Raw genomic sequence first — 126,229 nt, 5'->3', positions numbered from 1 at the left:
ATGCCATAGTATACTATGACGTTGTTTGACATTTTATGCCATACTTTACTGTGATGTTTTCTGTCATTTTTATGACTTAATATGCAATGATGTTTAATACCTTTCCATACTATGATGTTTTTATGACATTTTATGCCATAGTATACTATGACGTTGTTTGACATTTTATGCAATACTATACTATGACGTTTTTTGACATTTTTATGCCTTAATATACTATGATGTTTAATGCCTTACCATGCTATGATGTTTTTATTACATTTTGTGCCTTAATATACTATGATGTTTTTTTGACATTTGATGCCATACTATACTAATACTTTTTTTCATTTTTATGCCTTAATATACTATGACGTTTAATGCCTTACCATACTATGATGTTTTTATGACATTTTATGCCATACTATACTATGACATTTTTTGACATTTCATGCCATACTTTACTATGACGTTTTTTGTAATTTTTATGCCTTAATATACTATGACGTTTAATGCCTTACCATACTATGATGTTGTTATGACATTTTGTGCCTTAATATACTATGATGTTTTTATGACATTTTATGCCATACTATACTATGACGTTTTTTGACATTTCATGCCATACTTTACTATGACGTTTTTTGTAATTTTTATGTCTTAATATACTATGACGTTTAATGCCTTAATATACTATGATGTTTTTTTGACATTTTATGCCATACTATACTATGATGTTTTTTGTCATTTTTATGCCTTAATATACTATGACTTTTAATGCCTTACAATACTATGATGTTTTTATGACATTTTGTGCATTAATAAACTATGATGTTTTTTTGACATTTTATGCCATACTATACTATGACGTTTTTTGTCATTTTTATGCCTTAATATACTATGACGTTTAATGCCTTACCATACTATGATGTTTTTATGACATTTTGTGCCTTTATATACTATGATGTTTTTTGACATTTTATGCCTTAATATACTATGACATTTTGTGCATTAATATACTATGATGTTTTTTTTGACATTTTATGCCATACTTTACTGTGACTTTTTTTGTCATTTTTATGCCTTAATATACTATGACATTTAATGCCTTACCATACTATGATGTTTTTATTACATTTTGTGCCTTAATATACTATGATGTTTTTGACATTTTATGCCATACTATACTGTGACGTTTTTTGTCATTTTTATGCCTTAATATTCTATGACGTTTAATGCCTTACCATACTATGATGTTTTTATGACATTTTGTACCTTAATATACTACGATGTTTTTTTGACATTTTATGCCATACTATACTATGACGTTTTTTGTCATTTTTATGCCTTAATATTCTATGACGTTTAATGCCTTACCATACTATGATGTTTTTATGACATTTTGTACCTTAATATACTACGATGTTTTTTTGACATTTTATGCCATACTATACTATGACGTTTTTTGTCATTTTTATGCCTTAATATACTATGACGTTTAACGCCTTACCATACTTTGATGTTTTTATGACATTTTGTGCCTTAATATACTATGAGGTTTTTTGACATTTTTTGCCATACTATACTTTGACATTTTTTGTCATTTTTTTGCCTTAATATACTATGACGTTTAATGCCTTACCATACTTTGATGTTTTTATGACATTTTGTGCCGTAATATACTATGATGTTTTTTTGACTTTTTATGCCATACTATACTATGACGTTTTTTGACATTTTATGCCATACTATACTATGATGTTTTTTGACATTTTTATGCCTTAATATACTATGACTTTTAATGCCTTATCATACTGTGATGTTTTTATGACATTTTAGGCCTTTATATACTATGATGTTTTTTGACATTTTATGCCTTAATATACTATGACATTTTGTGCATTAATATACTATGATGTTTTTATGACATTATAAGCCATACTATACTATGACGTTTTTTGACATTTTTATACCTTAATATACTATGACGTTTTTTGTCATTTTTATGCCTTAATATACTATGACGTTTATGCCTTACCATACTATGATGTTTTTATGACATTTTGTGCTTTAATATACTATGATGTTTTTTTGACATTTTATGCCATACTATACTATGACGTTTTTTATCATTTTTATGCCTTAATATACTATGACTTTTAATGCCTTACCATACTCTGATGTTTTTGTGACATTTTGTGCCTTAATATACTATGATGTTTTTTTGACATTATATGCCATACTTTACTATGACGTTTTTTGACATTTTTATGCCTTAATATTCTATGACATTTAATGCCTTACCATACTGTGATGTTTTTATGACATTTTGTACCTTAATATACTACGATGTTTTTTTGACATATCATGCCATACTGTACTGTGACGTTTTTTGACATTTTATGCCATACTATACTTTGACGTTTTTTGTAATTTTTATTCCTTAATATACTATGACATTTAATGCTTTACCATACTATGATGTTTTTATGACATTTTATGCCTTAATATTCAATTACAATTTGTGCATTAATATACTATGATGTTTTTTTGACGTTTTATGCCCTACTATACTAATACTTTTTTTGTCATTTTTATGCCTTAATATACTATGACGTTTAACGCCTTACCATACTATGATGTTTTTATGACTTTTTGTGCCGTAATATACTATGATGTTTTTTTGACATTTTATGCCATTCTATACTATGACGTTTTTTGACATGTTATGCCATACTATACTATGACGTTTTTAGACATTTTATGCCTTACAATACTATGACTTTTCATGCTTTACTATACTATGACGTTTTTTGACATTTTTATGCCTTAATATACTATTACGTTTAATGCCTTACTATACTATGATGTCTTTATGACTTTTTATGTCTTACTATACTAAGTCGTTTTTATGACTTTTTATTCCTTACTATAAAATTACTTTTTATGCCTTACTATACTATGACATTTTTATGACATTTTTACTTTACTATAACGTTTTCAGTACATTTTTGATGACTAACTAACTATGATATCTTAATGACATTTTTGACTTTTTTATGACTTACTATACCATGACATTTTTATGACTTTTTATGTCTTACTATACTAAGTCGTTTTAATGAGTTTTTATGCCTGACTAATCTATGACGTTTTTATGCCTCATTATACTATGTCGTTTTTATGACTTTTTATACCTTACTATAAAATGACTTTTTATGCCTTACTATACTATGACATTTTTATGACATTTTTACTTTACTATAACGTTTTCAGTACATTTTTGATGACTAACTAACTATGATATCTTAATGACATTTTTGACTTTTTTATGACTTACTATACCATGACATTTTTATGACTTTTTATGTCTTACTATACTAAGTCGTTTTAATGAGTTTTTATGCCTGACTAATCTATGACGTTTTTATGCCTCATTATACTATGTCGTTTTTATGACTTTTTATACCTTACTATAAAATGACTTTTTATGCCTTACTATACTATGACATTTTTATGACATTTTTACTTTACTATAACGTTTTCAGTACATTTTTGATGACTAACTAAGTATGATATCTTAATGACATTTTTGATGACTTAATATGGTATGACGTTTTTATGACGTTTTTGATACCTTATTATACTATGATATCTTAATGACATATTTAATGACTTAATATACGATCATGTTTGACGCTTTATTATATTCAATGTTTTCATGACATTTTTGACAACTAACATTAGTATGATGTTTTCTATGAAATTTCGGATGCCTTACTATACTATGACTTCTTTTGATATTTTTGATGCTTTACTATACTATGACGTTTTTAGTACATTTTTAAGGACTTACTATACTTTGATGTTTTTATGACATTTTGGATGCATTATTATACTATGATCTTTTTTTTTTTACAGTTTTAATCACTTAATATACTACAAAGTTTTCATGAGATTTTTAATACCTTTATATACAATGATCTTTTTATGAAATTTTTGAGGCCTTTCTATTATATGATGTTGTTATTACATTTTTGACGCCTTACAATACCATGACATTTTATTGAGAATTTTTATGCCTTCCTATACTATGACATTCTCTTCACATTTTTGATATCATACTATGAAGTTTTAATGACATATGTAATGACTTACAACACTATAACGTTTTTCTGAAATTTTTGATGCTTTACAATGCTCTGACCCTTTTATGACATTTTTCATGCCTTACTATACTATGACGTTTTTATGACACTTTAGATGCATTACTATACTATGACACTTTCAGCCTCACTATAGTATGACATTTTTTCTGACATTTTTGATGCCTTCCTATACTATCACATTTATGATATTTTATGCCTTAGTATGATGTTTTTATGCCTTACTATACTATGACTTTTTTTTGCCTCACTGTCCAATTACTTTTTTCTGCCTTACTATACTCTGACATTTTCATGACATTTTTCTACTATCATGTTTTTTTATGACTTGCTATACAATGACTTCTTTTATGTCTTTCTATACTACAACTTTTTTATGCCTTACTATACTATGACGCTTTTATGCCTTAGTATCCTGTGGCTTATGACATATATATGACATATATGTCCCTATATCAAGAGTGATGTCACCATTTGTTTCACCTATAAGAGGATATTTTAATAGTTTGGATATATGAGGGTATAATTTTATTACATATAAGAAATACTCATAATAAAATGCAACCTTATTAAAAACAATATGCTTTTTAAAATTCTATATGTTGCTATCTGATTTTCTCAATAATTTCTTATTAAATTTAAATATATATTTGTATCTTTTATATTTACATATATAATATGAACATATACTGACAGACTTTGGGATGGATATACATTTATATAATGTTACTATAATATAAACAGACATACTAAAATTCTATTATCATTATTATTATTATTATTATTATTATTATTATCTATTATTAGACATCTATGTCAATATATTATATTGTTCCAATTTCTAAAAGGTTTCATATCATGAATATTATTGTATAGTATCTTACCAATATGACAAGCTGAATCAAGCATTGGTTGGTTTAAGTCTGTCATGAAACTGCTGATAACTTATGAATCCTACCTAGGTATTTTGTAGTCTCACTATCAATCCTGGCGATTATTCTGAGGGAGCCCCCAAGGCTTCCTTCAGACAGGTAGTGTGTTCCAAACCTCTCCAGAACCTTCCTGTAGGCGGAGTAGTCGTAGACAGATGGAAGTTTGGCCAATACCCTCCACAGCTCCTCAGATATTGGGAGGTACTGAGGGGAGTTACTCTGGAATTGAGCTACCTCTATGTTATTCTTTAAAACCAAAAGCCTGTGTTCCTGTAAGGAATAATAAAAAAAAAAAAGTACATTCAATTTTCTACTTTGACTTTTCCTTTTCAAAATAAGATGCTTTGTCACTGGGCCTTGATGTTAAAGATACAGTGACAAACTTGCAGGTTCATACATACCTGAGTCCAGCCACGACTCTGTAGGTAGTCATAGTTTTGATATCCTGTTGTCGTCCCAGACGCTGTATGTCTTTTGGTAATCTCCTTTGAATAGTGCCATTCACTTTTGTACATTTCATCACTGAAATCATTCTCAGCTTTAACCTGAGGACAAAGGTGTCTGGTATTTCATATCATTCAATAATTAATTTGCTATAATTAAGAAATGCCCAACTGAGTGAACAAATCAAAAAGATTAAATGTACAGTATATCAACAAATGGAGATGAAATTTAAAAACAAATACCAATTTTGACCACTAGTGGTGCTCCAGAGTAATGTTTTGAATATAGTGTATTTTAAATATTCCAGCAATTGCACCAGAAAAAAAACAGCATTGGTTGTTTGGTTAAACACAAAAATAACCTATGTTAATGCCTTACTCATAAATGACCTCATGTGGCAGTGAGACAGAATACTTTTCTCTTGAATTAGCAAAGGCAGACATAGCATTGTCGTGTCTTGTCACACCAGCCAAAAATGGTGTCTTTAAACCATGAGGGCAAGGTTTTATTAAAGCTGCACTGATCGGAATTTTAACAATGGATCAAATTACTATGTGTAATGTGATAGGGCTCATTCATATTGACAAACCCATAGAAAACGATTTCCCAACTCTGCAGGCCCCCTCAGCTCTACAGAGAAGTTTAATGTCTTTCAGCTCATTGTTATGGTTTTGGTCCAGTCTCACCATTCTCGCAAATCCCTAAACTTACCTCAGACTTCCTTCAAAAGTTTGTGGAGACCAAAGCAGAGCTAGATGGAGAGTCAATTTTGGACTTACATTTGCCAGGTTTGCAGAAACACAACTCTGAATGAATGCCAATGGATACCTCAAATAAGTGACTAACAGAATTAATGATATTAATTGTAAATGTAGGTGTTTCCAGAGTGACCAACCATATAGCTGTAGTGGAGAGTACTAAGGGGTAGTCGATACTCAGCCTTGTGGACACCGCTGAAGATGGTGCGGCATTGACCCCCAAAGCTCTTTGTATTGATAACACTGCCCCTCCACGCCCCTGATGTCACATCAATCCTACAGAAGCAATAACATCATCTCAGTGGTAAGCATATAGTACCTGCTTGTGTGTGCTTGCACGATTACACAAATGCAAATAGAACTATATGAAGATTTAACCCTTACCCAAGTCCTAGGAGTTCAATGCCAGGTAGAGGAACTGAGTTATGACATACAATATTGCGTCCAAGATCACAGACACGTTCGTCGAGCCCATCTTCCTCGCAATCCTGATCTCCATTACACACCAGGGACCGGCTAATGCACTTCCCTGAGGGTCAAAAGACAGTAAGAAAACCAGAAAGCTCAGTAATTGTCACTCAATTCTATATGACTATTGGAGTGAACAGTTTTATTTCTAACCTGAAACACAGCGAAACCTGTCTCCACATCCTTCCTCTAGAGGGCATCCTTGTGTGGTTTCGCAGGCCCTGGTCTCAGTTCGTGCTCCATAACAGGGGTTCCCTCCAAACTGTGCATAGACAGCCATGGCTCTGCTTCTTGTCTGTAACATACCATATTGCAACAAAGATATATGAAAAAAATACTAACATGAAAAGATTTCAGTATGAAATGTCTTAAGCAATTAAAAATATTATAATGAACAGCAGTTTTGCTGGTAGATCATGCATTTAAGAGAGAGATGCACTAATCATTACTAGAGTTGATTTAATTTTAAACAAGATTATATGGGTGAAGAACAAGTTATCTTAAACTGATCAATTAATCCTCCTAACCTGTAGTTTGGTGCAGGGATTACACTCTGACCAATCACCAAAAGGTCCCCACTGGCAATGAACACTCTGGTAACAAAACCTTGGAAATAAAATTTAAATGAAATAATTCAATAAATGAATCCCAACACATCCAAGGGAACCAAATGATCATTGCATATTTATGATGTTATGATGCTTTTAATGTAAAACAGTAAAGCAAAAACAGATTTACCCTTTGGGAGTGAACAGGAATAGCAGCCATGGCAAGACTGCTAAAAAGAGTTGTGCAATGTTCTGAAGAAGTCAGAGAAAAAAAGACGAGAGGAGAAAAATGGGTAAAAAAGTGAGGATGACATAGCAACAACTAACACACAAAGTAAATGTAAAAATACTCTTGCTCTGAAGTCAGATCTCAATTGCACAAAACTACATATCAAATGTTTTGCAAAAGTCTGAGAAATGTGTTTGTAATTTCCCCATTACTGAGTGTAAAATCTACTTACCTTCATGGTGAGAGAAGAGCAGCAAAGAAGAAACGTCTTGAACAGGCGCTGATGCACAGTTTCACAGTTATTTATGTTAAGTTTTGTTCTTTTTAGGGAGTAAAACTCTCAGAGGATAATTCCACAGAACTCAGTGGGAAAAAGGGGAAAGTGTGTGCATACATTGACAAATGGAAATGTGAAAAATGTCTTCACAAGAGAAAAAAAAATCTTGAGTAACTCCTCTGAAAAAACTCCTCCTGGGATTATTATGAAACTGCAATATTAGATTCCTCTTGGAGTGAGTAATCTGCTAGCCTAGACTGTGTTCCATTTAGGTGTGCCAGAAAGCCAGTGTTCATAATATCATGACCCAGTCACTATAGCATGTAAATGGAATGCAGTCATTGTAATTTGTTACCGTACACCTGAACTTGACAAGTCGAAAATATCTGCTGTGAGATACTCCTGAACAAGATGAAGGAAACTTCATGTTTGGACTGGTACCCCACACAGCAAGCTGGATGCTAGGGCAGGGCTGTATTTTGCAGCTATCCTCAGATATAACCTCTGCCCAATAAACTGGCAAACAAACTCAACTCAAGGTCCACTTATTCACCTGTTGTGGAGTACTTCCTTGGCTTAAAAATTGAGGCTGTTACCAAGGTCATAAATGAACTCCTTATTGCTCAGTTTGATCAATCACGACAACTGAGCAAAGAAAAGGAAAATCCCAAGAGCATGTTTGTAATTGGACCATGAGTTGAGATTGTTTCCAAGGTCAAGCTCAAATGCTATACTGACATGTTCAACTGTCTACTATTCATCCCCCTAAACTCACATTACACATCAAAATAATGACCTGAGGTTAACATCATCTTAACAGTTACTATTCTTGCACCACACTTTAGCTCTGTATAATTATGTATGATTTCAGTTTATCTTTTTCAATAACATATAGTACTAACAGTTTATTTTGTCTAAATGACAACTGAGTGGTATAGATCGGAGTTGTTCAGAGATAGATCTCCTGCAGGGGATCGCTTGGATGACATACAGAGGAGACACAAAAACACAAAATGGGAAATGGCATATCTTGTGTACAAGTATTGACTTGAGTTGTGATGTAGACTAGCAAACACTGGAGGGCAACAGAGATTTGAGGACCGTTTCCTTTTCATGGCTCTTCAAAGCTGAGGAAATTCATCTCTTTATTAAGTAAGTAGAATTGATTTCATAGGAGGAATACTGCAACAAGGCCTCTGAGTTTATGGTGAAGGATCCATTAGGGCATTGTCAAAAGTTGGGTCTGAATCCAGATTAGATCTGTTATGATGATTATTTTAGTAATTTCTCCACATGTTGAGAGAGACAGGGAGAGGTTTGGGGGTTAGATGATGGAGTCCATGACAATCAGCTGTATATCCCTTGCATCTCTTGAGATTCTCTGCTATTTAATGTGGATGTGTTCCCATATTTGTATGTGGAATCCACTCCTCTGTCTAATTAACATATATCTGCTGTCACAGGCAGACAGGGGGTCACACTGTGCATATCCATCACATACTGGCAGCTCAAGAGGGAATACTGCTGAGTTTTAGTGTTCAGATTAAATGTTTTTTTTAGGGTTAGGGCAAGGGAAGTTGTCTCAGTGAGCATTAATTCCTGCTGCTTATCATTTCTGGAAGAAGCATGAGACAATTTGGCCCTGCCTACAAACTTAGGACGTCAAACTAATGTGCAGCTCAGCTTAAAATGAGTTGCAAAAGACAGAAAATGTTACTTTTACTACAGTGAAAATGATATTTTAGAAATGGGAATACATCTTTCTGGCTCTGAACCAAAAGCTGAACCATAAAATAGAGAAAATTAAGAAACACAAGCTCAAACAAATACTTCATACATACAATCTCTGCCCTTCAATCACTGAAAAACGGAACTCCCTCAAGGTAAGCATCTTATTCAGTTTCATTCATCTTCCAGATTTTTTTTAGAGCAATGGAGAAATTGCATGGCAAGTGGAAAAGCAAACCTTTTATATGGCAGTACGCTGCAGTGAACTTTATTATTGTAATTTGCAAATATTTGATTATATGCAACTTCTGTCAGATACAAAACATCATAAAAATTGGGAGGAAACCTATATTTGAGCACAGCATCACCTGAGTTAACAACACAAATTCCAGACAATCAAAACTCGAGTTATGCATACTTTGTGCATAATAGACTGAGATAATGACTGGCAGTTTTCAAGCGATTTCCTGTATTTCTGAAATGACCGCCCAATGCTTAATGACTCAGCTACTGTACAGCAGCGTGCCAAGTCCCAGCCCCTTAGGCTAGAATAACAGTTGGCTCAGACAATAGGCCACCAGACCGTGCCCTCCATTAGTGCCGCTTCTGTGGATCTCATGATGTTCAGAGGGCCATCTCTGACCGCCATCTGCCCTGGAACCTTCGACTGCCAGAGAATGACAGTCTGTGCGGCTCAGACAGAGTCAATGAATATGCAGCTTATGTGCTTACTCACCTCAAGAATAGACTGTGTACTGTATTTCAACAAGTTAATACATTATTAAAGTGATATGCGGGTCTTGATAGCCTAATGGTTCAAATGCACACTGTATGTAACTGCTACATGACTGATTTCCTGTCTGTTTCTACTTTCTACTGATCAAAGTGAGGATATTTATATTAAAAACAAGTGACATTTAAAATATTTTTGAGATTATTAACAGTCATCTGCTACAACAGTAACACAACAATTAACAACATCTAAGCAGACTGTAAGCCAGTGGTTCCCCACTGAGCTGTCTGGAACATGTTTTTGTTTCATTTGTTTCAGTTTTTTCCTGAAACATTTGTATTTTATTGTCAAATACTTGATAATTTTAACACTTCAGGCCTCTAAAAGCTCTAGTCCATTGTTGTTGTTTTTTTCCAGAAACTGAAGGATTAAACCCTGAAAGGCAAGTGAAATTGTTTTGTTTTTTTGCCAGGGTCATTTTTTTTTTCCTTGACTGAAGACTGAAACAAAAGAGAATTCTCCCGTACGTAATAGGCAAAAATAACACTTTAAAAACTAATGAATAACTGGTGATAGTAATGTCATGAACCTTGAGGACATGGATTTCTATGGGCAGCACATTGAGGGTCACAAGCCAAAAGGGTTGGAAATCACTGACCAGAATTTACTTTCTCTCACAAATTATTGTGTTACATTTTGGTGTCTTTGCATCCATATGCGCACATCCATTTTAACACAGAGAAAGGAAAATAATGCTATCACTCAAAAAGTGGTAACAAAAAGTGGTGATGATCATAAACCACCAGTGGTCAGTTCTGACCAATGGCCCTTTCATACAGAATGACACAGTTACAACATACCCTACTTTCTCTGTCTCTCTCCATCCTCTTTCTATGAGCCTTCTGCCTCCCTTTGGCCATTTGCTGTTTTCATGTGATCTTTACAATTCCCACAGTTTTGCATCTGTCCCCGATTGTCCTTGTTGAATTTTTATGAGGGACAACAATTCCAGTTCTTTTTCACTTCTATGTTGCTTTTGATGTCTCTCTCGCTGTGATATTGTAGATTATTGTATTGCAGCTTCTATTGGCGTACAAATCGGCACCCTGTGTCATGTACCTTCATAAGTGGACACAGCACTAGTGGCTGGTGAAATTACTCTTCCTCCTCCTCACACTTCAAACTTTTCTGAAACTGTGCATCTTGCTGCTGCCCCTCTTAAAATTGTCTGAATGCCATCATCCATCTCTACCTCCTACACCTCTACCTCCCCCTCATGTTTCTGTTTGCCCAAGTGTGTGTATGTGTGTGTGTGTGTGTGTGACAGAGAAAGACAGACAGACACAAACATGCACACCTTCTTATGACCACAATATTTACATTTTCTCATTTCTGAAGCAAAAGACTGACAACAAAATCCAAGGACATACATAAGTGCCTTTTCTCTCAGTTTTCCTCAAAAAGCATCATTAATGAGCTGCAGTCCATTAGTCCATTAATAAGCCATAGAACCCCAATAACAGCCACAGGAAAAGAACATTTAAAGAATCATCACATCAAGTGAAAAAAGCAAGTATATGTAATTATATATATATATTTTTTTTACAATCGAGAACCTCAAAGCTAAAGTAAGATGCACACAAAAGCGCACGACCAATCAGGCACTCAGCATCAGAGTTATCTCTGTTTCCTCTGCATGAGCAACACCTGGATGCAGAATGGCAGATGCTGCTTTGCAAAGCACAGTCTCAGCAAGGTCACCCTAGGTGCCGCAGCCCACCCACCTCCATCCTCATCGCCCTGGAAACTGGATGATTTTAGGATGCTCCTCTACACAGATAGGGAATAAAAATACTGGTGTGCTAGCTGAAAAGCTGCAAATCCACTTTAGATTTCATTTTAGAGTAGGGCCATTTGTTGATTGAATTAAATTACAGTTTCATTATAATGGCTTTAATGTTTTTTTTTTTTTTGCTTTTCAGTCAAGCAGCTACCCAACCAAGCAACCAACCAGCACGCACTCAATAAACCAGAGACAGGTCAGGAAATGATGCTTCAATTAGTCACTCATTAGGCATAGAAGCTTTATTTGATCGGCCATTTTCCACTTAGAACAGAGTCACTTTCATTGGAACAAAGGTTTTTGAGTTTTACAACAGCAAGGGACTCTTTTTCACACCAGAACATAAAGGCAACAACAACAGTGTGGACCAGGGAAGACACAAATGTCCTTACAACACAATTTGCTCCTTTGTGTGGGTTCATTCTTAAACTGTGTTGGATAGTAGCAGTGCGACATTTAAAAAATAAATTAACTTGGAGTTTGGTTTTAAAGGCTAAAAACATTTCCAGCTGAGATGCACTCATGCTCTAAAGAACAATATACATAAAATAACAGAAGTTATGCACAGACCTCATGAACCCTTGTAAGGTTTATGTAGAAGTTTTTTGTTTTTTTTTTTGGTTCATGCACAAATGTGAAGTACCAAATAAATATGAAAAATAAGAGGCAGTAATGACAGCTCAGTGAAGCTAAAAGTTAAGAAATGGTTGTTGATGACTCTTTGCAATAAATTTAATAATTTACAATTTATCGGCAGTATACTATTTGCAATTACAGTATGTACAAACTTTCCACGATATAAAACATTTTAACATGAAACCACACTGAAGTCAAAGAAGTACTGTTTGAACTCTAAAACTTGAACTCATTTTCACATTTAAGCATACGATACAAACAAGTCTTTCTAGCCGATACTCAGTCACTCCATCACATGAGATTTTTTAGAAATGGCACAGTTACTCACAAGACATACATTCACAAATCCAAAGAGTTGAGTTTCCTGTTTTTGGCTTTACATTACCAAACTAGACAACAATGTCCTTACAGAATACATTCTCATTCAAAATGCCACACTGATCATAAGGTGTGTGGATGTTTGACTACTATGCAGTGTTTTTTTGTTTTTTTTTCATGCATAATGTGTAAAACCTTGCGATAAAAATATTTCTATTGTTGTCTTTCTGGGTGTCATTTCAGTGTACTCTTCCATCTTAAATGAGACGTTGCAGGGTTAAGAATGAAATGCATTTAACATACATAAAAAAATTTAAGTGTACTAAATGTATTGCACCAGTATTGATACAGCAGAAATCCAGGGATTCAGAAACATTCAGAAACATGAAACACCTACTAAAGAGCTACAGCTAGACCTCAACTAAACATTTACTGTGTTACTTTCCAAGTGCCAAATCACTGGTGTCATGTTAAGACCCCTCTGACTCAGAATTATGAAGCTTAACCTGTTCTGACTTGAAATAAAATGGGTCTCTGAATGAGTGTTGAGCAACTTTATCACCTGTTATTATGAAAGACACAACACCGTGATACACCTCATGATGACTCATATGCTCTGCACTACAGCAGTAAGTATAGACGCACATACAGGGGGCAAGCATTCAGCAGAAGAGCCGCACACAGTGGATACAATAGTTTATCCTGATGTACTGTATTTTTATACTTGGCTATCACGACTCAGCACCCACCATAAAATCCAATAGATTTGTCACACTGGATTCCTACCCATTAGAAATGAATAGTAACGTCTATTGCATTTCTAGCTGTCCCAAAAAAATTGTTTTTTCTATAACTCTGTACCCTGCAGATACAGCCGATGCTTGTCTTGAAATTTGAAACGCACTGACGATGTGAAAATGATTGTTTAACTGAGATGCACAAGAAATTAAGATTAAGAATTTCTTCCTGGCTAATATGCACTCTTTGTCTATCTCTAAAAGGTTTTGAGCAAGGAGGCGAACCAGTGGTAAAACTGTGTGCACAGTCTATGCTGCAAGCTGGCTTCATTGGAGACCATTACTGGGAGAAAAACCCCCATGAGAAATTAACGTTCCAGAGAGAAATGGGAAATGGTTCATTTTTTGTCTGTGTATCGAGTAAACACATTGTTAAAACGCTGCATTTGAGCTGCTAGTGGTGTTTTCAGAAACAATTGCAGTGGTTTGAGCAGGGATGCTAATTCTTAGAAAATAAAGTATTTGAAAAAAATCTCTTAGATGGATTTTCCAAACAAGACAAACAACTGCTAGCTACTTACACCGGCCTACTATTTGTGTGGTTTAAGTTATACAGACTCATTTAAAACAACTTCAGAAATAAAAACTGTCACTGTTACTAGAATATCAAGAATGATGTACCAATACATTTAGCAGAAAGTTGATGTGCTCTGAGGAATCTACCCTTGATAGAGTGGTAAGCCTAGAAACAGTGCATTAGATCAGTGGAAAAAGCAGTTATTTTTACAGCACAGGAAGTAAAGAAAATTAACTTCTCACCTGAAAAAAAACACACATTTTGATCCCCAAAAATAGGAAACAAACAAAACCTCATTCTTTTAGTGCTCAAACCAAACCAACCAGTGTTGTTTCGACTAATTCCAACTTGTCTTCCCTCAACCCCCTCTTCCATTTGATCTCTCAATTCACTATAGCCCTAAATAAAGTGAAAGGAGCAGTGCAGCTCCCCTCCTGAAATAAATGCCAAAGAGAAAACAGTGAGAACACAGACCCCCACCCACTGGCAGCAGCAGCAATAGTGGTGGTGGTTGTGGTGGCGACCGTGCTCTCTAACACCCCCTGCAGGCTCTCAGGTGGCATCATCATCATCATCGTCCAGGTGATAGTTGAGGGTGATGACGGCACTGATGAATTCTCCGAGCTCCACAAAGTCAGCAGTGATAATGTTGATGCCACTCTCCCCGGGTCTCTGTGATCTGATCCACTGCATCATGCCCGGTAAGGCCCTAAGAGGATGCACGAAAACACACACAGACACACACACAGACACACATTAGGGGGAAGTGTAAGGGGGGGGTAAAGTCACAAAAGATATAGAAGAAGGGATGATTCATGGTTGGTCGGTTTATCACAGAGAGGGGCACGCTGTGATAAGAGATCTGTGTGACGCAGCATGTGATGTCTGCAAGCCAGACACCAGCTGCGAGGATGACACTCTGAACACTTGCTGGACATGTTCATGAGTCGAGCACCAGGGGAGGGTGTTACTCCTGCAGATGCCTCGCCCAGCTTTGTGCGTGACAAAATTGTCCTCCTCGCGCCTGCTTTTCTTGTTGTGTGGAGTCCTACGCTGGCAAGTCTGTGTGGCAACATGAATGGATGGAAATTTTGAAGGATGCCTACATCAAAGTAACCAAACGCCTGGTGGGAACGGCTGATAGTGGAGTTATCAAATGAATAATTCATGCCAGGAAAATTGATGGTTTTGCTGCTAAGGCTTTTAACAAACTGGTGACATTAAGAGGGAGTGAAATACAGACAAAGCTAAGGGTAAATCAGAAAAAAAAATCCTCCACTACAACTGAGAAGGGGAGATACAGAAAGGGGGAGGAGAAAGATGAGAGGCATTGCCTCTGGTTTGTGGCAGCTTTTCAAAAAAGAAAAAAAAAATACTTGAATGAGGTCAGTGTCAAACGCCTGGGGATACCTGTGGAAAGCAACATGCCTCTGGATTTTGTTATAAAATGCCATGATGACTCACATGTGACTGTTTATGTGTGTGTGTGTTTGTGCATGTGTACATGCTCATGGATTTTTGTTGTGAGTTGTTATGGGTAAATCATATCTTTTCTGTGTCCTCTGGTGCCTGGGGGGTTGCTATAATTTTGGTCCCACAGTGTTTGTGTATATATTGAACATTGTGTGCCACCAGTGGTGCTAATCCTGCCTCCTCTCCAATCTTAGTGTTACACTGAACATGAAACATTTGGCTTGTTCTTTCCATCCTCTCTGTTAATACACAAACACACACACATAAACAGGAGCACACACACACACACGCACACACACGCACACACACACACACACACGCACACACACACGCACACACACACACGCACAAACACACACACACACACCTTTCTGTGATTGTCTCTCTCAGTCCGCTAGCCACACCCTTCATCACAGTGCTGGCCTTTGGTGTCAGAACCACCTGGGAGACAAAGAACGTCCCCTTCCTCCTGCAAGAGACACATCAAGCATTTACAATTTTTTCTACAGTTTTCTTGGTATATTTTTGGCATTTTATCAATGCACCGTATGATAAGAGCTGCAGAAGAGGTTCTACATATATAAATAAACTTTGCTTTAGCCTACATCAGAATTAATTTCTTTAGGTGCTCACAACAAAACAAAAACACTTCCTTCAGAAACAATAAACACAAAAGTTTGCACATGCAAAATTATGTCAGCTTTTGCAGAAACTCTTCCCCATTACTGTCTGTGGTTTTCTTCAGATGTAGATAGTATGTATGTGCGAATGTATCTTCACAGAGAATTAATGTAATTTTACTTTGTCACAAAGCCATGAGGTTGTGATGATTTGTGCACTTAATCTTTTCCCATTCTCCTAAATGTAGCAGTGAGCTCCAGCACTACAGCAAATGAAATTATTAACCACAACCTCCTAAACTCAGGGCAAAGTATATGCATGATGACAATGAATCAAAATCATAACGGAACGACCCCTCACGTTGGACTTTACGACTCTAGCTATAAAACATAAAACAAAGGTAATGACACATAGATCATTATTTGAAGCAATAAAAATATCACTAACAAACTCTCAAGTACAAGTGCCCACAGTGATAGATGTAGCGGCTGACCTGCGGTCAGTGACAGACGCCTGGAGAAACTGAACCAGCTTCTCTGGGTCAGTGGTGTTGGCCCAGGGAGAGGGCATCATCTGGCCTGGCCACAGGAAGGGCACCTCCAGGGCCATGGGGTGGTGGTAGAAGACCAGCACCTGATACTCTTTCTCCCACAGATACTGCAGAGTCACCTGAGCATGAAGAGGAGGGAGAAGTGTGTTCAGGGGAGCAGGAGAGAGATGGGGAGAGATGGGAGGTGATAAAAAAAAAAAGAAAAAAAAAGGTGACAAGTGTTGAATAGTAAATATGCATATGCACTGAGTGACAGAAAACATTCTTAACAGGTAGCTGAGATGTACCTGGTAGTTACTAAGAAAGGTTGATGTTTATTTGAATGAAAGCAAACAGAAATAAGTGGATGTTATTGTCTTATACAGCGCATGGCAGTGATTATTAAGCAGCTTTGTTCAATACTCACTTCTGATTGACTACAGAAATGGTGAAGTATGTTACTTTAGAGGACAGACAGCTTTGTCACATAAACAAACACTTTAAAAAAAAAAATGTCTTATCATTGTGCACTGCTTATCAAGAGTACATAAAAACATCATTTTAATTTGTACTTTTGAAGTTATTTGAGGCTGTTCAAAAGGCAAAACACATTTCACAGAATTACAGAAGCATTATTTTGCCGTTCCGTATCTCTGCTGGAAGATTTTTGGTGGTGGAAGATTGTAGCTAAAGTTCTTTAACTAGCAACAACATCTATATTGCATGTCAAATGATTGAAGTAAGTAGCCATGTTATAAACTAAATAACTAAATATAAGCTATAATAGCTCATGTCTTTTTATGATTTATTTTGTGATAATGACCTCATAGCTGAACATGTGTCCCTTAAATAAGCCAAACAAGTGCTGGACAAGAGTAGTGCAGTTTATTAACACTGTACAGGACAGAAACTGTGAGGTAAAGGTCAGATAAGGAAAGTAGTTGAGTGGATGTACTCATAGACAAATGAGTGGAGAAAAGGGGGAAAGAGGAGGGGATATAATACCTGTGGAGTAAAGAACACCAGTAATTTGTCTGCTCTAAAATTAAACACAACCCACATGCCCCTAGAGCACCGAGAAGAAGTTCATTATTTTCCCAGAATCCAGTCGTGACTATTGGCCTTTTCCTTCCTCTCTTCACTTCTACACTCCACATTCTCACTCAGGAGCAGCACCCGACAGAAAAATATGATCTTGGAGCGTGCGATGCTGGCTTGGGGCTTGGATCTTGCATCTTACGCGATCAAAACACAAGAAATCACTGTTGTGCAGCACTGAGAACACAATTTATCAAAAGCCTTTTGAAGACAAACACACACAGAAAGTGTGCCTCAGATGTGTCCTTTCTCAATCAAGAGTTGTTATGGTGAAAGAAGTATCTGAGATAAATGTTTGAGGCCAGCTTTAATCCTACTCCTTGTTATGTGCTGAACTTATTTAAATTTGAAAGTACCTCCTGAGCGAAGACAACTGGGCAGAGTTTCTCTCCAAACACCTCTTTTAACATGGCCACCAGTTTTTCATGGTGCAGGTTCTGCACGCCATAGAAGTGGTTGAAGTCCAGGAACACGACCTCTCTGGCGTGAGCTGACAGGAAACTGCTGATCTGCTCTAGACCTTCTCTGACCTGAAAAACACAAATATGAACGATAAAAGTATTCAACATTTCTTTTATGACATAATGATATGACATTTGGGCACATAAACAACTGCGGTGTACTTAAAAATCTCTGAAGGATCTTGAATGATTAAGCTCTCAGTCTGCACTCGCACATTAATACACTGCCACATACACAGAAATGTAAAAACATCACTTAGCAACCACAAGCATCGCTAAATATTCATCACATCAAAAACCATCAAAACGCCGTGCTGACCGTGGCGCTGAAGAGCCCGTGGGCGAAGTACAGCTCGTTGTCAGGGTCGCGGGGCTTGGTGGAGATGCGCAGGTCAAAGAAGCGGATCCCAGCCTCCAGTTGGCTGGTGAAGTTCATAGTCTGTGTAGCTAACCACTTCCTCATTAGCTTCTTGGCCACTGTGCCAAAAACAGAAACAAAGTTCTGCACCGTCTCCGGCTGCTCGGGGCCCACTGGAGACGCCTCGTCGATGTAGAAACTGAAGGAATCATGGGAGCCTGGAAAGGACACAAACATGAGTCTGCATGCAGGGATACTGAATGCTGCATGTTTTATTTCTGTGGTGGGACACTGGCTGTAAGAGTGGGGTCCGTGCTGGGAACAGCCTGGTGCCATGGCAACAACACGGATATTCAGTGAATAACGGCATCCGTGGTCGTAAGTCATGAACTCTGACAGCTTGAAAAGAAGACTGTGCACACATACAGTAAACTGATATTTTTTATCAAGTCTTACAGAAAAACATTACTCTTTTCTTATATGGCTTACTGTATAAATATTTTCATAGTGAACCCTCAAATGCAATTGTTAATTGGTGGTTTTCTACCTATTTGTGCCCCTCCAGTTACTGTTTGCCTGTACTTTTTGGTCCACTCTGCAGTTTGTCAGCAAATAGATTTACTCCATTTCCTAATGATCTAACTATGGAACAGCAGAGGAAGAGAATGAAATGTAGTTGAAAGCTCGGGAAACAATAAGTTGGGCCTTGTGTTGAGAGCTGGACAGATCTAAGTCAAGTGTTGTGGCTATCTTCTTTCACAAACCAATTCACTTTGTTCTAGTGTTATCAGTGGCCCATAATGCAGGAAATGTGTGTGGTTAGGGGTAAACATACAGTATAAGTCTGCAACAAACGATTATTTTAATTAATGATTAAACTGTGGTTCTATAAATATCTGAAATGCCTAAAAGTTTTATCGAGCTCAAGGTCATCGAAGTCCAAAAAGTTTGAAATATTAATTTTACTATAATGTAAGACAAGGAAAAGCAACAAATTCTCCCATTTGAGAAGCTGGAATCATCAAAAGTTTGTCATTTTCATTCAATTATAAAAATAGTGGCCCATAAATTGATTAATTGACTAATCATGGCAGCTCCAATACATTATATGCTCCCAACTGGAGCATTGTCAGTTTCATTAGAGACTGTTCCATACTCCATGATATAATATGTCTTTTTGGGTTCCAATTTTAGGTGGAGACTTTCATTTTTGGTGAAAGCTGATACTAGTGTTATCCTCTGACTCTGTAAATATGTCTTCAAAACATGCTAAATCAGTCCGGTCCTCAATGACTCAGTTTGCAATTTCAGACCCCTGAAGATTTTCTAACCCCCACAGAAAGGTTCCTTTCTATTTTTCACAGGTCCTTCACACGTCCTCGTGGATAGATAGGGTATCTTATTTCAGATAACAGGATCACTCTTTCATCTTATTTGTATAACTCAGCTGCTAAATCAAACTATGTTCCTGTTATGATGGATATTAGTTTTATAGAGTCTAAAAAAAAACACAGTAAAATGGAAATTCAGTTCCTCTGAGTCACGTTGTAATTAACTTTTCTTAATTTTATTTTGGATCAACTTTTTTTTTTTTTGCAAAGCATGAATAAGATCCTAGATATCGCATCATCAATGTAATGAGAAAGTTTTGTGAGTCATTTCCAGAAGTCAGATAACATCTTGCAAAGTTTCTGACAGAGAATAAAAGACAAAGAGAGAAAGAAAGAAACAAACTACTGGCTTTAACTCAACAGATTTCCAAGCTAGATGAAAGTTATTTTCACCCCCTCCTGACATACACAAAAACACCTAGCTTCAAAAGCAGAATTGGAAAGACCAACAGATAAGGTGGCTGAACTGCTACTTTAATTCAGATGCACTTTTTGCACTTTCTTTAGAAAGTAGTGCAGATGAAAACTGTTCTGTGGGTTATCCTGAGTAACTGGAAGATATATGCTGTCAGATTTTTCAAATATCATTTTTCAGTGCCTCCAGCATCACAAGCACATTTCCATTCAACGCCATTGTTTTGGAGTGGCAGCAGAAATCTCAAAATCTCAGCAGGTGAAACAGACGCTATATGAATGGAAAGACATCACTGTCTATGAGGATCAAGTACCATGCATCATTGTGATTCGTAGTTTATTCTTCTTCTTTATTATTCTATAGAGTGGTACTCAAACAAACACTGTTTTGCAGTTATCCCATTAATGGCAATAACACTGGAGCGATTGTGAAAGCCTGTCAATGTACTAATGCATCCCTTGGTGACATTTCCTTTATACCGATCGAAGGTGAACTCTGTTCGTTAGGTCTGAAGGTTGTGTGTCCTTCCATGCCTGTTTGAGAGTGAGAAAAGATGTGAAGTATGTGTGTATGTGTGTGTGTGTGTGTGTGTGTGTGTGTGTGTGTGTGTGTGTGTCTGCACGTTATGCAAATTAGGCTGACAGTAATTCTGGTATCCACCTCCTGCTCCCATCGCTGCAATCAATTTCTCATCCTTTTTTTGTCTCTTCATCACGTCCCCTCACTCTGTCACACAGACAGACAAACATGCGCCCCTCCGCCACCAACACACGCACGCGCGCACACATACACGGGGACAGAGCCTGAATTGACCTTCAGCTATCTATACTCCAGTGCCAGGCCTTTGCAGTCAGCCCAGAGAATGACCATAAGCAGAGCAGACAGCTGAATCCTGAGGCAGGGCAGCAAACAGCATCACTACAGGCTGAGCTGTACCAGCAGGGTCACAGCGTAACAGAGTATGACCTTAGACTGTCGCAACAGCTGGCTCTGCTGCTGTCGCAGAGAAGGATTTCTCTTTGGCTCTGAAGGTCGTGCAACAAAACATCATAATTAACCCGCAATTATTTCCATCATCCACTAAATCCACTTAATTGACTGACTATAAAATACCAGAAAATCTCAAAGTGATGTCTTCAATTTGCTTGTTTAGTCTGACAAACAGTACGAAATCTAAATATATTCAATATTCAAGGAGCAAATTTTAACATATGAGAGGCTGGATCAAGGTAATGTCTTCACACTATTATGTGATTATCAAAATAATCAATTCTTTGACCAGCTGACAAATGACTTATTGTTAAAGTTCTACAATAGACATACATCTGTAGTACTTAGCTGTACAGTTCATTAGGATATTCATGAGATATTTATTGTTATATATTTCCGAAAGTCTTGGGAGTTCATATAAATTAAATTCCCCAAAGACATGCAACCAACTATATCTTATCAGGTTTTAATGAAACGCCTAAGGCAAAGCAATAAAACCTCTTTGTGCATTACTAACAAGCATTGCCTTAAATCTGTATGACAAAAAGCCTGTGCATTATGCTATACTGCAGGGAGAAACAATCTCACAAGAGGACAAACAGAGACGGTATCAACCCCGAGGGGCCAAACATTTCCCCATGTGTGTAGAACATCTGTGAAAAGCTGCAGAGAAAGCTGTGCAGAGAGGTGGAAGCTGCAATTCAACACAAACAAGCTTTTGTACCTGAGCTCTGAACATGATTAATTACTGTTTATGTTGTGAAATTATTTGCTCCACCTTAATGCTGCGTCACATCTCAAGTGGCAACACATTCATTTGGAGAAACATTTTAGTTTTTTGAAGTGAACTGTGCAGATAATTATTTTTCAATGCTCGAACAAATCTGAAGAAATAACTGAGCCCCAGGATTGAGACATCTAGAGACTGAAGTGACATCTGCATTTAGATCTATGGGAAAGACATCAACAAATAGGGACTGAAATTGCAGTCGCCAGTGCACATTTGATGACCGTGCTGTTCATGCATTAGTGCCATATGTAGTTGCTCTTCCTCAACACAAGACATGATTAGACTGTGTCAGCAAGGAAAGTCCACCAACAGGGTCCATAGAGATGGGTTTCATAGTAGGGTTGCAGTGATTACAAAGATGAACGCATATTTGAGAGTTCAGTGGTGCAAAAACCACGGGCACCCATCTACGGAGATGTGGAAAAAAGTGATAGGGTCATTTATTTAACCTTTATTTATTTAGGTAAATCACATTGAGATAGAGATCTCATTCTCAAGATTCCACGTTTCTCGGGCTTTGACTCCAAATGCAGTCTTCCCAAATTCAGAGTTTACCTTAGGTACATGGAGTGTTACCTGGTCATGTGACCATGTGATCAAGAGAGACATAATATAAATTGGTAAATTCCCAATAAGGGCTTTGTCAGATGAGTCATCCTTCACCATATTCTCCACAAGCGTGTGAGTGCATGTCTGGTGTATACACCAAGAGAATGATACAGGCCTGAATGCTTGACCCCTGCAGTGAGGGGTCCACTAAGAGGGAAGGGTCACTGCAAATCAATACCAAGTTGTTCTGAGTGATCACCTTTATCCTATGGTGACACAATTCTATCCTGATGGGAATGGTCTTTCTCAGGATGACAATGCCACCATCCACAGGGCACAAGGGGAGGTCACTGAATGGTTTGATGGGCATGAAAATGATGTAAACACCTATGGGAGATTTTGAACCAATGTGTTGGACAGCGCTCTCCACCACCATCATCAAAACACCAAATGAGGGAATATCTTTTGGAAGAATGGCATCCATCCCTCAAGTAGAGCTGTAGAGACTTGTAGAATCAATGCTAAAGGCGCATTGAACCTGTTCTGGTGCCACGTCGCAGCCCAGCACCTTTCAAAGACACTATGTTGGTTTTACCTTTGTCAACCGTCTGTGTGCAGTATGTTTATGTACTGTGTTTAACCGCTAGAAATTAAGACGAAAATGCAATATCGAAATAATAACAATAGCTATGGGGGTGTGTTTGAAGCTGTGTTCTTCCCTTACAACAGCTACTTAATCACCAGTCGGATACCGACGTGAAGATGCTGATATCCTGCTGGGGTGAAGAGGATGTGAAGAAAGTGGAAGGAGAGCAGACGAAATAGAGACTGAAACAAGGTGAGACAAAGATAACACAGCGATTCACTTGTTGATGATGATGATGATGATGATGATGATGACGACCACAAGATTGGGTGACGACTGTTACCTTAGAGAATTGACCAGTGTTGACTGAGTCATTCTGGCTGAATGAGAGCAGACCATTCAGATAGAACCGCTGGTGGTTTATGCCCTTTTTCATGACAAATCATTACTGCTCACCATGCGCTCTTTCAAGATCTATTTTAGGATGCTGAGGAAAGGAGACGAGAGGAGAAAATGAAGGAAGGAAGGAAATGGAAAGTAGCAGGGTAGAGGTGAGCTAAATGATACTAAAAGATAGATACCAGCACCAGACTCCTCATCCTTTCTCCTCTACACTCTCCCAGCATGAAGCTTTCTACACGATTTTATAGTAATTCCTCAAGTGGTGCTCTTGCCATCTGCTTTCTGCAGGCCTCTATTCTTCAAATTCCTTCAAGTTCAATTCGCTTTCTCTCCTGACTCGCTACTCCTTTCCATCTTGTTTGAGAGACAGCGTGCACAAACCACATACATTTCCGGCAATATACGCGATATATTTGGTCAAACTAAAGTTGAGCTTTAACAGAGATTTCGGTGGGTCATGACTCATGGGGGCATATCCATTTTTCAGAAAATAGCTGTGCCATTCCCACCTCTTTACCACCAATTTGCTTCAATTTTCAACAAGTGTTGTTTTTTTTCTGTCCTTCACTCTGTTTTTCTCCCTCTATCAATCTATTCCCCCCTCTCCTGTTTGTTTTGAATTTTACCTCCTTTGTTTTTCCAATGGCTTTTAACTGGCTGATTTCCTGCCCATCAACAACCTCGCTGCACTTCCAGTGTTTATCCTGGCATCTGATACCATTCATCCTCCTTGTTCGGGGGCTTAAATGGCAGCTGAGTGATCTAGTCGAGGGACTGATGGACAGATTTTTCAGCTAAACGTCCTGGGCTGGCCTCTTTCTCTATATAAGACTGAGTATGCGTCTTCTGCAATGGATTTGTTTTTATTGCCTATGAGGCCATCTTAATTTAACACAATTGCCTTCACCATTTCCCCCTGGCCAAAGGTATGCTATTCATTCATTACCTCTGGTGAAGCTTTGAGCTATTACATTCAGCCATCGGAGAGGCTGAGTATGGCTCCCTTGAGCCCTCTCATGCAAATCTGACACTTTGGTTTAATGCGGGCACTGTAGTATCTCTGAGGTAAATCCCTTCTAGTAGTTTGCTGCTTTAAATGAAGTCAAACTAATTGTAATTTCCCCTGATAGCAAATTAATCAATTTTAACTATATACAACCCACTGCCTAATTTTGAAATAAGTATTACATTTTTTTCTGATATTGTATTGGGAGTAAGTGTTTTGCTCACTACGCATGTGCTGACTGTATCTCGAACAAATCATCACAATAATAATATCATAGTAATGTTTTTTTTTAATCACAATATGAAATTGTATTGTAATGTATTTATCGATATTGATTAGGCCTATATTAACAATAAAACAAATCACTGTGTAATGTGAAAGGGGTAAACATATAAACATAAGTAATCGCTTTATGAGGGAAATATGGGGTGGGCTATATATATATATATATATATATGTAGGCTAGGTTATGTCTGTCGGCTTGTTTTGGAGTTCTGCCCCCTAATGGCCAAAAATTGATAAATGCAGCTTTAAAAAGCCAGAAAGAAAAAATGAGGATAAAAAAAAAAAGAAAAAGATAATTGTGGCCAAAGCTCTAATATTAATGACATGTGCATTTAGAGATCTTAATTTACATTTAATCATTGTACACACCTGCAGGACACAGAGACATGTTCATGCCAGTCAGCGCATACTCCAGAAATACTGAAAATCCAATTCAATTACTAAGGCGGTGAAACTCTGACAGTCATTCCCTTCCCTCCAGTAAAGCTTGTTTCACGGTGACAGAACCACAGAGAAACAGATTCACAGTACCTGTTGAAGTGCACCTTTGCTGACCACCTCAGTCAGACGAACGCGCAGCCAGGCAGTCTACAGCACTCATCTAACAATAGCCACAGAAAAACAGCCCACCATGTCCCCCACTGATCAGCTTGGGGGAAAGGAAAATGGTAACTATACTCCCTCTCTCTTTTCCTCCTTCTCTCCCTTTAATGACCTTCATCTTTGATCCGCTAACACTCCCTCTGCCTTTCCTCTTCTGGTCATCCCCTAACCCTTTCCACAGCCAGCTATAGAGTAGAACTGGCACAAGTCAACTACTTGTGGACTCGATAGGTCGGCCAACACATGCTGAGTCATGTCTAAGCAACCATGCTCCTATCTCACAAAGTGGTTCTGACCAGCAGACAGCCGACAGGATTATGCTGATGAAAATATGTGTTATTTTTATATAATAAATAATTAAATTGCAAGGTGCTTGGCTGCTGTGCTGTGTCATGAGTCACAGCAGCATAAACAACTCTACAGCTCTGTAATTACTCTAAATAAACAACTCACTGGTCAATAGTTATGTTCCATGCTGCCCTCTGATAAAAAACAACAACAAAAAAAAAAACATCTGCCGATCTAAATCTGATTGTGTCAAAATTGTTTTTATATATGGTTATAGAAAAAGCTGTCTATTCACAGCTTCTCTCCTTTTACTGGACACATTTCAGTCCAGTTTCACAGCAGATCTGAGTCAGCTCCCCTCAGGGTAACAAATGATTTATTGGCGTTTCGGACTCTGACCATCACGCAATTTTGACAAAATCCATCATTCTTTTCTCTTGCATTATCTCGGTCATGTTGTTGGATCATTCAGGATCAGGCTTTGCAGTGGTTTGGCTCTTACCTACAAGACTGATGAATTATGGACAGAAATGATTACTGTTTTTTCTCCTCTCTCTACAAGGGTCCATTTTAGAGCCAATTCTATTCTCATGAAATATGATTCCAGTGGGATCTATTTTCAGATATTGCAACATTTCCTATCCTGGTTACACTGAGAGTACGGAGCTGAACATAAACATACTCCTTTTTGTGTTTTGGAGATTTCAGTGCTTGAAAACAGAAATAGATCATAAGTCCTGACCTTTGAGCCTTCGAGTCCCAACTATTCATTAGAAGCTTTTTCCAATTCAGGACTAAAGAGACATTAAAACACTTTCTCTCATTTAGGAGCCTGTAGATTGTTTTACACGTCTACATATTTTTGTCTATTGATTACTGTAAGTCTCTCTGTCTGAAGGACTCACTCAGTCGGCTTCGTCTTGCCTGCAGCTTGTCCAAAATGCAACATGGCTCTTCAAGGACAGAGACCTCTCTACACTCCCTGTGCTTATCTCTCTTCACTGGCTACCGATTTAATAAAAAATTGATTTTAAGATTTTTAAATCACTGCGTTAATAGGCTTCAGTGTATATCTGATCTCCCAGCTCCACTTTTGGATCAGTTTACCCCCTCATCATCAGCTCTTTTTTACCCATGTTTTTGAGTGTAAATGTATATTTTTTTTGGTAATTTCACAAGTATCATTTATTTTTGTCGTATTAACATCTCTGTAAAGCGCTAGGTCAACATTTGTTCTTTTTTGTCTACACTAGACTTAACGTTTTTTTTTTTAATGGAAACTGATTTTCAACATCTCCCTGAAGATAAGTGTATGGGCGCGTTACATTCAAGCTGTACGGAGGTAGTTACTTTTGCTTACATTAACTGGTACGTCACCATTACTGCCAACACCTCAGTCCACATGATGGACTGAGGCAATATCCCTCAGTCTATAAACCCCCAAATCTTTGTGAGTGTAAGCTTGTCATTTGAAAATGTATCTTTATTAATTGCCTACATTGGTTACACAACCAATCAAACTAACCAAAAGAGAAAAAAAAATCAAATAAACTGACTCAGGTCCATGATTAGATCATACAGATTTGCCAGGTACAGAGGTTCTAAGTCAAAGGAACTAGCAACAGCACATATGGTAATTAGATTCAATCTGTCACGAAGCAGCTGTTGTATCTGTCAAACACGTATGCTACCTTGAGAATCTATCATGTGTTATGTATAGCCATATACGGCATTTAGGTACATTGGCTCATTTACCAATTACTTAAAATATAACAAATTGATCCCATTAAAACATCATGAAAAAAACTGATACTAATTAAGTCTTCTCTGTCACCACGAAATCTTGACATAAACTCATTGGCAATCATACACAAGATTATGTATACTAATTAGTACAGCTGTGCAATGCTGGCATCACAGGCACAGTGGGGACTGTTTAGCTTTTTGGCAACAGCATAGTACCGTGCCATCACATCAGCCCACACAGAGTGCTACTCCACACAGCCAAAACACTTTGACCTGGATCATTCAGGCTGTGTCAGCTGGTAAACCATGTCTTCTCCTCAAAAATAAATCATCACTGAGTTACAGGGAGCAGCAGTTGGATGGTGAGGGCTATATACATCCTAAATATAATATTACTCCAACTAAGAGGAGGAAATGAGACAGTTATCTCTTTTCTTTCTTGTCTGTCCCAGTTTTATTCCTGCTTGAACAAATGCTCGTAATGTTGCGTTCTAAGACAAAAAGGATGTTATATGAGACACACTTTTGAGAGAAATCAGACATATGCCCCAATAAGAACACATGGCTGTTGCTAAATAAGCTCCCAAGTGGATTATGGAATTTATCTTGACAAACCTTAGTGTGCCATCTATGTGCACACATGCACAAGACAGTGTTAATAATCAGGATGTTTACAGAATTTGTATCCAATTGGAAGATAGAATGAGAGCAGCTGAGCTGCAGGCCATAGGGCCAATAAGACGTAATGATACCTAATTAAATGGCACAGAGCATGTTCCCATGCTGCCTTGGCATGGATGATTTGTGGTGTAACACAGCACATGTCACGTGATTCAGCAAAATTACCAGCATGAGGTTTTACATGCCATGCTGTTCCTGTCTTTCAGTTGCTATTTGATTGAATCTATGAATTGCACGTGCCTTGGCATCCTTAAGGAGCTGTGGTCAGTGTTGGTGATATGCCACGCCTCACTGGACACTCAGCACCAAGCCATCTGCATCTGAAATGCCATCATTGCACATGCCAACCCTGAACACAGCAGGTAGTTGAATCGTAAGAGAGAGGTGGAGGGAGAGGAAGAGTGAGACTGAGACAAAGAAAGAGAGAGAAAAAAGAGAGGGTGAAGCACAAAGGATTAGAAATGAAAGGAAAATGAAGAATGAAAGCGCTTTGTGTGGAGGTGTGATAATCACTGGGCAGCAGATATGGAATTAACTGGCTGCTAATAAGCCATTCCATCAGTCAGACCAGTGGTGGGCTTTACAACCAGCATTTCCAAATTGGATGGAGTTTAAGGAGACATGCACACTGATTGGCTAAATGCCCACCAACCCATTTTCTATCGGAAGCGCTGTGTGTGATCATCTGAGTGCAGTGACTGAACCCATCCTACTCCCTGTCTCCTCTCCTCAATGGCCACCACCCCAGTGCAAAAGCCAAAAGTCCTACACAAACCAGAGCAGCATGGTTCATCTGTGCACCCTACTCTGAAATCAGAGTGGCTCGGCTGGTCTGTTTTTTTTTTTTACCTCAGTAAATCTCATCGTTTGGTGGAGAAGCTATAAATCATTGGTATCATTCATTCATTCACCCTCAGACAGCAGACCATAACACGAGGAAGCTGAACTCAAAAGAGATGGCACTTCTCCCGTTGCGCAACAGGTCTTTGTTCTAACCGGGTACAATGAAAGTAACGGCAAATTTAAGGTTACAGGAGTTACACTGGACGCAAAGAGAAACATCAAAGTTTGCCAAGCAGTGGAGTATTTTAATGTTAACACTCATAACATATTTATTTATTTATTCATCACCTACTTGAATAGCTACATGCAATGTGCGTGGATTAAAAAAAAAAAAAAAAAAAAAAAAAGATGGACACGTTCTCCTCACGTAAAGAAACACTTACCGGGAATCGCCAGGTTGGTGAGCGGGATGGTGTGCATGCTCTGCGGTAAACTTGCCATCCAGTCTGCGAACCGCAGGTCGCTTCTCCCGTGAGACGAAGCCATGCTGCCGCCGTGCACAACGCTCCTTTCTCCCGGACCGGTGCCTGCGCCAACCTTGGGTGCGCTCTCTCGCTCGCGCTCTCTCTCTCTCTCTCTCTCTCTCCACACACAGACACACTAACACATACACACAAACACACACACTCTCTCTCCCTACCTCTCTTTCTCTCTTACACACACACACATACACACACACACACCAGTGCTACTGAGAGCCAGTCCACACCCCCCCCTGAGCAGTATACACATCGGTGGGTAGCACAATTATGAAAATGCGGCTGGATGGATCCAAATATGGCAACATTCAGTTGTTAGATTTACACTAATACTCAATAATAACACTGTAACGAGGGCATATTGTGAGTTTTACAGTCACTGAAATTGGCAAAAATAATACTAATGGGCTCATTAATGATTCTGGCGTTCACCTACACATGATGGGGTTAAAGGCTACTCAGAATTCATGCCGTCATTACACCCACCACTTGACTTCTGCATGTTAAACACAATAGTCGAATGAGAATATATGTCAAAGGTCCATTGAGCTAATAGTGCACTTACTGAGAATAAAGAAGGATTGGAGATGTGCTTCATCTCAATATATGTTTTTTTGTGCTTCTGTAGAGAAACTGGCTTAAGAAGGTTGCCTGTAAATACTAAGCTTAATATGTAATTCAGGGTTGACCTATAGGAACATGTCTCAGGTCATGCACTTGAATGACAGAGAGCAACATGAAAGTGATTCATCATCGCTGTGACGAAGAATAAGTGACATATTCACTGTGGCGATAATCAGCTGGCTGGCCACCTTAAACATGAGTCATTCACAAACTAGGTCACAGCGGTATGAAGATGGAGAATATACTAAAAGCTGCATGTTTTTCATGTCATGTTTGGCTGAACTATTCCTCACAGGAGCCATTTCAGACCTGCACCCACTGCACTCCCATGATGAAGGCAAACTGGGTGACTGTCTATGGCTCCGCCAAGCTTTGCTTTCGGTCCACTTCCCACTTGGGATTTGCGTTCCTGCTATCATGGGTCAGGAGAAGTGACATGTGGGGAAGAGTTGATTATATTAAACCACCGTGGACAAACAAAATCAATACTGACATAACCGCACTGCATAATCAGAAATCACTTTCACTGCTGTGTCCCCAAATACATCTAAAGGACTGTCAAATAATAGGCTTCGCCCAGATATAGGCTGGATGTCACTATGGTTTATCAGCATTGATTACCATTGTTCCGTATTGGATGCAACATCCGTAAGTTATTCGGACTGTAACTTGGATCAAAGCAAAAATGCACTCAGATTTGTGCAATTCAATTCAATTTGTGTATAACAGCATATTTGTTCTGTGTGTATATACAGTATGTCTGTGTGCAGAGATCAGCACAGTGCAAATACTCAGTGCAGAAATACACACGTGATTTGACAGTCTTCATGGTGGTTATATTCCACTGGACGCCCTTTTCTGCTCACAACAGCTCTCAGATCTCCCTGCTGTGTTTGCACATTGCTGCATTTCCCCCAGCAGATACGGAAGTTATTAACCATGTTTTTAAAGTCTTCTTCGCTGGTTGTAATCTGAGGGTAGTGTCTCTCTCTGATCTCTTGTTGCAGTTGGCAGGTGGTTAAAACGTGCAGCTCGATTTCCACCTCCTGCCGTGTGCAGTGGGTGCACAGTCTTTTCTTGTCTGGGGAGCCAGGTCTGCCTGTGGCGGTCTCTCCCCGAGGCGAGGCTGTGCGCTCGCTGAATCTGGATTTCCTTCGTTTTTGAATTGGTCACCAGGGTCAGGTAATCTGCCACTGAGTATCCTCTGTTTGGGGCCAAATAACGTTCCAGTTTGCTCTTGTTTCTGATTGATTCTTTCCAGTGTGCACTTTTACTTTCCTTTTTGTTTTCATATCATTTAATTTGGATTAATGTGGGATCTGTCTGAGCGCTCTGCTTGTGTTTGTGAGCAGAATCTCAGAACCAGCTGGCTGAGGGGCCTTCTCTCTAGGGTCTCTCCGTACGCGAGGGGCTTTTGTATGAAGCGTGTCAGGGTGGTTATAAAATTAAAGAGCTCTTTTTTGAATTTTTATACTTAGCGGCCATCATACTAATTCTACTCTGCATGCGTTATTTGGAGCTTCTCGTTGGGCGCGGTGAGTGGATTGAATCTCACAACCATAAAGGAAAATAGTTTGTATAACACAGTCAAATATTTTAAACCAGATTTGAATTGGTATGTCCAGCTCGATTTTCCATTTGATGATGCAAAAAGCCTTTCTTGCCTTTGTCTCTCAGATTCTTCAGAACTTTGTCGATGTTACCTGTGGTGCTGATGTTTAGGACAAGGTAGCTATAGTTTTTTTTTGTTTGTTCTAAATCTATCTAGAAAGAACTTATATTTGTGGTTTTGGTAGTTGGGTCTTTTTTTTGTGCATCACACAAAAAGTGAAAGACATAGAAATAACAGGAATCAGACAAACCTCTATCATCTAATAAACATGAAGGGGTACATATACAGAGAAATAATGGCTTAAATATTAAATTTTGGTAATTCACTAATAATCATGTAGCTTGACATGTTAAATTCAAAGTGACTGTAGCTGTTAACCCACAAGTCCAGTTTATCATTATAAGAAAAATAGGTTGCAAGTTCAGCATTATAGGGTACCTCTCTGGTTTGACTCATGAGGGGATGTGCCGGATTAACATCAACAGCTGGTGGCAACAGCCCCTGTCACTTTCTTCCATTTTTCTGCTTGATGATCCCACCCAGTTGATCTTCTTGATCCCCAAAGCCCACTGGCTGAATTCTCCAGTTATGTAACAGCCCTCAGGTAATGGCAGCGCCTCTCTACTTGAGTGGAGAAATCACATCAAGAATCAGTCAATGTAAGCCCACCGTCCATATATAGAAAGCTCTAACCTGTAGATTGTCACAAACCATCACTTTCAAAAGCAGTCACTTGCTTTCAATCATTGCATGATTTGATGAGGTGAATAATTTGAACACAGAAGCATACTGTTGCTTGATTATTATTATCCAGATTTAGACAAAAAACAATAGAACTCCACCTTTTCCACTCAGCACACAAAGTTGTGTTTTATTTAATATACAAAGGCAGGAGAACAGCAAATGTCTGAGTACAAAATGTTGAGGCTTCATGTTTTCTGGCTGAAATGCATGACATACCCATCAACTCAACAGCTGAAATATATGTGGCTGAGAGAAAATAAAACAAAACAACACAGGTTGACATAGTTCATCAAACAGTATGTCTTTGTGGGAGAGCTTAGTATCACACTTCAATACTGCATATTTCATTTTCTAAATGGAGAAAAGATATCTTACATTTGCTATTTGGTGCAGCACAAGTTTAAAGATACATACATACTCTCCTCTGTTAATGAGAAATCACCTGAGCTACAGAACACGTTTGTTACTGCAGTTCTGTGTATCGCGTCACAGAAGCTTATTGATCCTACAGGAAAAATGATTAGTGATGAAATATTTGTGAGGTTATTGCATAATTTTTGTTCACAGTACTTAATAGTAACGTTGCATTTTTCGTAGATAACATATAAAGAACAATTTCAGTTTTTAATGTAATATCAGATGGCTTATTTAGTAATAGCTGCACAAACTTGAATTACTAACTTAATGGTGTAAAAGGCAACAATGCAATGTTCCCTAATCATTTGTCATATCAGATCGGAAAGAACAACCATGCATGTTGGCTCCCATTCAGTTAATACTAGTGAGGACTAAATCCTTTTGATATTTGCTTGCTAAATACCAGGGAACTGAGCAGAAGCACTTGTGGTTTAGAAGTTCATTTGGCCCATCTAAAGGCTGCTAAAACACCAACTTTTTACCACAGAGAAATGAAGTGACACAAACCGAAAACACATCTCAGATCCTTTGCCAGCTTCCTCTAGATTTGCTGCATGGCCCTCAGGTTGGGAGACACCTACAAGACACAAGATGGGAAAGGAAATGAATCCCAGTTAGGATCCTCACAGTTAGAAATTGAACTATGTGACCCTGGTATCCAAACCTGTTAAGTGACTCACCTCAAAATCTGTGCCAGTGCATGCCTTGATATCCTCAGGAGTGAGCCCCTCCCATACTTCTATCAGAGTCAGGCCTTTTGTGTTATCCACATCAAACACAGCCTGGTAGAAAGAAAGAGGGCAGAAAGAGAGGGAGGAAGGGAAAGAAAAAAAGACATAATGGTAAGAAGGATTATTTCCTTAACAGATGGTTTTGAACCCTATGACGTGTGGTCAACAGGGTCACAAGACAAGGATGTGGGAGCCCCCCCCCAATAAAAAGTGCCATTGACAGAGGGGCAGAGTTCCACTTCAGCGTCACCCATAGATGACAAATTATCTGCAATTATTGGTGACACATCCATAAAAGTCCTCAGAGAGTGGCCCTCAACTCTCTGAGGCTGGGGCACCTCAAAGAAGTGAGCAATTACATTTTAATTGTTGCACCACTTTTACCAAAAAAAAAATAAAAAATCAATTTTCCTAAAAATAATGGAACTGAAATGTAAAAAGTTAATCATCATTACAGAATGATTCAAGCAACGATGTCATTAACAGATTTGTTAAACCACGATGGCTCTGAGATTGTGCAGGTGCTCCGTCACGTATAGCACAAGAGAACAGGGATGAGATAGTCAGAGACATTGTTGGCATCAAGGAGGCAGGAAGGGATACCAATGTTAATTTTAAAGAACTGAATTCCACCCTATCCAATATTTCCTTGTAAAATTCCTACAACCGTTTGAAAGACTTTAATTTTAGGGCAAAAAAAAAAAAGCCCATATTTACATTAAGCTCAAATGAAAACACTGGATTATCCCGTGTTGTACTGCAGTGACATTGGGTAGACGGGTGAAGCATCTCTTCAGCTGCCATAGCTGACAGTCATTTATCAGTTATGCCGGCCTGGCTAAAAATAGCTTTGTGAATTTTTGTGGCTAATTTGGCTCTTCTCTTCACCTGGTATTATACTTCCCTACAGCCAGGGATTTGTGCTGGATAACTATGAAGAGTTGTTCAAAATATTCACATATGCTCAAGCAAAAATGGACAAATCTGACTTCAAGCTTACAGACGAGCTTACCCACAGGTTATGCACAAAATTGAGTCTGTGTGATTCATAAAGGAGGCCCCCTGGAGATTTTCAGCATCTCTGAGTGTGATTAAATACTGTATCCTACAGTATAGAGCCAAAGGCATCGGTCCAAAACAGGGGAGACGGTGGGACCTTTTTTTAAATTACCATGAATCCTGAATCCTGTCAAACCTGTCAATTAAACAGAAAGTCAAAGTACTACAAATGCTGGAAATTTAAACAAAGATAAAAACAAATTCATGCTGCTCTTGTTGATCACCTTCAGGCAACAGACCTGTTATTATGTCTTTTTCTTATGAGCCAAAATAATTATTTTCATTCTATGAGCCATATCTGTGGTTCCAACATGACAGGGATATAGTTTGTTCTTACCAAAGTGTCATCTCGTCTCAAAGTTGGATCCATGTATATTTATAATAATTATAATAATACAATAATCCTCAACACTGTAATTTTCAGTTGGTACTGTGTTATTTTCTACTGTATCATTGGTTGCTTACAGACTGGAATACATTTTCAGCATAAACATGACCTGTGTGTCTCTACAACACTACAACATGCTATAGACAGTAGAACCTTTACTTTTTTATTTGTCCATTTTTAAATTGTTTATTTGTGGAAACAGTCTTTTGGAGGGATGTGTTCTGAATGTATTGGTGTTTCCACACAGAAGTAGAAAGTTAGCAATGACATTTAATTCAAATAATTTATTTCAAGACTGTTGCTTCTCAACACAGCTGTGACATGGAAAATTAGGTAGGTAACTTTCACAATAACACTTTAAAGCTGAACCTGAAGTAATATTATTATCCCTATGTATGCACACAATGCAAAAAAATTCTTTGTAAAAGACAGGCCAGGCACGCTGAGCCGAGCTGGGTCCTGTGGCTTCTCTCAGCAGGGACTGACAGGCCAAGCCACAGTCACATCCAGGCAACGCCTGTCAGGACTCTCAGCTCATTAGAACCTCACACACAGCGACAGAGCAGAAGGCAGATATCTCACTCCACTATAGCAAGACAGATGGAATGTCACAAGGAACAAAGGTCTATGGGTAACACAGACACTGACATGCATCTCTAATTGTGACACATGTCGCACGTTATTAAGGAAAATTAAAGATTTGTCAAAATGTGTCAGAGCTGGTGGATGTAGTGCGCAGATATGGCAGGTACTGTATTATGTCAGTGTGAGCTCAGTTTGATGTACTCTGCTTTAAAATGTGTAAAACAGAAAAGGTCTGGGTAGGTCAAATTTAAAACAATGAACTATCACCTTGCCTAGTATCTAACAGCCACACTTCACTGAAAAACAAACTGTGGCTCCATTTGCAAAGCAGCCGTTTTGTTGTGAAACTGTCGAGCCCCCTTTCCTCACAGTGTTCAAAGTCAACACCATTAACCAGATTGATGCAGGTTAGTCATTAAGAAACAGCCAGTCTGCCACACATGTTGGCTGGTGAGAAGTGGGCTGAATGTCATGTAACAACCATTCAGCCAACTTTACAACGCTTTAGACTAATGGGACTAAAAAAAAATTAACACTTTAGCCTCCAACAAATAAACTTCTGAAAAGCTTATCTAGTATACTGTCAATGCATTACAGCAATGTCTCGATTTTGACATGAGTTCAGACAAAAACTCACAGTAGGACTATAAAAGGATTTCAATTTGGTTGCTGGAATAGTAATTGCTGTCACTGGCATTGTCTTCATTACAGAAAATGCCACAGGTAACACTTTTCTGGGGCCATTACGACGACTGAATAATTCAGGAGTTGTACTGCTTCATCTGTGAATGACATGGGCAATTATTTTTTACTTCCTTAGTTTTAAAACAGGAAATGATTACCAAAATATCGGTTGAGGAGAAAAATACTGGGAGGCTTAGTGTGTAGACTTTTGTCATGGCAGCAACTCAAGCTCCAGGGGCCATGGAAGTGATGTGATTTACAAAAGATAATAAAAACAAAGCAAACACACACACACACTCACACACACACACACACACACACACACACACACACATACAATCCATCATTTTAATGACAATGCAGCAATAGAAAAAGCTTGTAAACAAGTGAACTGTGGTTAAGCGAGGAGAAATGGCAACATATTGTATAAAATGATCCGGCCATATAGAGAAGCAGCAGAGACACCGCCTGAGGCAACAGGCTCCCTACCACCGAGAGTCTCAAATCATAGCAACACTGTTTAGGACAACACTTGAATCACCATCGCTCCAGGCCATCGTGAGCCAAGGAGGATGCTGTGTTTGCGAGAATATATCGTCTACGTCAGCATCCGTGGATGTGTGCGTCTGTGTGGAGGGAAGAGAATATTGTATGGTAGGTTTGGAAGGCCCCAGTTTCTGCTCCCATTTTGGAAACAAACTGGAGCCAAGGCTTTAATCATGTAAAGACAGCAACCAGCGGAGAACGCATTTAGGATAACCATTATCAGGCTCATTAAAGGCACTGTTTGCCACCAGGTTTATCGTCCCTCATTTTCTACTGCAGAGAGTGGTGATCCACAACAATAATTTTCCTTGCAGCCCACAAGTAATTTTATACACAGTGTTGTTGGTTAATATAGAATGAAAAGCTCTGAAATCAGGCTGCTGGGCTGGATGTAATTAATCTAACTGTAAGTTACTGAATAAAAAGGTTACACTTGACTTCAGACATCATGCCCTGATTGGTTTTGTGTCCAGTCCACGAGACCTCGCAGACTTGTAAATGGTTACTTTTATTGATCAGTGTTCGGCAACAATCACAGATAATTGTTTTTCTCTTCATTTGTTGTCATGGAGAAAGATGTTAGCAGAGCAGACTGTTGTTCTAATTTCAAATGAATTACAGGTTAAATTATACCACAAGGAATCCAATAACCTGTCATGGGCAAGTTGTATTACACTGGAAACAAGAAATAAAGTTTCACTTGCTTTTTGAATATCAGCTGAAAAACAGTGCAGGCCAAATTCAATTAAATTTCAAATAACTTGTAAACATAATGCTGTGAACCAAGCGTAATATATGGTAGAGTAAAATCCGGCTTGTTCACTTGTTAATCCGCAAATTTCTTCAGTTGGTTATTTGGGATGTGCTCACAGTGTCATATGCTTGCTCGTGCGCTCAGGGCCCGTCTGGAGGGGCATATACTGTAGCCACTGGAGCAGGGGTGTGGATGACCAGGGGAAAAATATGGATTAAAACCAAATTGAGTTTAAGAACCACTCCTCCAGATGATGACAGTGAACAATTTTTGTCAATAGTTCAATCTCTGATCAACACTGTGCTGGGCAAACCAGACTCATTATCATTCAGCAGGTAAAGTTCTTCATTTGTTGAATCCAATTTGAATAATGCTTTCTACTTTGGAGCAACTCCGAACAGGATTACTGACAAAAATGAACTGAAATGTAAATTTTGTGCATGTGTAACATGCACGTGTTTATTTCCCTGCCTCCTCTCATTGAATGTGCAGAAAAAAAAATCTACTCTTGTTCTCTGACTCTTCACTAAGGTTTCTGAAACAAGGAAACATAATAAAGTCACAAAGTTCACAGTGACAACAAAGTATGGAAGGCCCCCTGGGGTGTAAATCATATTGTGCAGATTGTTTATTGATCAACCTTGATCAATCAATTCATACATAACATACACATTAAATGCACTTTGGAGTCTGGAGGGTTCTTACATCGTTTAAAAGTCACACTGTTGGAGCAAAAAAGGTGTTTCTCAGGCAATATGTGTGGGTCTTGGCTATCATAAGCAACTAAAACAGAAATTAGTCCTAGTTTATTTCATGGCAAACTTGACTCAGATACAGTATATGAGGGAAGAAGTGCCAAGGAAATTTAAAACAGCGTTTGTCATGAGCAAAAATCAGCTGAGCAAATACAGTATGGACAGAAACCACGTTCACACCAGGCTGACCTCATGGATGTGGAATCAAACAACCAAGAACGATTTTTTTCACCTGACTCAAACTCACTTTTCATTCTATTTTCCTGATCATGGATTCTTATTCAGCTGAATATGCACTATAGGGGTTGCCATTGACCTAGCTTTCCGTGTCTGTTGTCTGTCCACAACAACAGCACTTCATAATACTTTTAATTTGATTGATGTTGTTGCAAGCTACCAGCTAGCCAAGTTAACAGTAATTCCTGAGCTGCTGCACTGACACCCTCAATCAAATCACTACTTTAGACTTGTGCTGTTTGACACCAGAAACAGAAAAACATGTCAGTGGCAGCACCTTTATAGTGCAGTTGGGTATATTGGTTTACAAAACAAGAAATCACTGCGACAGCTGGAGGTGACAAAAAGTTGGCTTCTTAACATTGCCTCCAAGTATGAGTATTTTGGCAATATCTGAGTGGCTGACAGGCTGACAGTCACATGTCAGCGTTTTTGAAATGCTCAGTTTTCCCTGTCTAAACTACAAAGAGAGACTGACACTGTCAAAGGAAGAGAGTTTTCAAAATGCTTACATTTAGGGATAGACAATGCCGGTTTAGTGTGCATGGAAGACCAAATGGAAAGAAAAATATATTTTCAAATTTATTCACAGCAGATGAGGAATAAAGTAGAGGAGGGATGTGGAGGTAAGAAATGAAGGCGGATGAAGAAATAAGAGGAAAATATGTGATGATAATGATGGAAGGAGCTGAGAAAAAAAATCAAGCCGTTAAAAAGACGAGAGTAAAAAGATGTAATAAGAAAGGAGTACTAATGGATAGAGAGGGAAAGAAAGCAGCAGGAGATGAAAAGTGGAAGGTGGAGAGGAGGAGGTACCAGTGCTAGCAGGGTGGTAGAAAGAGCTTTAACCTTTATAAATGTTGACAGAAATCTGCTCGCTGAGAAATGTTGCGCAATCACAACAAAAGCCAGCCGAGCAGAAAAGAACAGACAGGCGGGAAAAAAAAGAAGAAAGCAAGCAAAAAAAAAAAAAAAATACACGGACACACTGTCTGACTTTGCCCCTCACAGGTCATGTTTTCAATGAGCGAGTTCCAAAGGCAGTGGAGGGTAACAGGGAATTGACCAGAGTACATAAGGACACGGAAACTACATCACCACCTCTACTAGCTACCGGAATATTTTTTGGACTTTTTTTTCTCTCTCTCTCACACTCACCTAGCCCACACCTTTTTTTTTTTTTTTTTTTTTACAATCAGTGTTTATGCCTCCTCTTTTCTCCTTGCTCCATTCCCTCTAAGAGGCCTCTATCTTCATTTTTTTTCATCCTTGTATTTTTGCTTACCCTTTGCTTATTTCCATCTTAAAAGAAAATTCTAGCCTTGGACTATCTTGAGCACTTCGCTGACAAGATAAGCTGTACCTGTAACTGGAACGTTTGTCACTAAAACCCTACTTGACTGGAATTACAATCCTGGAGGAATGTGAATGATTCATGCTCCACCATAGCTTCACCATATATACTGCCAAGTACGACAACATATTGCTGTAAATGGAGGCTCTATCCATCAGGTTAGTCAAAAGCCTTCCATAACACTGCGCTCTAGTTAAACTGTGAGGAGCTGATGAGCTTTTTTCTTTAGGCAAAGATCCACAAGCTTTTACAGGGGAGATTGAGCAGTAAGATTTACAAGAGTACACCCTATGGTCTAACTTTTTAATAATGGGAATCAACACCCCCACATGCTATGGAGAAAAGTATCTCCAAAGTCCACCCACACCCAAATCAAGTCCAGTCAGTTTTATTCAAACGTTCCCAGTTTGACCTTTCTTCACATTAGTTGTTTCTATTGTCTATCCGGCTTTTCACCAGAGTCCAAAACATACAGCTGCAGATGGGTTCGATAACCATTGCACAAGCATCATCTCATTCCTGCCTCAGGGCTCTGCTTCTGGCATGTATGGGAGTATCCACAAAATACATAAAAAGGGAAACCCAACCCCAACCATAAAAGTTAAAAAAAAAAAAAAAAAAAAAAAAAAACCATAACAAAATCAATAAGCAGCCTCCTTAAACAAATCAACAGCTTGAATCAACGTTAATTGAACAAATTTAATTTATATCTCCCCATGTCACTCTGTTGCATCATACTACTCTATCAGTTGCTTGTGCGTGCTTGTTTATGCATGTGTGCGTGTGTGAGGGAGATGTAATTGAAAGATAAAGATACAATGTGTGTTTCATTGGGCTCATTGTCTCTGTGTGCCTTGCTCGTTGCGAGCACTGTGATAAAATAAGAATGCAAACTCACGGACTGCAAAAGTTAACTTACTAAAAATTGGTTTTAGTCAATCACTCCCGACTACGAGGTGGGAAATTGTAATACTTTGCAAGATGAACAGTCAGCCTTCGACTAAAAACAAATAAACCAAGGCTTTTTTTTAAATTAATAGTAAAGACACAAAAAAGCAGAAAGTTAGACCTATCTAGGATTAGCTAGAAGTGGCTAAATGATCACCAAGGAAATAACTGAACTGAACAACAATTTAATGAGGATACATTTCCTTAATTAAGCTTGGTATTGCAATAATTAATCAAATACATTTGCAATTTCCCCATGATTAAATTTAGGGAGTGTACAGTTTGGTGTTCTTGCTGGCGTTATTGCCTCTTGCCTCTGTGGTTTCATGTTTTACAAAAAACTTGAGTCACATTTATCCACTTCTATGCTAATACATCTCAAGCAATTCTTTTTGTTAGAAAAATGTTACACGGACTACTTGCAAAAAATTCCCTCATGACAGCAGCATACAGGTCTTTTACAGGCCAAGAGTCCTGCTCAGCCCCAGCTTACTCACTGGTCTGTCCGTGAGAAAGCAGCCCAAGTTCATGACTAATGGCTCATGCTTTCGTCCATCCACTTCTATTTCAATTTAGGATGACGAAGACATATCTGCATGTATAAAATATATACAAAATAAACAGATGAACACACCTTTTCTGTGATGATACGATCCACACACTGTTTCCCTGTCAAAGGCAGACTGCATTTGTCCAATATCTTGTGTTTTCCTCCCTGAAAGAAAAGCACAGTTGGTTAAAAAAAAAAAGAAGAAAAATAAAATACTACACTAAAGGTGAGTTATTCAGTTAAGCTTGTCAGTCATGTCAAACAGTGTGTTTATACTTTGAGGGATACAGCTTAAACTGTAATGTAGCCAAGAATGCAGATGGTTATGGACACTCATCCTATCCCCAAGGGACATACAGCAAATATTCCATTAAAGTGCATATCTCAGTTTCCCCGCCAGTTATCTTTAAGAAAAAGAAAAAAAAAGAAAAAAAAAGCACACGTCCAAATACCTCCAACACTGCCTGAGAAACACATATGATACATCACACACCCCCCTCCCCCCTTCCCCGTCATGAATGAAAACAGGCTTCAGGGCAGTAAATTTATGCTCACCTGCTGCACCATCTGGACTATAGCCGGGCGCCAGATAGGCTCCCATTAGCAAAAAACAGCATGCTTCTGTGAATGCAGAATGTTATGTTGCCCTTGCATCATATCGGTCTGGACTTTCTAAAAGTAAACCAATTCAGTTGGATTGCCTACAGCTATTGTCAGATGCCCTGTGGGGTTATTCACCTCCAGCTGGAGCACCAGTCTAACTAATCAGCTGTTCCTGAAACACTGAGTCCAATTCTAGACTTGCATTTTAAATTAGCCAAAGACGAGCGCACAGGACATGGTTTGTGTGCAGAACCTCATCAGGATGAGCTCACGCTCTCTCGTAGAGAGGCATTAAGCAATCCATTAACAGAATTATCCTTAATCAGTCATAACACTCACACTCATTATCGTGGAAGTAGATACAAGGTATGCTGGTGAAGGTACTAACATGGGAAAAGGAAATTGCCAATTTAATTTGACCTGGATTATTGAGAAAGCGAATGAGTCTTTTGAGACAATTTGTAGAGGCAATGTTGGTTAGAACAGGCACGGTAAAAGCGTGAGCACACACACACACACACACACACACACACACACGCACACACACACACACGCACACACACACACACACACACGCACACACACTCTTACATGTATACGCACCTTAGCTGAGTGCTCCATGGTGACCACCACCTTGGTTCCAGCGCTGGCCACCAAATCCATTGCTCCTCCCATTCCCTTCACCATCTTACCCTAAGAGTGGAAGATAGAAATAAATATACAAGTTATAGATGTAGCAGTTTCAGTTATACCATTTATTTATGGGTTACAATACAATCTAATCCAAAACCACCAATGAGTACAGCCTGAAAAATGACCACAAAGTTCAACAAATTGAATATATAATATATAAAATAAGATTAAAAGAGCATTATTTAAGAAGGGTGGGGAGAAATGACAGCAATACCTTTTTCTCCTCTACTGAACCTATTCAAGTAGGTAACTCTCCCAAAAACAACTCCTCCTCCATCAATATACATACATACATACATAAAGGTTTACAGAGCTGCTGTGTGGCTCTGGGTCTTCAATACAAGGTTATCTTCTAATGTTGTGTGCTCAGTATCCCTGCTCTAATAAGAACCAACACAAAACTTCACACACTGAGACAGAGGTTACAGTGGCAACACTGTAAAGGTTTGCCAATCAAAAATGATTAAATGCACTAGTGACGTCCATAAGTATCTTAAAAAAAAATGCTGGGTCCTATCTATATTTCGTGCTCACTACAATACCTTACTTTTCAACTTAATTGACAAGAGGTTAAACAGTTTAAGAAACAATGGGTGCAATGCAAAACGAAGCCCACAGGTTTCAAATGATTCCAGTTCAACAAATCTGAACCACATATATGGAAGTGGAAAGCAAGTTGAATATACCCATTGTACATTATAATAATCCACAGCACTGCAAAACTCAACAAAACTTTTAATGGGGACCATTTCTCTGGCAGAAAAGTAGTTTGATAGAAAGCAGCTCCAATGAAAAGTGTTGGCAGCGAGTTCTGTGGCTTATACAGAGTAGCAGGGAGGCTGCTTCTGGCAAGACATGTTGCATGTAATTCTATGCTGCGAGCACCACAAACTAAATTACATTTGCTGCCTTTGTATTGGGGTGCGGGCAGAAATGTCAAAGAAAGATATCTCAAAACCTGGGCAAATTAAAGCAAAGCTATTTGAGCAGACAGATACCACTGGAGGTGAGAGAGATATTATGTTTTTTGTAATTGGTTGAACCGAACCTGTGGACCTTTAAATGTAGAGGTAATGTGCTCAAAACTCATGGTTCTTGATTCAGCTTGAGAAGCAGCACTGTACACAATGGTCAAAGGTATCAAAGGACGCACTAGGATGCAGCAGCAACTCAGTGTTTAGTATTCTGATGAATTTAGTACCATTGTAAAAGAGATCTTGGTTCTGTAATGGGGCGTGCTGTAGAGGTGGCTTTCACAGCCATATCTTTAAAGAACATAGCTGGGTGTAAACCCAGGGTAAATCCCAAATCTTCCTTGTATCTACTATCTTGCTGATAGTAGCAAGTCAGGATTTACAGCTGTGCCTGAGCCACACACCTTCTAATCACCTACACCTAGTAACAAGGCTGCTGTTAAACAAAGGGTGTTTTGAGAATTAAAACATCTGTGTTAAATTAGTACTCTAGGTATGATCAATAAGGAGTCAATACAATAATAAACATCTGGAGGAACTTACAAAATTATTGTGTTTTACCGTGGGGGGATTGAAACTTCCACTTGAACCATACTTTACCATGAATTATCAGTCATCAATTTTTGAATGAAAGCTACTTTGAAATGAAATGATGCAGCTACAATGCCTGTGTAACAAAGTAGTGACAGCAGCCAAGCATGCAAAATCAACAATTCAGCCCGTGTCAATCCGTAATTGTGTGTGTGCACATGGTAAAATGTCTCACTAATGCATGACAATGACAGTGACAATGTTATATAGGAACCACTGTCATAAAATAACATTATTGTGGAGACTTTCAGATAGTTATGGGCTCTGTGGCTTACTGAGTATTACTGTCAGCAACCTAAAAACCTAGGTTAAATGCCAAATCTCAATATGCAGAAAGTGCTAAAGGCTTGTGTTAATGGAATAAAAAAAAGGGTTAGGAAATACAATTGTAGGAAATATGAATATGATATCACGGTACCGCTGTCTCTCATTTTGGCAGAAAAAAATAATGTCAATTGCAAAGAAACGTGAGTAAGAAATGTCAAGAGAGCAGAGAAAGGAGAGCCTAACATCTGCAATGAAGCAAACCAAATCTTTTTTCACTTTACCTCTTAAATGAGCTGTTTGAATAATATGGTCAAATTAAGTGTCTGAAAACATGTCTGAAAACTCCAAAGTAGCTACCCAGTAACCTAAAGCTTTGTTTAGTGACAATTTAGTGTGGGAATTAAATAAATAAGTGTTTTCTTCAACAGTTGAAACAAAATCTATTTTTTTTTTTTTTTTTTCAAATAATGGAGCCACGGAATGCACTTTAAAAAAAATCTGAATCAATCTGAAAAGCAAGCAATCTGAAAGATTATCACTGCAACAGAACTGCCAGCTGGGTGAAAAATTGTCTGCAAGTCCTCCATTGTTCCCAATACAGAGGGTTTCCAAATAAGGAAGTCTGACATGCAGATATGGCCACAGGGAGATGGCTGCGTAACTGAATTAAAATCCCATTTGCTCATCAATCATATGAAGAGCCTGCTTTGCTTTCTGCTCGATAACCAGAGGATATATATGCCAAGTGTGGTGCATCATAAGGATACTGTGTGCCTCTGGACAGGCCTGCTGGGTGGAGAAGATATCAACAGAGAGCGGAAGGAGGGCTGGGAGAGGGAGGTGGGGAAGAGGAAGTAGGGAATAGCATAGACTGTGGATATGGGAGAGGCTGCATTTAATTTCATATACTTTACTGTTATCTTGTTGAACACCAGTTGAAAGTGGCCTACTGTAACAGCTTAGATAACATCCTTAAATTAAACCACCAAAATCGATGTTATTAAAACAGTGTACATTTTGACTTGTAACCGTCAAACACAACGTCTCCCCGTTTTTTCCCCCTCTGTGTTTTCATTTACTGCGACTCTTAAGGTGATACTCAAAAAAGGAGACTGTGTCCTTTTTCATATGATCAATTGTAATGCATTTTCTGACAGTCAAAGGGCTAGGTGGTATGTTCACAGGCCCTAGGAGGAGAACGCTGTGTGACCTAATAGTAGCAAGTCAGGATTTACAGCTGTGCCTGAGCCACACACCCTCTAATGCACTCCATCTAACAACAAGGCTGCTGTAAATCAAAGGGGGAATCTGTTTTTGAGAATTAAAACATCGGTGTTAAGTTATGATCAATAAAAGAGTCAATACAATAATAAACATCTGAAGGAACTTACAAAAGGATCGTGTTTTACTCTGGGGAGAATTAAACTTCTACTTGAGCAACATTTTAATAGTAAAAAAAATTATTGGTTGCATGTTTCTGGCAACAGAAAATGTCAGCACCAAGTGACTGGAACTGTTATCAATTTTTGAATGAAAGCTACTTTGAAATGAAATTATGCAGCTACAATGCCTGTGTTATACAGCGGTGACAGCAGCCAAGCATGCAGGATCAACAATTCAGCTTGTGTGTGCGTGTGCATGGTCAAATGTCTCACTAATGCACATAACATTGTTATATAGGAAACTGTGTCATAAAATAACATTGCCGTGGTGATGTACAGAGAGTTACGGGCTCCGTTGCTCACTGAGTATTTTTGTCAGTGACCTATATTGCTGGGAGGATTGTAATTGGCTTGCCTGTGATTTACAGCTTTGCATGTGGTTAACTGAGCCCACTTTGATCTGCTCCATGCAGCAAAAAGCTCACACTTATCATGATCTGTATGTGTTTGATGAAGAAGGAATTTATGCAATGGTGTGATGTGTACGCTAATAACCTATTCCATCCTGCTCACTAAAGTGATTTTTATTCAATCTAATCAAGCCTTAACTTTTGGTTGGCTGTCTGTTACACTTGTTTTGTCTGGATGGGCTTGGTTGCCAGGCTTGTGTAAACCTGTTCACCTGCAACCGTGGCAGCCAAGAATTGGACATTTTTTTGATTAGTTGATTCTTAATATCAGAAGATTTAGAGAATACTATTTTGCAAAATCGAGTGCTTCGTGGAGACTCTCGAAGATGAAGGTTGCCATAGTATCTGGCTTTCCACCTGTGGAACCTGAACGAAAGGACTCAAATGGAACAAATATATTGTCAGAACAATATCCACAAAAAGAGGTATCCTGTGCCTAAGTCGCTTACAAGAGCAGTGTAATTTTGTCATTTAATTAACACAGCTTTGATGACATTAACCTTGTTGGTCTCACTGAAACCCCACAGGTTTTTAATTTCCTCACCACTATGATTGTGTCCATTTGCATGCTGTAATCTTAGCACCATGGGGGGAATCAAGGACACTTAAAAGTGTGTATCTAGACACAATTCATTAGCAGGAGAACATAAAAACATGAAAATACGCTTTGAGACATCTCTCTCCTGAACTAGTAAACTATTGCTCAACTGCTCAAATAGAGACGCATTCATACATACTGTTAGGAAGAACTGTTGTATTATTACGCAACATATTACAGAAGACCTCATTCTATTCAAACGTGAAATTTCATTACAGTAAATATGAGAATTGAAAGGCACTTCTATGTTAATTTTGCAGTTATTTATTTCACTGCTTCACATTAGAGCCGGTAATGAGAAAATCTTCTTGCGCTAGTTCCCACAGATGTTACCTTTTTTCTCTAAACGCCCATTTTACTTTTTTACTGGCTTATTGAACTGTCTCTTTGAAATTAATCCTTGCCAGAGGCAGATATATAGTAGCCTACACGTATGCTAATTAAATAGGCGTTAGAGAGTATGTAAGTCATGGAACATCCATTCATATAATGGCTTTAAAAGTGAGAGATAATATGGGGGGCTGCAGGAGGCAGTATCAGTGGTGCACAACCCAGATAACACAAGACTTCTTAAGTTTGAATCCTTGCCAAGGTGAAACCTATCATAACATGTGAGAGCAGAGACAATGACACAGTCAGTCCCACTCAACCCACAAGGTTTTCTCAGAGGGCCCCCAGTAACACACAACTAAGGGTTTTGCTATTAGACATTTTATAAGGGTAAGAGTAAGCATGGGACAGCAGTGAAACTGCAGTAAAATGCTTTTATACTGTGGTTTACTGCAAATATAACACTGCTGTTCTATCTGTCCAGGATCATGGGGTTACAGGTGTCTGACATTTTTTCCAAAGCAACCTCTGCACAAAGAAGAGTCCACATCCTCTGCCTCGAGAAGGCACATTAAGAAAACAAAAATGTTGTTGCCCTTTTAGCCCTCACAAGTCAACACTGATTCACAAACTAACTGTTTCTATGACTTAGACGATGGGGATTGCTGTTCCCGAAACATGCTGCTGTAGTACTAGTGCGTAAGAAAAGCTTACTTTGACCAGCACTGGATTTCTCTTACTAGGCTTAGGGGTTGCTTGCATTTTTTTGTGTTGCCATGACAACAGAATACAATTTCCTCATTGCTGTGCAAGTGTTCACTTTCCAGTCAGTGGCAGAGACACCACAGAAAATGACCCCCTTCACAATCCAAGAGTTCCCACTTACCAACTGGCTTCCTTTCTCTCCCCCTCAAATTCTCTGACAATCTCCGCTGTCTGATACAAATGGCTCTCTATTTAATAACATAGCGACGGTTCGCCACGAGCCTTCGTTACCCAGACAACTAATGACAAGAATCAGGGTGAGACAGGACTGACAGAAAGACAATGGACAATGAGCTGAAAGTAACTGGAAAACATAACTGTGTGCAGTGTATAGCTGATGAATACAGTGTAATCTATCACATGAAAAAACATTGTTTTTTTTTCCTTGACAATAATTATACTTAAATTCCATTGAACTTGAAATTCTAATCAGAGACGCAGGAACCCTGGGAAATGTGCATTGTAATAGCTTGTAATATGTGGCAATAATGAGCAAAGGTCATATCCTCAAGCAAATTAGTTATCTTGCAGAGTTTCAGATTTTTTTTTTTTTTTTTTTAACAAAAGCTGCCAAATATTGTCAGAGCAGCTCACACACATTTTCATACATGGGAGAACAGAAAACCAGAGAGACAGCGAGAGGTTTGTGCTGCTACAAATACCTAACAGGACATCTTCAACTGATGGTAAGCTGGCAACCATGTCCAGGTAAACCTGTTTATGATACTGCAGAAAAGCCAATGAAGTTCTAAGAAAAAACCACCATGCTCTTAAGCAGCACCTTCATTAATGCTGCCATCAGGCCTTGTCATGAGCATTTGAGCTACTAACTGCATTTTAATAGTCAGTATAGCTTGAGGTATTGCAGCACTTAAGCTGCAGTTCCACTGAGCCTCCAGGAGCTTGGAATATATGTCTGATATAGTGCTTGTTTTCTGTTTGAAGTCGACGACGAGCAAACTTAATTTCATTTTAGTAAAATACACAGCTGTATTAGAGTTGACTGGATTCATTTTTTTTTACTTTGGTCAACTTGAGTCTTTCTTCATTTACAATATCTTACTTTGACTCCCCTCAGATTTGTAGGAGCAAGTGAAAACGAAAGTAGTGCCGCTCAGGCAACAAAAAATCCAAGTCAATAAAAGACAAACATAGTTCTCATTTTGAAAACAGTGTCTCGCTGGCTGTTAGAAATCTGTGAGGAGGGGAAAATGACAGGTAACATGAGTGGCTGCATCTTCTGTGAATTACTGGGTGCAGGACCCTTACATTTAGGACGGCTTGATAAAGCTCCAGCAGCTAAGTGATAAAATAGCACACCAAATCCAAAATACCATGCTTTATTCTATTACCCCTTTCCCTCCATCTATTGTTTTTCCAGATGTTTCAGGCTGAGTGGAGATGTAAAAGCATTTCAAAGCCCTCAACTGGAAAATGTTCATCTGCATTTTGCATATTAAAAGCATTCAAAATCAACATAATCACGCTGAGAGTACTGCATCCCCGACTCCTACGTAAAACATTTCCAATTTCACGCTATGTACCCATCTTTAGATAGTGAATAATTTTCATTATCACAGAAGGTGGGAAATGTAATTCTCTTCATCCATCCCTTCAAAAGAGGGGATAATGAAGATTGAAGCGTAGGTGAGGACAGAGGTATGTGTGCCTGTGTTGCTGCATCATTTTGCTGTTCAAACTGTCCAACACTAGAATGGCCAAAGAAGATAAACTCCCTGCTTCTGAACAACAGCTCCAATGCAGGCCTTCAATATCTTCATAATGTGCTTAATCAAGCACCGGTTAATTAGCAATTACCATGGGCAAACAAGTACAACTGGAGAGGTAAAGAGAAAATAAATTAGGTTGCAAAATTTAGAGATAGCCATCAACAACAGCATTGCTGTGCACATAGCTGCCTTACATGTGCTATACATACACATATACAGTATATATTATGTTTGATTATTAAGGTCTTTATATGTAAACATCTTCAGCACTCTGTGGCTGCATCCACTCGCCTGCTTAGAAGACATGCGTCTATTAAATGAGGCACTGGCTGAAACAACCTTGCATGCACACTTCAGTCAAGCAGAAAACAGCTGTGTGCTGGGGGGGGGGGGGGGGGGGGGGCCATTCTGGTTGAGCCCTCCCACACTGTGAACAGCTTTTTAATGGGTTCTTGACCTTAGTAATCACTGAGGACGACTGTGGCCACCGTGGTCTTAAGACCAATTGACCTGATGGAACACCTAGCAATAATAGGGGCCACCCATTATACTGTACCACTCGCAAACACCCCCCTACCCCTTGATCCCCTGACAAGCATATCCTGGTGCTCTTGAATAACAAAAACCAAGGCCACACTTTTGTGAATTTGTTTCATCCAAGACATCACCATGCACAACATAAAAAAACTAAAACTGTCGAAAGATAAATAATATATTTCAATTATAACCAATATTTCTTATTTCTTATAAGATCTTATGAACTTAAAATCTTAAGCAGGGAATGTAAGAAAACCTCATATAGTCATTACATACCACATCCAGGTGTTCAGAGCACACCTGAAACAATTAACCAATTTGTAAATCAACTGAAAGCTAATTTGCAACTATTCTGATAACTGCCTCATTTTCAGCCAAAAATGCTAAACACAATTTGCTGCTTTGCTTTGTTTTGTATGATAACCATCATCAGTCCCAAATCCAAAACTATTGTTTTTGGGTTTGGGACTGATGATTGGACAAAGCAAGCAATTTGAAGTTGTCCTTTTTGGCTCTAACAAACAATTTTATGTGATAGACAAAATGATCAGGCGAGAGAATAATCAGCAGATTCATCAATAATGAAGGTAACTGTTGTAGTTGAGGTACTAATTCAGAATCAGAGTTTTCCTTAACATTGTGGTTTTTGGTTGATTGCAAAGCCACGGGTCACATGCATTATCAAGTGACAGTCAAACACATAGGAAAATGTTTTAAGTGATATTGAACCAAAACAAATATCAAATATTATACACCACTGGATGTGAACATTCATGAGTTTTTGACTTCTGACAGTCAGCTGTCTAAAGATAAAGACTGAGCAGAAAATTGGATAGAAAAAGGATAGAACTAGTAAAATATCATGAAATCCAAAAGAACAGCACCACGAGCTTTGCATTACTAGAGCATGAACACCTTTCTGCCACAAACTCAAATAAAGACTATTATAAGCTTCAAAAAGCAGCAGCTGGAGCATGCCTATTGTACTGATGTTGTGTTGACTCCCAGCAGATGGAGCAGAAAAGCATGAATTTGGAAGATAGGAACACACGAGTGCCATCAAAACCAAACTCACAGGGATCATCCAGTTGGCTAGGTCTCCGTGTTTTGACACCTGCATGGCTCCCAGCATTGTCAGGTTGATGTGACCCCTGGAGAGAATGATACAACAGAGGAGGACAGCTGTCAACTTGAGATTCAATTCAACTTATGAACTCACAAGTCCACTCCAAATAAATACATGTAGTACTGCTACATTTACCCATTTTTTTTGTCATACATGACAAGACATATAATACAAACGCTTTCTAGATAATAATAAGTAAAACACTAAAATAACTATGTTTTATTTTAACAACTGTATCATCTTGCTACATTTTTTCTTCCTAAAATATCATTTGTATTTTGCATGTTTACTCTCTGGTTGGTGTGGAGGTCTTCAGATCCTTTCTAGCTGCCACATTAATTAACTCTTACATATAGATGTACAATATCAGCAGATTCTGTAGGCAACGTTGTTATTTCCACTCTCTAATAATTTGTGAGTCTTTGTCCTCAGAGAGGAATTTCTTTTCCTGTTTCTCCTGAATAAGGGGTTCAAAGTCCAAAGTGAGGTATCCTACAATGTCTCTAGAGCAGGTAGGGGGCATTGTTAGGATGCTGCAGTTGCATAGATTTACAACAGGATCTATGGCACTGTTGCCTACAGTAACACCTTATTGACTATCTTATTACCTCATTGTTTCTCCATTGCACACACACAAACACATACAGAGATGAAGAAGTGATAAAATTTTGTGATTACAAAGTACAAGTCTAAATGTAATCCCAGTCCTAGATGTACCTGGTGTGGTATTGCAGGAAACATGGCTAACAATCCACCATATGTTATGTCATGCTTCTTTGGCAACTCTGGCCCCTTAACTGTGTTTGCACATCAGCAAACACACACACACACACACACACACACACGGTTGCATTTGGTCCCCGGCAGTGGGACTAGACAGCGCTATTTATGAGCAGTATTGAATTTCCACTGGGTGGACAAACAGAACTGATGCTGCAGGGAGTGCGGGTGGGCAATCTCAGACAGCTGGCAAATCAATAAAAACCAGGGACCTTGGGAATGCTGTCTAGTTGTACTGGTGACAGTAGCCATTTATTAATATCCAGTGTCACAAATTATGGCTGTGTTCTATGGTCAAATCCTGCCTAATGGTTACAGCTGACTTATGGTGCAGGTGACAAACTATTGGATTACGGGGAAACTTGATGAGTGTGTTAACTGTTTTTTTTTCTTTTTTATATAAACTGTACTGAGAAGCTCATTGAAGTGACTCATGGTGATATCAAAAGTATTAATAAGCTGTCTACATGTAAATCCATGTAAATGTCGGGTATATCTATCTTTCAGTCAGCAAGTTTTCAGAGCTTACCCACGGATCATGGCAAATGACTCATCACTGGAGAAATAAGCAGCCCCAGGGAGCACTGTGACGGTCTCCTTTCCTACAGAACACAGACTTGACATGTTTGATTTATTTTTGGCAAAAGAGAATATTGGTATTAATTTATCATAGCAGTAATACATTACATATAAACATAATTACAAATCAGGTAAATGAAATGAAAAAAGACATTAAATAGAGACATAAAAATAAACAAATAGATGACTAGAAAAGAATCTGCATTCATTAAGATCTGATGTGAAAGAGAAACCAGAGGTGTCAAACGATAATAGGTTAATATCACTTTAAATGTGAATCTGAACAAAATGTTAAATGATCATTATATTGTATTTAGCATTCATGGAAAAAAAAAAAAAAAAAAAAGTGTCTGCACAGCGTAGGATTTCAGTAAAAAGGTCTCTTCATCCATCCAGAATTTAGTTAGACAAATTTTTCCACATTTTATATATAATTACATTTACCATTGGGAGCTAATTATTAGGGTAACCCTCACCAGCGTTAATCAGGTCCGCATCCACCGCATCCTCAGTGGGGTACGGGCCCTAAACCAAGAGAAATGAAGACAAATATGAATGTGCACAGAGGCGGGCAGCCACACATGCCACACTCACACATGTCACTCAGCCTGACCGGCCATGATCTTTCAAAGGAGAGACAGACACAATCACATTTCTCTGATTAGATGAGACATTGATTTTCTCTGTGTTCAACAAAGGGAGCAATCCCTTTTGGAGACATGAGGAGAGGGGAGGGGAGGAGAGGAGAGAGGAGAGGAGAGGAGAGAGCCGTACCTCTGTATAACTGACACTCATAATTAAAAGAAATTTTGACAAATAAGGCATTAGCGTAGGCGCTTACATTCTCCTGTCAACACAACTGATTGGAAAGTCATTCGATAGCAGCAGCCTTTGTTGAAGGCTCAGCCAGCAAATAATGATTGTGAGAAAGAAAAATGGAAGAGAAAGTGTCAAACTGCCACAATCTGTTACATAACAAACTCAGCACATTTCAAATGAGGGCCCCAACTAGCAATGATACAGCTCAAATAAATGGCTATTCATTTTGCGACATGCTCAGAGCACAATTCAGACTAAGGACGTTTACTGCTGCTTAAAATGACTGTCTACACAAAGGACAGAAAATATGCTGCTCGTTAGCTTGTTTAGTTGAGATTCAAAGCTCTGGAAAGTGAGGGGGAAGAAAACTCTCTGCAGGCGTCTTACCAGTCCCAAAATTCCATTTTCACTTTGAAGATGTACAGTGATGTCTGGTTTTATGAAGTTGCTCGCCAACATGGGGATACCTATACCAAGGTTTGCTGATTAGCTCTTAGTTAAAGATAGTAACTATTTCATTTGTACTTATGCAATGAAAATCATCTGTATACAATGCACAGCCTCCTCTTAAACCACCTTGGACGCATCAGTCATGTTGTCAAGTTGTGTGAACGAGCTCAAAACATCTGGACTGTGGGGGACGCACAAACCCGCCAAACTTTATAGTCAGTATAAACATTGTCAGCACACCAAAACTGTCATGTTGAATGATAGGAGAATGTGAATAAGTCCACAAATCACTGAACTGTTACTCACTAAGGCTGCTTTCTTGAGGAAGGATGAATGCTATCACAAAGACATGAACATTCTAAAATAAAAACAAATAAAAAGAATTTGCATAATTTGCCAATGCAATCATCTACTGCAAAGGCAACAATTATTCATTATGCTGTAAAAGAAAGAAGGCCAGTGCACAGCTTTCATTCTTCTTTGGCTACTGGCCAACACCTGGTCTTGTTTTACTTGCGGTAATAAAAAGGGAGACATCAAGAGCACAAACTTATATGATTTGTTAATTCACTGCTTGTATTCTTTTCAAAGGATACCGTACATCCCATCCTCAAACTCCAGAGCAGCCCGGCGAATGATCCTTTCCCGAACAATATCCGAGTCCTTCTTTGGTTTGGGCTTCTGTTCCTGGCTTTTCCTTACTGTGCGTTTCTGGAACCATGCAAGGATACAGTATAAAAGAGGAAAAGACAGCATCCTGAGAGACTGTTTCTAGCTGAGTACAAGGACACATATAAATAAGAACCAATAGTTTCTGAACAGTGGAATGTGAAATGTGAAAACTCTGTTAAAATTACTCAGTCAGAGCAGATCAGGATTAATCATGTATCATTTAAAAAAAATTCAACTAATTGGGTAATGGAACATGACTTACAATAAAGTGACATCCACATAGCGACATAGTCCAGAAGCTATAGAAAGAATGGACACAACAAGCTGTTTCATGCCTTTTATGTATAAATGCAAACCCTGAGAGGCCTTGTTTTGTACCTCAATCCTTTTCTCGTAGCTGGCTCCCTTGACAACCTTGTGGACATAGATGCTGGGTATGTGGATGTCCTCTTCAGCAAAGGTCCCAACGTCCACCACCTCCTCCACCTACACAGAGACGCAGAGTGATAAACTCCACCTTCGCCTGTAAAATGTCTCACAACCCTTGAGATTAAAGTTCAGATAAGGACACCATGCACTGATGTCATTGCGTGACCAGGAAATAACCTCTGCCTACGCAGCTATGAAATATAACAGATTAACTGATGAAACCCAGCTGATTCTTTTTTGCCTCTCTGCAGGCTAATCTCAAGGAATTACATTAGGTCATTTTTAAAGGTTCATTCCCAAAGAACACTGATGGGGATGCACAAGCGGACATTTAATCTTCAATTATGATTTCACAGGTTTAAAAATTCTGCCCATTTCATGACTTTCACAGCGAAGGCAGGGTAAATATTTGTGGGAGAGGGTGTTAAATCTATTCTTTTCGCAACTCCACTGAGTCCAGCTTGGCTGACTGAAAACAGAAGAGGATCATCCAACACTCCAAGCCCCAGGGACGTAGCTTGATCCTTGGATGAAAGGCGATGGAGAGTAGGGATGTGTGGAGGAGATTGCATTGGTGTTGGGAGGACTTTGGTCAAACCAAACACAGAGGTCAAAACAAACTTAGACTTTTTACTCCTCTATGTTGAGAACAATGTACAGCTACACGTTTTTTTTTATCTTTATGTCTATTCCACAGGCTCTGCCTCAAGACTCCCTGAGGTTTACATTTTAGCTCGACTTATTCTCACAATCTCAGTGGCGCTGGACTCTTTCGTCGTCTATATATACCCTCACAACACTTTAATTACTCGCATTTAATATGGCGACATGATAAAGGTATGTGTCTCAGATATTAAACAGACCATATATTCCTGGCTCTGAGACAGAAGTGCATCACCTTTGTGTAGAAAGTGTCCAGCAGCAGAGGAAGAGTGTACATAAGCTTTTATTCCTGTCTGACTAACAAGACACAGATGGAAATGGCTATTGATTTAAGCAGAGTTAGGTCAACATGACTGGGATAGAGATCCCACCACGAGCGCACCTGCTCCCTCCTCCTCCTCAGGTAACATTACAAACTGCTATCAACTGAGCCTACAGCCTCCACTATACAGGTGTTCAGAAGAGCTGTGCAGCATGTGTGGGCTCCACTCATTCCTGCGGGACCATTTTTAGCCTGCTCAAGCTCCTAAAATTGATACAGTGCATTCAGAAAGCACTCACACTCCTTCACTTCTTTCACCCTTTGTTATGCAGCCTTATGCTAAAGAAAAAAAAAAGTTCCCCTCATCAATCTGCACTCAATAATCCATAACAACAAAGTCAAAACAAAATTTTTGATTTTTTTTTTTTACAAATTGATTTAAAAAGGAAAAACTGATATATCACACTGACATAAATATTTACACCCTTTACTCAGGACTTAGTTGAAGCACCTTGTCTTGGGTCGTCTTGGGTATAACAGGACAAGCTTTATAAACCTAGATTTGGGGATTTTCTGCCATTCTTCTCTGCAGATCATCTCAGGCTCAGTGGACAGCCATTTTCAGGTCTGTTGGGATGGTATTGGGTAGTTGATGCAGTGATGCGAGCGGTGCCTGGTTTCCCTTCAGACATGACACTAAGAATTGATGCCAAACAGTTCAATCTTGGTTTAATCAGACCAGAGAATGTTGTTTCTCACAGTCTGAGAGTCCTTTAGGAGTTTCTTTTTTTTTTTCCTTCTTCGCAAAGTCCAAGCAGCTTTAAAGTGTCTTCCACTGAGCAGAGGCTTCTGTCTGGCCACTCTGCCATAGAGCCCTGATAGGTGGAGTGCTGCAGTGATGGTTGTCCTTCTGGGAGTTTCTCCCTTCTTCTGCCTAAATCGCTCTGTTTGGCCGTGGAGCCAGCTCTGGGAAGAGTTCTGATAGTTCCAAACTTCTTACATTTGAGAATTATGGAGGTCCCTGTGCTCTCAGGAATTTTCAAAGCAGTACAAATTGTTTTGTAGCCCTCGCCAGATCTGTGCCTCGACACAATCCTGTCTCTGAGCTCTGCAGGCAGTTCCTTCCACCTCACGGCTTGGTTTTTGCCCTGAATTTAAACAACTGTAGCATGAGGCTGCAACATAACAAAATGTGAAAAAAGTGAAGGGGTCTGAACACTTTCTGAATGCACTGTATATCATGTTTACAGTAGCCTGTTATTAAACACAGTGGTCCCTGGGATTTTGAGTAAACATAAGAATCAAACTAAACTGGGAAGTGATCAACAGCAAGCAGAGAGAACTTGTTTTTCCTTTATCACACTGAAGACGCCCTAGCAGGGAGGAGGTGCAATTTCTTTTTTCCTGAAGAATCTTCAAGGGGGAAAAGCCCTCGAGATGACACAAAATTAAAAGGAAAAGAGTTATCATCACATCGCTGGGGACTAAAAGGGGATTTACCCATGACAACATAATTCTCGCCCTCTCCTCTACTTTTCTGTGCTTCACTCCTGTGTGGCTCAGAGTGTAACCTACTTATTCCATTTACATGAGGGGCAAGCAGCCGTTCAGAGCAAATTGAATTGAATCTCTCTTTATCTCCACTTCCTCCCTCAGCACTCAGCGCTGACTGAGAGGAGTCAATGGCTAAGAGTGGATCCCATCTTAGCGTTGTCATGGATACGCAGGCTTTGGTCTGTGGTGAGCTAGGGCCACTGAGGACCGTAAAGTGATTTTAGACTCTTTTTCTGGTTCTCTAAGGTTGGGTTATGGTAAATCTCTGACGCTCCACACTGAAAATGAGGCCATGCAGGATGAGATTGGTAGCGCAAGAGAACTGATACAGCAGTCCCACACATCCACCCACAGCTTTCTCTGGGGGCTTGATCTGTCTTTTGTGAGAGTGATGATTTCCATAGACGTCTTCATCAAGCAAGACTGCACGCATCACATTATAAAACCGTAACAGTAATAAAATAGGGAAGACTCGGGGCAAGAGAATCACTACAAATATTTGGTGGCATGAATTTCAAGACTTCAGATGAATGAACTTAATTAACAGTGTTAACCCCTAATTGTGAAAAAAAACCCCAAAAAAACAAAAAAAACAGAAAAAACAGAAATCACACCTCAGAGACTCAGAGATGGTTTCTCCATGTCCGTCTGTTGGTCTCTTACACACATGCAAACAAACCATGTATTCAGCTCAGTTTTCAATTAGCCTTCCAAAGCTAAGTCACAGCACAATAACAAGCTCATACAATTTAAATGTGCTGTGTACATAAAAAAGCCTCGGTTCCTTTCATCTAGGTGATGTGTCCCGGCTGCACCGGTGCTCAGATGTAGTTCAGACGGGAGGTTGAACGGACGAGGAGGGATAAAGCATTAAAACATAATAATAAAAAACACACAAGAATAACACATAGACACGCACGCAAATGAGCAGGTGTGTGGAGCAAGGGAACAGGCACACGCATAGGCACACACACATTGATATTCCCGTATCTGTAGAACAATTTTCACATCAATGAGAGCAGAGCGAGGCATGAAGTGAGCTGGCAGGAGGATAGAGGGAACCAAAGTGCCCTCTGGGGACACAACAAGCCTTTTTTCGAGAGTGTCTGCTTTTTTTAGGCCGTGAGCTTTGTCAAATATTGTTAATCTCAAACTGATTGGTACACAATGCTACCACATTCCTAGAATAAACCACCAACAACCAAAACAAAATCAAAACAGTGCTACATTTACAGTTTGGCCACATTTTTAAGAATAGACAGTTGTTTATGTTTTCCATTCATTTTAGTGATTAGCATGACTGAGTAAAGGTATTCATTTGAGTTGATTGCACTCCTGTTGATCATCTGGGTTACATTCCAGTCGCCAAATTAACAAGCAGGAGTTGGAGTATATGACGGTATAATTCTGTCTGGTCCAACAAAATGTTAGGAAGTGAATGGCCTCTAGAAACTAAAATATTTATTACATCCTCAATTACAAAAGGTACTGAACTGAATCAATGAATAACATCGTTGAATTTACACGCAACAGTGATGGGTGCAAAACTGTGACCGACACTGCACAACTATCCTAAAACTGGTGATGAAGTAGAATTTGGCTTTTAGAGTCATCCAAAACTAATTTTTCCTCTGATAATCATTGACAACCATGGTACATTTAATGAAAATCAGGTCATTCATCAGTATCTTGTGCACACAAAATATCAACATCCAGTTGGCAGGATGACATAAAATTTACTGAGCAAATTTTTTCTCCCTTGAGAACTGACCCCTTTCCTTTTAGGACACTTTTGTCAAATATTGTATGCAAGTGGAAATCTGTCCTGATGGTTGTGCTAAAGTTAAAGTCTGAGCCTCACTGAAATTAAAAGGAATTTTCTACGAGGGGACATGAACGTCTACAGCAAATTCAATGGCAATCTGGAAAGTAGTTGTTTGGTTATCTTATTTTGGATCACATTTCCACCCTTAGGCTCAACTAGTGGGGCAAAAACTTTACTCAGACAGAGTTGAAACATTTACTAAACTGACCAAAAAGACCTTAATAAAACTGCGTCAGCTCAGACTGCAAATTTATCAATCTCAAGTTTCGATTTTTAATTTCAAACCAGATTAATATAACGCCTTGATTAACTAGGATATTACAGACAAGCTTCAGTAGCTAATACTTTAATTATAGAGTTACCTGATCTTATAATCCATCATGTCTTTATTTTGTTTGGGTGTATGCGTGTTTGCCCGCATACTGAAATGCGACAGCCAGGAGGAGGAGATGGTGTAGCTACAGGCGACAGAGCATGAGGATGACAGCGACACCCCACTCTCATTACCCTGTGTATTTATAGCCTCTCCATCTTCCTCCCAGTGCATGTGCATGTGTGTTTGTGTGCGTGTGCATGTATGTATGTGTGTGTGTGTGTGTGTGTGTGTGAGAGTGTGGGCACTTGGCCATGCTCTGCTGCCACTTTCGGGGCTCAGCTCCGGCTTTATCCTCTAACCCAGAATACTGACAACATGAGCAATCTGTTTCCTCTCAGTGGAAGCTTGCCTCATCTATGACAGCCTTTATGGTATCCACAAAATGGGAGACAGCCAACCAGTGCAAACCCTAACAAAATTACAGGAACTAAAAATACATTTTGTTCAAATCACGCATACTGCACACCAAAGCAGTCGGAATGGACAACTTCACGCCCAGCTCAAATGGTAGTGTTTACATTTCAAAGAACACACAAGCCTCTGTGAAGTGTGCTTCAGATTCAGATGATAGGCAGTCTTCGGGGAACTTTGAAATGGCAAATTTGCATATTATATGTTCTGACTATAAGTTCAAACACAGTTTGTGCATATGTTCAGCAGATCTGTAGTCCCTTTCCACTCCCTTTCAACATCCCTCTCTGTCTGCTTTTCTGTCTCTCTGTTCAACCTTAGCCCCAGAGTGCATCATCAGCTTTAGCATCAATCATAAGAGTCAATGTCAGTATGGCACTTGAATATAAGTCTGTTCCAACCTGTCTTAAGTCCTCGACAAGTCAATGTCAGCCTAAGTGACGTAATGTTGCATTTCAGATTAGACATGACCAAAATACTCAGTATTTTCTGTAATGCTCAGGAAGAGTTGGAGCAATGCTTTGGTAGCAATTACTGGTATTGCAGTTGGGCAAATACTGCCATCAATGACCTTAAAAATTTAAGCTGTAAGATACACTGGTTTTAAAATATCAAATCAGCTTTTCTATTCAGCTCAACGTGAAATCATACATTCAAATGTTCATGTAAATTCATGCAGGAAAGACTTGACCTGAGCAGCTATATTCAGTCAACTACTTTAATCTGATGTAAATATGAATTTTATGTTTATTATGTGCACAAATGAATTCAGTAGTGCTTTAATAAGCATGGACAGAAAAACTTTCAGTTTAGTTTCAGAAAACTGACACACAAATGTAAATATCATCTGGTCTTTTATCTCTGAGATCTTTCTTGACCAAATCTTAACAGTTGGCTTACTAGATATACTTCATGGGTTCATTCATGAACCTACCTCTTGGGTTGTGTGTGCGTCTTTTAAGGCTACAATAAATTTATCTTATTGGCCTCGATCACTTCGAAGGTTGCCAATTCATGAATTGATGTATGGTCTCACATCTCAAGAGAGTCTACTAAATGGATGTATAAGTACAATATAAATGTTATCAGTGTCATTGTGATGTATTTTTTTCCCATACATGCATACAAATGAGCATACACACACTTTTTGTGGGTAAAAAAAGAAATGATGTCAGAGGCTTTTAATGTCCATCTGTCCATTGATATTACAGCAATTTACTGTGGTAGCCAAGCCAGCCCTGCAATTACCACCATTTGCTCTGGAAAGGTTTCATCTCAAAGTCAAAATAGAGGCACTATATCGAGAACATGGTTAACTTTGTTTTGTACATACTATAGTATGTAAAAAATGAGAACTCTGTGGTGAGCAATGCCGCTGTAGAGATACTTGTCATCTTTACTATATACTGTACCATGCAATACTATATACAAAACCATATCCCCCTCTGAATCCTATGATACCTATTAAACTAAGGCTACCCATCACTTTTGTAACACTGGGGTAATGAACCAAAGAAGGGATGGAAAGGGAATCACCTAGACCAGTGGTTCTCAGGGTGGGGTCCGAGGACCCCCAAGGTTCCTTAAAGGGGTTCCTGGGGGTCTCCAGCAAAAAGGGGAATCATTTATTTTCACTATAGTTCCATCCGTAAGTAACACAATGACAGAACATATGACTATTTTGTCATGAGTTTCAAATACTTTGTCTGATAAAACATCTAAAAGCAAAACTTTTTTTTTTTTTTTTTAAGATGGGGGATCCTGGGACAAAATCTTATAAAACAGGGGTCCATGGTCTAATCTGTATCAGTTTACGGGTCCTTGATGTGAAAACGTTTGAGGACCACTAACCTAGACCATGTCTGCACCCACAACACCCTACAAATTGTGCAAAATACAAACAGAAATTATGACATTCATTGCACACAAAAGCTAATTCATAAACCTCTTTATGCGGGAAATGATGGGGAAAATTAGTGGATTTGTAATTATTTGCCAACAGTAGCTTGAGTAATGGAGTTAGTCAAGGGCATAAGTCAAGAACAAGGCGAGAAAACTCAACAAGGCGTGGAAAACATTGGCTGGAATAAATAACTGAAGTTCTAGCAGTGAGCAAACAAAGCATTATGTAGCAGAGAAAAGACTAAATGTTTCATGCTAACACCTATCAACCCAATGCCAAACATTGGAGTAAAGAAACATAGAACATTACCTGCACCAACAATAGCTCAAGCCCAAATATTTTTTTTTTGCAAATGTGTTGTTTTTTTTTTGTTGCAATAGTAATCACATCTAAGGCACAATACAATACACTGTTTAAGCCTTTGCCACTATCTTTGTTTCAACGAATGCAAATGGAAGGCTGATGCTGAAACCCCTCAGGATACTAAGTCATTTATATCCAATTAGACCTCCAGCCTGGTCAAAAGAACAAAACACACTTATAAATACATTCATTCAGTTCATGCATGACTAGTTGGGTTGTGCACACTAACACCCACACAACTACATTGCATTGCCAGAGTAACAGAATACAGTTGAGTCATTTACTGCGACTGATGGTCAAAACAACAGAAACCACTGCTTTTATTCAGTCTCTGTTGTAATGTATCCCACAATGCACTGGGGCCTTTCACTGTACCTGCGATAAGGGAATAACTGGACCAGCTGGATACCGTGGAACACTCAACAATTGAATAGCTGGCTTTGGTTGCCTAGCAACCGTGGCAGGAGCTGGTGATGATCTGGTAATTTTCAAAGTGCTTTTGTGTTATCTCTCGTTTTCTGACACCCCTCCTGCCTGGTATATTTATGTATCAGAACTGGGAAAGGGATGACAATGATTCACCAGTGTTCACTGACCTGACCACTATCAGCAGCAGTGATGACTAAATTTAATGTTAATAACAGGACATGTACTGCATAACCATAACATGATAGAATATATCGTAGATTATAAGAGTGTTAATCCATTTATCTTGAACATGGTAGATGTGGAGTGGAGTTGGCTGGTGACAATTGCTCCCCTACTGGAAGATCAATTAAATTTGCTTTCCAGAATTGCCATTAATGCCTCACAAAAGTGGTGTCACCAGGTTACATTTCTAGGCATCTGTTCCTCTCAGGGATATTTAATGCATTACATACACATTCACTGAGCATGAAGTGAAGGAGATCAAAAATTCACAATTCTAATTAAAATGGATCCTTTGATGACTGACAGTTAAAGATGTAAAGTATATAAATATTTCAATTTAATGTGCCCTTTCAAAGAATAAAGACTGTGTCATCTCAGCCTGCTGAGTTAAGATTTCAAGTCCAGGTAATTCAAACAATGATTTGAGTGGGTTGGCTAAACAAAATGTTATTCAACAGGCTAATGGGAACCAGCTTTAGTGAAGTGTCGAGGGGAAAGTTTCCAGTTGGTTCCAGCTGGTTTCCAGTTTTTATGGAACTCGCTTTGACAGACTTTGATGTGGTGATATTCTATTGCTTAATAAAAAACAAAGTCAGGAAACATACTCATACTGAAAAGGAGATTTAGGGGTCTCCTTGACTCTGGATAAGGGACTTAATTTCAAAATAGATTAAGTATCTTGAAGATAGGAATTAAACTAATGTAATGTGGATTGAATCCAAGCAGTGCCAAAAACTCTAGGTCCTAGAATGGCCTATTGACGCTGGCTACAAAAGAGAGTCAATCCCCACAGACTCTTATGTTAAAATTCCCCACTTAACAGCAGAAATAAACATGTTTGCAGCCTGGTACAAAAAACAGTTTTAGTCTCTATAGTAATTTCACCATTCATAACAAATGTACAGGGAGGGGGTAAATTTTTATATAACTCATCTTTTAAAGTTTCATTAAGGCTTAAAATTATACACAATTGAGGGTGTGGTCACTTTGAATGACAGGTGGATTCTGTCACAGTTGGATAGCTGCTAACTGTCTGCTGGACGTCACCTCAGCTAATTCGAGTCAGTGAACATGACAAATGGCTTGTTGTTGATTAATTGATTAACAGAACATGAGTAAGTCTGTGCTCCTGTGTTTTGAGGTGAATGAAATTCTAGTATTATTTTATTTATACGTTAGCATGAATTAGCAGGTATCTGTGTCTGTGCTCACCTAGCTTGTTAGCTTAGCTTGCTTAACTAGGCAATTCCTAGCCAGCAATGAATTAGCCTTGGGTTAGCCTTTAAGCAAGACAGTTATCAAACTGGCATTCACCAGAGTCTCAGCACCACCTCACCTCTTTTCTCATTTTTGAATTAGCAGGGGGTTAGGTGGTCAAGCACTGCCAAGATGGTGATGGCGGAGCAGCCCACTCTGAGCTTCAAAACCACTTAACAGAAACCTATGGGTGACATGATGGAGGCTACATCCATCTTTATCTTTGTGCTGTCTAAGTTGCTGCCCTTTGACTGAAACAGAGCTGTGAATCATCTTTATTTTGCTCAATTTTCCCTAGTATTGTCATTTTCCCACAGTATCCTGACATTTTTTTTCTTTTCATAAGGAGCTCAAATTGTTCCAGGGCATGGCCCCGGAACAATTTGATTCTACCTGGATGTGTAAAGGCTACAGAGAAAGAAATTTAGTCAAGCGGACAAGCAGTTCACTGTGCAACATGTTCCTCTAAGACCTTGCTCCACATTGGCCTGAGCTGCCAAGCTGAGAGTTAAATAAATAGCTTCAAAAACACCTGACCCTGTCTGTTGGTTCCTTTCCCTGCCTTAACCTGCACCCAAACGACAGGATCAATATTGACAGGACATCACCGGATTTATGACTTGAGCGTGGACTGAATCCCAGAGACGCATTTATTTTCAGAGACGGTAATTGCCTCAGTATCAGGGATAAAAGGTTCTTAATGGGTGCTACAATACAGGCTTATAACTTTATTGCCACCAATAAGTAGGCTTGTCAGAGATAAAGTTCATATGTTACCTGCACTGGCATAAAATAGGCATATTCAGACAGCTATAATGGGATTCCAAGTATTCCAAGTACTTAGACACACACCTACTGAATTTTAGTCTGAATATGCACTTGAAATACAAAAATTTTTTAATTTAATATTTATTTTGAATTAGGAGCCATGTTTATTTAATATTTAATAGAATGAATTTGAAATCGATGAATATTAATGGGGAAGAAAACAAATTTTTCATGTCATACTTTCAAAATGGGAATACAAACATTAATAACCACAGAATGTGGGAAAGACAGTTTTGAAATATATTGAATTCCAATGCAACATTTGAAAATCCTGTCTGCTATCATCCGTTAGCCTGCAGCACAACCTACAATGAATGCCCCACTGGATGGAAACATTTAGTTGAAATGTGGATGACAAGTTTTTGAACGCACTATTTGTTATTAGGACATGACAGTCAAGCAGTGAAATGCAAAATCTTCAAATACTAGGCTGAAACTGACACAGTTATTTGACACAGTCTGGTTTTAGCCCTGGCAGGGAACATCAAATTACATTTAAATTGGATTCATTTAGGTTCAGATGCAAATGCAGAGCTTTCCTTTCCCAGAATAAGATAATTTCTGTCAGGTTGTGGAGTGTGTTTTGGGTGAGGTTAATTGATTGGGATGCAACATTAATTTTTTTCATAAATGGGTCATTTGTAAGAAGATTTCTTTAGGCTATACACCTAAGCTTGGTACCCCACTTAAAAAGGCTGCATACACACTGTGTCCTTGTTTCAATAATTAAGTCAAGCAATTATTTCTGAATCTCTGAGAGGCTGTTTGTGTTCAGAACGTTCCTCAGACCTTGTTACCTAAAGTATGTCAGGTGTATCCTGGAAGCTTGTGATACTGTGGGATCTATCGCTTTCAACTTGTCATATCATTCCTCCTCTCTATTTCCTATCATTCCTTCCACCTTCCGCTATATGGAAGTAGAAATGCCACAAAAGCCTGGAAATTGAAAAAAGAAAAAAAAAGAAAAAAAACGCATCACATCTATCTGTCAGTCCAAATGAAGCCCGGGTCTCTATCCCCTTTAAACGATTGTTTTATCCTCTGCACTCATCAAAAACACCTTGAGCAGATGACTCGGCTGCAGAAAGGTTGAAGCAGACAGTTCAATATTAAATCCAACCAATTATGCTTGCATCTCATAACGCAGCTTTCTAAGCAGAGCTGTATTATCATTCATGTCACTTGCGTCTACATCACAACTCCAGCAGACGTCACACAGACACATTTCTTGGTCGCATCACTGCCGTCAGAGCGATTAGTCTCATTATCCTTGTAGGAAAAAAACAGGGCAATTTCTATTGTACCAGAGTGCTGATTCTCCATAATTCATGATATCCATCCTTGGTATCATGGTCGCTGTCACCAGACATGCACAGGGTTAGGCTTAGTGCCAAATAGTTGAATTTAGTGGTTCTTTCATTTGGGACATGTGCAGAATGCGGTTGTCTTAAAACTCATTAATACCTGTTCTACTTACCGCTATAAACCAAATTTTAGTGATCAATCGACCATAAAGCCCCCACAACAGCCCTACAGTGAAAAAAATTACTCTCCCCATTTGGTCGCAGACATTTCTAATCAACAACAGACTAAATCTCAAGTCCAGTCACCGTGGAATAATTGGAAATGTGCTTTGTGGAACTCTCTTAGATTTATGAGAGACCCCTCGCTACTGATTTATTTTCAGACAGCGCCTACGTTTTATGGTTTTCACACGCACAGTTTTTCTCCCTGCTGCTCTCTGAATCAAACGGTGTCTATATGGGAGGTGTGAAGCTGTTTGTGTGTTGGAAGGGTGGAGAGAGGGAGATGAAGACACACACACACACACACACACACACACACACACAGGAAACGGGATGAGCTATCACATTTCTACACTGTCAAATGCTAGATAAGTGAGTAACCAGACAGACTGAATGAAACTAGGTACGACACAGACAGCCCAGAGATGGCAGGACATGCTCACTCTGTTTCTGGTCATACAAATGGAGGTTAAGACTTTAAAAACTAAACTAAACTAAAAAGTCTATTAATAATATCTGGGATCTAAGAGTTATATTCAGAGGAATATAAACTATTCCCAATTCAAGGTGATCTTTTCAGCCCTCAGCCATAGCAAGAGGCCTGTCTCACATTTCTGCTCCCGACTTTGAGTGTAAGAAAAAAGAAAGGAATATCTTATTTTCCCCACAGTGTCCTCTGAGAGTGGTTGGATAGCATCTATTTGAAAAGATGACGATGTTTTCTTTTGCTCTACCGGCTGCAGGATTACTGCTTTTGTGTGCACGGTTTCAAATCTCAAATGGCTGTTTTCTTTACCCTACTTTCTTCTATAGTCAACAGTTAAACATGACTTAAATATTGTTTTTCTACAGGGTATCGTAGATGTATGTGGTGGGGTGATTTGGTTGACACACAATTTCATTCTAGACCAGTTCTGGGAAGTGCTGGAGTTTAACAATGGTTTTAATTTAGGATATTTTTATCATGATATATGGATATGTGTTCTCAAAGTTAAGTTGTTATTGTGTTTGATTGTTGACTTTCATATTATTTATGTTTTTGCCTCAAGGGTCCTTTTCAGCTGTTTGGGCGCCGGAGCAGCTAAATTCCTCGAAAATGAGTCTACATAATGCATGAAAACCATTAAAAGAAAGCTGAAGCGTAGGTTTTGAGATGGTGACTGTGCAGATACATTTGTGTGAAAAGATATGTTCCAGACAGACATTAAAAGCATGTGATTGTGTTGCATACCTCAACTATAGTGGTTTTGGCTGCCTTGCACATGGGCTGATTGAAGTTCCTGGCTGTTTTCCTGACAGAGATGAGAAAGACAGATGTGATGTTGAAACAAATTTGAGGTAAGGGAAAAATTCAACCAAAACAACTCAAAAACTCTCAACGTGATATCCAATGTCACAGTATAAGCTGGGAGTTTACTGGAGGACAGTGCTCTCTTGTGGAGAAAGACTTTACTACACCTACTAACTTCCCTTATTCACATACACCAAGCACATGCTGATTGTTGTGCAAACACAACCAAGGTGATTAAGCTGAATCCTTTACAACATAAATAATGGCATTGCCATGATACAACATGTCTGTTCTAATGATGTGTGATCTGTACAGATATTCCTGTTTAGTGCAACATGATCAAAACTCTTTATTTGCATTGTGACTTCGGCAGTTACCTGAAAATAATGTTTCCAGCCCTGTCGGACTTCCATGCTTTGATCAATGCAAAGTCTCCGGTGATGGCCTTTTCCATGATGTAGTGCCTGCCATTGAACTCTTGCACCTGTGCACAGTGACAGCACAGTTCAAGTCTACGTTGCACTGAACACAGTCAAGGCTGAACAAGGTGACCTGTTTTCATGTTCACTTGGCCTAAATACTTGAGTCCAGACCTAGATTAGTCATTACTGCACACAAGAAATTCAAAAGCACTATGAACATTCATGGAAACACATCAGCCTTGTGTGTTACTGTTATTTTTGTAAACATGAAGGACCTGAAATGTTTCTCTCATTATTCAAATACAGTTACTTTGGGTTTGCTACAATGCCAAAGTGCAACCAGTCAAGCAATTTGTAGTTTTCATTTTTAAAACATTCATAACAATGCAGGCTTTCTACAGACATGAGTTTTGTGCTGTGCAATCAGTGTGCTCGGTTCAAACATTCACATTAAGAACATGAACTCTTTGCAGTGGCCAGTCCTACTTAAGTGTGTTCTCATAGTTTAAAGCTGATACTGATACATGAATGTCATTAATATGATTTGTTCAATCCTCAGGAAGCAAACTCAAACCATCTAACAAACTAGCAGGGAAGCTGGCCACAGGTCTAAAGAAATGTCTGCAGTCATCCCAAGCAAATCAAACTTTGCTCCATGGCACAACCACAGTAGGGAAGACAGCACCCTCACCTGTCTCTTCTCACTGGCGATGGCAATGCTGCCATCTTTGTTGTACTTGATGGGAGAGCCTCCCTCTTGGATCAGTGTGCCATAGCCTGTGGCTGTGAAGAAGGCTGGAATCCCAGCACCTCCAGCCCTGATCCTCTCTGCAAGAGTGCCCTTTGGAGAAAAAAGGGTGACAGATAGAGATGAGCACAATAGATAAATGTCAGCTGCATGTCTTTGTAGTACGTATCTTGATCCTTTGGATGTTGGAATTTAACATGTCAAGACTTCTTAAGTGAATTTGGTTTGTGTGATTTGTGTGTTTTGTGTAAAGACTATAAGCATTTCTGTGTGTTTTCTGACAAACCTGTGGTGTGAGTTCCACTTCCAACTCTCCTGCCAGATACTGTCGCTCAAACTCTGCATTCTCTCCAACATATGAGGAGATCATCCTCTTGATCTGCTTGGTCTGGAGCAGCAGGCCCAGGCCGAAGTTATCCACTCTGATGAAAACATACATACAGTATTACTGGCTTTTAAAGGGCGTCAGTTAGACTGCAGTTTATTGAAGACAGTGAACTGAGGCTTTCTACTGGAATTTCCATCATATACTTAGAAAGACATGTTTCACAAAAAAGAAGAAAAGAAAGGAGGACAAGAATCACAGTGAGCCTTCTCTACACAGATATGCATGTTCAATGTTTATATTATATTGTGTAGGCAATGCTCACTCATTGTCTCCATTGCAAAGCAAAACATGTTGTTTCTGCACATCCTGTTCTGCAGTGTTCAGATGTGCAAAGCTGACACATAATCTCAAAGGTGCCAAAGGTGTCACTAATACAAACTGTCTTAAAGGGTACAAAAAAGTATACACAAGGTACACAAGGTCCTGTTATATTCTCAGTGGTCCCTGCTCTTTGAGTGTGAACATTACCATAAATCCACAAAGACGTTATCCAAGGTTGTAACTGGGCCAAGCCAACTGAGAGGGCTTCTTTTTTTTTTTTTCTTAAATATGGGCAAAGTACAGACTAACTGTGACCTATCCACATCTATAATAAAAGATCATGAGACCAAAAGCAGCTGCAGAGCCTTATGGGCAAAGTACAGACTAACCGTGACCTATCCACATCTGTAATAAAAGATCATGAGACCAAAAGCAGCTGCAGAGCCTGGAGTAGTCACTGAGACAGTCATTTGTGATTTTTTTTTGTTTACCAACCACATAAACTGCACAGAATGATTTTTTGTATCACTACAATGTGTCATCAGAGGGGTGACCAACTGCAGACTGCACTTTAATGAAGCTGCGACACACATATCGATCTCAAGTCTGGGTTATGCCTGCTCCACATTGAATATGACACATTTAGACCATCAAAACTCGACACACCACCATGGTTTGACAGCAGGAAAATCTCATTACTAAAATAGTACATTGAGAACTCCTTTCTAACTTTCAGTTACCAGAGAAATTTATTATTGAATTATTGTGTCACTAGGGTTGCTGAAAAACTATAAATGGAAATACTACAGGAGCTATGAGAGGACTGACTTTGTGTGGCTGGTCAGTCATTAATTATAAAGCTGTAGTCTTCAGAAAACTTTATAAAACACATAAAGCTGTTTTAAACAGGGTGTTATCTTGTGAGAAAAGATAAAAGAAAAACACTGTCAAACATCTTATCAAGTATTTCCCAAACTATCTGATTACAGCACAGTGTAAGAAAATCAAGTCAGTTTCAATGTCCATACTACCTTTTGTTATTCTAAAATAAAATAAAAACTGTACATACTATATTTTCTGTATATTGATGTAAAAGAACGTATTCCCTCTCTCTTGTTGTTCCTTCTCTGCTCTTACTAACCAGAGACAAGAGCAAAGCTGAGATCTGCAAAAAGTGAGTTCTCGCTCATTTCTGTGAAGCTGAGAATCAGGAACTATTGCTTTGTCCTTAACTCTAATCTCAGGTCAGGTGACAAGATATCTAGGCCATATGCGCTCAGAATACTAAAAANTATACTATATTTTCTGTATATTGATGTAAAAGAACGTGTCCAAAAATATTCCCTCTCTCTTGTTGTTCCTTCTCTGCTCTTACTAACCAGAGACAAGAGCAAAGCTGAGATCTGCAAAAAGTGAGTTCTCGCTCATTTCTGTGAAGCTGAGAATCAGGAACTATTGCTTTGTCCTTAACTCTAATCTCAGGTCAGGTGACAAGATATCTAGGCCATATGCGCTCAGAATACTAAAAACAAGATGACTGTGGCAAGTAGTCTGTCACACACACACACACACACACACACACACACACACACACACACACACACACACACACACACACACATACCACTACCACTTGGTGGTAAAAGTAAAATGTAGTAAAAAGGTTTGGAAAGTATATCTGATGGTGACATTTTGTGATCTTGTGTATGAAATTTGTGTGTATGTGTGTCTGTAGAATGAAAAATCAACTAAACGCTCACTGATCAGAGCAACTTCCAGCAGTGATCTTGAGCACAAATGTCATAGTCTTTTATATAGGATCTGTTCTGTTTGTGTAAAATGACTGAAGCAGCTGATTATAGAGTAAATACAAAAGCTTTAGGGGGTGATGGTTCTGTACAGCTAAATAAACTTCTCTTGTGTACAGCTAAATCCCTCTCATCTCATGTTACTGTGCATTAGAAGCCCATTGTGTCAGTGTTGTGATTCCCTCCACTCAATCAATAGTGGTGATACAAAAGATAAAGAAATGCAGCCCCACCTGTATTCTTAGTATTGTATGGAGACATAAACAATATTTGAGAAGATTTTCATCAAAATTAGCACAATTTTTAAACCTCTCATTTAAGCCTCTTGTAAAGGACACTGCAGCCAAGCAGCAATTCCAAAGCCAAAATTGCACTTGCCTCTCAGTGCTACCAAAAATAGATCAGCAAGCTCCATTGAGCAAACAGTGTGTTCATTTACATTTACTCAATTTGGCAGACGTGTTTATCCATAGCGACTTACAAGTGAACGACAACACTAAAGCTTCAGTGCAGTAGGAGACCTTGGTGTAAGTACTAAGTGCTATATCTATTCAATAAGTGCAAGGAGATCAAGTAAAGATTTGCACCGAAAGTGAAGTTTTGTTTTTGAATGGATGCCTTTTCCTTAATCTCATTCTCCGGTGATAAGTGGAACTACTTTCCTTTGTTCATGTCAACATCCAATCTCACCAGAGTGCCAAAATAACAAACACACACCACTGACTTTTTGTAGACTCATGAGAGATCATTGAGGACAAGACATCCACTCACAAAACTTCATTCATCATAATTTCTTATTCATATTTCTTCGTTGCAGTATTTCACACCTGAATTAAGATTTAGGTAATAGCCATGTTTATTTTGTTAAGCAGTGAAGAATTACTACTTATTCCTGGGATAATACTAGTAATACAAGTGTAAAATCATTTCACTGACACTACAAAACATTATTTGTTTGGCAGGTTTAATTGAGGAGAATCAACCCTCCCTTCAGACAAGAAAAAGCAAGCAGAGGAAAGGGAGTTTTCATCTTTAGCAATCTTCTCTCTAAAATGAAACGTTACATAACTACTTCTTTCACCTTCCAGCCATCTTCCCTACAGAGCCAGGCAATTTAAACACGACTCAGCTGTGACAAAAAAAACAGTAGATGTACAATACATAGGACTGGTAACTTTAATAACCTCCCCACCCCTGGTTTGCAATGTAGACCAGATGCACGCCTGTCTCTGTATAAAGGCCTCACAGCAGTATTCACATAGACACGGTATGTACAATGGTACAAAATATACTACAGTGCTAACTAAATAAATATGTAGACTGCGTTGTATATAAGAAATCTCACTATGTTGGAACTTGCTCAGAAAACACTCAGAAACTACACAAAAGAGACAATATGGCAATAAAACAATTTGCAAGTGGTTACAGTTTTCCCCAACAAGTATTGGCTGCAGAGGGAGAACACTGACTGGAGCAATGACTGTTCAGAAGGATGGCCTGATTCAAGCAAACAATCTGAAGAATCAATATCCACTAAAAATCAAGGTCCACAAGAAAAGTCTAGTGAAGCACACTAACACACACTTCACAGGTCAGTGTTTTTCAGGCTGAAACAACTACTGGCGCAGAGAACTGTGTTCAAACAAGCTGTGGCATAGACTGAATAGTCTCTGTTCTACAGTACCATCCTTTCCAAAGTCTTCACTTAACTACAGGTATTATGTTTTGCACTTTCAGTAGTGAGCCCTAGTGTTGGCCTAGGTAAAAAAAAACTAAAAAAAAACAATACAGTGTTCAGTTTTAGAAAGTTACTGAAAATAGCCGCCATCAAGTTTGACACTCAGTGCCCTTAGTAATATCAATCCATGCACAGCCATGCAAAGAGGCTACTCAATGTTAAAAACCAGCAATGTAGTGAAGGTTCTTCATAACATTTATTGATAAAAAAAAACTATACTATATTACTATTGATTTCAGAACCTTTTTTTCCCAACACTCTAGCTCACTCATTTTTCTCAACATGAATACAAAAGACACAAAATCCAGCCAGTGCAGCCAAGAGCAGCCAAGCGCAACCAGATAAATATTTATGCCAGTGTGTTGCATGTAACAACTAAACTTAGTGATATGGTAACACAAATAGAAAATTGTATGTTGTGTTTAAAATTGCAGTCTTAGTGTTTATATTTTAGTAGATTAGATGAGCTTTTTGTCACTGGCTCAAGTTTCAGTGTTGCTGTGTAAACAACTGAGGTAGGCGTCTACCGGCCGACAGCACACTGGGTTTAAATTACGGAAGAAAACTTGACAACTGAAATGACAAAGACTATGCAAGAGAGACACAACAATATGCTGAAAACTGTCCAGGAAAATTGCAGTGAAACCCTCGAGGTGTTAGTGTAAGGTTAAGTGTTTCAGTTAAGTCTTGAATATGGTTTAGTAGACTGTTTGTACTGTATATTTCGAGCAGGAAATGTAATCTTTTAGTCTTACATGGGAATATAACTTCTCTTTTTTTCTGTGTATCAATTATTTAACTAGTAATAATTGGTCTTAAATGGATCTCTAGAGAATGTGACCTTAAATGAGCTGTTGACGCTCTATTCATTTTTGCAATTTGTATTCCCTCAAAAACAAAATGATTTTCTTTCAAGGATAATCTTTATTCAGACTTTAATATATAATCATGAACCCAGTGCTTAGAAGAATAAGTTGCTACATCTCTAGGTTGAGATACTACAAAACAAAGAATGCAATAAAAAGAGAGAACACATAACAAAGGGCATTATGGTCAGCAGTAGCTGACTGCCATGTGCCAGAAAGAATTTCCAGTCTAGATATACACACAATCACCTGACCACTGAACACACCTTTCACTTGTGCCTGCAGCTCTGATAACTTATCAGAAGCTAACATCTGGGTATCCAGGCGTACGCTGCCTGTCTGAAGACACAGCGACAAGGTCAACAATACCTCTCCACTGTGAGTTTAAAGCAGGTCTGTAGTGATGTGAAGTGACAGACTCCACCATGAGTCCAAATCAAGACAAAGAAAGATAAGATGGAGAATGAGCGGCAAGGGAGCGTCTCACTCTCTGAATCCTCTTTCTGACAGCCCCTGCTGTCATTTGTCAAAGGCAATAAGTAGGAATTTGACATTTACAACTAAGACTGTAAAGCATATGTCCGACACTAGTAGCTGACCTCATGAAACTGTATGTGTTCTGTAACTGGAAAGTACATACTTATTTTATTTTTCCTAATATTGAAAAAATAAAACTGAATCCAACTTTTCTCACATCACTCTTTTTAGACATATCACTTTTTTATTAGGGAATAATACATGTGTCGCCAATACTTAATATCCAAAACTAGTGATGAATCTGGCCTCTTGTATATTCAAGATTTTGAACATAAACTGAACTTTATTTTCATTCAACTCTTGAATGCACACCTTCTGGTGAAACAGATGCTTTATGCACATACACACTTACCCTGCATTGTTGCTGACAGCAGTGAGACTCTTAACACCCGTCTTCAGTAAACTGTTGATAAGATTCTCCGGGATACCACATAATCCAAAGCCTGAGTTGGAACACAAAAAATAAAATGATGTATAATAAATCAAAAACATGGAAACAACCAAGGATAGTGTGTATATACCAACCAATACAAAATCACACAGGGAAACCCAAAAGTTCAGTAACATGGTAAGCCTTGGATCAAGCTCCAGGTAATTCCAGTCCAGTGTGCATAGCATGCTGGTAAATATTTCCTATACTACAATGAGTGAAGCTGATTTTTGCTGGTCTGTTTTTTCCCCATCAGACAGACATGTGACACAGTGGAAAAAATGTTGAACAATGTCACTCTGAACTTGACTATAAATAAGAGCTGTGGGATTTGTGTGTGCTCTGTGTGTGGACGGTAATCAACCAGCATGCTTGACAGAGTTTAAGCTCCATTTCCTATGAAGTGGTGCTGTGCTAATTTGCCAGCACTGTCACTGTGGTTATGTATGTCCTACAACTTTGAGTCTGTTTTTACATATATCTTACCTCCCACCAGAATGGTAGCTCCATTTGGGATATCTTTTACCGCCTCTGCAGGATCTGAGTAGAACTGTGAACTTCTCTGGCTAGAGGTGGACAAGTAACAGCCACAGATCTGTAGAAAGTAGAACAAGAGGTACAAATAAACTTTAGAAAATGTTTTAATTTATTCTTAAAAAGAGCTCAGTCAACAGCAGAAACCCACTGTAAGTGATTCTGGATAAAAGCATATCAGTCTAATGCTTAAAAGTTTTAAATGTAGCAGTTCAAAGACCAGATGCCTGAGGGCAGCTGATATGTACAGTTTAAATAGTTGATCTAGTTCATTCAGTTGAAGAAGGGAAAGATAAGCAGATCTGCAGAGCAAATCCTACAACAAAAGGAGTGGAGATTTAGGGGAGCCCACAGCCAAGAGTCCAAGCCCAACAGAGTTAGCTGACAACTCAAATTTAAAATCTTCTGTGTCAACAGAGATCAATGAAAATTCTACCTGTGGTGCTGGGACCATTTTTTTTAACTATTTTCCAAGACATTTAGTTGTGTTTTACCACTATTCATTTCCCAGACACTAGTACAGGGGACTGGAACCATGAGAGACTTCCTAATACCCATTATACAGACTCTTTAGTATTACAGTGCTGACTATGTGGACTGCAGTTGCATTATCTGTAATGCTGACATCTGATATTACATATTTGAGATTTCTGGATGCTTTTTAAATACTGAACTATTCAGAGCGCTGTTGGTCAGACAGTGGAGGAGGAGGAAACTGCACACTACTTGACAAAATGAAATAAGTGACTATCCATTTTAAAAGTTCTGTAGTTCTCTATGAACTACAAGGAGAAAGACATCAAGTCATGATCAGCTTATGTAAGGTCAGTTGTTACTGTTGCCCAGATAAAGGTTGACATTATTATACCAACTGCAGTAAAATCTTGAAGCCACCGAGGTCAATTTTGACAATACATGTTGTAGCCTATGATGTTAAATGGGAAGTTAATTTTGTTTGTTCATCCGTAACACACATTACAGACACTGTCTTGATCAGAATTTAACAACAAAAAATGACTAATGCATATCATTACTTTCTCCCATTCCTGTCAACATTACACTGCTGATTTGTTTGTCCTTTCATTGTACAGCATTCTGCATTTCAGAGACCAAAGGTAAGATTTTGAAACCCTTATGCATTTTGCATAAGCGCACATGTCCCCTATGCATAGGAAAAACTTCCATGCTCCTTTGAGAATTTCCTAAAATTGTTTCTTTACTTACGTATCACCTCAGATATCAATTTGATTACCACGTTTTACTAATACTGCAAAGCTATGCTGGTAGGGGTGGATTAAGCAAACATTTCAACAACACACACGCACACCTTGGCACTGAACGTTATCAGCTATGCTGCATTTCAGGCTGCTTGTTCGACTAATGTTCATCATGCTTTTGAAGTCACTGATACGCGCAATGACATATGACCTCAAATTATTTAATTCACATCATGCATTACTCTAAATTATCATCGGTTTGTAATATTACAGCGAAATGAGATTTCATACAAATGTTTTGAGGTTAAGTAACCGACAGCTTGAGGTCACTTCACGATATAAGTAAACTTAAGTTAAACAAAAAGAAAAAGATAGGTAAATTACCTGATTTAGTTCACTTTGCACTGAAATGTTGGACGACAAAGAAAATAAAAGCTTCATAATATTATGACTTTTTAATCTTTGCCCACTTATTTGCAATAATCTCAATTCAACCTTCTTATTTCTACAACTAATTAATGTTACCGTTTATATACCGACCTTGCTCAACTGGTGGTTAACGAGGTTTAATTTGGTTCTGTAGGGACCTGAGAGGTTTTTGAAGATTAAATTCTCCGCTCTGCACAAAGCTTTGAGGGCCGCCATGTTTTGAGGCTACACACGGGGGATGAGCCGGGGAGCAGAGTGAAAGCTCTAGCCGGTGGACGACAGATGATGCAGGCTGAACAGAGTTGCAAAATGTGGGTACTAGCGCTGCTAGCTCACGAACAGAAAAGTCAGCGCCACGATGACATTGGCTGGTGTGTCAATGGGCTGGACTTGCATAAAGGGGAAGGGGAAGACACAGCAAGCCGGCAAGCTAATTTAACTTTAACCCTTTCACCACCACTACGCCATTATAAAGTACTTGATGTGTACTTTAAAACGCGCTAACCTTAACGTTATTTAAAAAATTAAGGGTAAAATAAGTAATTCAATAAACATTACGGCAATAGCGATGATTAAACGGTATACTTCGAGTTTAAAGTTACTCTCGGCGCGCGCACACTCACAGAAACACTGATGCCTTGGAAACAGACATGACATCTACGAGCACGTGAATGATCCCTCGCTCACGTGACGAATAGTTTTAGTCATGGCCGACGACTACAGGCGACAAGGTTTCGAGTTGGAGAGAAGGATATTTGAGTTAGACATCAAGTGTTCTAGTCTCAGAGCTGAAAAGCAAGGTATCGATAAGACGTTGTTATTTTTTTTCTCTTGTGACCATTCTTGGCACCTCGTATGCGTGGCTAACATTCTTGTTCAGTTTATTAGCCAACTAGCAGGCTAGCTAACGTTATCTAACGTAGCTTGCAACCATAACAACAGCTGTTGTCTGATGAAATGTTGCATGTTGACAAATGATACTCACCCTAGCAGTTAACTAATGGGTGCTAAGCCGTTAACTCAGTAACTATATAACAACGTGTACTCACTGGCTGGTGATTATTTTTGAAAACATAGTGTTGCGAGTTAACGGCTAGCGTAAGTTCGCTAATGTTAGCTAAAATGCATGATTGTTGACAAACGTTTAGCTGACCCTGAAACATGATGCTGCGTAATGCTAAATCAGTGCTGAGAGTAAATTGTTCAAGTAACATTGCCATTTTTTTTAAATAATAATTTCTATCTTCACATTTTCACTACATGTCAACTTTATCATACGCTTGAAAATGTTAGTCCACAATTCTTGCCATGATTGTATACTGTTTTGTCGCATAGTCACACTGCCTTTCACTCCGTAACGGTAAACCGTCTTCTGCTTTTGCGTCTAACGAATTGTTTTGCAGAAACAATGCGTGTAAATATGAAACGCCAATAATCAACTACAGTAGCCCGAAATGTGTAACGTTGAAGATGACCTGTCTTGAGTATAGATATGAAATTGGTAATATGTTAACATATCGTTCTTCCATAGATGATGACTATTTACAGAATGCGTCTGCCATACTAGACAAGTTGAAAAGCTATTACAGACAAGGAGGGGAGAGTAGCAACCTTTCCAAGCTGCTTCAGGATTACACACAGGTACTTCATCCCATCAAACTTTATTAATTGTCTAGAGATGCTTCATGGATGATTAATATCTAATTCTTTTTTCTTTCAAATAACCATTTAGTTTACAAAATATCAGAAAGTTGTGAAATTTCCCAATTCACTCTTCCTGCAGTCAAGGTGATCTTGAAATGACACGCTGCTTCTGACTAAGAGTTGAAAATACAAAGGTATTCAGTTATGTATAAATATAACTCGGAGAAATATCCTCAAATTTCAGACAGTGAAGCCAGCAAATGCTTGGCAGCTTTGCTTAATTGATGACATAAGCAAACAATAAATTACCAAAATTGCTGTGGCTTATTTTTCCGTTTTACCCCTATATACGTCACACCTTTGGCCCTTCAGTGGCCCTTCAGTTTAGCATTTGGAGTGAATATGTATGCCCAAGCTGTTAAATAGTTACTTAACTGGGTACAAAGTCGAAAAGGTTGGGTAGATCAAGGAAAATCAAGGGTATGTTAGAGTCAGTGGTTAGTTACACACTATTAACTACTTTGGTTAAGGTGGTCTGTGAAGTGATCTAAACCTCTGACTGAAAAAAGCAAGGTTTGTAGAAGAGGCTACAGCTGTGGCTACCTCTTCCTGGCAGATATATTATTACAGTTTCATCCCTTATCAACCTTATTAATGAAGAACACAATTAAGTAATTTAATGAAAGGAGGGAGGTAACTATTTTTGACATCTTTAACAGATTATTGTAGTTTTGAAAATGTCATAGTTTTTTTCACATTGTATTCATTGTTAGGTGTGTTTATATATTTGTTTTCGTTTAGGTGATCCTCGACATCACATTTTATGAAGAGAATAAACTGGTGGACCAGGAGTTCCCTGAGGACTGTTCACCATTTAAAATCCAGCAGCTTCTGCAAGACTTGACCGAGCCAGAAGTTTTGGCAGGGAGGTTAGCACCAGCACAAGAGGTATGTATATATGTGTCTCAAAACGATCTTGTGTGGTGATGTTACTGTCTCATTCTACTCTATGTGATCAATAAAGTGTTTAGGATGAAATCAGGATGAGAGAGAACACCAATGTGCAATATATAGTTATATAGTATCTGAGGAAAAAGATGTGGAAGGCTATAAAAGACATGTAAACACAAATGGTCCTACCTACTGCTTGATTATCAGGTATTCCTAGTAAGATGTCTATTTCACTTTAATTTTCTCTTTGGTTTATGGTTTCATAAAACAGATTTGCATACATTTACTTCTAAGTCATCGTGTGACATCACTATTCATGTCTTTGCTCTATGATAGGTGCAGTCTGTGTTGGGGCTCGAGTTGTTAGAATGCCTCTATTGGAGACGTGGAGCTCTGCTGTACATGTACTGCCACACCCTTCATCAACGAAAACAGTGGATCAAGAAAAACAAGGATACATTCCTTAAGGTACCATACTGTGAAAAGATTTAAGTAGATTCAGTAAGTTGTATTTATAAACAAAGATGTGGGCTTGACTGATTCTGCCACACAAATTGACCTTTTTTTTTGGTGAAAACAATAGTGTACAAGGTTTTTTTTGTTGGTATGCTGATATTAGGCCTAATGCTCATCTGTCCCTGATATTTTTATCCAGTGTATTCAGGAAGGTGTGCGCTACCTGATGCGGATGCTGCAGGTGAGAAACTCTGTGAAGCTCAATGATGGGGTGGTGCTCCATGACACTGCTACAGCAGGCTTCCTGTCTGAAGGTAAATATGTCATCACTTATCTTTGAATAACAAAAACCTTTGCTCTGCATTTGATCATGCTCACTACCTGCGTATGTTCTGCCCAGGCATCTTCTCAGACACACACCTGTTGACGATGATGTACATTGGAGAAATGTGTTTCTGGGCAGTCAAGTATGAAGACTGCAGTGCTGACACAATGGATCGGAAAGAAGATCGGCTCCAGTTTCGGGACATTGGCACTCAGATCCTCAACAAATATGTGCTTGCCTGCGAGGGCCCTCTGCAGGGCCAGGGCTGGAACACGGAGAATGCCAAGGAAATCCTTAGTATTTTACAGTGAACCAAGATGCTCCTGTGTTGAAGTTGCCCTCAGGCACAGATCTAAGTTCAGTATTCAAATGTGTGTCAACCCCAAATAAAAATTGAACCCATCAGGTGGGATGTAATGTTGTGGAAGGTTAAGGGGAGGCACAAGGAGTATGTGAAGAAAGGAGTCTTTGGATCAGTGTCTACAGGCAACCTAATCCAATTCCAATCGGCTCCTGGCCGAAGCAGGTGAATGAGAGGTTAGAAAGTATAAGATTGGTGGTGTAAAACTGGCAGGGGCTGCAGGGGAGGCTGTTGAATAATTTTTTTTGCCCTGTCCTGCTGAAAAAGCAGTTATCATCCTGATTACAGACTGTTGACTGGGGCACTTGTTTTGCTCTAAGAATGTGTTATAATAACATTAATATTAATATAAAAAGGTTATTAATAAAATTGACCTTTTTTCCATTTTTTAAGATTGTTACAAGTTTAAAGATAATCCAGCTGGAAACGAGACATTGCACAGTAACATTTTATTTATTGTTTTGTTGCCATTTTTTGTTATGCTTTTAATATATTATAATTGCATATACATTAAATATGTATGTGTGTATAAACATATACACACAAGAGGCTAAGAAAGGTGTTGAAAAACAGTTTGACAATGATGTATTCATGATCATTTGAAGTATGTTCAGATTTGTTCATACCAGCTTTGTAATGCGCCACTTGTATTCCCATCTATTGCAAGTTCCATTTTTCTGCCACTTGAGTAACTTTGATAGTATAACTATTAGTAGAGAATCTGTGATGTTTGGACAAAAATCATTTTCTGTTTTTTATGTCCTCGTTGACAATAAACACGCGCGTTGTTTTAAGAAAAAAAACACATTTATTTTGCATTACACTTCAAACTTGCACTTTGCACATCAGCTGCAGATTATTGTAGAACTACATCACCCACAATGCCGCACTATCGCCAGCATTAAGGAAGTGTGACAGTGATAGGGAGACGTTCTGTTTGTTGACATCTCTCGAGTCCACTCGCTGCACCGTTTAACCAGTTGTTTGCACATTATTATCACACATCAGAAATCATGGCAGGAACGATCCAGCAGCTCAGCGAGTCTGTAGTGATCCGCAGTCTCAAACGCTTCAGAGACAGGTACTTCCCAAACAGTGGTAGAGGTGTCAAAGATGACATGAAGCCTGCTACAGACACGGAAGAAGAAGAGCCACAGCCGGGATTTTTGGACAGTTTACCGGTAGGACAAACACGACTCATAAGAGGGAATATTTTTCCTTTAGTCAACTAAACGACAATGGTTTGAGGTCAAATTTTTTAATGTCTGTGTTTAAACATCTCTTTTTTCGAGGTAGGGCGAAATTATACATTCTAACAAGTTCGACTCTTTATTTCTCCGTACTAATGGCAAAAATCAGAACAACAAAAAACTCACATTACTGTAAGTCAGACAAGCGGGGTCAGAGGTCAGTGTGGTGAAAAGAAACACATTTCTTCAAGCTTTCTGCCTCTACTCCACTGCTTTTTAAAGGGAAATATTGTACTTCCCCCATTACGTTTATCTGACGGCGTACCGCGGCGTACACGTGCAGATTTTTATCTGTGATCATACAAAACATATAATTATCTTATAACAGATCTGTTGATATTGATTGTCCTCTGTTTCCAGCTGTCTCCATGACACTGTTATGCTTTGTTGTCCATTAGCTTAACTGTGGAGATATTTCTGTTAATTGTTCAGATTACGTAATAAATTAGATCTTAAACTTCTCATGGGCACAGAATCAATTAAACACAGCATCCAGCTTGTCATGTGGGCACATACCAGAATATGGACTCACTTGTTAATGTGAGTCCATATAGTGAATATGGACTCACTTGTTAATGGCCTGTCCCCCAAAAGGTGGACCTACAGTTCCTGATTATGACCCTTCTGTCGCCTGCTGTTATCTGCCGCCTGGGAGCCACCAGTCGGTACTGGAGGGCCATGGTTAGAGATCCATTACTGTGGAGATATTTCCTGCTCAGGGACATGCCCTACTGGCCCTCCATTGATCACGTGACCATGCCCCAACTGGAGTTGTTGGATGTACCACTTGTCAATGAAGATGAGAACTTGGATGATAGAAAAGAAGGGGAGGACAAAGGGATGGAATCGAAATTTGACTACATGTCAGAGTGGGTATCTTTTTCTCTTTTCCTGTATCGGGATCAGTTGGTAACTGTTGGACAGAAAGGTTTTTTGACGACTTTTTTTGCCTCAACAGATACCTGAAAGGCTGTCCATCCTGCAGACAGCAGTGGCTCCCTTCACGACCAGCGTATGAGCTTGTGACTTCATTTCTTCAGTCTCTGGTGCCATCGTCTGAACCACGTTATGCCATGTTTGGCCCTGGCATGGAACACCTGGATGTCTCTTTGGTCACAAGGCTCATGTATGCCCCAGATGTGCTTCCTGTGTCTGGCACTCCACACAGACAGATAAATGGTGAGATAAATTTGATGTTGAGTGCTGGTAATGAAGGATAAACTTCTCCTGGTCCTTTTTAATCTTTAACATCCTAACTACCCTGAATCAAAAAATAAATAAATCCAGCTTCTTCTTAAAAAGAGGCTGTCACTGGAATCCAATTGTTGTATATCCAGACTATAAAGTGAGACAAATACTATATTAATGAATTTCACACATAGACTCAATCAGGTGACAAATTATTGTAAAACAAATAACTTTATCTTACTTGTTGTAGGTTTATTTACCTACCATTAGGTGGCAGTATTGGCCCATAATTATTATCTAACTTGTCACTATCAGTAAAGATACCCCAAGAATATAACTAAACTAGCCACTAATGAACCTTCTTTTATCCTAGGTGTCGGCTCAGGGATCAGTTACATGTTCAACAACCAACATAAATTTAATATCCTGACTCTGTACTCAACCAACAGGTAAACTCGTAGCATTTAAAGTTTTCATATTAGCTGCGTTTGTTTGTTATCTTTCTCTGCATGTTATTGTGGATGTTTCACAGTCATTAAACTTTGTCTGTCTGCAGGGCAGAGAGGGAAAGAGCCAGAGTGGAGCAGCAGAGCATCAGTAATAAACTTTTTACCTGTGAAGGAGCAGACGACTCAGGCTACCCAATCTACAGCCCCGCCCCTCAGGTCCAGCAGGTGTGCCAAGTGGTGGATGGTTTCATCTATGTAGCCAATGCAGAGCCAGGGAAAGGTGAGATAAAGCATTTAGATTTGTAGCTTCTGCTTCTACCACGTCACTTTGTGCCCTTTGGTTGTTGAATGACCAGCACAGCCCATTGGCATGAACGAGCGTGTCGTAAACAGGTGGAGGGATGTCCGAGGTGGCTCAGATCCGGGCTGTGCTGAGCTCTGCCGGGGGTTCCACATCCAGACCTCTGCTGGTGCTCTCCTGTGTCTCCAGAGAAGAACCAGAAGCAGTTATGACCACCAGCCAGCAAAATAGCCCATACAGAAACAGGGCCAGGTGTCGAACTCCCTGTGTTGACATGGCAAAGAGACTCGGCCTACCGCAACTGGCTAACCCCTGGATGGTAAGTGTTTGATATTTGGTTAACTGAAAGGCCTCTACTGTATTTATAACCACCCAGTGTCAATATGTGTCCCAGATTTTCAAGCTGTGTTTGTGTTTCTCTTTCTATAAACAGGTGCAGGATACGGTGGCAGAATCCCTGTCAGGTATTCTGGAGGGCATTTCCTGGTTGCTGAGATGTTCCGGAGTCAAACTCTAAGGTAGCTAGTTCCCTGACTCCTGCGGCTGCCAGACGAATTAAAACCACAGACCTCATTGCTGCGTCATCCCGACACCAAGACACACTACGGTATTTTTCTTGAGTAATGTGCACCACGTGTGCACTGAATGTCTGACTGGAGCACTGCCTGTGAAATTTAATGAATTGAATGAGCAGCAGAAGAGATGGTTTGCTGGCTATTGTTCATAAGGGAGACCTGACAGAGACCCTGATCGTATTTACAGAATGAGCCATATGAATATGAATTACAGCAGGATAGAAAGTTATACAAACATCTGGGAGGTTCACAGTAACCCCATGAGCTGGTTTTGCTGAACACTAAGTTCTATGGAGCAGCTATAAATATCCTGCTTGAAGTTACACTAACCAAAAACATTGCTGGTACCTTTACTTCTGACTTGAGTTGTTTATAGTCAGGAGTCTTTGCCAGCAACCTCCCTGCAAAAAGTCAGCTTATGTAACTTTCAGACAAAACCTGCAGCCGTCTGATCAATGATTTGCACTCTCATACTGCAAAGATGTGGCTTTTGGAGCTAAACTACGATACAAGCAATGGAATTGATTTACTTTGTTTTAAATACTTCATGTTTATGCAATTAAAAAATGTTGCGTTTTGATAAATGGTAAATGCTTTTGTGATTTTAAATGTTGACTTTATTTGTTGCACAATTAGTTTGTTCTACAAAATTTTCTGGTGGCTCACTCTTTTATTCTCAAAGCGCGCTTATAACTCACTGTTAAACGTCTGTTAAATGACCAGTACATCACTGCTAAATAATTACAATGACAAAATTATTCTATGTATGAGTCACTTCTTTCTTTTTTTCCTTCATTCTTCTTTCTATCTCATGCACATATTCAAACGTTAAAAACCTGTGCGCAATGGAAGCTATTTACTTTCTACTCACTTAACTAATGCGCCACTCTCTTGCCCTGTCGTTCCTTCCTTCTGAGCTCAGCACTGGCATGTAAAGTTGAATTCACATCTGTATGTCAGCAAGTAACCGTTGGGTTGCTGGGTTACCGAAAATTCTGCCTTTCTAACTGCCTTTGAGTTTTATTTTTTCATTTCAACATTTTAAGGATGTTACTAACCTATTTGCCAAATAGGAAAATCCTGGCAAACTAAGACTTTATTAAAGTATATTAAAAGACAAAATACAACCAAAGCCAAATCATAAAATGTAACACTATAAAGAGAGACAACTTGCGTCTCCAAAGAGCCAGGTATTAAATGACTTCTTGACTAGCAAGTGAAAGGATTCCATGACCACGGAGATAGAAAATGTTGGAAATCAGGAGTTCAGATTTCTAAAGTATAAAGGCTTTTTTTTTCAAAGCTTTCTTCTGTAGATAATTCATATGCACAATTTTTAAAGGACTTGAAAATCTGCCTCTTAATAACATCAGCACATGTGGCTTTTTATGTTATCTGGCAACAGATTCTGCAATATCAAAATGGAGGTACAAGCCCACATTTAGACACTCGGCTAGTCATTTTAGATCCGCATTGATTGAAAATAATTCAGTAACGCACTCCATGTCTACTTTTGTTTAAAACTAAATGGCAGCGCAATTGCAACACTTAAATCATCACTCCCTTAATGTCTTAATGTTGTGTTTTTCCACTGAAAACTACCAACTGTTTCATAGTTAGTGTCCCTGGTGGCAATGTTCACATGCCCTAATGGCATGTGAACACCGCATGCATGACAAGATAATGTGCTTCACTGATGCTCTTTTGTTCTAGTCCCCTAGGTAACCACAAATCATTGGCAAAAGTATGTTCCCCCCACAGCCCTTCCATCAGAAGGTTCCTTAGCCTCAACAATCATTTTCATAGACACAGATTTAGAATAGGAGCATGATTGGTGCAATTTAGGTGCATTAAGCTGAGCTGAATACTGGTGAAGCGGAGATTGATAATTTTTTTTTTTTCCTTTTTTTTTTTCATCCCCGGTGAAATTGAAAGGGAAATGATGGAGGGGCTGCTGTGTGCGTTCATCTGTGTGTAGTTTGTGTGTGTTTGTGTAAGAGAGAGACAGACAGAAACTGACTTTTCATCTCACCATATACCTCTGTTCACTGTAAACAGGATGTCTATCTCTTTAGTCCTCACTCTATTACCTATTGTGTGTTTGTGTGTCAGTGCATGTGTGTATGTGCATGCATGCTCATGCTTACACAAACTGTCAAACAATGAAGGTAGACCACAAAAAAAAAAAAAAAAGTATATAAGCCATGGGAACCTGTTTTTAGGGCAGGTATGCAGGGAATAACTTTGTCTAATCCTACGTTATTACTCTGTGATCCTGATTGAGCCAATGAAGGTAGGGTGACCTACCACTGAGCAAGGACTGGCCACTGGCAAAGTGGAAAGATAGTAAAAAGTGGTTACAGTCTCAATGAATGAAGACGTGAGTGAGTTGCAGTCTACAGATGAACTACTTTAATGTGAATTTAGACTAAAGGAAATAAACTGCACCAGAATTAATGAAGTTACTGTGTGGGTTTGCAGCCAGGATGTGTTGGATCCACTGCTGGAACTTGCTGGGGTAGGATATTTTCAAGGTCTGTTTATTTAGACAGCAGACTGTGGACCATTAGCACACGTCTCTATATAATGGTGCACGGCTGGGGTTTGGTGGGGGAGGCTCCCGGGCCATGTTTTGGAAGGGCGAATGAGTACCAGACCTCCAGCTGCTTCTTGTCCTCCACAACCAAAAGGGGCCTCTGGGATATGATGTCACAAGGAGGAAACCCCTATTTACTGACCCGAGACATCTGCAACGTTATGAGGACAGTTAGCATACCATGCATGTATGATGTCTATTGAGACCACCAAGAATGCTGTGTTTTGAAATGGCTCCTAACTCTGCAACGTAAAGCCTTCTCCTTTGTGCTCAGCAGACAATGGAATGGCAAACCAAATTCCCTTATGAAACTTATTAATGTAGCATTTAAGATATCAGAATAGTTCTCTTGTCTGTGATCTAGGTTTTGCTGTAATGCCATGGGATAGAGAAATGTGCCTGTGTGTGCAAACAGACTTTTAATAAACTTCTTTATACAGCCTGAGGCAATAAGCAAAAAAATAACCAGCAGTATTGCATAGACAGTCTGTTTACTTATGTAACATGACGAATGTTTTGACAGAGGTATTTCCTATATATTCCCAGAGGTCTTCCCTGCTAAATGAAACTTAAGTTTTCTTGCTGTTGGACATGTATAATGTCTCATTTTATGGCCATGTTTAAGTTGGTTTACGCACAACTATTCATTCAGTATTGGTAAGATATAGTTAAATATTGAATCTGGAGACCCATATGTAGCAGGTAGTATAATTGCAAAAGAAGCAGGGCTTTTTTACGAACATTTACACAGAAATTAAATCAAAAGATGCTTTCTGTTGAGTACATATTATTGAAAGCATTGTTTATGTGCACCCACATAAAAAGTAGATGGGGTGGACACACTATAAGCAACAATTGCACAATATAAATCTAGAATTATGCAGTGACTACTCCTGTTGCCTTGCTTATATTAAGCCTTTGTTGAAAATGTATCCGTGCTTTCCTAGGCTGTAGGTTGTGGTGGTGCATAATGTGCACTGAATGCATACATGCCAGCTTATTTATTAAAATCAGGCTGTTTTAATTGAGTGCCATTAATGCAACGTTAGTGCAAAGATATTGCACATGTAGAATAGACACGAAAACATGAGCAACATATAGATGCAAAGTGAAGTAACTACTATTGATCTAATGAAGATTTGTTGCTGTGTCAATAAATGTTTGACTTGAAAGAATGAACTTGGCTCTAAGCACTGTTCAGAAGGGTAAATACAGTAATCACAGCAACCAACTCTGTCTCACTGCCTTTTCGGACTTCCTCTTTTTACATCACCCTCTCCATCTCCTACCGTTCCTCTTTATCACCTTTGTCCCATCCCACCCTTTTCACTCTCTCCTCCTTTCATTAGAGTTAAGTCCCTGATTTGTATTCCACGATAACAGCAGAGATTAAAGTAGGCATTGAAAAAAAAAACATCATTTGCATGATGCATTCACTGATTAGGCTAAGCGTCCCTCTTAATTGGGTTGTTTTGCACATGGTGGGGCTCTCATGCTGATACTCTGTGGATCTTGCTCATCCCATGCAATCTCACCAGTTCACTTCAATTTCCTCCCTACTTCACTGCATCCATTGCCACCTACCTCCTGCTGTCATATATATAGCAGGTTAGGGACTCGTGATACTGGATTAGGGTTCAGAACTGTTAGTGGTGAATTATTTGTGGATCACTCTGATCCTATCAACAGCTCCGTAATAAAGAAGATATGGAACCAGGAGCACCGTGATGTGTCCTTAAATTAGCTGCTGCTGCTGTTGTTGTCATTTCTATGTGTGTGTGTATGTGTGTGTGTGTGTGTGTGTGTGTGTGTGTACGTGTGTGTACGTGTGTGTGTACGTGTGTGTGTGCGCCCTGTAGCCATCTCCTCTCTTTTATCCTAATCCAATAGGCAGCAGGGTGCTGACACAGTTGTGAATGGTCACACTTGCAATGTGAGCCAGTACTAAATGCATTACAGGTGACTTGAAGGGGATGACACAAAGGGCACTCTTTCATTATGTGGAAAATAAAAATAGACTGCCAAACATGAAAGACATGGTATTGCAGGAAACAACTTATGGCTGTGACATACTATATGTTACCTGAGGTAACTATGAGCAGTTAGGTGGCTCAGAAACTGAAAACTAAACAATCTTGTAAAACAACCATTTATTTAATGCCTTAATTCTGATGAGAATTTAAAAAAAAATCTCTGGAAAAGTGATTTTTTTATGTTTTTATTTTCATTTTGTCAACAAATTCCATGACAAAACAAACTAACAACATGTGTAACAAGGCAAACCTCCATTGCTGCCAAAAACCTAAATAGATGAGACACATTATTATATTGGGTGACATGTTCCTTGATTACATCGAACTTGATCACTGTAGACTGTATTTTTTCAACTGACCCTGCATACATCATCCCCCTGCTCTAAATACTCAGTCACACCAAATCCACCGCCGAAAATAGTCCCCAACAGAAGCACCTTTTTTTTCAGTTTACTTCAGTTTGACTAATGTTTTCTAAAAACTGTAGTGCTCAGCTGTTTTAGAAACTGATTTAGCCCTTACAAAAAATGAAACTACATATGACCCATTTTAAAGATTCACATTTTCAGTCCGGCTGGAGAAGTTAGAAAGAAATGAGAGAGTATTGCTCTTTACTCTTCTTTGCGCTTCATCTAATCCAAAGTGTCATTAAACCCATGCATGTGGTGAACAAAATTAACTCAAAACATTATCACTTAATATGATTCTTTTAATAATCAATCATCTCAAGCTGGGAAAACACCTGCTGTAATGGGTGATTAAAAAAAAAAAATAAATAGTTTTGATGATTACTGTAACTACCATTACCAGAACTCACAAAACATCCCACTGAGGGTGTAGCTGTAGGGCTTAGCTTGGAGGCAACCCAGTTCAAGCCCTCACAGTGGCATCAGTCTGTTGGCCAGATGTATTGTTCTGTTGTCACATTCAATACAGCATAAGTCCACATGATCACTCAAGAGCAGACAAACATGAGTATTCTATAACAAAGGAACTAATTCAATGGACGCCCCCACTCTCCTCCAATCAGAGCTCTCATGCCCCATAACTGACCAATAAATGGACATTTTCAAGGGTCATTTAATACATCCTAATTGTTTGCCCATATTTGTTCCTCTTTGGTAATTAATGTACAAAGTGCCTCAAGTTCAGTGAAAGGTAAGCCAATGAGAGTAACTATTATTACCTGAATTTTCCTTTGGTTTAAACATGGAATAATGTCAAGAAAGTTGTTGTGCGTGTTGAAAGATGTAAACACTTGTAAACCCCATTAGATATATTTCAATATTTCAGTGTGCTATAGTTAGTTATAGATGACAGTATTCGTACATGAGAGCAGCCTTCGTGTCTCATCCAGTGTTTTTATGTGCACTGCAAGCTGGAGGATTTGGAAAAGCCAGGTCATAACTCGTAGACCTTGTAAACGAAAAAGGGACAGGGATATAAAAATACAAGGACGGCTCTGCTCAGTGCAGACAGGCCAATTCCATTTCTTCTCCCTCATGTCACAAATTATGTCAACAAAGAATCAGTGCATTGGCAGGAAGAAAAAAGGCAGAAAATACAGACCCCCAGCCCACCTCTGTGTCTCTGACGTCTGTGACGTTTGTCTCTGCCTGTTTGTCTCTCTGTCTTTGTCTAACCTGTTCCAGTTCACTCTGATTTCTTAGTACTAAGATATCCACTTACACCATTAACTGGGATGTATTGGAAGCTTGAATTAGCCATTAAACTTGTTTGTTTATCTTATCATAGGCTGACATGAACTTCATAAGTGTGCGTGTTCACATAGTGTTCAATGTAAAGTGTGGTGAGGTAGAGCCGCCCTGCAGATTTATACTTGTGTTGCTTTAGCTTTTAATACTGCAATTGGTTTTGTTTACACTGATGGATGTTTGCCTTGGGATGATCATCGATTGAAGGTTAAATCCTGAAAAGAAAAAAAAAACCTACCACAAGGTCCACGCAGGCAAATGGACTACATACATGCGCAGAAAAACCTGCAAGCCAGGAGCAACAGCTGGGTGCATGGGTGTGTTTTTCTCTCACGTGTCGGGGCGGGCCGTCCATACCATTGATGGCTCTTGAGTTGGAAGGGGGGTGGGGGGTGTATGTCCACTGACAGCTGAAATTGTGGGCGAGCCTCTCATGGCGTCACTTCTCCAGTGGACCCTCCACGTGAGTCCCACACAGAGGAAGGCTATGGGTTTTAGGTACAGGCGCAGCCATTCACAACATGCGGTTTGTGATTCTCAATTAATGTCATTTGCATATAGAAGCAGGCTATACGTGCAGTGGTGGGCCGTTACCTGTTACTTGTTTTGAAACATACTTAGCACATACTCAAGTAAGTTAACAGAGTATGTCTACTTGTTAGGGAACTAGTTTGCTGTAGACTGACGTAACAAAGCTGCCCCCTAACTGAAATACTACTAATGATGATGATGATAATAATAATAATAATAATAATAACAATAATTGGTATTATTATTATAAGTAGACGAAACAATTGAATCTGTAAAATGTGTGACAAAAATTACTCGAAAGTACTATTTTCTAATATCTAACAACCCTCCCAAGCAAACAGCTTAAGGGCCAGTTACAAGGATACAGTCCTGAAAGTGTCTATTCAAATTCAATACTTTTTCTATGTTTCTGTCACTGCGTGTGCCTACGTGGCCAGAACATTAAAAATTTCAGTATGCAAAAAGCGACATTGGTTTAAAATTCAAAGTATAGTCAAGATTTTTAACCCACATTTTAAGGCTCTAATATGATGCCATGCAATAGCTATTTAAAAATGTTTATTTGCCACTTAATCTAAGTGGCACACTAAACAGTAAGCGTGGCAGCAGTGGGTTTTATTTTGGATGTTTGGCCCGGCAGGCTCTCTCTCTCCCTGGCTGTCCCCTCTGAGCTCATCATGGAGTGGAGTGGATTGCTGGCGGATGAGGGCGCTTCACCGCCATGTGAAACACACACTCGCTGTGTCTCAGCGTCGCGGTGTGTGCAGCCAGCCCTGAAAGTAGGCTAGATGATGAACTGAGCAGCGGACAGGCCCTAATACACAAATCGGCAATAGGGAAACCGGCACCAACCCGATCCAATGTTTTGGGTGATGTGAAAATCCTGATCGGAGAGATCTTTATTCGGGCCGAGCGAGGCTGAGGTGAAGAAGCAGCAGGACTTTTCGTGCCTGTTGGTGCTCACGCTGGCCATCAGATGACCAAGTTCTGAAAAGTCGATCTACGCTGTCCTTGCAGTTTTTCAGCTCGAGACTTCGTAATATAAGTAAGTGCGTTTGTGTTTGTTTGTTTTTTTAAAGCGTTCAATGCATCTTTTTGTGCTCATGTCTGAAAAACTCAGTTTCTCGCAGCTTACGCACGACCCGTGAAACTTTTGCTTAAATTTCTTTACATTTTTCACGCACCAGCCTACTCATTGTAATTTTTTTCACCAGTCATAAACTTTAGCACGCGTAGCTCACTGCTTGACACTTAACAAAAGCCCACATCAAAATCACAGAAACTTGAGGTTGTCTAAGATTCCGCTGCTATTTGGTGTTGCGAGAGCAGTTGGACAGTCTGGGGATGGGATGAAGTGACAGCCATGGTTGGTTTTGGCGGATGTAGCCTCTCTCTATTTACCTGGTAAGTTATTCCTCCCCTTAATGACAGCACCTGATGAGTTTTATTTAGTCTGTTTTAAACAACATAGAGATAAATATCAAATCGGAGGGAGAAAGGGAAACGTGACTGAAATGAGAAAGAAATGCTGGGGGTCTGTTTAAAGAGCATCTCAAAGCACCCAGCTGAACCCAGAATATTAAGAAACATTCTGTAGTGTTGCTTAATAGTTGAAACAGTCTGGTGTGGATGCAGAGGGAGTGCATTAAGATGATTTTCTTTCAAGATTCTCTCTTCAAATATTTGTGATCTATTAAATCACAATACAATAATGAAAAGTGTCGGTTAGAAGTTGCCATGACGAGATCACGATGATGCCTTTTAAAATGATCATCAACAGTCCCAAGGGAATTCAGTTTGAAGTGATGTGAAACAGGGAAAATCAGCAGTTTTAGGAGGAGCTGGAGCCAACTAATAAGTATAAGAAAATACAAAGAAACTAAGAAAAGATATTTAACAGTGTTAAATAATTAAATAGTTTCCACACTACATAACTAAATTCATAACACTCGTTTAGTGCAGATGATTACTATCCAGTATTGGCTGTAAGAGAAGTTTGCATGTTTTTCCCCCTTTGCCTCTGTTGCATTTCTACTACCTGCTTCAGCTTTTAGCAGTTTTCAGAGCTTTTTCATTTCAGTTTCCCTTCTCAGTTTGTTTGCTCTTCATCAGTGACTGGCTGACTGTTGTACTGACCGCAGGAGAACACCTTTCCTGTTCTGCTGTTTTAATTAGGAAGCACACCACACTGTGATTAGATACAATGTGCAGACTTAGCCACTATAGAAGGCACTGTACAACGCTGCCTCTCAAAGAATTCTTTTTTCTTTGTTGTTCTTTTTTTGGAAAAAAGTTTTTTTTTGCAGTTTGACCTGTTCAGGTTTCAGGTCAAATTTCTTTTTACTTAAAGGGTTTGTTTTGCCCTGTAGCAGGATAATTCATTTCTTTAGAGGTGCTTTTATTGCTCCGTTGAGTCTCATATATTTAGTTGTGATTTGTTTATTAACTTAACAACAATGCTTTCCTCGCAGTCTTCCTCTGTAATGGCTCCAGGTCATTACCACACAGCTGTTTAAAATACTGCCTGTTTATTATGTCCAACTTGATAGCGTTAGTTTGGAGGCCAAGTCCTTTTAAAAACAAAAATCATCAGCAATCTCCCACACTGTTTGACAGGTGTGATCTTGTGCATTTCACCAGCACATTTTTCCTTTAAGACAACATCTTCTGATAATATTCACCTGGATATAGCTGAAACATGTTTAATGGGATTTATTGTTGGAATGCTGGCTCAGTGAGTACTAATACGCAGAGAAAGCACGATGAGGCAGCCATTATAGCATCCACTAGGTAACAGAAGTACGAGATGTTTTAATAGATGAGACGAGGAGACGTCTGTTCCATCAGTTTCTGTCTCAGTGTTTGCCACACACCCACATGCAACATTAATTACAGCTGTTATGTTCTATACCCTTTGACAGCAGTGCATCACTCGAGAAAGCATTAGATTTCTACACACATCCATGTGCACTTGGACTTCAGTGATGTGCACGGTTGTCAGGATATGCTTGTGCGTCTGATAGTAAGGGAAAATTGCAGGATTTAGAGCAAATTAGAGCGTGCACATCTATACTTAGTCCTCCAACACAACAGTGGGTTGATAGAGACTTTTATGTGTTCTTTTAGATAGGATTGAACTCTGCAGCTGAACGCGTATCATTCAAAAGACAGTAAATCATTAAAACATACCACATACAGGTAAGTCAACTTGTGACTTTCAGTTCTGAATAGTTTGAAGTAATTGTCTCTGAAATGACCAAACCATGGTAACCAATTATTTTAATGATGCCAAGCAGCTGTAACAGATGAAGAAGTTTGATTTTTTTGTAAAATTTTACTTCACAGCTATTAGTTTCAATAACTTAGACAAATTGTTGCATGTCTTACACACACACACACACACACACACACACACACACACACGCACGCACAGAGAGAGAGAGAGTGGAATGCTGCAAAGCAGACATTTTCCACAAAGATCAATTTTCAGATGTGTACAAGCGCACACTTTCTCTGTCTCTTCTGCATTCAGTCTCTCGCGTTTACTTTTCATCTGTCTTATTCTCACTCCAATACGCACACTTGATTTTATACATACACACATGCACGGGCGTACATACAAACACCCACTCTCTCTCCCTGTCCTGCCTCCACACGCACAAACTGTAGCAGGGTTTGCAGATGTGTGTCCTGATCTGCTTCCAGCAGAGGCTCTTCTCATGCCAGTGTGCTGACTCTGAGTTTTCCACTCCCTCTTATGAAATAAGAGTAGGAGACATTAGAGCCATCCAGTAGCCAGATCTGAATGCCTGAAAGCACACACAGATGCACATACACACAGGTTAAAAATGCACACACATACACACACACACACACACACACACACACACACACACACACACACACACACACACATACACACAGGTTAAAATGGATACACATACATACACATACACACACATACACACACATACAGTTCATATTCACACACACACACACACACACACACACACACACACACACACACACACACACACACACACACACACACACACACTTTGAACACAGGTTAATTAATGTATATAAATACTGTACATCCAACAGTCCAAGGCTATCAGCAGCAGCTGGTTGCTGTAGTTTTTGGGCCCCAACTCTTGTCTGAGCGTCTCTGCCAATGTGGACTCTTCTTCACCACTGTCTGGCTCAACATGCAGACTCATGTTGAAACCTGTGGTGTGTTTACTCAAATTTTGTTTATTTTAAAGAAAGAGGTCAGCAGTGAAAAGAAGGGTCGAGGGCAGAAAATCTGTTTGCATGATTCTTGTGTAACTTTGAGAGACTCATCAGTGGACCTTGGACCACTTTGTGTATGTGTACTCACAAACATGATTAGTTTGAAATGACAATGTTACACTCCACAATATTTGTGAAATAATATCTAATGTCTGTCTTACAGGCATAAAGTAGAGCCTCACCTTGCTGAGGCAGAGTGATTAAAGATGCTCCATGACATTAATGTACTGGGTGCCAGGTGCTTGAGAGTGTATGGATATACAGTGAAAGGCATGCTGGGTTGCATGTGGTGCATATCATCAAGTTAAATAACACATATTCTGAAGTTTTTGTTTACATTTGTCTCATTTTGCTGAAGTTGTAGTTATTTTTTGGTTGTGTCAAACTCTAAAAACAATCAGGAAAATCATCCAAATTTTCAGCCCACCAGGCATCTTTTGTTTTTCTTCAGAGCACCTGCATCTTTTCTCTAAAATTCTAATTGGTGACTCAGACCTTAAATGACTCAGACCTTACTTTTTCTTTGCTCTCAGCCTGTCTCGTGTGGCCATTTTGTGAGTGCGTTGGCTTAAAATTTCACAGTTGACAAGTCACATTGGGGGAGTTCGCACTTTAACGTCGGGTGATCTAAGAAAGCACAATGGTCCTCTTTTATGGGTATACATTTTCTACTTGTGTGTTTTTTGTTGGAGCTTAATGCTGGCTACACCACTGGCTAACTAACATTAGCATATTTTACTCAAAGCGCTTGTTCTTAGACCCTCTCTGTGGTTTTCCACCCATTAAAGATGCCTTGTGGCATCACCAATTCATTCTTTTTTCATATGGACTTTATCCCATGATTATAGTTGATTGCCTCTGGACAGGCCATGAATAGCTTGGGATTTTGTTATGTAGGTTTGGCTTGTAATTCAATGACTAGTTCCAAAGTAATTAACAAGGTCATACTAAATTGATTCATATCTTCCTTCAATTCCTTCCTCTTTAGCCCTCAATAAACCCAGTGAAATAAGCACTTTGAGCTTGGAGCACCAGGGTATTTGTCGCAGTAGATGGACTGCAATGAATGAAAGACAGGGGCTAAAGAAAGGATGAAAAGTAGTTGACAGTTGGTGAGAGAAAGATCAGCAGTGCACTAAAGGGGTGTATTAAATTCATGTTCAAAGACATGAGGTGTGCCTACAACCCCCCGAAAGTCACTGAAAGGCTAATGTAGTCTTGCATGTCTTTATAATGTATGATATTTCTGAAAGCCTGTGAGACCAAAGGCATGGATCAAGTGCTGCTTTTATAGCCCCTCGAAAAACTATTTGACAAAAGGTGGAGCAAAGGTGAATAAAATGAATATTTCAGTAAAAAGCAGTATTGGGTACAAAACCTTGTACTAAAGCTTTGTGTAAGTGCAGACCATATTAGGTTTTTCCTACACACCTGCCACCAAAACCACGATAGCTTCACCAAAAATTCCTTTTTTTTTTTTGATTGAACTCATAGATTCATTACATGGAGTTACTTATGAGTGAGCATGTTGGGGTTCTGTGTTTTAAGGCTGTTTAAGTGTATGGTAAAATCTTGGTCTTGAGTGAGGTGGAGTGACATCGATTTTGAGGCGCGTCAGATCGTCTGATGAATCCTAATGCTATGATGCAAATAAAGATACATATCTTCTCTCAATGCATCGTAGGACTGTTGTGTTGAATTGATGACTTTCAGAGAGATTTTCACAGGTGTGTACTTTGATCTTAGACATCCCAAAACTGCACAGTGCATAGGGGCGTTTACTTGAGGTCAACTGAAATATCTTTGTTAGAGTCTGTAGTTTTGGAGTGTCTGACTCCCTCTGAAGAGAGTTGTCCATGTTGTTTTTACCTACAGTAACATTAGTGGCAATGTATGATGTCACACTCTCTGCTTTTCCCTCCCTATTTCATCTGGACTAAGCATTTCACTCCACTCAGTTAACCACTATGGCTGTCAGAGACAGAGAAAGGCATAAGGAAAGAAAAACTGTAAAGGCTGATGTTAATCATCAGGCAGATGCCCCTGTCTTCTACCTTAAGAGTGTGTGTGCGTTCCTGTTTCACATGAGTGTCTTACACAGATTGAGGCTGGCAACTCTTTGAGGGTTGTAAGTGTAGAGAGAGTCCATCACAGCATGTGGTCATAATCCCATTTAGGGGCAACCTCGTTTTTCTGTGTGCTTTTATATGTTTATGTGTGGATGTAAGCGTTTGTATAATCATGTTAATGAATGTATGGTGTAGAGTTTACATCCCTGCTTTCCACCCAAAGTAAACATCCACACACTTACGATACTTTCTACTTTGCCTTTCAGGTTTTTCAGGATGTTAAGTCAATACCCGTAGTAGTATATTTGTAAATTACTATGTATGTTAGTATCAAATATTTAAACTTTCCTTGCAGCTCAGTGGAAGTAATAAAATTAATATTAGTTTCATAAGCCATAATTGCAACTGCTGATGTGCAATTGTCAGTTTTGTTTACAATCATATTCATATTTAAACTGCATTATTTATATGCATGTCTTTATGGTAGCAGTCTTCCTCTGTATGTCGTCACGCAGGATATAAACAAAACATGGACCCACTTGTAAAACGTTTCTCCATAACACTACTAGTGGCCAAAAAATTGAACAGGGTACTTTCAAAGCTACTAAAAATTCAGAAACCCTTTTGTAGCAACAATAGCTATAATTATAGAATAGCATTTTTAGAGAAATAATTTAATGTTATTATAGATAACCATTAAGATTTCTGCAATACTGGACTAGTACCGTCCTGTCTCTTTTTTCAATAAATGCATCCAGGCAATGGATCATTTATCTTAATGGATCAGAAACACAATAGCTCAGCAAGAAAACATGGACTGACTGTAATACTGAGAAAACTGAAAACTTGAAAATCTACAATATTTCAAAAAGTGGCATACAAAGATGTGATACTAATCTGTACTCCTAATGCATCCGTCATATATTTTACAGACCTTTTCCAATGCATGGTACTGGCTCAACTCAACTTGACTCTATTCAACCTTTTTTGGTTTTCCATTGGGCAAAAGTTGTACATTTTACCTGTTACTGTTTTTTTTTTTTTGGTATCATTTCCACCGAGGTTCCAAGCGAGCCGAGTCAATACCAAAAAGGTGACGTGAATACTCAGCAGTTCACTGATTGATCAGACAGATCCTGTTACATTTCTGTTAGTTATTGTACTGTACTTTCAGTATGGAAACCCGCAGAAATTGAGGAGTTGTAGGCGTTTCTCTATTTAGTGTCTCTTTGCTATGCCTCCGTTGTTCATGTGTGTGTCCTGTTGAAGATGACTCCACTATGGCTGCATGTGTCATCGCTATAGTAATGATGCTGCATTGAGGGGGTGCTATCTGCAGTGGGGGAAAAAAGGACCTGGTACCAAAAGAGAGTAGAGTTGATTCAAATTTTTTTTTGTACACAATAGAGCCAAATCTCTCCCACTATATTTATAATGAATTATATTAATTATAAGATATGACTTCATAAAGATCTGTCCATTATGTAGCTGTCATTCTGTCTGGATAAATTGTTTCTTCATAAGTCTGATTGTTTAAAGAAATTGTACATGCTCTCCACATTTTCCCCCTGGGTCATGTGCCCACCACCCCCCTTGCAATGACCCCCCACAGTTTGAGAACCACTGCCCTAGCAAATTAGTGCACTCAGTCCTCTCTTTCTGCTGTGTCTTTGGTGGAACCTCATACTAAACTTGGGCTTGCAACATTGCTCTGTGTGTGTGTGTGTGCGTGCGTGTGTGCGTGTGTGTGCCTGTGCGAATACTTTTCTTCTGCAGATATAGAAGGGACTAACACAGACATGATGTGACCTCTCACCCCCTAACCTTTCTTCTTCTTTGGCTTCACCCTTACACCACCATCCCATCTGTTCTTAACCTCTTCCTCCCTCCCTTGTCAGCTCCTTCTGAACAAACACAGATGATTAATAGAGATTTGAGGAAACATAGGAGAAGCATGGTGCTGGCAGTAGGGTGCCAAGGCAAGATGTACATCTTTGTATTAGTATGTGTGAGGCGCTCATGTTGCATGCGTGTGTGTGTGTGTGTGTGTGTGTGTGTGTGTGTGTGTGTGTGTGTGTGTGTGTGTGTGTGTGTGTGTGTGTGTGTGTGTGTGTGTGTGTGTTATAGGGCAGAGGTAGTGGAAGGAAGGTTGACCACAGAGGCCTTAAATGTTTATCAAGGGACCCCAGGCGGCCTGGGCTGAGCCTCCCTCTTTTCTGATTGGCTTAGGCAGCCTTCCCTCGAGTCTGTGAGCCGGTAATTGGCCGAGAGTGGGAGAGGAATGGGGGAGAAACGTGAACGAGTTGGAGATGAAGCGCCAGCCTTGCCAGGGCTTTCACAGACTCTTTCACATGAGAGAGGGGGAGACTAATGTTGGGATTAACATGAGGCCACATGTTGGAATGGAGGGGCTGTTTGGCTCCCTTTTATAAAACTTTGGTTCCTCAACTGATTAAAGAATGTAAGGCAGTGTGGAAAAAAAAAGGCTAAGAACTTAAATCCTCCCAGAGTCATAAAGGAAACTGGTTTGAAAATGCTCATCAAAGTGTTGTTAAGTTCACCATAATAATGGTGCTTTAGCTTTTGATGAGGGGAGAAGAATTAGATGTTTTCAATTATGATTTTAGAATAAAAGATGATGGGAGAGAAAGACAGATGGGGTCTGAGAGGATCTGAAGACGGATTTGGGCAAAATGTCAGATGTAAAAAAATGAGCAGTGATTGATAATAAAAGGAGCTTTTTAGTGAGGCCAGACAAGCTTGCTGCTTGCTAACATGAATTCTTTCATTATTACACTGGACTTGTATGGCCACTTGAAATACATAAACACACACACACACACACACACACACACACACACACACACACACACACACACACACACACACACACGCACACTGAATGTTTATATTGATGGAAAATTTTGTTGGTCATTGCATTAGTAAAATTTGCATTTGACATTGTGTCCAGTTTTACAAACTTTGAGCAACTTGAATTTTGCAATGAAGTAGATTTTTTTTTCCTGTTTCTATGTGCTTGGTTCAATGTTTTTGTGGTTTATTTATTTTTGCTGTAGTTTCACTTTATGTAGATTTTTCTTTTTTAAAATCTGCAGTAAATCTAATCCAGAGTAAATGAGTGGCTGGCAATCTTACTGTAATTAGGTGCCAGCGTTTGATATATGCTGTTACATGAACACTGATATGAACTTTGCCCAGGGATTTTCTTGCCAGTAAGTCTTGCAAGGCTCCATCCAAGCTTGTTGGTCTTGAAAATGTGCATGAGGTGACTACACTGTTGCTCAGTTGTTGTCACTCTATATAAGTAAATATACTGTGAAATGATCTTTTGGTTTACTATTTCTAGGCCCAAACTCTTTTTTCCCCCCATAATGAGAATTTGATGTGCTGTGTAGCACACTAGTTATATGGCTTTTTTCAGGCCACACCAAAACTGGGGAAAATACTGGCAGTGTTGCCCTCAGAAACATAGCCTCCACGTTTGGGGTTGTTGGCTACCCAGTGAAAAGTTGTGGAGACACAGCTGTAAATAGCCAAGGGTGCGGACAGAAAGTTTGGCCTATATTTAGAGGTTGGACTTGACTGGTAGAACTTGTCCGCCAACACCAGCTTATTGACCGGGAAGAGTTTGTCAGTGTTTTTCTATATCACCGTCCATATGCTTATTATAGTTGTAGGTAGATAGCCTGGGTGAGAGAGAGGCAGTCACCACACTTCTGTGTTAAAGGTTTTGTTGGGAAATTCAAGTCTAGTTTTTAGAAGGGGAGTTAGGCTCAGGGGAAATATGACTGCGTTGGTCTGTGGTACAAATTTTTTGCCAAGAAGCCTTTCTAGATTATCCTGTGTTTTGCTAAACCATGTGATGATGTGATGACACCATAAGCCATAACTACAGCTACTTGTTAATGTGAAATAGTTTTGATTTGGTATTAGAAAATCTTACCACAGATAAACCACGATAGCAACTAGCTGGTGAACATAATGGAAGATTTTAGCGGCTGCTGAGCCTTATGTCTCTCAGGAGTTGGTGGAGACCAAAAACAGAGGTACAAGGAGAGTGTTAAACTTACATTCACAAGGTGGCCATGAATGCTAATGTGGCTCAGTGTCTCCTGTATGTGTACGTAAGCAACTGACTGTTTGCTGACAGTTTTGCCATATTGACTTAAAAGGTGATAATGTGTCATTGTTGTATTCACAGCTTGTTTCTGACACCCCCCAAATGGGCAAATGGAAATGCAGGTTTGATATTACCACATGTGGAGTTGGTGCAATTACTATGTTTCATATATATTTCATACTCAACCTACAGTAGGTATGATTGTATAAAATCATAGCCAATAACAAAATGGTTTTAAGTGGGTATAACTTTTAACACATTTACACAGAAAAACATGCTTCATACATACAACTTCCAACTACCACAGCAGCAAAACCTGGGACGATGATTAATTATTCCCTGTCTCGTGTTGGGTTTCACATACACCGGCTGAAAATAAATGGCAGCCACAGTTTGTGCTCATAGGGCAGAGAGAAAGAAAGAGAGAAAAAGAGAGAGGGAGTCTCAGAGTGAGGGAAGGAGGGTTTTTTTTTTTTCACATGGGCATGTCATCATGGCGTCCAACTGATAATTATAATCACAGTGTCTCTGTCCCTCTCCCATTCTGCCCTCTGTCTCTGTCCTCAGCATCATGGCTGTCTCGTCATCGTCCTCCAATCTCCTGCTCCTTCTCCTAATATCCTCCCTGGATTGGCTGTCCACTCCAGGTTCTGCATTTCTCATAGACCGGCTCGACATAATATCATCAGGTGAGTAACTGGTTTTACTGCTTTGTGTAAAAACTAATAAGCAAGAAAAATAGATTGATATGAGACAAATCATCCTTCAGACAGTTTATCAATTTCTCCTCATTAAACATTAACAAATGTCATTCAGGTTTTGCGCGCAACATTCTGTTGACACTTGTTATCACATCTTATGTCAGACATCAGTTGCAGAATGTTGTGTTTGCTCAGATCCATGTGGAAAGGTTCACCGTTGAGCAAATGCCGCACTTTCCTGGTTTGGCTAGTCAAACAGGCTCGGGATCAATAGAGCCAGGGTAAATATATCGTCGGGACTTCTCTGTCAAAGTCCAGGAACAGGACGATGCAGGATGTTCAGCCAGCTAATCCAGCTGTCACTGAACCATTTGAAATAATTAGGTGAAAGAATGTTGTGGCTGAGGAAACAGGCCAAACTTAAAATTTGAAATAGTGTACCTCTTAAAAATCCCTAAAGCAACAGGGGTCTGAGATAGGAATTTTAAATTCAATTATGATGTCTTTTTCCGCATCGTTTCCACGATTGAGGCTCAGTCTCAAACACACAACTGGCTCAGAGAAGATGATGATGAATTAGTGTCTTCCACTAATGGTCAAAGCATCTGAGGCTAGAATTGGTTGAAAGTGTGCAGCCCTGCAACCTTGGCCAAGACAGTTCTTGTTTATCTAAAGTCTACCTAGGCACATGATTTAGAGAAATTCTCACAGCCAAGATACTGCAACTTCCAAGAAGGGATCAATTCTGCTGTTCACTTTGCCAGAAAATGTCTCCAAACATGTTGCTACTGTTTTTATTTTTAGGCGTCTTTTTAATCTTGCACACCCTGATGTGAAAATGATGTTTCTTTCCTTCAAGTTGAAATGGTGGAAAGTCAGGCAATGCATTTTTTTTTTTTTGGTAAGGATTATTGGACAAAAACATTGAATTAGCAGTTTATCCACATGCCATTGGGTCATTGATTTGATTAAATAACATATAAAATGGTTCAACTAGATGTACCGGTTTTAAAATTCTTTCTTTCTGTCTTTCTGTCGCTGAACATTTTGGCAAGTCACCATTTTACCAGTATATTCTTAGGTGCATCTGCTCATTGCCATTAACAAGTGAGCCAGACAGCAATAGACAGAGACCTGAGAGACCTCCAAACCATCTCTGGGCAGCCTGTCAGGCGGCTGCAGCACCTGTTGCTAGAATGGAAAGCACGCATGTTACCTGGTCAAGCGCTGTGGGAAATTTGGCTGTGTGATATGGGCACTGAATGAGGGCCTATACATGTGGGTTTACTGGGTACATGCACGTGTACTTAGCACATATAAATGATTTCTTAGTATTTTCCATTTGCACTGGTACAAACAAACTTTCTGTACTGATGATCCCATTGAGAGAGATTACATAAATGGCGGGACACATCTAGTTTATATCATTATGGAAAAGCTATGACACATTTAATGCCATTTAAGATTGTAGTGTTTTTTTTTTTTTTTTAGCAGGGTATTTCTGATGTTGGGATTTGACCATAGGACCATGCATATCATTATGTGAATGTGGCACATCCTTACTGATAAGTGATCAGTAGGAGTGTAGAAGCGAGCAAGCGATTATTTTTTCATCAGTAATTTTGCCATATTTCCATGGTGCCCCTGAGCAGCATTATTATTTATGTTGGGGAAATTATTTGCTGCTTCACTAGAGTACTTTTCTTTGAGTGGATTTAGTGAAAAACAGTTCTGTCCTTTGGCATCCTCTGCCAACCTAAGACCAAATCTTCTTCTCTGCTTTTCTGGGGGCGGGGGCTTTGTCTGGGCAGAGATTTTTGCCATCATTAATTCTATATGTTGACTGATAAATGTTGAAGCCTGCAGTGACTTATACAGTCTGCCGCTTTCTCAAACCCAGTGATCAAATGGTTCAGTTTTGGGGAAAATAAACTGCCGATGTGGCACAGAAGTTCAAGAACGTTGGTTCAATTAATATGTGTTCTGAACACATTGTTCTATTGAAGTGTTGAAATAAATTTTGGCCTTTCCAAGCAAAAATCTGTTTGGTGCCAGTGCTGGTAGCCACATTTCTCTGTTTAGCAGGTTTTGGTTGTGAATCAGCCCCACCTCTTCTTTTCTATTGAAGAACCTGTTGAACCTGTGGTATTTCTGTGTGAACAACCTGTATTTAAATTAATTGATTGTGGTCTCAGTCTGGGTGGGTGGGGTGGGGGGCAACAGCCTCTGTAAGGTAAGGGACTTTGTTAGTTTGGTGAAGCTGAGTGAGAATCCCACCTGAGAATCAGAGGTCGTGTCCTGTCAAGATACTGCCACAGTCACGTGACAGCATGTGAAAACAAGGCAAGGCCTACCAGTAATGTGTATAAAACGTTATATTATGAATATGATTTTAATATTCACACAAAACAGCTGATTTCAGCACATTGTCTGATTACATTTTAAGATGCCATGTCATATTAAAAGCACTAGTGTAATACAGATGGGTGTGCCTGCACTCTTCTGTAAATTGGTAAAAGCTCAGAGTTTTGATCTCTGTGCCTTTGCACTCAGGCATTCTGCCTTTGACTTTGTAATTTGCTCACAAACTGCAGCAAATGTCTTTATCTCTGTGGGTTCACATTACCTTTCCGATAAGCTCCCAGACAAACCACGGATAACGTGCTGAGGTCGCACCATCAAACATTCTGACTGGTCCACCTTCAAATGTCAAAATGGTCTCGAGCGAGCTCTGTGGTAATGTTGCCCTGGTCTTCCTCAACAACCGTTGAAACATCTGTAAACACAAAGCACCCACTGATAGCGCGAGCAAACACACGCAGCCTGTGCCTTTCTCAAGTTTACCACTGTACAATCTCTGATCCCGACACCTGTTTTCTCCACTAAAACAGTCTATATCTGACCTTTTACCCACCACTCTTTCTCTCAGATACATCCAGTATGTTGCAGAAATCATTGGATCTTGTTGAGCAGGTCAATAACCCTCAACACTGCGCTTTTGGGATTGTTTAAAATCATTTTGTTGTTTCATTTAAGAGCCTTCCTGGAATTTTGTGGGTTATACTGTTTCTACCGCATTTTTATGTCTGTTGTCAGTCGAGCCACACAACAAGCCAAGAGTAGACTTTTGGAAATGCTCCTATATATTTAAAGGCTTACCAGAGTAATTATAGCCAGTGGCAGCCATTTGTCTTGATCTTGTTCTTTCACACACACACACACACACACACACACACACACACAACACACACACACTTGCTTTTTCTTTCCCCCAGCCTTCCCTGAGTGTCTGCCTGTGTGTCTCAGGAGGACTCGCTCCTCAGGCCCATAGATTGATCCTGTTGTGTGAGGCTGTGTTCTTGGCCACAGAGGTGGTAACCAGTGGTAACCGTGCAGAGGTTTGGTCTGCCTGGCTTGTACACACAATCTACAGTTACATCTGCTTCAAAGACAAGCCGTGGGTGTGTTTGCTCTGAGCAGCGAAATTGAGACCTTGTGTGGGATATGCTGTTTGAAGTTAAGCATAAAGTTGGAAACTTTAAAGGGAAGAGAGAGAATTGCATAGGCCTACTGTGAGATGGTGGGAGGGAGAATACATGGTTGAAGAAATGCTCTGTAATGGAGGGATCGATGCAAAGAAGCAGATCCAGCAGCAGTGTGTAGGCCACATGTCCTTAGCTTAACGAAAGTGAGTTTAAAGGGAAAGTAAATGTAAAAGAGCAAAAGTGAAAGTGAAACTTTCTTAATTAAGAAAGATCAAAAGGACACTTAATTTTTCAATATCAAATTACAAAAAATCTTAACACTACAACCTCATAACCTTGTTCAACAGTATGTCCAGCTGTTCATTCCATATGTCTAGACAGGTATGGTAAATTAATAAAAATGTATGATATTGTTCTTTACTCATATTTTTCAGTGGGTAAAATAATGGGTGAAATGTTTGCCCAACTGGTGATTATGAAACTAACTCCAGCTTGGTGTCTGACCTGCAGTGCAGCAGCATTTTCTTTTTCTCACACATCGGCACCCGACTGTGACTAACTGGGCTCTTTGTCTCTACTATTCCTAACTTAAAAATTTCAGGTTCTTTCGTCTTTCTTCTTTCAAGATTGTGACAATTAGCTTTGATCAGTTACCACAAAGCAGAGTGATGCAATCAATTGATCACCTACCGAGCTGCATCAGACAGATCCTCATCTTGTTATCAGTGTAGTTAGTCAATGATGGTTTCATCAATCACTTCACCCATTTAATGTGCAGCATTTGCTGTGTAATGTAGACTTCTCCACTATTGTTTTTCATAAAGAATTAAATCATTTGTTCACACATTAGCAGAGGCACATTTTATACCTTTCATAAAAATCTCTTGGAAACATCTAGAGAAAGTCCATCACATACAGGTGGAGAAATGTCCAGTTTTTGATCACCTATTGCTCTTAGTTCATTTGACTTTACTCCAGGTGTTTTTCTGTATGCCAGCTGCTTGGAGCCCACACACACAGTCAACTGCATTATACGAACATGGGTTAATGATGAAAAGTAACCATTAGCCCTCTGATTGTTATGGGTGTGTTCTTAAATTTAATCTGGACCAGGCAGAGCATCAATACTGTAAAAATACTGTCAAAGACAAAGTCCTGTAGTAAATCATTTTTTATTACATTTATTTTACATTTCCATCATTACAAAATCAGTCTATAATGGTGATTTGTTCAAAACAATGCTGCTGAAGTTTGCTACTCAAGAATGTAAATGTGAAAAAATAAAGCAGCGTGTTAATTCTGTTCTTAATTTTTTTTTTTCTTACAAAATAACTGATAAGAGTACCTTTAAAATACCGGATTGATAGGCTATATTGGTAAAAAATAGTTGTACTGTTAAAATTTTAACGATACCCAGGAGGTATGTTTTCTAAAGATAGACCCCAAAGGAAACATATAAAGGGAAAATGAAATGGAACTTAATATGGAGCCTTGTGGCACTTCACAGGAGATGGGTGCAGAGGAAGGTGACACATTATCAATTCTAAGAGTTGATCTGTCTTGAAGGTTGGAGGCAAACCACTGAAGGGCCTGTCCCCAAATGCCAACAGCGTGCTTGAGGCGGTCCAAGAGGATGGAGTGATCAACTGTGATGAAGGCATAAAATAATTAAAATAGTGTAATTTCCTGAGTTAAAGACAAGAGTTTTAGAGTGTCAGTTATTTAAAAAGAAATGGCCATGGAGTCATTCTCACTCATATCTGAAATGGGGATCTCACACCTTACTGTAAGGCCACACAGGCAGCAGCTGAATTTAACATGTGGCCTTGTCCCATGTGAAAATGTCTGACACCCTACTGAAGTGTGGATGGCAGCCTAGTGGAACAAGCCACGATAAAAAAAGACAGACAACGAAAGGTGAGGAGAGAAAATGTGTGTGCACAGGATGTGCAGGTGTCCATGCTACAAGCCAGACACCCCTGCTCATCTATATTTACTCTCACTTGGACATAATATGACATAACTAAACCAATACCCTGGGCTGTAATGGCATTAGGGGAGATTAACATCATTAGTTCAGGCTAAAAAATTGCTGGGACCAGAGTAAGCTGACTGGGTCACTGCATGGTTAAACACACCAGATTGTGTCTGTTAGACTTCAAAGCTAAGAACACTGATGGGAATGAGGATCAGATGGAGCGAGAACTTGTCATCCTGTGGGCCCAAACTCTAATAGGGAAGCAAAGCCATAGGTCCTGTTGTGTAACTGGGAGGAAAGGCAGGACATATTCAAGGAATTGGACAATGGCACTTTGATATTCTTTGTCGGTTTTTGTTTTGAAGGTGGAAGTTCAGTGTGTGTGCATTTGTGTGTGTCTGTGCACTTATGTGTGAAACTGTGTGTGCATGTTGGCTGTTATTTATATCACCTGTTTACATTCCCTTGTTTGTATCTTGTTGCAGTCTCTCAGCTTTCTCCCCCTCTCTTCTGGCCCACTACTCGCACTTTCTGGCTCTCTCAAATGCCACATGGCCTCTTGACTCAACATTGAACCTCCACTATTGAGCTCAATTTGAAGCTCTTTATTTATTTTTATCCACCCAAAAATGAAATACATGTAGAAAAAGCATGGGAGAATTTGTGAAATAAAGTAAATTCCTGTTTAAATTTGTCACTCGCCTCTCCCCATCTTTTTCTCTCATCTCATTAATTTCCCCTCCTCATCATCCCAGAAATGTTCCCTATGAAAGACAAACGATGCCATCTCCTGCACGTGCATTAACACCTCTACTATTGTGTGTTGCAGAAAATTGCATCTGTGTCTGTTAGGGCTGTGGTACAGGGATATGTAGAACTTGGCATGTGCACACTGAGAGGCACTTTTATTCACACAATCTCAGTGTGTGCTGCCAATTTCTCCATCTGCTTAACAGAAACACACACATACACACACACACACACACACACACACACACACACACACACAGCCTGATGGTGGTGCAGCACAGGAAGTGATGTCTTGCTTGGGTGCTGCAGTGGTCAGTCAGAAGTCGGCCATGCTGAACAGCAGTACCAAATATGTCTGTGAAGTTTACTTAACTGTACTAAAGCAGCGCATAAAGCAAGTGAATACTATATGGGTTAAATTGAGACTCGCAGCGGCACTTTGAGTGTCGTGTAATTGTGTTTACACACTCAGTCAAGAGCAGAATACGAGCTGTGCGAGTGAAGTGACCAGCGACAACAGGATTCTACTGTTCAGCACCCGTGTGTGTGTGTGTTCTCTTCAAGCATAGGGCAATCAAATCAATTATGTGCTAATACCACAATGAAGAGACATTCATGGCCCTTAAAGCTAGTGTTTGTGTCTACCAATCTGTGTGTATTTTTTGTTATTTTATTGTAGCTTAAGTAAAAAAAACAAAAAAAAAACAACCTGCTCACAAACAGTACATGTAGTCCTAAGGTAATAGATGATTAGGTTTATCTATGTAATGCTTTAAAAATAAACCACTCAGGAAAAAACAACTGCAAATATAAAATATTTTCTCTATGTTTCAGCAGCAGCATTCAGCACTAACTGCAGATGGAAAATACCAATCTCAGAGATTGGAAGATGCAGTTAATGGCAGTTGTCAAGTCTGGGAGGATATTGGCCCACAAATTTTTTCTCCAGGAGTGCCTAATTTTAGATGCTATTGAAATACAATTTGTGATCATCACATGCAGATTCCTAATGTATGGTCTGACACATAGCTGCAATGGCTGATTTTTTAAAAATTTTTTTAAATTAAGATTCATCCACTATTTAATCTCCTGACATATTTCTGCTCAGCTCATTGTCATCGCTAAATATTAATAGCAGCTAAAACTGATTTTGTTTCTGCCAGTCATTTTTCCTAGTGGTAACACATAGTATATACAAAGAACAGTAACAGACCCAAAATTGAACCCTGAGGGACACCACAGAAAATTAATCATCTCCAGAGACAGAGAAATGTTCTGGTTTAAATTCCTGTTTTCATCAAGGGAAACATATCTTTCCCCATATGTTAATGTCAATGTTATATAATGACATAAATTTTAATCTCAACAGCATTTCAGTTTTGCAGCCAAAGATCTGACTGTTGCCATCCATCTGTTTCTCTCTCTTCCTCGCTCTTCATCTCTCATATCTCCTGTCTCCTTTCAAGCGTTTAACCACAACACTAGCTTAAATCTGCAAATGAACTGGAAAAGGTGGTAATTCATAGCGTCATAGCCTCATTTTCCTGGCACTCCTCATGACGGTCAAGCATTTCACAGTGCGATAACTGATAAAGCCCGGTCGCACCTCTCTCACCGCCTTTTTAGTGCTGTTTGCCAGCTGGCGCGAGGGCTGGAGGGAAGAGTGCTTTTTTTAGGCTTTTTAGTGGATTTTAAACCTTAATGGCTAAAGCTGACATCAAGGTAGATAAGTGGTTTCCTAGCTCCTCTGTATGGATTGATGAAGACAGGACGTGAAGCAAAGAGTTGTTTATCAGGCTGCACATACACACATACACATACACACAAAATTAGTTTTTTTTCTTCTAGCCGAAGGCTTTCAGCTGTCACTTAATGGCAGCTGGCAGGTACAGGCAGGATTTAGCTTCTCATCACTGAGGCTCTGTGATGGTTATATATTAGTACGAAAGAAATCTACAAGTAAGGCCCTACAACAAAATTAACAGCCTATGCATGGCAGGTAATCAGCATCGAGCTGTCAAGACGTTGCCCCCTGGCTTGTGAGCCAGTTACAACTTGAACAACTCATTTTCCTTTGTTTTAACCTCTGAAAAAGACGGTATGGTGAGAAGGTTTTTCTTTTTTTAAACAGCATTAAACTTTATGATATCAGATATGAAGCAGCAAGAGAAGAAGTATGAAAGTCGGCAACTGAGTAGGAGAAAGAGACACTGAGAATCAGGTGAGAATGTGCGACTTTTCCAGGTGTTGCCGCACAACCTTTTACCTTTGACACACTTCAGATTCGACTGCCATCCAACCAGGCAAACAACTTTCTTTTTTCTTTTTTTCTTTTTTTTTTAAATGGATGTACCCTATGACTTTTACCAGCAGAGCCCCATTCTTTATGGACAGGCTAACTTTCAAAAACACTATCTGTCTGTGTGCTTTCGGGTCTTCTCCACCCAGACTAGTACAACAGCTGCGAGATGACATTCACACAAAAAAGTTTGTCATACAATGTAAATAGTTTCACATGAGCAACAGCTTAAAGGATTAAATCTTTGGAAGTAACCAGTGATGAAAGTACACAAATGAATGAATAACAGTGTAGACATGTATTTAGGAACAACGTTATTATAACAAACGCCTGAAAAGTTGCTGACCTTAACATTCCCAGGCATCAAGAGATATATATCAACCTAGGTACATGGATTCCCAAGGTGTTATTTGACTTAACTTTTTTTTTTCCTAACCTGTCCTGCTGTAGTTTTTAAGCTCTCCTTTGCATTCAGTGTCTGCAGAAACCTCTTTGATGGTGGCAGCTGGAATTTGCTGGATGGGGGAGGGAGGGCAAGTTGAAATAGCAAAGCTCTGGGAACCACGACAGTATGCAGAAGATGAAGGGAGGGAAGGTGGAGAGCAGGGCGGGCGGGTGATTTGAAGGGGGGGGCTAGAGGCAAAACGGCATAGGAATGCGGTGAATTATGAAGTTACACTGGCATCAAATAGAAAGTAAGCAAAGTAATCAAAGAAATGGTGTAAATTCTGTATGAATAAATTATGAGTGTGTGTGCAGTCTGACCTGCCCGGGGGTTGGGGCTTGGTTGCTTTGTTGTGGTGTTTGTGGTTAGAAGTGTGTTTTTATGTTAATTGGGGATGCATGCTGAGCAGGTTTGTGTCTGTGTGCAAATGGTGTATGTATGTATGCACATGCTGGTAGCATAAGATTTTATCTCTTCAAGTGAGATTTAGCAGCCTTGAGTAAGTGTATGCGGAGATCGTTTTGATTTTACGTTTAGAAACTCAAAAACTATCCGACGATATTGGTCTGCTCCACTCCGTCTTTAATTCCTTGCCTTGTGTTCTGAAAAGCATGTTTATGTTCTGGTTCTGTGTGTGATTTATGCTGCAGCCAGTGAGGAGAGAGAGCTGGGGGTAGAGAGGGTGGAGCAGAAAATCGATGATACCTTCAGTTGCTTATTTATGGTTGCACCAAAACCCCGGCGCTCTGCGCTGGATGAGAAGCTGCATGGCCTCACTGTCAGGAGAGGGAGGTGGTAGGGGATTGGTGATGAGGAGTGACAGGGTGCCGAAGGAGAGGTGGAAAGGGCTGAGTCAGGGGCCTCGGGGTGGGGCACAGGACGAATGGTATGAAATGTGTGTGGATAGATCTGCAGGTTATAAAGGCATGGCGACTGAAAATCGATGCAACGTCACTCACTGCAGACTGTAAGTTAGTCTTATCTCCTGCCAGCGGAGAGTGTTGCTCATGACGTTCGCTTCCATCTGGGTGGTGTGTGTGTTTTTCTCGAGGCAGCTGGCAGCTACGTGCAGGTGTAATCTCCATCACTACAAATGTGATGCTCCTGCAATGCAGGGTGTGAGTGCAAGTTTGTTAGAAAGAAGAATAAAGTATGTTTACACATTTGCCGGACTGTAATGGTCTTCAAAAGAACCTTTCCAACACACCTGCTTCAAAGACATATGGATATGTGAATATCTTCATCGAGAAAATGTAGCTTCTGTTAGTCAAATACTTCATATATCATGTTATCATATGGTACGGAGGCATTTGAATTTGTATAACAGCCCTTTGTGCATAAACAAAGCATCACACTCAATCTCAGAAGTTTATGACTAGAACATTTTATTGACGGTCTCTCAATCCCTCAAGGATGGGTGTTGAACTTGAGATGTTGTTATTATATCGTGGTGTTATTACCTCACACTCTGGCGTGTTCCCTCACCCTTACATTTTTGTTTAGATAGGATTGCAGCTATTTTACTCATCTCTGTTGTGAAGAAAGTGATTGTTGTTTGTGTCGATTCGCAGCGGCGATGGTTCAAGGAAGAGTGAGGGTAACAGAGGTTAGGCTTTATCAGTGTTCTTGCATTGATGAATCTAAACTGTTACAGGGTGGATAGACCTCAGTAAAGGTGATTCATCAGCCTAATGCAGTCTGAGTTGCTCTGTGTTGTCTGTCTCTGACCCTTGTCTTTCTCTCACTGTCTCGCAGGCCCCCTTGAGCCTCATTTCACAGAGTGCATATCGAGGGACCAGGAGACATTCCGCTGTTGGTGGAGTCCAGGCGACTTCCACAACCTGTCCTCCCCCGGAGCACTCAGAGTCTTCTACCTTAAGAAAGAGTGAGTGTGGTCACCACTCTGTGTACTTAAGCTGGAGGAAGCCAAGCAATAGTTTTGCATGTGGAGTACTTAATGCATTTGTTTCTATCCTTCAGGTCTCCAACCAGTGAATGGAAAGAGTGTCCAGAGTATATCCATTCAAAGCGGGAGTGCTACTTTGATGTAAACCACACATCTATTTGGATCCCCTACTGCATGCAGCTCCGCGGCCAAAACAACATCACCTTTTTCAGTGACGACGACTGTTTCACTGTGGAAAATATTGGTTAGTAACCAACATGTGTGCGTATGTCCTTATTTTTGCGATTTAACAGTATGAAGCATGGTCTAGTATGATAGATTACCTGCACTGAAGGTTTCCAGGAAATGGTACTTGCTGCCACATATCAGCTAGACCAGCAAATGTCACATGCTTGTCAATATCACACATCAGATACACAGTGTTTACACAGTAAATGTTTTGATGTCTGATGGTATTTATCTAACCAGGACTGTAGCCAATGCTGATAGATTTTCTATTATCACATGGCAATGTCATATGTTTGCTGTTATCTCTTCCATAGAAAATTATTTTTCTTATTATCTCTTCTCATGTGTGAAAATTGATTATCAGCATGTTTAAAAAAAAAAAAAAAAGATAACATTCAATGTTGTCTTTTGAACCACTGAACCTACAGTACGTGTATTGTAAAAAGGACATGAATGTTTGGTCATTTGGTCCAGCCGTTCGTCCAACAATTTCATGTCCGGAGAAAGATATCTCATCAGCTGCTGGCAGCATCTCCAGGAAGATTGCTGTTGATATTAATGGTCCCCACATGAGTCATAGTCCTTGTGTTTTTAATTAGCTCCCTGCTTGTGCTACCATCAGGCAAAAGTTTCTCCTTATACCCTAGAAATATCAGTTTGCAATAGGTGGCTTTCCAGTGAATTCCCAGGTTTTTTGAACACACATGAATTTTGCTTGATCTTCCTTAAACGAAGCTCAGGTCAAAATATCAACACGGTACACACAATATGTTGTAATCCAGTCAGCAGATTGGCATGACCGCCTGGCTTTTCCTCCCATGCCACCTTTAACACAACCCTTACATGTTTAGGCCCACAGCCGGTGAGGCTAAGACTGGCATACTTGTGAACATGTTGAGTTTATTAGTTTTAAACCAGTGAGTTTGATTTTTACAAAATGCTTGTTATCAGAGGAGACTGGCGAAACTTGCAGTATGTTGATATACAGCACATAGCACCAGCACGTTAACATACAGGTGACCTCCATTTTATACTTCAGATTTTTTAAATGCATTGACTTATAGAACATATACAGTGGTGTCTTTGATTAAGTATAATTCTTTATTTGTTCATCTACAAATAATGCAGTCAAAGCCATTAATGAATTCATGAATGTTCAGTGGTATTAATAGCTTGCTATAGTTTTTGTTCTGTTCAAACTGAACTTTTACCCTTTTCCTTGCAGTGCGTCCCGACCCACCAGTGTCTCTAAACTGGACCATCCTGAATGTAAGTCCCTCTGGGCTAAGTTATGATGTCATGGTCAACTGGGAGCCCCCGCCCTCTGCAGACGTTGGGGCGGGCTGGATGCGCATTGAGTACGAGATCCAGTACAGAGAGAGAAATTCCACAAACTGGGAAGCAGTGAGTGTTCTCTCTTTTACTTGCTCTTAAATTCTCTCTCCCCCTCCCTTGCTTTTATGCACACAGACACACACACACACACACACACACAGACACACACACACACACAGTACTGCATGTGCTAACACATGTAAACACACCCTGTAAAACTTTACAAAATGGCTCTGTGCACATACACAAGCTCTCACAAATGCAAACACTCATGCACCCCCTTAAAAGTAAATTGTAGGTAGGTCATAGAGGCAGAGTGTCGTGTTTCCTTTCCCCTCCCCCCTCAAGTGTCGTGGCTAAAATGCGGTGTAGCTCTGTTGGCAAGGCAGTGGAAGCCGGAGCAAGGCCCTCTGGGAGAACACAGCCTCTCTGAAGGAAGTGAAGGGAGGGATCTGTAGGTCAGAGGCCATGGGACCTTGTACAGGCTCATATTCATTACCACTTGGCTAGCCAGTCTGAGAAATGCAAGACTTGGAAACCGCTTTAGAGCCCTCTATTATAACAGCATGTGCTCTGTCTAATGTATCTGAAATGACTCAACAATTGCACCTTTGGTAAGGTCACAGATACAGGTACCAAAAATAAACACAGAGCTCTTGACACCCTATTTAGCTTAAGTCAGCTTCAGTGTTTCTGTCAGTGTTGCTGCATCCTTTTTCTGATGAATTAAAATGCAACAAAAATCACTTTTTTAAACAGTGTTTTTGTTCTCTCTCTCTCTGTCTCTCTCTCTCTCTCTCTCTCTGTCTCTCTCTCTCTCTCTCTCTCTCTCTCTCTCTCTCTCTCTCTCTCTCTCTCTCTCTCTCTCTCTCCTTCCCATGTGTTTCTGTACTTCAGTTGGAGATGCAGCGGCACACCCAGCAGACAATCTATGGTCTGCACATAGGAAAAGAGTACGAGGTGCACATCCGCTGCAGGATGCAGGCCTTCATTAAGTTTGGAGAGTTCAGTGACTCCATCTTCATTCAAGTTTCCAGCAGAGGTAAAATCATGGTGGGTCAAGGGTGGAACAGATGTAATAAATAAATATGACAGGCCCCGTTGGCTCGTTCACTTCAGAGTGCATCGCTTGGAACAACCTTGAACTTTGTACTTGTGATGATGATGATGATGATGATGATGATGATGATGATGATGATGATGATGATGATGATGATGGGTTCTGTGTTTTTTTTTTTTTTAGAGACTACTTTCCCACTCACACTTATTCTTATTTTCGGGACTGTGGGCATCCTCATACTCATCATGCTGATTGTCGTCTCTCAACAGCACAGGTAGGAACATCTTCTCTCTCTCTCTCTCTCTCTCTCTCTCTCTCTCTCTCTCTCTCTCTCTCACTCTCTCTTCCTCTCTCTCTCTCCTTTATAGTGTCTAAAACTCATTCAACCTCTACTGACAACAGGCAAGATGTTTGCTAAATCAGCAGCAGATTTTGCCGTGCCACTCTTAGTGTGGCCTCATCTGTCATGCCCCACACCCACACACACACACACACACACACACACACTCACTCACTCACTCACATGCATACACCAAATACTGGCAACCGATTATCTTCATTACTTCCTCCTCTTCTTCCTCCCCCCTACAGATTCATGATAATTCTGTTGCCACCTGTTCCTGCACCCAAAATTAAAGGCATTGATCCAGAGCTGTTAAAGGTACATTTATGTCTGTTTTGTTATTCTGCCTTGTCTTTCATTCATTCATCCATTCATTAATTTATTTCACCCAAGTGATACATTGGCATGGCTGGTTTTAGCTAGCTTGTCACAGATTAGTGACACTGGTTACTGGTATATTCCAGCTACGTATATATATATATATATATATATATTTATATAGTGTAACCATTTCATAGTTTACCCCCACAGACCTCAACTGTGAAACATCCCACATTGTATATATGCCTTTTAATAACCACTTTTAAAGAATTTGCATTATGTATTTCAAAATAAATGTTAGCTTCTATATTGTGATTATATATAATTTTTTACTTTCGAAAATGCAGTATCAGTCAGCCTCTAATACATATATTCTTTTGTACTGCACATGCACAGAGAGAGAAATTGTAGCCATCAATAGTTCACAGCAGTCAACACGTGGATTTGTGCATTGTTTATTCAGTAAAGTGATTGTATAAAGTGTTGTGTAACCACTGTTTTTTTTATTACATTTCCATTGTAATGTTGATCAAAAACAGACACTAACTGGGCGTCCATGTGGCTCAGTTGGCTGAGGCACATTAGGCCACGTAATCATCACACCACCCACTGTCCCTCTCCCAATCACTGCTTGTTTATCATCTGTGTCAACAATCAAATAAAAAAATGTCCATAAATAATCTGAAAGCACAAGGACAGGAGGACCACTGAGGTATAATAATAAGACATGAGGAGGGTTGTGGTTCATCATTGTGTTGAGGGTATATTATTGCCAGAGGATATGGGATGCGTTTAACATGCAGCCTGTTTGCTCTTTATAATCCAACTTCAACCCTGAACCTCAGAAAAAAAAGTCTTGATAATAATAATGCTGCTATTTCACAATAACACAAAGGGTGAAACAAAAAGTGTTTTTGGTGCAGCTGATACTAAAATTACATTGCTGTGTAGAGAATAGAAAAAGGTAGGCCTTTTATTATTATATGGATATCTGCTTCCTGATTGCCTCACACACTAAATGTATGCACAAATTTGTGCACATGCAGAAGGGGAAGCTGGACGAGCTGAATTTTATCCTGAGTGGAGGTATGGGTGGCCTGCCCACATATGCGCCAGATTTCTACCAAGACGAGCCATGGGTGGAGTTCATCGAGGTGGATGCTGTGGATGCAGACACTGGGGAGAAGGAGGACAACCAGGGCTCAGACACCCAGAGGCTCCTCAGTCTGTCCCAACCTGTCAGCCACCACATGAACATAGGGTGCGCCAACGCCATTAGGTACTGCAGAGGTTCTCTTGTGAAGGCAGTGTTTTCATGTTTTCAGAGGGCTTTTTTAAATATGAATTTCATCCCGTTTTCCACCTGTTTCCCTCTCCCCCAGCTTCCCTGATGATGACTCAGGCAGGGCCAGCTGCTATGACCCAGATCTGCCCGACCAAGACACCCTAATGCTGATGGCCACCCTGCTGCCAGGCCAACCCGAGGACGGAGAAGCCTCCCTTGACGCGGTAGAAAGAGCCCCAACCCCAGAGAGAGGCGAGAGGCCCCTCGTCCAAACCCAAACTGCAGGGCCCCAAACTTGGGTCAACACAGACTTCTATGCCCAAGTCAGCAATGTTATGCCCTCCGGAGGTGTTGTGCTTTCTCCCGGCCAGCAACTCAGAATCCAGGAGAGCACCTCTGCCACAGAGGAGGAAATGCAGAAGAAAGGAAAAGAGGGTGAAGACAGTGATGAGACCGAGGAAAAGAAGCAGAAAGAGCTGCAGTTTCAGCTGCTGGTAGTGAATCCTGAGGGAAGCGGCTATACCACAGAGAGCAATGCCCGGCAGATCAGCACTCCCCCTAGCTCCCCCATGCCTGGTGAGGGGTACCAAACCATACACCCTCAGCCACTGGAAACCAAACCCGCAGCCACAGTGGAGGATAATCGATCACCTTACATTCTTCCTGACTCTCCCCAGTCCCAGTTCTTGGCTCCTGTCGCAGACTACACAGTGGTACAGGAGGTGGACAGTCAGCATAGTCTGCTCCTCAACCCCCCTCCCCACCATTCTCCCCCTCCCTGCCTGCCCCAGCACCCCCTCAAGGCCCTACCTGCTATGCCTGTAGGGTATATCACCCCAGACCTGCTGGGGAACCTATCGCCGTGAAATGACAATGCCATTGGACCTTTAGGTGTAAGGTTACTTGACCAGGAAGTCCCCTGCAGTCTGTTTCTACCTGATTCGTGCTGGAAACCAAATAACTCGTAGCACACAGCGTGGGTGAGAGTGTGCAGGTGTTTGTTTTCAGAGGGTGCTGAAATTGAGACATGAAAAGCTACAAGTTGTATTCTTGGCTCTTTCACATTTGCTACATCAATACATTTGATGCAGAGGCTACCAAAAGTAAATGCTAAAAAAATGTTAATAAATGCACAGTTTGCTCTATTTGTTAACATCCATGCACATGACGCACACAAGTATAAGGTTGAGACTTGAGTCCAAAAAGCATTAGTTCACTGCTTCCTTGGATCTCATAACATCTGTGGCTAATTGTGTTTGGTGCAATGACATCGCTAAAGTCTTAATCTCACAAAGAGATGTCAGTGTATGATTGACTGGGACAAGACAAGTACATTCTAGTCATATTTTTCATACCACACCGTGAAGAAGTCATCGCTGATGTTGACACCTCTTGCTGGCAGAGGTGTTTTTGCCGCTCAATCGTGGCTTATTTTGTATTCTTAAAATTTCTTATTTCATCATGTCATCTTATTAGTACTTTGCTAGAGATATATTTTTATACAAAAAGGCATTAGCTGAAGGAAAAATCTGCCCAGAAATACAGTTGAAAACACAACTATGCAGTTTTACCTTGCATTCCTGGCTTCATTTTGTTTAATGGCATGCTGTTCATATTTTCATGATTAAGTGGCCAAACTGAGTATATGATGTAATGAGATTTTGCTCCAAAAGAACCATAGAGTACAAAATGCACACAAACATGAATAAACAAGGACAACAAAAAACAACAACAAGCAACATATAATCTAATAATCTAAATCTAAATAATTAGATTTAATCATAATCTAATTACTGATTATACATGTCCCAACATGGAATTTTCTTTTAACCTGAGTTTTTTATTTTTGACATGCACATAGTACTGTGAACATACATCACTTACTGCAATGAGCAGCAGTTCTTGTAGTAAGAGGAAGAATTTATTCAGATTCAGTCACAGTTGGGAGCCACTTAGTGCTTTAGTACACTGAGCACCACCGAGTAAGTGCCTTGCTCAAGGAGGACTCATTGATATAGTTATTTATCAGAAGGGAACACCCAGCAATTCATAAACAGCTGCTATGTCTCACCTTTTCAACCAGCTCTCACTTACAGTGGAAACCTAAGGAGTTGTATTCTCTTAGTTCTCATGTTGCTTAGTCATTGCAGGGACAGCACCTGGAGCAAGTTGAAAGACTGTGAAAGTATGTAATAGCTGTAATTAGCTAACATTTTATACTTACTATCTGCCAAGTACACAGTGTTAACGACCTGTGCCTATGATAGTGTTACTGGCTTGCCATATCTGTGCTAAGGTATGCTTACTTAAGTAGAATTTGTGCATTTATGCATTGCTATATACAGGCAAGCACTGCGCTATGCAGGTGAATTGGTGTAAAGCCTCTCTTCTGTGTAGATTCACTACTAAAAAACTGCACATGCACTAACACAGTCATACACATGCACGCACACACACACACACACACACACACACACACACACACACTACATCATAAATATTTGCCTTAATTGACTGATTTAATTTTGCCTTGCTGACATAGCTATAAAAATTATGAGCTGGAAATTGTCTAAGAAAGTAGTTGCAGGGGTGAACGTTTTGTGAGGCCATTCAACTGTAATTTGCACGTTTCCAATAATACTCAGTAAACTGACCGCAGTTTCCAAACCAAAAATGTTAGCACTAGTAGAGTTCCAAGTTCTGGTCTGATAGAGGGACAAATGCAGAAATAGATGTGAGTCTGATACAGTTGGCAATATGTGTGTGTAATCAGGCACACACTTTGCCCCCATGCTTTTCTCAGAATCACCAAATTTAGGATATTATTTAAGCAGAATCTGTTTCATAATCAATTATTTAGACTCAATAGCTTGTAGCATAAGCTTTGCCTATGTTCACTGACAGTGTAAGCTTATTATAATGGAGAAGGAGACCTTTTGTAAAGGTTTTAGGTTCCTCATATGTTTTCATCCTATGAATTCTATCATAAAGACTATGACAATATGCCTGTGACAAACACAGCAGCATAGCAGATACTGTATAAGATAAGCTATTGAGGCTTAGGCTAATAAAGGTTGTGCGACATGCATGGTTTTGTGATACAACACAATTCATCTTTATTTCAACAAATCTATGAATGAGTCAGAGATGAGCGCATCTCACCATAAACAAAACATACTTCACAGTGCAAAGGAAACACATCCTGCCTTTGAATTATGTTGTTTTGCACTCATCCCTGAGATAAGCAAGCTAGTGACTCAGATAGAATAGGTCCTTTGTCCTAGACAATCCCATAATGAAGAGAGACAAAGCAAGAGCCATAAAATGAGAATTTTTGAAAATGTGAATATGATAAATATGTGCCATTTCTCTCTGTGTATGTCTCGCAGTGTTCTGTTGTTACTGCCTAGTGCTGATGATACCAGCAAATCGATGCTGTTGCAGAAATGTCTTAATATATTTACTAGTGCTGTAAAATTACAAGTATATATTTTTCGTGTCATTAATGTTACTAATCACGACATATTGCTGCTCAGTACATGTATTTTTCCTGCATTCAGCCTTACTGTGGTGGGAGAAGGTCATTCAAGAAATCACTTTATCGTGTACAAGTGAGGTGATAAAAATCTGTCGGTTTCTGAAAATGATCTGTGGCCTGGGAGAAATGGGGAGGTCTGATTTGGTTCAGTCATCTGTTCAGCGATCAGTAGCAACAACGGGACAGTTTTTCTGCTGTGCTCCCAGAATCAAGACATTATATAGTCACTTAATGATGCTCATCCAACTTTCACAGTGTTCACACCCATCCAAAGATCCCCAGCAGGCTCTATGTGAATATGAAGGAAGATCAGATGATGGGAAAAGCACTGTTGAGTTTTGTTTTGTTTTTTTCAGATGTACCATGGTAATTGTGAATATGTGCAAACTGGAACATGTGATGCAACTATGATATTGAGGAAAAGTTCTAAAAAAAAAAAAAAATCTTTAAAAGTTGTTGAAAGTGCTTTTTAAAGGTTACAGCTAGGAAAGGGAAGACATATTGGGAGGTGCTTTTTTTGTACAGGTGTTTACTACATTGTGCCTGCAATTTTTTTTTTTTTTTTTTTTTTTGCCAGGTCACAATGAGCTCATTCTTAATGTAGTGTAAAAGTTTGCAACTGTTATTTCAAGCTTATAAATGTTACAGACACTTTAGAGCAAGCACTTTGTACACACACACACACACACACATATATATATATATATATATATATATAGATATATATGGTGTTTAAAATAGTATTCAGATTTTGTATCTCAGAATAAATCAAGCCTATGAATTAAATGTTATTATAAAACAGCATTATGTTTTTTATTCAGCACAATAATCAGACAAATGAGGAACCTTTCAATACCAATAAGCTTCAGTTTTGTTCTACAGAGTCTATGTTTATAGGACATATTTTACACTACCAGATTGATAGAATGATGTACTGTAATGGAGTATTTAATATTTGCTATAAAGATTTATGGATAGACAGAGCTGATAGATACAGTCTTTTATGGAGTCATATCAAAATATTTGCAGGGTGAAATAGTTCTACTGTGACTGTACACTCTCACATGTCTCCCGCTATGTGATTTCAGCATTTCATTATTATTAAGGTGCATTTTGATGGGGCTATCAAACAAAGTGTTTTATAGAGTTTTGGCCTCCAGCTTTTTGGTTTTGTGTAAGTTCAAGGGTGGCTTTTGGTCGCTCTGTTAAGCCTGGAAATAATCGTGAGTGCTGGAATTTGTGCTGGTTATTATTCTTTATCAAATGAAGAGAATTTTGTCAGATATTTTTCAGTTTGTTGGTGGAAATAGTTAAATTTTTGACTTGAGTACTGCAGTATATAGCTCATATACATGTATGTGTGTATGTATATATATATATATATATATATATATATATATATACATGTATATGTATATAAGTTCAGTGGCTCCAGTCTTTGTCTATGTGTTATTTATTTGTTTGCTCAGAGCCCTGACATCAACTCCACTTCCTGATCTGACTGCAGTGGATGGGGCACCATGACTAATGTGTGTGTTCTCTGACATGTTTCATCCAGGCTCATAAAACTGATAAATATTCTGCATGTCAGAATTAGAAAACAGCTGCATTGCGGTCTCAAGAGTGTAAACCGCAGCACCGTGATTTATCAGTTTGCATTGGCTTGATGAAGTTGATGTGACTTTGCTCTATATTTTCATGCCTGAATCATATTTTCAGACCCCACCTGCACCCCAACACTGGAGCCACTGTCCTTGTCTGTTGGCTGCTGTTTTACTCAAGGCCAAGAACTGTGTTGATCTTTGATGATTTGGTATTGTTCGCTATTGTTCTCTTACCAGTTGAGCCTTTCTGATGTTGTATGTGTGATCGATAAGCTCTCAACAAGTTACATAATAAATGTATATACTGCAACTTCATCATATTGTACATTATTTTTGTCATAAGTCTTCGAAAAATAAAACACATTTCTAATTGTTAACGGTGGTTTCCGAAGCATCTTCATGGTTTTCTACAAAGCCCCCCACTCCCTCCAGTTTGTGGCCTCCACTGTAAGTTAGAGCCATCATTTACTTAAACTAATGATCTAATGTTAGTGTTGGAAATGCAACAGTAAATTAACTAAATTAGATTCCACCGGGTTATCAAGATCATGTTACTGATTATAATTCAGAACAGCATTCTGTCATGGATTCAATTTAAAATGCGACTTGCCAAACTCTGACCACAAGACCTCAACACACTGCCAACGGTGTCATTAAAAGTACACAACCAACTCTATGCACAGGAAAGGTCAGTTCGGATCAGCACTTTGTCAGAAAACGATGTTAATGAAGGAGAAAATGTACAGCCCACTGTGGTCTGAGAGTTCAAATGCAAATGGATTTATGTGTGTGTGTGTGTGTGTGTGTGTGTGTGTGTGTGTATGAGAGAGGAAAATAGGAGTTGTGTTCATGTATGTGTGGTGGTTGTAGGGTGAAGAATGCATACTTGTTTGTGAGCAACACAGAGGCACTTTGTGTGTGTGAATGAGTTCACAAGTGTGAGATTCTCCCTCTCTCTCCCTCTCTCTCTCTCTCTCTCTCTCTCTCTCTCTGTCTGTCTCTGTCTTGCTGGGGTAAGTGGAGAGGAAACGGCTGCAGAAACAGTTGTGCATCAGGGGGAAAGCATATCGGACAATTAAGACAGAGGCTGTGTACTGCACTGCTCTGTGTGGGGCTGATTGAATCAGAGAGACAGCCACTCACAGCTCTTCGTCTCAGGACATTGCAGGTAATTACCCATAAGTCACTGTTCCCCTGTATTGGATCTTCAGCCCAATTACGCCCACACAAGCAGTTCGCCTCGGTCTCATTTATTACCTCCGGTTGCTTGTTGACCTTTTCAGACACACAGTTTGACAGGCAATTCGGATACATTACACTGAGCAGAGGGTGTTACACTTTAAGTCTTGAAAACAATTTCACAGGTTTTGTGCTGGAGGTTGACATCCATATGTAACTGGTAGCACAGAAAAATTAGCGTAAGATGCTCCTCTTGGTTGATGGCACGTTTGTGAGTGCTACATGGGTCAAATACAAATAAAAACACAAACAAACAATACCACAGCAATAAACTGAATGGACAATTTTTGTTTAAATAGAATAAAAGCAAATTTATTGTCTTCTTGTTTTACCATCTACGATCAGTATAATCAGTAAGAGAAAACAGTTTATCATATAGCTGAGGAACTAAAAGAATGTGAAACCACAACCGACCAAACAGGATTTTCATTTTAAACAGTTCAATGTAAGTGGAAGGATTTTCTGAAATGATAAGAACTCACATTCATCTCCTACAGACTACTCCTGCAAATATTTCAAGCTGGCACCTCCATGTGACGCACAGTGTGTGTAGGATAGTTTGAACAGTTGGATTTGAAACTGGATGTGTTTGAACATGTGTGACAGAAAAATGCGACAGTAAATCATCAGAACGAAACAGTCGCTCAGGTTAATCATTTGAACTGAAGAGGCACTCTGTTTAAAGCTCATTTGTGTGGAGTTGTCAAAGAATGTGGAGAGTCTATAAGGAGTCAGCGAGGAGGACAAGAACTGTCGATGTAGTCAACAGTTGGCTGTTGAGAGCGTGGCGGGGGGG

The 126,229-nt window shown here is 39.4% G+C and overlaps 6 protein-coding genes across 6 annotated transcripts; 3 read left to right on the top strand and 3 right to left on the bottom strand.

The window, feature by feature from the left end:
• Positions 1 to 5,103: 5,103 nt before the first annotated feature.
• LOC111230796 (complement component C7-like) lies at positions 5,104 to 7,927 on the bottom strand (the record flags this gene model as incomplete). Its single annotated transcript, XM_022757622.1, has 8 exons — positions 7,757 to 7,927; positions 7,486 to 7,547; positions 7,275 to 7,353; positions 6,901 to 7,042; positions 6,664 to 6,808; positions 6,417 to 6,555; positions 5,479 to 5,622; positions 5,104 to 5,347 (listed from the first exon to the last, which is right to left on the bottom strand). Coding segments are annotated over exons 1-8 (961 nt in total), but the record flags the coding sequence as incomplete, so codon positions are not given.
• A 4,405-nt stretch (positions 7,928 to 12,332) lies between these two features.
• Positions 12,333 to 29,974, bottom strand: plcxd3 (phosphatidylinositol specific phospholipase C X domain containing 3). The gene is made up of 6 exons (XM_022757838.1): positions 29,872 to 29,974; positions 18,875 to 19,131; positions 18,451 to 18,624; positions 16,961 to 17,136; positions 16,214 to 16,315; positions 12,333 to 15,082 (listed from the first exon to the last, which is right to left on the bottom strand). The coding sequence occupies exons 1-6, from the start codon at positions 29,972 to 29,974 to the stop codon at positions 14,926 to 14,928; spliced, it is 969 nt and encodes a 322-aa protein (XP_022613559.1). The 3' UTR covers positions 12,333 to 14,925.
• Positions 29,975 to 33,046: 3,072 nt separating this feature from the next.
• Positions 33,047 to 78,421, bottom strand: oxct1 (3-oxoacid CoA-transferase 1). The gene is made up of 17 exons (XM_022757660.1): positions 78,150 to 78,421; positions 76,345 to 76,453; positions 75,781 to 75,871; positions 70,117 to 70,252; positions 69,774 to 69,923; positions 69,038 to 69,144; positions 68,601 to 68,661; positions 55,700 to 55,807; positions 55,246 to 55,360; positions 54,587 to 54,681; positions 53,857 to 53,905; positions 53,331 to 53,403; positions 51,971 to 52,046; positions 43,162 to 43,251; positions 42,040 to 42,120; positions 34,045 to 34,146; positions 33,047 to 33,941 (listed from the first exon to the last, which is right to left on the bottom strand). The coding sequence occupies exons 1-17, from the start codon at positions 78,252 to 78,254 to the stop codon at positions 33,906 to 33,908; spliced, it is 1,584 nt and encodes a 527-aa protein (XP_022613381.1). The 5' UTR covers positions 78,255 to 78,421; the 3' UTR covers positions 33,047 to 33,905.
• Positions 78,422 to 78,725: 304 nt separating this feature from the next.
• On the top strand, positions 78,726 to 81,817 carry cunh5orf51 (chromosome unknown C5orf51 homolog). The gene is made up of 6 exons (XM_022757662.1): positions 78,726 to 78,838; positions 79,570 to 79,679; positions 80,484 to 80,630; positions 80,970 to 81,101; positions 81,289 to 81,403; positions 81,490 to 81,817. Exons 1-6 carry the CDS (start codon positions 78,745 to 78,747, stop codon positions 81,723 to 81,725), a joined length of 834 nt encoding a protein of 277 aa, XP_022613383.1. The 5' UTR covers positions 78,726 to 78,744; the 3' UTR covers positions 81,726 to 81,817.
• A 94-nt stretch (positions 81,818 to 81,911) lies between these two features.
• Positions 81,912 to 86,296, top strand: fbxo4 (F-box protein 4). The gene is made up of 7 exons (XM_022757661.1): positions 81,912 to 82,956; positions 83,620 to 83,894; positions 83,984 to 84,204; positions 84,587 to 84,662; positions 84,770 to 84,942; positions 85,056 to 85,282; positions 85,397 to 86,296. The coding sequence occupies exons 1-7, from the start codon at positions 82,789 to 82,791 to the stop codon at positions 85,478 to 85,480; spliced, it is 1,224 nt and encodes a 407-aa protein (XP_022613382.1). The 5' UTR covers positions 81,912 to 82,788; the 3' UTR covers positions 85,481 to 86,296.
• A 7,082-nt stretch (positions 86,297 to 93,378) lies between these two features.
• LOC111230808 (growth hormone receptor-like) lies at positions 93,379 to 120,213 on the top strand. The gene is made up of 10 exons (XM_022757642.1): positions 93,379 to 93,458; positions 103,484 to 103,605; positions 114,330 to 114,459; positions 114,555 to 114,724; positions 115,934 to 116,112; positions 116,941 to 117,085; positions 117,287 to 117,377; positions 117,695 to 117,764; positions 118,814 to 119,046; positions 119,150 to 120,213. The coding sequence occupies exons 2-10, from the start codon at positions 103,488 to 103,490 to the stop codon at positions 119,916 to 119,918; spliced, it is 1,905 nt and encodes a 634-aa protein (XP_022613363.1). The 5' UTR covers positions 93,379 to 93,458; positions 103,484 to 103,487; the 3' UTR covers positions 119,919 to 120,213.
• The last annotated feature ends 6,016 nt before the right edge of the window (positions 120,214 to 126,229 follow it).

The sequence above is a fragment of the Seriola dumerili genome, unplaced genomic scaffold, assembly GCF_002260705.1.
Source record: "Seriola dumerili isolate Sdu_G_001 unplaced genomic scaffold, Sdu_1.0 BDQW01000290.1, whole genome shotgun sequence".
Classification (NCBI taxonomy): Eukaryota; Metazoa; Chordata; class Actinopteri; order Carangiformes; family Carangidae; genus Seriola; species Seriola dumerili.
This window is presented reverse-complemented; position numbering and strand designations above follow the sequence as displayed.

What these genes read in the sequence shown, in the direction of transcription:
- fbxo4 (XM_022757661.1), top strand. Translation starts at nt 82,789, where the DNA reads ATGGCAGGAACGATCCAGCAGCTCAGCGAGTCTGTAGTGATCCGCAGT. An exon ending in GATTTTTGGACAGTTTACCG is followed by an intron (nt 82,957 to 83,619) that starts GTAGGACAAACA and finishes GTCCCCCAAAAG; the next exon opens with GTGGACCTACAGTTCCTGAT. An exon ending in AACTGGCTAACCCCTGGATG is followed by an intron (nt 85,283 to 85,396) that starts GTAAGTGTTTGA and finishes TTCTATAAACAG; the next exon opens with GTGCAGGATACGGTGGCAGA.
- plcxd3 (XM_022757838.1), bottom strand. Translation starts at nt 29,974, where the DNA reads ATGGCTTCGTCTCACGGGAGAAGCGACCTGCGGTTCGCAGACTGGATG. An exon ending in ACGGGCTCTTCAGCGCCACG is followed by an intron (nt 18,625 to 18,874) that starts GTCAGCACGGCG and finishes TGTGTTTTTCAG; the next exon opens with GTCAGAGAAGGTCTAGAGCA. An exon ending in GCGTCTGTCACTGACCGCAG is followed by an intron (nt 16,316 to 16,960) that starts GTCAGCCGCTAC and finishes TGTCTCTTGCAG; the next exon opens with GAGGAAGGGGACGTTCTTTG.
- cunh5orf51 (XM_022757662.1), top strand. Translation starts at nt 78,745, where the DNA reads ATGGCCGACGACTACAGGCGACAAGGTTTCGAGTTGGAGAGAAGGATA. An exon ending in TCTCAGAGCTGAAAAGCAAG is followed by an intron (nt 78,839 to 79,569) that starts GTATCGATAAGA and finishes GTTCTTCCATAG; the next exon opens with ATGATGACTATTTACAGAAT. An exon ending in ACAAGGATACATTCCTTAAG is followed by an intron (nt 81,102 to 81,288) that starts GTACCATACTGT and finishes ATTTTTATCCAG; the next exon opens with TGTATTCAGGAAGGTGTGCG.
- oxct1 (XM_022757660.1), bottom strand. Translation starts at nt 78,254, where the DNA reads ATGGCGGCCCTCAAAGCTTTGTGCAGAGCGGAGAATTTAATCTTCAAA. An exon ending in CCATGGAGCACTCAGCTAAG is followed by an intron (nt 42,121 to 43,161) that starts GTGCGTATACAT and finishes CTTTTCTTTCAG; the next exon opens with GGAGGAAAACACAAGATATT. An exon ending in ATCGTATCATCACAGAAAAG is followed by an intron (nt 34,147 to 42,039) that starts GTGTGTTCATCT and finishes TCTTTCTACCAG; the next exon opens with GCTGTGTTTGATGTGGATAA.
- LOC111230808 (XM_022757642.1), top strand. Translation starts at nt 103,488, where the DNA reads ATGGCTGTCTCGTCATCGTCCTCCAATCTCCTGCTCCTTCTCCTAATA. An exon ending in TTTCACTGTGGAAAATATTG is followed by an intron (nt 114,725 to 115,933) that starts GTTAGTAACCAA and finishes TTTTCCTTGCAG; the next exon opens with TGCGTCCCGACCCACCAGTG. An exon ending in GGGTGCGCCAACGCCATTAG is followed by an intron (nt 119,047 to 119,149) that starts GTACTGCAGAGG and finishes CCTCTCCCCCAG; the next exon opens with CTTCCCTGATGATGACTCAG.